The 115,000-nt window shown below is 46.2% G+C and overlaps 1 protein-coding gene across 1 annotated transcript; it reads right to left on the bottom strand.

Moving 5' to 3' along the window:
* Positions 1–46,438: 46,438 nt before the first annotated feature.
* Positions 46,439–103,588, bottom strand: LOC123771142 (gamma-aminobutyric acid receptor alpha-like). The gene is made up of 10 exons (XM_069324249.1): positions 103,494–103,588; positions 101,019–101,086; positions 98,316–98,536; positions 96,463–96,545; positions 84,120–84,254; positions 63,861–64,013; positions 61,762–61,895; positions 53,091–53,225; positions 48,125–48,331; positions 46,439–47,749 (listed from the first exon to the last, which is right to left on the bottom strand). Exons 2-10 carry the CDS (start codon positions 101,043–101,045, stop codon positions 47,495–47,497), a joined length of 1,350 nt encoding a protein of 449 aa, XP_069180350.1. The 5' UTR covers positions 101,046–101,086; positions 103,494–103,588; the 3' UTR covers positions 46,439–47,494.
* Positions 103,589–115,000: the final 11,412 nt, after the last annotated feature.

The following is a 115,000-nucleotide window of genomic DNA, read 5'->3' as shown; positions in this document are numbered from 1 at the left end:
ACCGCGAGACACAGCTACGGGAGAACACGGAACTCCGCGAGACACAGCTACGGGAGAACACGAAACACCGCGAGACACAGCTACGGGAGAACACGGAACTCCGCGAGACACAGCTACGGGAGAACACGGAACACCGCGAGACACAGCTACGGGAGAACACGGAACTCCGCGAGACACCGTAGAGCTACGGGAGAACACGGAACACCGCGAGACACAGCTACGGGAGAACACGGAACACCGCGAGACACAGCTACGGGAGAACACGGAACACCGCGAGACACAGCTACGGGAGAAAACGGAACACCGCGAGACACAGCTACGGGAGAACACGAAACTCCGCGAGACACAGCTACGGGAGAACACGGAACTCCGCGAGACGCAGCTACGGGAGAACACGGAACTCCGCGAGACACAGCTACGAGAGAACACGGAACTCCGCGAGACACAGCTACGGGAGAACACGGAACACCGCGAGACACAGCTACGGGAGAACACGGAACACCGCAGAGCCACGTAGCGCGCACTAAACACCGTGAGAGCAGCCAGCAGCAGCAGCAGCCGTGAGAGTGAGAGAGGGCCAGCAGCTCTGCCTACATCCCGATGGGAACTGCCGACTGATGTAACAACATCAGTGAAAGATAGAGATAGAGGCAGCCTGCAGGTCGTCCGCTGTCATAATGCTACTGTCCTCTATCTCTACTGTGCTCTATCTCTCACTTATCACCGATAACCAACCCATTCACACACCCCTACCTTGTTTTCACGCCGCTCTCAATTAGCGAGGACAAAACTGGGATTCTAGACCTAATGCCACATTGTAATTATTGGAAATAGTTACAATATGTGCTCGATATTGTTGGTTTTATATAGTTCCCTATGGACAGAAGGGGCTCTGTATAGCTCCCCATGGGTGGCAGGGGCTCTGTACAGTTCCCTATGGACAGAAGGGGCTCTGTATAGCTCCCCATGGGTGGCAGGGGCTCTGTACAGTTCCCTGTGGACGGAAGGGGGTTCTATATAACTCTCCATGGGCCGCAGGAGCTCTATATTGCTTCCCGTGGACAGCAGGGACTCTATATCGCTGCCCAAAGGCGCTGCCCATCACCAAATAAGCGCACTGTATCACATAAATCCATTGCGACACCCAATATGAGCACTATCATAATAAAATCCACAAAGAGTGCTGCGTCACATAATAACCCCCCCTGCATCACATAATAACCCCCTGCATCACATAATAACCCCCTGCATCACATAATAACCCCCTGCATCACATAATAACCCCCTGCATCACATAATAACCCCCTGCGTCACATAATAACCCCCTGCGTCACATAATAACCCCCTGCGTCACATAATAACCCCCTGCATCACATAATAACCCCCTGCATCACATAATAACCCCCCTGCATCACATAATAACCCCCTGCATCACATAATAACCCCCTTGCATCACATAATAACTCCATGCATCAAATAATAACCCCCCTGCATCACATAATAACCCCCTGCGTCACATAATAACCCCCTGCATCACATAATAACCCCCTGCATCACATAATAACCCCCTTGCATCACATAATAACCCCCCTTGCATCACATAATAACCCCCTGCATCACATAATAACTCCATGCATCACATAATAACCCCCTTGCATCACATAATAACCCCCTGCATCACATAATAACCCCCCCTGCATCACATAATAACCCCCTGCATCACATAATAACCCCCCTGCATCACATAATAACCCCCCCTGCATCACATAATACCCCCCTGCATCACATAATACCCCCCCCCTGCATCACATAATAACCCCCCCTGCATCACATAACCCCCTGCATCACATAATAACCCCCTGCATCACATAATAACTCCCCCTGCATCACATAATAACCCCCCCTGCATCACATAATAACCCCCTGCATCACATAATAACCCCCCCTGCATCACATAATAACCCCCTGCATCACATAATAACCCCCCCTGCATCACATAATAACCCCCTGCATCACATAATAACCCCCCTGCATCACATAATAACCCCCTGCATCACATAATAACCCCCTGCATCACATAATAACCCCCTGCATCACATAATAACCCCCTGCATCACATAATAACCACCTGCATCACATAATAACCCCATGCATCACACAATAACCCCCCCTGCATCACATAATAACCCACTTGCATCACATAATAACCCCCTGCATCACATAATAACCCCCTCTGCATCACATAATAACCTCCCTGCATCACATAATAACCCCCTGCATCACATAATAACCCCCTGCATCACATAACAACCCCCCTGCATCACATAATAACCCCCCTGCATCACATAATAACCCCCTGCATCACATAATAACCCCCCCTGCATCACATAATAACCCCCCCCTGCATCACATAATAACCCCCTGCATCACACAATAACCCCCTGCATCACATAATAACCCCCTGCATCACATAATAACCCCCCCTGCATCACATAATAACCCCCTGCATCACACAATAACCCCCTGCATCACATAATAACCCCTGCATCACATAATAACCCCCTGCATCACATAATAACCCCCTGCATCACACAATAACCCCCTGCATCACATAACCCCCCCTGCATCACATAATAACCCCCTGCATCACACAATAACCCCTGCATCACATACTAACCCCCTGCATCACATAATAACCCCCTGCATCACACAATAACCCCCTGCATCACATAATAACCCCCCCTGCATCACATAATAACCCCCTGCATCACACAATAACCCCCCCTGCATCACATAATAACCCCCTGCATCACATAATAACCCCCTGCATCACACAATAACCCCCTGCATCACATAATAACCCCCTGCATCACATAATAACCCCCTGCATCACACAATAACCCCCTGCATCACATAATAACCTCCTGCATCACATAATAACCCCCTGCATCACATAATAACCCCCTGCATCACATAATAACCCCCCTGCATCACACAATAACCCCCTGCATCACATAATAACCCCCCCTGTATCACATAATAACCCCCTGCATCACATAATAACCCCTGCATCACACAATAACCCCCTGCATCACATAATAACCCCCTGCGTCACATAATAACCCCCTGCATCACACAATAACCCCCTGCATCACATAATAACCCCCCTGCATCACATAATAACCCCCCTGCATCACATAATAACCCCCTGCATCACATAATAACCCCCTGCATCACATAATAACCCCCTGCATCACATAATAACCCCCTGCATCACATAATAACCCCCCTGCATCACATAATAACCCCCTGCATCACATAATAACCCCCCTGCATCACACAATAACCCCCCTGCATCACAATAATAACCCCCCCTGCATCACATAATAACCCCCTGCATCACATAATAACCCCCCTGCATCACACAATAACCCCCCTGCATCACATAATAACCCCCCCTGCATCACATAATAACCCCCTGCATCACATAATAACCCCCCTGCATCACATAATAACCCCCCTGGCCATCACATAATAACCCCCCTGCATCACATAATAACCCCCTGCAATCACATAATAACCCCCCTGCATCACATAATAACCCCCTGCATCACATAATAACCCCTGCATCACATAATAACCCCCCCTGCATCACATAATAACCCCCCTGCATCACATAATAACCCCCCCTGCATCACACAATAACCCCCTGCATCACATAATAACCCCCCCTGCATCACATAATAACCCCCTGCATCACATAATAACCCCCCCTGCATCACACAATAACCCCCTGCATCACATAATAACCCCCCTGCATCACATAATAACCCCCTGCATCACATAATAACCCCCCTGCATCACATAATAACCCCCCTGCATCACATAATAACCCCCCCTGCATCACATAATAACCCCCTGCATCACATAATAACCCCCTGCATCACATAATAACCCCCTGCATCACATAATAACCCCCTGCATCACATAATAACCCCCTGCATCACATAATAACCCCCCTGCATCACATAATAACCCCCTGCATCACATAATAACCCCCTGCATCACATAATAACCCCCTGCATCACATAATAACCCCCTGCATCACATAATAACCCCCTGCATTACATAATAACCCCCCCTGCATCACATAATAACCCCCCCTGCATCACATAATAACCCCCCTGCATCACATAATAACCCCCTGCATCACATAATAACCCCCCTGCAATCACATAATAACCCCCTGCATCACATAATAACCCCCCTGCATCACATAATAACCCCCTGCATCACATAATAACCCCCCCTGCATCACATAATAACCCCCCTGCATCACATAATAACCCCCTGCATCACATAATAACCCCCTGCATCACATAATAACCCCCTGCATCACATAATAACCCCCTGCATCACATAATAACCCCCCTGCATCACATAATAACCCCCCTGCATCACATAATAACCCCCCTGCATCACATAATAACCCCCTGCATCACATAATAACCCCCTGCATCACATAATAACCCCCTGCATCACATAATAACCCCCCTGCATCACATAATAACCCCCTGCATCACATAATAACCCCCCTGCATCACATAATAACCCCCTGCATCACATAATAACCCCCCTGCATCACATAATAACCCCCCTGCATCACATAATAACCCCCCTGCATCACATAATAACCCCCTGCATCACATAATAACCCCCTGCATCACATAATAACCCCCCTGCATCACATAATAACCCCCCCTGCATCACATAATAACCCCCTGCATCACATAATAACCCCCCTGCATCACATAATAACCCCCTGCATCACATAATAACCCCCCTGCATCACATAATAACCCCCTGCATCACATAATAACCCCCCCTGCATCACATAATAACCCCCTGCATCACATAATAACCCCCCTGCATCACATAATAACCCCCCTGCATCACATAATAACCCCCCTGCATCACATAATAACCCCCCTGCATCACATAATAACCCCCCTGCATCACATAATAACCCCCCTGCATCACATAATAACCCCCCTGCATCACATAATAACCCCCCCTGCATCACATAATAACCCCCCTGCATCACACAATAACCCCCTGCATCACATAATAACCCCCTGCATCACATAATAACCCCCCTGCATCACATAATAACCCCCCCTGCATCACATAATAACCCCCTGCATCACATAATAACCCCCCCTGCATCACATAATAACCCCCCTGCATCACATAATAACCCCCTGCATCACATAATAACCCCCTGCATCACATAATAACCCCCCTGCATCACATAATAACCCCCTGCATCACATAATAACCCCCCTGCATTACATAATAATCCCCCTGCATCACATAATAACCCCCTGCATCACATAATAACCCCCCTGCATCACATAATAACCCCCCTGCATCACACAATAACCCCCTGCATCACATAATAACCCCCTGCATCACATAATAACCCCCTGCGTCACATAATAACCCCCTGCATCACACAATAACCCCCCTGCATCACATAATAACCCCCTGCATCACATAATAACCCCCTGCATCACATAATAACCCCCTGCATCACACAATAACCCCCTGCATCACATAATAACCCCCTGCATCACATAATAACCCCCTGCATCACATAATAACCCCCTGCATCACATAATAACCCCCCTGCATCACATAATAACCCCCCTGCATCACACAATAACCCCCTGCATCACATAATAACCCCCCCTGCATCACATAATAACCCCCTGCATCACATAATAACCCCCCCTGCATCACACAATAACCCCCTGCATCACATAATAACCCCCCCTGCATCACATAATAACCCCCTGCATCACATAATAACCCCCCCCTGCATCACATAATAACCCCCCTGCATCACATAATAACCCCCCCCTGCATCACATAATAACCCCCCTGCATCACATAATAACCCCCCTGCATCACATAATAACCCCCTGCATCACATAATAACCCCCCTGCATCACATAATAACCCCCTGCATCACATAATAACCCCCCTGCATCACACAATAACCCCCTGCATCACATAATAACCCCCCCCTGCATCACATAATAACCCCCTGCATCACATAATAACCCCCCCTGCATCACACAATAACCCCCTGCATCACATAATAACCCCCCCTGCATCACATAATAACCCCCTGCATCACATAATAACCCCCCTGCATCACATAATAACCCCCCCTGCATCACATAATAACCCCCCCTGCATCACATAATAACCCCCCTGCATCACATAATAACCCCCTGCATCACATAATAACCCCCTGCATCACATAATAACCCCCCTGCATCACATAATAACCCCCCTGCATCACATAATAACCCCCCCTGCATCACATAATAACCCCCCTGCATCACATAATAACCCCCTGCCATCACATAATAACCCCCTGCATCACATAATAACCCCCTGCATCACATAATAACCCCCTGCATTACATAATAACCCCCCCTGCATCACATAATAACCCCCCCCTGCATCACATAATAACCCCCCCTGCATCACCATAATAACCCCCTGCATCACACAATAACCCCCTGCATCACATAATAACCCCCTGCATCACATAATAACCCCCCCTGCATCACATAATACCCCCTGCATCACATAATACCCCCCCCTGCATCACATAATAACCCCCCCTGCATCACATAATAACCCCCTGCATCACATAATAACCCCCCTGCATCACATAATAACCCCCCCTGCATCACATAATAACCCCCTGCATCACATAATAACCCCCCTGCATCACATAATAACCCCCTGCATCACATAATAACCCCCTGCATCACACAATAACCCCCTGCATCACATAATAACCCCCTGCATCACATAATAACCCCCCCTGCATCACATAATAACCCCCCTGCATCACATAATAACCCCCTGCATCACACAATAACCCCCCTGCATCACATAATAACCCCCTGCATCACATAATAACCCCCCCTGCATCACATAATAACCCACTGCATCACATAATAACCCCCCTGCATCACATAATAACCCCCTGCATCACATAATAACCCCCTGCATTACATAATAACCCCCCTGCATCACATAATAACCCCCCCTGCATCACATAATAACCCCCTGAATCACACAATAACCTCCCCTGCATCACATAATAACCCCCTGCATCACATAATAACTCCCCCTGCATCACATAATAACCCCCCTGCATCACATAATAACCCCCTGCATCACATAATAACCCCCCCCTGCATCACATAATAACCCCCTGCATCACATAATAACCCCCTGCATCACATAATAACCCCCCCTGCATCACATAATAACCCCCTGCATCACATAATAACCCCCCTGCATCACATAATAACCCCCCTGCATCACATAATAACCCCCTGCATCACATAATAACCCCCTGCATCACATAATAACCCCCCCTGCATCACATAACCCCCTGCATCACACAATAACCCCCTGCATCACATAATAACCCCCTGCATCACATAATAACCCCCTGCATCACATAATAACCCCCTGCATCACGTAATAACCCCCTGCATCACATAATAACCCCCCCTGCATCACATAATAACCCCCCTGCATCACATAATAACCCCCTGCATCACATAATAACCCCCTGCATCACATAATAACCCCCTGCATCACATAATAACCCCCTGCATCACATAATAACCCCCTGCATTACATAATAATCCCCCTGCATCACATAATAACCCCCCCTGCATCACATAATAACCCCCCTGCATCACATAATAACCCCCTGCATCACACAATAACCCCCTGCATCACATAATAACCCCCTGCATCACATAATAACCCCCCCTGCATCACATAATAACCCCCTGCATCACACAATAACCCCCTGCATCACACAATAACCCCCTGCATCACATAATAACCCCCTGCATCACACAATAACCCCCTGCATCACATAATAACCCCCTGCATCACATAATAACCCCCCCTGCATCACATAATAACCCCCCCTGCATCACATAATAACCCCCCTGCATCACATAATAACCCCCCCTGCATCACATAATAACCCCCTGCATCACATAATAACCCCCTGCATCACATAATAACCCCCCTGCATCACATAATAACCCCCTGCATCACACAATAACCCCCTGCATCACATAATAACCCCCTGCATCACATAATAACCCCCCCTGCATCACATAATAACCCCCCTGCATCACATAATAACCCCCTGCATCACACAATAACCCCCTGCATCACATAATAACCCCCTGCATCACATAATAACCCCCCCTGCATCACATAATAACCCCCTGCATCACATAATAACCCCCCCTGCATCACATAATAACCCCCTGCATCACATAATAACCCCCTGCATCACATAATAACCCCCTGCATCACATAATAACCCCCCCTGCATCACATAATAACCCCCTGCATCACACAATAACCTCCCCTGCATCACATAATAACCCCCTGCATCACATAATAACCCCCCCTGCATCACATAATAACCCCCCTGCATCACATAATAACCCCCTGCATCACATAATAACCCCCCCTGCATCACATAATAACCCCCTGCATCACATAATAACCCCCTGCATCACATAATAACCCCCCCTGCATCACATAATAACCCCCTGCATCACATAATAACCCCCCCTGCATCACATAATAACCCCCCTGCATCACATAATAACCCCCTGCATCACATAATAACCCCCTGCATCACATAATAACCCCCCCTGCATCACATAATAACCCCCTGCATCACACAATAACCCCCTGCATCACATAATAACCCCCTGCATCACATAATAACCCCCTGCATCACATAATAACCCCCTGCATCACATAATAACCCCCTGCATCACATAATAACCCCCTGCATCACATAATAACCCCCTGCATCACATAATAACCCCCCTGCATCACATAATAACCCCCTGCATCACATAATAACCCCCTGCATCACATAATAACCCCCCTGCATCACATAATAACCCCCTGCATCACATAATATCCCCCCTGCATCACATAATAACCCCCTGCATCACATAATAACCCCCCTGCATCACATAATAACCCCCTGCATCACATAATAACCCCCTGCATCACATAATAACCCCCCTGCATCACATAATAACCCCCCTGCATCACATAATAACCCCCTGCATCACATAATAACCCCCTGCATCACATAATAACCCCCTGCATCACATAATAACCCCATGCATCACATAATAACCCCCTGCATCACATAATAACCCCCCCTGCATCACATAATAACCCCCCCTGCATCACATAATAACCCCCCTGCATCACATAATTACCCCCTGCATCACATAATAACCCCCCCTGCATCACATAACAACCCCCCCTGCATCACATAATAACCCCTTGCATCACATAATAACCCCCTGCATCACACAATAACCCCCTGCATCACACAATAACCTCCCAAGTTTTCTCATTAGCTATCAATAAATATCTTGGCCTTGATGAAGCCATTCATTGTGACTCGAGTGAAAGTCATTCATTGTGACTCGAGTGAAAGTCATTCATTGTGACTCGAGTGAAAGTCATTCATTGTGACTCGAGTGAAAGTCATTCATTGTGACTCGAGTGAAAGTCATTCATTGTGACTCGAGTGAAAGTCATTCATTGTGACTCGAGTGAAAGTCATTCATTGTGACTCGAGTGAAAGTCATTCATTGTGACTCGAGTGAAAGTCATTCATTGTGACTCGAGTGAAAGTCATTCATTGTGACTCGAGTGAAAGTCATTCATTGTGACTCGAGTGAAAGTCATTCATTGTGACTCGAGTGAAAGTCATTCATTGTGACTCGAGTGAAAGTCATTCATTGTGACTCGAGTGAAAGTCATTCATTGTGACTCGAGTGAAAGTCATTCATTGTGACTCGAGTCAAAGCCATTCATTGTGACTCGAGTGAAAGTCATTCATTGTGACTCGAGTCAAAGCCATTCATTGTGACTCGAGTGAAAGTGAGAATTTGAGAGGAAGGGGAAGGGGGGGGGGTTGAGGAAGAGTGGGAGGCAAGGAAGATGAAAATGAACAAGGAAAGGAGGAAGGCTAAAGATAATTCCCGCAAGGAAGCAGGATGGTGGCACAGTGGTAACTCCCAATGAAATGTGTGAAGTAAAACATGTGTATGGGGCAAGTAACAAAGTCAGTAGACTAACAGATGTTGTCACAGCTCGTATAAGACTTGGCTACAAGTATCTCTGGCAGTTCGGCTTGTATAGGGATCTAGATAAAGTAAAGTGTAAAGTGTGTGGACAAAGACAGGGACACACACTCGAACACTATATCTTGTATTGTAGTAAAATTGAGCCATTTAGAGATAAATCTAAGCTCACTCTGTATGATATGGCAACCTATCTTATTACCATGGATAAATTACCTGCAATCCTTGCACTGTACCCACATTTCGCTTCCAGTAGATGAACGACATATGAGATTCAGAAACAAGTAGTGTATTGTGAGGACTAATAATAAACTGCAGTAATCTGCAGTCTCCGTGGTGTAGTGGTAAGACATAATAATATGTAGTGGACACAGCATAATATGGGGCAAAGCCCCATATTATGCTGTGTCCACTCCCCTATCTACACTACCCCACGACTATCTTCATCACTGTACGTTCCCCCATCATCATCATCATCAATACACACACTATCATCATTACTGTAAACATCTTCACTATCTGGCTGCCGCTGGGTATAGCCCCATCTACACCCACTGCTGTCACCATCAATACCTAGTGGTAAGGAGAACTAAGGAGAAGGAGAAATAAGGTGATGAAGGGGAGGGAGGGAGGGGAAGTTGATGGAGAGGCAATGTGGTGGAGAGCTCCTTCACCACCACTCATCACCTTCACCACCATCTTCCCAACCCTTCACCACTATCCCCTCTCCTTTCGCCACCTTCTATAATTTCATCACAACACCACCACCTGCCAATGCTCTTCACCAATAACAACAACTATTTCGTATATCTTAAAGATATATCTTTAGAAATCAGTCTTTTGTAGTCAAATTAACATGTTAGTTAACATTTATCTTCATTACATTTAATAATTCGCCAAACGTCGTCGTCCCTTCACCTTCTAGTGTGTGGTCTGGTCAACATAGTCTTAGTTCCCCTTCCATAACAGAGTTTTGAAGCATAAAGGACACGATTAAGTTAAGTCAGGTTGCCAAGTTAAAGATGACTGAACAAAAATGTTTTGTTCACCTCAATTGATGATATGTCAATCAACTCAGTGTGGAAGGGAATCCGGCGTGTTAGTCACGCTTCTCACGTGCGTCTGAGAAATACTTTCTCCCTCCCAGAAATGACATCTCATGCTGACAATTTATAGATAAATCACATGTAATAATTGTGGTAATTCAGCTACTAATAATGACGAGACCAGGCCAGACGAGACGAGAGAGAGAGAGAGAGAGAGAGAGAGAGAGAGAGAGAGAGAGAGAGAGAGAGAGAGAGAGAGAGAGAGAGAGAGAGAGAGAGAGAGAGAGAGAGAGAGAGCATAAAAATACATAAAACAGCATTACCAGAAACAGCATCATGTTATTTCTGACGAAATTGGAGGCCAGACGCTAGGGGCTAGCCTCACCCAAATTGGATGTTGACTACTGGTGTCAGCTCCCGAATGAACACAGCCTCACGCGTACGAAGCCTCCTACGATCGTCGAGGCGTGTGATACGCTTGAAGCTGTGTTCATTCGGGAGCTGACACCAGTAATCAATATTCAGACGAATTCGACTTTGAGAATACAAATGTTCAATGGTCCTCCATTTCCCCAGAGGGAAGACGTAAGACCTGGCGGACGACAGCTAGAAGCCGGAGTCAGGCAACACTCACCTCTCCCCTATCCTTCGCCGCTCCCTACGATTAAGGTGGATAGGTGAATCATTGAACCCCAGGCACGCCAGTAAGCTAAGCTCAATTGAAAATAAAAGTTTACAGGAATTTGTCTTGCCTCCTAACCTTGACTAGCAGTGTGAGTGAGAGGATCATTCCTGCTTTTAACTTCACCCTTTATGGCTCTCTCGCCCCGCCAGCGAGCCTCTATCGGGTCACCCGAGTTCCTTACCTGTGTCAGGAAGCAATTAATATCATTAATGAAGGTCGTTAGGCAGCTTAATTGGCTGTACAGGTGGACAATCAGCCGGGTGAAGTTAGTGACATACACACGCTAGTCTAGACTTGCCTGAGGGGAGGGGGGAGGGGGAATCCCGCACGCACGCACGCACGCTCACACACACACATACACACACACACACACATACACACACACACACACACACACACACACACACACACACACACACACACACACACACACACACACACACACACACACACACACACATCCAGCCTGGAGTCCATACCTAGTTAAACACAAGACAAAGTTTGAGAAGATTCAGAGGTATGCCAGCAGACTAGTCCCAGAACTGAGAGGCATGAGCTACGAGGAAAGGCTACGAGAGCTAAACCTCACGTCCCTGGAAGACAGAAGAGTAAGGGGAGACATGATCACCACCTACAAAATTCTCAGGGGAACTGACAGGGTGGACAAAGACAAACTATTTAATATCGATAGAACACGAACAAGGGGAAACAGGTGGAAACTTAGTACCCAAATGAGCCACAAAGACGTTAGAATGAACTTTTTCAGTAGTTAACGAATAGAATGCACTGGGCAGTGATGTGGTGGAGGCTGACTCCATACAACTTCAAATGTAGATTTGATAGAGCCCAATAGGCTCCATAATCTATTCAACAGTTGAGAGGTGGGACCAAAGAGCCAAAGCATAATTAGGTGAGTACATACACACGATTAGACAAGAGGCTATAGACAGATATAAGGCAACATAACCGAGGTTACGGATAGACATGAACTTATAGACAGTCAGACACGAGGCTACAGTCAGACATGAGGCTACAGACAGACACGAGGCTACAGGCAGACATGAGGCTACAGGCAGACATGAGGCTACAGGCAGACATGAGGCTACAGTCAGACATGAGGGTACAGTCACACATGAGGCTACAGATTCTGACATTAGGCTACAGACAGTCAGATATAAGACTACAGTTAGACATTGGGTTACGGAGAGTCAGAAATGAGGCTACAGGTAGTCAGACACCAGGCTACTCAGTCAGACATACTAGAGGTTACGGTCAAACATAATTTCATATCCTATGGTTACATTTCGTCTGATAATGCAAGACATTATAAATAATATCATTAATAATGACACCAATTAATAATACAAAATAATAACAACAATTGTTCCAATTATTACTCATAATAACTGCTTGCTATAAGCTTGACCCGCCAAGTTATTTGCTAGTTACTCTGCAACCCGTTCTCGCAAATTCGTAAAGTCAATATTGACTTATTAACTACGTGCGTAGGTGATATACTAAACATAATAGATACCCTTAAACAGATTCATAGAAAACACCGACCTTACCTAACCTTGTTAGTATCTTAAGATAAACATCTTATTGCTTCGTAATTACAATTATTACTTAACCTATACCTATTATAGGTTAAGTAATAATTGTAATTACGAAGCAATAAGATGCTTATCTTAAGATACTAACAAGGTTAGGTAAGGTCGGTGTTTTCTATGAATCTTTTTAAGGGTATCTACTATGTTAAGTATGTCACCTATGCACATATTTAATAAGTCAATATTGACTTATTAAATTTGCGAGAACGGGTTGTACTCTCACCCTAGTTTTTCTTTTTAAACCCCTTGTTAAATTTATTTTGAAGTTTGTAATCAATAACTGTACTTTTCTGTATTTAACTGCAACAATGCGAGAATTCTATGGTTATATTTAATACTTATTACCCATACTCAGTATTTACAAGATTTTTGACATATTAAAGTGTATGTTTGGGTTATTAGTCTGTTGCTGAAATGATTGCAATATTTTGTATGTATTTCGAGAAGAAAGAACGTCGAAATCGTTGTCTGTGCCTAAGGAAGCCTATAATTTGTTGTCGCACATATTGAAACTCATTCGGTAATTAAGTCTTAAGGGAGGTACTTGTAAAGAAGTTAAATGGGAGATTAGCTTTAGGTGACCTGAGTAGAATGCAAATCTAAGAGACATTTCTGTTTGGAAGTCTGAATGTATATCACTGCGTCAAATACGTTAGTTCGCTCCTCACTAGATGTGCTCACCTGACTTAAATGTTGTCTAGCAACTTTAGATACGACCGAGGACAAGAATCCCAAAATTTAAGGGCTCACCATAGCCCGTGCTACATGGACATTTCGTTTTAAGTAACTAAATCTGAAACAACAACAACTTAACAATCCCAAATTAGTATAGAGTGCTCCATTATAGATCTAATTTGGTAGTTGTTGAGTTACACATTCAATGGCAATTCAATGAACAAATCCACAAGGGCAGTGACGAGGAATCGAACCTCCGTCCGGGAGCATCCCAGACACTGCCTTAATCGACTGAGCTACGACAGGGTTAAAAGGGTTGAAACCGAAGTTCTACTGAACTTACTGGATCCCGTAGCCTCTCCGAGGCACAAAAGGCAGTGTCTGGGATGCTCCCAGACGGAGGTTTGAATCCTCGTCACTGCCCTTGTGGATTTGTTCATTTGATGCATCATGTTAGTGTGATCTCTGTGTGTGATGATAATTCAAGTAACGCGCGCTACCCACCACTGATATACTAGGCTATTGCATTTGGCAGCACACATTGTACTATGAAGTACAGACAATCAACAGCATTAACTCAAAATGTGATCATATGTTTCACTGTTTTCATATCTACTTTTACGACATAAGAGTTCATTTGGTGCTTCCGTGATATACTTCCAAAGGCTTCCTGTGTTTTTTGGGGGGTTTAGGGAGCAAAAGAAGTGGGCCATCGACGTTCCTCGGACAAAACGGATTTAGATATAATTTATACGAGTTCCATGATCTTGGCGTCTCCTGCCAGTACTCGTAGAGGATGGGGCAGTTTTATTATTATTATTATTATTATTTTCTACCACAGACGTGGCCACACATTTACAATGCTAACCAGCATATATACATTTTCTTCTGTCCTCCATGGACGGGCAGTGGACGCTCCAGGCGTCACCTCCCTTATGTCCACCTTATTATGCGTGAAAACTGGCTTAAACAAAGCCAGGCTACATCCTATCCTCTTGTGGACCACACAACATATTGCCTTAAGGGGGGAAAATTTCCCTTTGCGTTCATTTGTATTCGTGTACGCGTTTGCTATTTCTGCCTGCAGGGTCGAACTCTTAGCTCTTGGACCCCGCCTTTCCAACCGACGGTTATCTAATGTACTGACCGTAGACCTATTTTTTTCTCTATCATATGCTGTATATCTTCATATTTTTAACATACACATCGCCAGGATGCAAGCCGTAGTAGCTGTCTAACTCCCAGGTACCTATTTACCGCTGGGTGAACTTGGTATCAGGTGAAACAATTCCAATTGTTTGTGTCTCGGCCGGGTTCTAAGGTCTATGACTCCCGAGCGCTATCCGCTCACCCGCCAGGACCTGTGTGTGTGTGTGTGTGTGTGTGTGTGTGTGTGTGTGTGTGTGTGTGTGTGTGTGTCTGTGTGTGTGTGTGTGTGTGTGTGTGTGTGTGTGTGTGTGTGTGTGTGTGTGTGTGTGTGTGTGTGTGTGTGTGTGTGTGTGTGTGTTCCGCAAACAAAGATGAGGAAACGATGACACGTACTCACGTACACGCGCGCACATTAAAAAAAAACACACACACATACACCACGGGTACACACACACACACACACACACCACGGATACACATACCCCGCATCCCACACATACACATGCGCTACCTATGAAATTCTCAGAGGAATTGACAGGGTAGATAAGGATAAACTGTTTAATACTGGTGGTACGCGAACAAGGGGACACAGGTGGAAACTGAGTACCCACATGAGCCACAGAGACGTTAGAAAGAACTTTTTCAGTGTCAGAGTAGTTAACAGGTAGAATGCATTAGGCAGTGATGTGGTGGAGGCTGACTCCATACACAGTTTCAAGTGTAGATATGATAGAGCCCAGTAGGCTCAGGAACCTGTACACCTGTTGATTGACAGTTGAGAGGCGGGACCAAAGAATCAGAGCTCATCCCCCGCAAGCACAACTAGGTAAGTACACACACACTCACACCACGTGTACACATAAACCCACACACACACACACACACACACACACACCACATGTACACATAAACCCACACACACACACTCACACCACGTGTACACATAAACCCCCACCACACACACCACGTGTACACATAAACCAACACACACACACACCACGTGTACACATAAACCCACACACACACACACACCACATGTACACATAAACACACACACACCACGTGTACCCACACACACACACCACGTGTACACATAAACCCACACACACACCACGTGTACACATAAACCCACACACACACACTCACACCACGTGTACACATAAACCCACATACACACCACGTGTACACATAAACCCACACACACACACTCACACCACGTGTACACATAAACCCCCCCCCACACACACCACGTGTACACATAAACCCACACACACACACACACACCACGTGTACACATAAACCCACACACACACACACACACCACATGTACACATAAACACATACACACCACGTGTACCCACACACACACACCACGTGTACACATAAACCCACACACACACCACGTGTACACATAAACCCACACACACCACATGTACACATAAACACACACACACCACGTGTACCCACATACACACACCACGTGTACACATAAACCCACACACACACACACACCACATGTACACATAAACACACACACACCACGTGTACCCACACACACACACCACGTGTACACATAAACCCACACACACACCACGTGTACATATAAACCCACACACACCACATGTACACATAAACACACACACACCACGTGTACCCACATACACACACCACGTGTACACATAAACCCACACACACACCACATGTACACATAAACACACACACACACCACGTGTACCCACATACACACACCACGTGTACACATAAACCCACACACACACCACGTGTACACATAAACCCACACACACCACATGTACACATAAACACACACACACCACGTGTACCCACATACACACACCACGTGTACACATAAACCCACACACACACCACATGTACACATAAACACACACACACCACGTGTACCCACACACACACACCACGTGTACACATAAACCCACACACACACCACATGTACACATAAACACACACACACCACGTGTACCCACACACACACACCACGTGTACACATAAACCCACACACACACCACGTGTACACATAAACCCACACACACACCACGTGTACACATATACCCACACACACACACCACATGTACACATAAACCCACACACACACACACACACACACACACACACACACACACACACACACACACACACCACGTGTACACATAAACCCACACAAAAGTCAACAGAGACAGTGAAGGTACACACACAAGAGCAGGAAGTGGAGCCCAACACAGGTCTCAGGCGTCCCCCTTCACCACTGTCACTCCATCTTGGCCAATCCACACTTCACCACGTCTCATCCAACACCTTGTGATACTACACTAAGATGACACCAGAGTATATACAAAGTATGGCTTCAATACAACAATTTCTTGTCGTAGACGTCTTGTCAACAACAGACTAGAAAAAGGCTCAGGAGAGCTACATTATCGTGATAAAATTGAGGATTTGATATCTGAGCAACGGGGATCGAACGCCGATCTGCAAGAAGCAAGGCCGTTGCTGTACCGACCAGAGCACTTGGATGAACAGTCTAGCGACAAATGAAAATAATATGAGATACCAGCTGATTTTTTTTGCTTTACTAAAAGACGTCAACAACAATAATAAATGAAAGCCTCTCTGAAGACAGGGAATCAGTCTATCCTAAACTTTCCCAACGTCAAGAAACTGTCCTACTAATTCGCCCTCTCTTAACCTACCAGAGGACCTAAAACAGAAAACGGGACAGTATGTCAATTTCACCAGCCGCTACCATTGTCTAGTAGAACAATATTTGGCCTTTTTTTTAACAATTTACAAATTTTTGGTAAAGTATGCGTCAAAATGCTTGGCTCTATTAGGAGGCCGAGTTATACTGACTCACTAAGTCCTGTTCACGCTCTCTTTAGCGGTCTGACTCTGCATGGAGTTATTACTGTGCTATGAGTTATGCACACAATAATTACTAACTTATCATCACTCATCATTAGCTTAGATAAATACAGATATGTCAGCCAGTCGTCCTCCTACGGTTTCCCAACGTCAAGAAAAAGGTAACTTTAAAAGACTCCTTATCCTAACCAACCAGAGGACCCAAAACAGAAAACGGGAGAGTACACTTTCGCCAGCTTTTTAAATTTTTCTAGTACGACAATTTTTGGCCTTATGTAACGCATACGAGCGAAAAGCGACGTTCTTTGTAGGAGGTCAGGTTGAATATGCACATTTCAAACTTGCCAATACAAAGCCCAAGTATAAAAATACTGCCAATATTGTTTAACTCTTCGTCACAACAAAACTCCTCCAGACTCGCGACAAAATATAATCTATAATATGAATAACAATTACAAAAGTAACTCTAGGATCCCTAATTCACTTGATCAACACTCATTCACAAAATGAGAGTAGTAATTCTGGCTGGCTAATTACTCAAACTGTCCAAAACATTCAGGCACGTCTGGTCACCCCCAAATGCTACAATTTCAATTACATCCCCGAGTCAAGAACCTGTCAATACTCTTCCCTGAAGATCGGTCAAGGACAGGTTCCTCTCGTTATCAAGTTCAAGTATGTTTATTGAGATAAGCAATAAATACATCTCAAAGGGATAGAGTAGCTTAGGCTATTTCTACCCCCCTAAGGGGCATCATGAAATATCAGGGTTGCCACCGTGCCTCTCTCCTCTTCTCTTCACAGCATTTATTTGTGGTTTTAAATCTCTCTCTCTTGTCTTGCCAACAAGACTATCTGACCACTTCCCCTAGAAACACAAACCGAAACTGTCTCTATTTTCCGCTTGTTACAACTTGTAATAAAGTTGTTACATCTTGGCTTAACGTGTTTATGACGTATTAGAACATTGTTACAACTTGCTATATTGGTTGTTATAACTGGTTAGGAGGTGTTAAAACTTGTTCGAACGTTGTACCAACGTCGTAGTTTCGGTGTGTGTTTGGCGGGTCTGGCCTGCGCACTTGTCAACTGTCGCAATGCGGCTCCTGGCACGGGAGTCACTCGAACGCCACCAGCACTTAGACTCAAGCTAGAGGCACTCTACTGCAATTTCTTGAAATCGACGAAGGTCACAGAAAGTCACAATTCCACAAATTTTGGAGAATTATCTTCTGGGAAGCCTTGGCCCTCTTGTGAACAGCTTCTTGAACAACGCAATATTGAATTCCCCGGCAAATAGCCTATTATTAACATACCAGCGATTTATATAATTTTCATACAGCTCCAGATGAGGCGTGGCTGTTCCATTCTGTGGGTTAGGCATCAATTAAGTTCCCGAGAGTCAATAATGCTTCAACATTGAAGCAATCCAATGATCTAACATCTCAATTTTTTTGCATTTCAAAAATGAATTTAGATACATTCTATCCTGTGGTGTCCTAAGCTGAACTGCGTAATCAAAATGAGGCTTAACAAATTCCAGATAAAGCTAAGGAGTAAGTAGCAATAGATGTTTTATTATTAACACTTATTGTTATGAATAATACCATCATATGAACCATGTTTGGAACATTTTGCCTATACATTAACCTAGTCGTAAATTTCCACGATCAATGCTAAACATTCCTCTCTTCCACCAATCACATATCGCCATAATGTTACTTGGCTTAAACACGGCACGTGATAGGCTGATAGGAGACCAAACATTAGTGTTACATTAGGCTACAAGGAGCAATGTTGAGGTTACAATGCTACTTATGTCTAAGGGGGCTACAATAAGCACTATTAGGCTACGGTGACATTCAAAGCTATTCAAATATAAGGCACTAGGTCTAACTAACTTTAATGGAGAGGGGCTATTAGACCTATTCTGAAAATTCTGTGCCAAAACTGTAATGAATAGACCCAATAAGACACAAATGTATTATCACAGGTGTGTTATACACAGGTGTGTAACACACCTGTTATACAATTGTGTATAACGCATGTGTTGTATAACACCTGTATAATACAAGCAACAAATCTCTCGTGAACGCATAGATAGGTTACGTTATCTCATATACAAATTTATGGCTCCCGGTAAGGTAGGCCTAAATATAACCCAAAAGACGTTCATTATACATTTAAAGATTCAGTAGGCCTATACGGTTGCGGCTAAGTGTCTGCAAGCGTAGTTTTAAGTTTATAAACTTAACGTTTATAAACTCCTTATTGATCTGGGCCAATAGCATAATTGACCCGGTTTCGTCAGTTATGTTACCTAAGGATGCAAAGCTAATCATGCTATTGCTGTCGGGGGTCTACAAGCCATACGAGTATAAAAAGACATTTCAGTGAAAGAATTGCGAGCAAGTGGATTGACCTGAAAGGGGAGGGGGGGGGGGGGGTGGAGGCATTAAATATGATACGAAGCAAGAGGGTCGGAAGCCAATGCATTAGGCTTCAGACATCTGAAAGGCGGGACCAAGGAGCTGATGCTCGCTTTGCTGGCACTTATAGGAGAGTTCTCTCTCTCTCTCTCTCTCTCTCTCTCTCTCTCTCTCTCTCTCTCTCTCTCTCTCTCTCTCTCTCTCTCTCTCTCACACCAACCTGTGCACCTACAAAGAACGTCGCTTTTCGCTGGAATGCGTTACCTAAGGCCAAAAATTGTCGTACTAGAAAATGGGAAGCGGCTTGCGAAAGTGACGTACTGTTCCGTTTTCTGTTTTGGGTCCTCTGGTAGGTTAGGATAAGGGTACTTTATGCAGGCGATGAGTCACAATAACGTGGCTAAAGTATGCTGACCAGACCACACAATAGAAGGTGAAGGGACGACGACGTTTCGGTCCCGTCCTGGACCATTCTCAAGTCGATTCAAGTCGAAACGCCGTCGTCCCTTCACCTTCTACTGTCTGGTCTGGTCATCAATAAGGGTATTTTAAATTGACCGCTTTCTTGACGTTGGGAAACCGTAGGAGCACAGACTGCTCACACACACATCAACCTAGCCTATAAGTTGCATAGGCCTATAGCCGATTCCAGTAAACCAAACATAGATATTTTCAGTTTTCCCTTAATACCAAACAGCCCACGCTTGGCCAACTATTCACACAAAATAATAAGAAAGTACAAGCATGAACTAAATTGCTGTCATTACCTCATAAAGACAAGACTACCTGTTAACAAGTACTAATAGTAACCACTCCCTCAAGTTACGCCCAAATGAAGAAACTAGGCCTATATCATTAGACTTCCTAGAACACAAACTAGCCAGTGGTTTGGCCTGGCCACAGTTACTGGCCCAGCTGGCGTTAGTGATGGGAGCCGGACAGTGGGAGAGAGCTTCCGGCATTATGCCTGTGGCGGTGGGGTGGGAGGGTGTTGGGGGAATGGGTGGAACGTGGGGTGGGTGGGAGAGGGATTGTGTATGTACTCACCTAGTTGGGCTTGCGGGGGTTGAACTCTGGTTATATATGTCTTTCTCTCTCTCTCTCTCTCTCTCTCTCTCTCTCTCTCTCTCTCTCTCTCTCTCTCTCTCTCTCTCTCTCTCTCTCTCTCTCAAGAGAGAGAGAGAGAGAGAGAGAGAGAGAGAGAGAGAGAGAGAGAGAGAGAGAGAGAGAGAGAGAGAGAGAGAGAGAGAGAGAGAGAGAGAGAGAGGAGAGAGAGAGAGAGAGAGAGAATATCAAGATCCATAAGCATAAGCAAATTAATGATTAATGAAAGTAAGATGATTAACTGGGTATTCCCTCATTCTTGGAAATGTACTACACATACACTTATTCTTTACATAATTTTACACCTATCACAAAACTTACCAATTATAAACCTATCAAATTTATATAATCCAGGACTTTTTAGATAATATTATCTAATCCACTATTTTTTTATAAATGAAGATTCAATGATCAGTTCTTTCAGTAACTGATTTACACTCCACAATTGTGTATGAATTAGTCCAGTCAATTGAATGATTACAATCTCTGCAGTGAACAGCCCAACCACTTGGGATCGACGGTAGAGCGTCGGTCTCTCTTGATGCAGGTCAGCGTTCAATCCCCGACCGTCCACAAGTGGTTGGGCACCATTCCTTCCTCCCTCCGTCCCATCCCAAGTCCTTATCCTGACTCCTTCCCAGTGCTATACAGTCGTAATAGCTTGGTAGCATTCCCTTGATAGTTCCTTCCTTCCTTCTGAAGTGAACGAACAGTGCACTGGACTCTTGACCTGTCCTTACACTACATTTGTGCTCTGTTATTCTCAAGTCAAGATGTTTACCTGTTTGACCAACACGATACTTATTTCAATCTTTACAGTGGAATTTTACACACACATTCTGTATTCCTTAATAATTTGCTGGAACACCAAAATGTTCGGAATTTTTGTTTAATTTTCCTAGTGATTTTGTGATTATATATATATATATATATATATATATATATATATATATATATATATATATATATATATATATATATATATATATATATATATATATTGTACCTAATTTGTCCTGAATTTATATATTCAAAAAAATCTAATGAAACGATCAGGCTATTCATTTCATTAGTATGAGTTAATTGTTTTATTTGAGTTAAAACTAAAGTAGATATATGACCGAACCTAACCTACCCTACCTAACCTAACCTATAACTAAGTCAATAATTTATATTCTTAATATGATATAATAATAATTGAAATAAACCAATAGAAAACTATTTTTAAAAAATAAAGAAAATCACTCGGTCTGTTAGGCAAATCGGGCTTGCATAGTAGGCCGAGAAGTGCGTTCTGGCTATTAAGTACGATATATATATATATATATATATATATATATATATATATATATATATATATATATATATATATATATATATATATATATATATATATATATAATGATTGAGTGTTTTTTTTTTCAAATTGTTCAATCATCCATCGATCAGAAAAGTAGCTTTTAAAACTACATACACTGGCCTACCCAGGTCCCGCGAGCACCCAATTCCCCACCGAGTAGGACGCAGGTTGGGCAGCGTGACAAAAAACTATTAATTAAAATAATGAAGATCACGATCTAATCATCTCCCTGTTAGCCTCAAAAAAAAATTGTCTATCCCCCACCCACTACAAGTACTGGCAGCCGTCCACTTACTCCCACTACCCGCACTTCACTGAGCATCACACCCTCCAAGCTTAAAGCACCTACTTATAAACCCACTACAAGCACTTCACACCAACTAAGACCCTCCAACTCTTCCCACAGGGGATCCTGGGTAGCGGTGCATGGTGGCCGCATGAGAGATACATAGTTATGGGAGTCACATTCTCCATGGTGGCCGCATGAGAGATACATAGTTATGGGAGTCACATTCTCCATGGTGGCCGCATGAGAGATACATAGTTATGGGAGTCACATTCTCCATGGTGGCCGCATGAGTGATACATAGTTATGGGAGTCACATTCTCCATCTGGCTCACCACCGTTAGTTACTCCTGCTACTGCTTAATGGTACAACTGCTGATGCTATACCTAATGACAGTGCTGGAACTGCTGTTGATGTTTCTGTTAATAGCTGTTGATGGTGTGGTGGTGACGGTAGGTTGTGGTGGAAATAGTATGGTGATTTATTAATGGTGTAACACACCGCCATCAAATGATTTCCAATATCAATGTAATCACTAGGCCTCCCATTACAAGTATCACCATCAACAGGCCTACCATCACCAATATTACCAATCATTAGGCCTGTAGTACCATTATCACCATTACTACACCTCTCTTTACCATCATCACCATCACTCGGTCTACATTACCACTACTAGCATCACTAGGCCTCCCATTACAAGTATCACCATCAACAGGCCTACCATCACCAATATTACCAATCATTAGGCCTGTAGTACCATTATCACCATTACTACACCTCTCTTTACCATCATCACCATCACTCGGTCTACATTACCACTACTAGCATCACTAGGCCTCCCATTACAAGTATCACCATCAACAGGCCTACCATCACCAACTGTCCTACAACCACTGTTATTATCACTATAGACCTCTCACCATCACCCCTTACACCATCTCTTCATCTCAGTAAACTTTCACTACATATCTAACACCAATGATCTCTCCCAGAGGTCACTTATCTCAAAACAATTAATCTCTCTAACTTCAATTAAAACATACACCTCCAAACAAGGGGTTCATCTCTTCCTGTTTTAAACAATGGAGTTAATAATGCTTTATATGCCTCAAAACTCTTTTTTTTATATCCTATCAGGTACAAAAATTGTCCCAATGTACCACTGATCTGTTCATAATGGGATATTTAGGCCTATGTACATGTAACCTTTACATGGACAAGTCAGTGAACTTCAACTCTTGAGTACCTGGAAAGTTGATCTCTAATCAAATTGAATTTCAATCTGCAATCGACAACAAAACCTATTTTCTATCACCAGGAAATCCTAGCGCTCACCTGCCCTGTTGGAACCGGTGCTTAACAGTCCTGGTGGAACCAGAGCTCAACAGTCCTGGTGGAACCAGTGCTCAACAGCCTTGGTGGAACCAGTGCTCACCTGCCCTGTTGGAACCGGTGCTCAACAGTCCTGGTGGAACCGGTGCTCAACAGTCCTGGTGGAACCAGTGCTCAACAGTCTTGGTGGAACCAGTGCTCAACAGTCTTGGTGGAACCGGTGCTCAACAGTCCTGGTGGAACCAGTGCTCAACAGTCCTGGTGGAACCGGTGCTCAACAGTCCTGGTGGAACCAGTGCTCAACAGTCTTGGTGGAACCAGTGCTCAACAGTCTTGGTGGAACCGGTGCTCAACAGTCCTGGTGGAACCAGTGCTCCACAGCCTTGGTGGAACCAGTGCTCAACAGTCTTGGTGGAACCAGAGCTCAACAGTCCTGGTGGAACCAGTGCTCAACAGTCCTGGTGGAACCAGTGCTCAACAGTCCTGGTGGAACCAGTGCTCAACAGTCCTGGTGGAACCAGTGCTTAACAGCCTTGGTGGAACCGGTGCTCAACAGTCCTGGTGGAACCAGTGCTCAACAGCCTTAGTGGAACCAGTGCTCAACAGTCCTGGTGGAACCAGTGCTCAACAGCCTTGGTGGAACCAGTGCTCAACAGTCCTGGTGGAACCAGTGCTCAACAGCCTTGGTGGAACCAGTGCTCAACAGTCCTGGTGGAACCAGTGCTCAACAGTCCTGGTGGAACCAGTGCTCAACAGCCTTGGTGGAACCAGTGCTCAACAGTCCTGGTGGAACCAGTGCTCAACAGTCCTGGTGGAACCAGTGCTCAACAGTCCTGGTGGAACCAGAGCTCAACAGTCCTGGTGGAACCAGTGCTCAACAGCCTTGGTGGAACCGGTGCTCAACAGCCTTAGTGGAACCAGTGCTCAACAGTCCTGGTAGAACCAGTGCTTAATAGCTCTAGTGGAACCAGCGCTCAGCAGCCTTGTCGAAGCCAACACCACACATCTGCATTGAAATTTCTCTGAAGAAAGACGGGTCGTGGTTCAAAACTTCACCACCAATTCCCAATGAGAAAACAAAATCCATAAGGTAAGTGATAACTTTCAATAATAACGTCTATCAAAAGCTAACATGTCCAGCCTCTACTATCATACGAAGGGTGGCTGTAGTGTAAAGTCAAGAGCCTTTTTCACCTTTGTAAAAAGAGATAAAACCAAAAAACTGATATGTATAAATGGGAAAATTTCGCTAATTTGTAAAAAATCTTTATTGGGCTATTTTCGCCTTTGGTGAGACATATTTACAACATACAAATAATCTCAATCTATTCTCTAAGATGAGGGAGAGTTTCTTACCTTATGAGAAGAAGGCAGAAATAAAATCAACTAAGGCTTTCGTGCCATTCCTCAAGACGACCATCACTCTACTACGAGGCTTCTCTTGCACTGAATTCACAAATACATTATATCCACTCGCCCTGGACCTCCCTTTACTGACGTTGCTAACACACGGCGGGGGCACAAGTCGAACACTTTAGCATTTAGAAACACCGATATATATCGATATTGACTCACAAATCAAAAGCACATGCATAAGCGAATCCCGGAGAGGTGATAACATCCTCACGCGGCACACGTCAGAGAGCAACTGAAGAGAGCTGTTTTAGTACGCCTTCGACTGCCGCCTCGTGTTCGTTTCCCTTCACCAGCGTAAAGTAAACACAAGACACAACGTCGCCTTTTCACGCGTGCATCGATTCTTTTACTAGTATCAGAGACGTTACTTAAAATACACCTATTTTGGAATAATGCTAGTCGATTACTGGCTTTGAAAAACCCAAGGAAAGCTAGAGAGTAAATGGGAAGTTCGGAGCGTTGAAATCTCCGCGCGCGAGCTGGAACACGTCGACTTCCTCTCTCACTCTCTCTGTTCACGGGTCGTTTCACACATGACTTTGAAAACGTGACTTTAGGCAATTGTTGATTACATTTCCCAAAATACGCGAGCCATTTATTTGGTTTAATCAATTAAATGCAAGAGAAACCGCATCACAGCTATATGTTTCATTTTAGATTAATATCGAAGTTAATATTAGGCTAAAAGTCTGTAAAAGTTATGTAGTCAGAGCTTAGGCTACCTTGTCGGAAGTGGGGAAGATTGGCTTGGGGCGGGGGAGACAGGGAAGGAATTTTTATTGTGCTTTCCAGTCTGCCTGTATCTGGAGTGGAATTGTGAGCGCAATGCCAAGTTAGTGGGGCTCTTAGACTCTTGCCTGCGAGGTGTGCAAGTCTCTCTTCTTCCCCACCGCCACACACCACCTCGTTCTTGGGCTCTCTTAAGTGCGCTCGCTGTTTCTCTTGAGCGCGTTGGCTGTCTCTTTTGAGCGCTGGCTGTATCTCTTGAGCGCTCGTTGTATCTCTTGAGCGCGCTCACTGTCTCTAGAGGGCGCTTAATCTCCCTCACCTTTCTCCTCTCAAACACCTCGCTTACTAGCCTGTAAATTATTCTTTCCGAAATGCGAACCACTGCATTCGACTCACTCACGGGTACCTATTTACTGCTAGGTGATGAGGTGCATCAGGTGTAGAGACACGTGTCCAAGCAATGGGTCGTGAGGCGAATGCTGTGACCACAGCGGACGACACAGATACTTCCTCGAGCGCGCAAATTGAGATACAATTATTTCCTTTTTTCTGCGTGACAATTATCAGAGTCGCTGATTATTCATATCATCTGTTCTTGCTCGAGTGTTCAGCTGTTGCTGTCTTGCAGTTGGTTGTGTTCACTAGTAAGGGTCCAGGTAGTAGTCAGGTTCTCGACTCACAATCTGCAATTCCGGGTTCGAATTCCGGGAGAGACAGAAATGGCTGGGCGCATTTCCCTTACCTAATGTACCTGTCCACCTAGCAGGTACCAAGGAGTTAAGTCAGTGTGTTGTGAGGTTGTATCCTCTTAGGAGGGTCAGTAATTCGACCTTGGGTGGAGCCTAAGTTACTTGTATATATATATATATATATATATATATATATATATATATATATATATATATATATATATATATATATATATATATATATATACATACACTGGCTGCCTGTCCCCCAACACATTGAATGATTATTATTTGCATCATTCTACAGCGTTTACGTAAATCAATAAATAAAGTAGGGAGAAAATTAGATAAACAGTTGCAATAAGTCATTATCATCGTCAATGTTGCTGATAACTTTTAAAGTAAAAACGTTTTATAACTTTTTGAGGTGAAAATATACAAAATATTAAAGAGTTCATTCACGAGGCTAACGGTCCGGGGCCCATAACATATGTAAAGTATCCATAGATGAGTATTCACTCATACAACTTCTATATATACCAGACAAAAGAGATTGAAATGTATTAATTACAGCTGTATGTAACACCTGCACACACCCGGCTCCTAATGTTAAACACCTGCACACACCCGGCTCCTAATGTTAAACACCTGCACACACCCGGCTCCTAATGTTAAACACCTGCACACACCCGGCTCCTAATGTTAAACACCTGCACACACTAGCCTCTGGGAAGGTGGAGAAAGCTGAAAGAAAGCCAACAAAATGGGGGTTATGATGGAAGTTTCTAACTCTGACACTGAAATTGTATGTTTATCTATTAGACATCATAGAGGCTCTCTCCCATGGTGCGTCCACGTCTGTAGTGGAGGCGACGTACACCTTCCGAACACCTGCAGAGCTTCTGTGTCCCGCCAAACACACACCGAAACTACGACGTTGGTACAACGTTCGAACAAGTTTTAAACACCTCCTAACCAGTTATAACAACCAATATAGCAAGTTGTAACAACGTTCTAATACGTCATAAACTCGTTAAGCCAAGATGTAACAACTTTATTACAAGATGTAACAACTTTATTACAAGTTGTAACAAGCGGAAAATAGAGACAGTTTCGGTTTGTTTCCAGGGATATGTCTTCCTCTGATAATTACACAGAACTCTTGCCATAAACACAATATTAAACAACTCTGTTCTCTCTCTGTTTTTGGACCTTTCCAAAGCTTTTGACAAAAATGAACACACCAAACTATTTAGAAAATGGCTTAGTAGAAAAGTATGTCTTGTCATCGCTAGATATTGATATTTACTATCAGGGATGCAAATTCGCTGTGAAATGGAGTAATGTCCTCTCTGAAAATTTCTCAATAAATAATGGGGGTTCCCACAATGTGCTGTTTTTAAGTCTGTTTGCCATCTTGACCCATTGTTAAAAGTTAAGAGCCAGGGGCTAGATTCACGAAGCAGTTACGCAAGTACTTACTAACGTGAACATCTTTCCTCAATCTTTGACGGCTTTGGTTACATTTATTAAACAGTTTACAAGCATGAAAACTTGCCAATCAACTGTTGTTACTGTTATAAACAGTCTCCTGGTGCTTCGCAGCTCATCAACTGTTTAATAATTGTAAACAAAGCAGCCAAAGATTGAGAAAAGATGTATAGGTTCGTAAGTGCTTGCGTAACTGCTTCGTGAATCTGGCCCCAGTTCAGCTGGCCGTTGTACAACAAGTACTAAGGCTAAGATTTTCTGCTATGCTGATGACCTTTACTTCGACCGGAGGTTATGGGATTTTTTTTTTTTTTAGAAATATGTGAAAGAAAGTGCAGAATGCAACCTGCAAAATGCTCAAAACGTTCAGTCCTGCAAAACGTCTTGTAGTTGCTTTAATCTTGCAAGACTCGTTTATTCGAGATCCCAATCTAAAATTAATAGGTAGATTCCAATTAATTATTCTGAAAAGCATCTGGGGCATATTTTATCCTCAAAGGGCCCAATCGTAAATGTTTCTGATGTAACTAGAGACGTGAAGGGCAGAACAAATGTCATCATTAGTGAATTTGGTCATCTGGATACCTGGTCGAAATTGCAATTATTTAACAGTCAATGGTTTCAGTCTGGTTTCCACTGAGGAACCCAGGGTCGTAACATACTCCTTGGAAAGGAGACAGGAGAGGTATCAAGTAATATACGTGGAAGATACTTGGGGGCCGGGTCCCAGATTTGCACAGTGGAATAACAACATGGCAGGATGTGCAGAATACCCCCGTTAAAAAGCAGAGGTCCAACAGATACTCTGAGAGAGAACTATCAACAGTGCTCTCACATCCATGCACAGCTTGCATGGATGTGAACTATGAAACCTACACAATGACGACGTTGGTAATCTTAACTGTGATTGGAGGAGATGTCCCCTGATGTCTCTTGGATGTCCATCCTCACACTCACCGCAGTATCCTGCCTGGCCTCGTGTCCTCACCCACACTTGACGAAATAATCCACAAACGAATAATTATATTTTGCCTGAAAGGAATCATTCATCCAGTAAACTCAATCAATTTTTGTTTTTTTCAGGCCTTCAAGTTCAAGTATGTTTATTGAGACAAGAAAAAAATACATCCCAAAGGGATAGAGTAGCTTAGGCTATTTCTACCCCCCCCCCCCTATTTCAGGCCTTCACTTGTCACTGGCCACTCACTCCTACTTTCCCAGCAAAATGAACTTAATTGTTAGAAAAAAGAACTGAAGATTGTGTTATAATTGTATTGGGGAAGCGGGTCTACACGGCAGGATAAGAACTGGTCATGAGGGAAACCCACAAATGGATATTTGGAATGATACCTAACTAATGTAACAGAAAGATGGATTACTGTCAGGCATTTGTAATCCAACTGAAGTCAGATTGATGTTATCTGAGCTGTGTGTGTTTAAAGTGATTTTGAGCCAAGATAACCCCCAGAATCTGTTGAGGTAGAATGCTGAGGTGTGCAAATGTGTACAACGTCATGCTATGATTAGTTTATATTAGATCTAATGTTAATTGTCACATCATCATCCTAGTTATTCGACGTGTATATTGTGTCTTTGCATTTACTCTAATTCTTAGCTAACTTTCAATCACTTTATTTCTAACATGTAATTTTAGATTTAGATTGCTGGACACCTGTTCAGGTGGTCATGGTCAACATTCTAATGATCTTTACAAGTTGTAATCAATTGTGTTTGTGATGCTGATAATGACAATGATAATGTTTAAGTGCATAATGATAATGTTATTATGCACTTTATGTTGCATTATACTGATAATGACAATGTCTACATGCAGTGCTGTTAATGTGACCCATATGCAATCAGTGTACTGTATGCAGGCGATGAGTCACAATAACGTGGCTAAAGTAAGTTGACCAGACTTACTTTAGACTTACTTACAGACTTACTTCACCTTCTAGTGTACCGTACTTTTTATTTACACTTTCCCACTTATAAATGTACTGCCGTGTATAAATATAGTGTTTGATTTGATTGAAATCAACAGGTCAGTCACTGCCAGTTCACTCAACAACATAACATGTGCACTCACAAACCCACACAACATACACCACAATCACCACATCAACCCCCCATCATAGTCACCCCCTCAACCACCTTCCATACCAACCCCCACAACATCCTATTCACAACCCAAATCACAACATCATTTCTGAACAGGTCATGGCCACCATCCAAGAAGCCAAACACCAGTCACAAGGAAACGAACACACACACGCACGCACGCACCTTAGACCCGATATAAACCCCTACAATCCTTTCTCACAACGCACTTTCAGTCATTTATTCATAGGACCATGCAAGCACAGCTTCTGCTAACTCCCACAGTCTCCCCTGAGCCAACACCACTTCAGGTGACACAGAAAACGTATTTGAAAATAAAATTGATGACCCCCAACCACAGCAAACTCATCAAGGCTCTACTTGACATCTCCCCTCATCAATGCCAACAATATGTGGGCACCCGATGGCACCAGTAACCCCCCAAGCCACTCATCAAGAACAACCACACACTCAGAGAAATAAAAAGACTTTATAGACCCCTCTACATCAGGTCTATGTCACTGAATGATCAGTATCTTTTATTAATTACTCTCCAAACATTAATACACCAGCTACACTAAAGTGTCCTCTAAAACAGAGATCACACTAACGTGATGCATCAAATGAACAAATCAGTGTCAAATCAGTGATTAAGGCAGTGTCTGGGATGCTCCCGGACGCAGGTTCGAATCCTCGTCACGGCCCTTGTGGATTTGTACACCAAAGTGTCCCCTAAAATAACAGCAAGGGATCCTTATGAGAGATAACTGCATGATGATGGATTTGTGATCATGAGTGTTCAAGAAAAATTTGCAATTGAATTAGATTGCACGTCACACACCACTCAGAAACAAGCAGAACATTCATAAAATCAAACAATTTAAGCTCAGAGCACATTATTTGTTTGTTTTTTTATTTATATATACGCAACCCGGTATGTATATACGGGGGAGCCGGTCGGCCGAACAGACAGCACGCTGGACTTGTGATCCTGTGGTCCTGGGTTCGATCCCGGGCGGCAGCGAGAAACAATGGGCAGAGTTTCTTTCACTCTATGCCCCTGTTACCTAGCAGTAAAATAGGTACCTGGGTCTTAGTCAGCTGTCACGGGCTTCTTCCTGGGGTTGGAGGCCTGGTCGAGGACCGGGCCGCGGGGACACTAAAGTCCCGAAATCATCTCAAGATAACCTCAAGATAAGATAACCCATTCTCCTGTTTAGATAGAATCTATTGTGACGATTGTTAATAGTCAGAATACGTACGTTCTTAGCTTTTAGATAGTTGTAAACTGACTAGTTAGGAATTCTTCTAAAATAAATGAAGCGACACACTTAAATATTCCTAGGCCTAGTATAGCACACATATGTACTATATAAGGCCTCAGATATCGTGTATTAGGCCTAGGGGGAGGCTAGGTTAGGTTAGTTAATTTGTCAAAGCAACACAAGTAAAAAATAGTTTTATGATCTGTTTTATGAACTCAATATTTCAGATTTAATTTAAATTTCGTCGTTGTATGTCGGTATATGTACTATGGTGCTCATCGTTACTATAAATACTACCACAACAGGAGGATAGACTGATATACAAGAGTTGTTACATTCTTGTAAAGCCACAAGCACGCGTAGCGTTTAGGACAGCACATGAACCATCGATACCTGCTAGTTCATATTTAGTGAGATCGAGTGACCTCATGTCCTGCTTTTAAATACATAAATCCCGAACCCACATTAAATCCGCTCGTCATGGCCTCACCATACATCAATCCTTCCCTCCGAGGAGGCGCGTGAAGCCTAGACTAACACAGAGAACATTCAAAGACGAGCTTTTACAAGCACCTCACCTTGACACATGCTACATTAAGCTACACACATACAAGGGCACTCCGCGATAACAGCTTGATGGTTAAATGCAAACTCAGAATATTGAGAAAAATTTTTTTTACCACTTACGGGCTATTCATGCCCGTGCCACCTCTTGGGTGGCTTAATCTTCATCAATCAATCAATCAAGGGCACTGATGGGCACTCGCCAGGGAGCCCCTGGGGCAGCTGGCATCCTCAACTTCTCATCAGACTCATTATTCTGACTCTCAGAGTCAGACACTAGAGTCTGACATCAGATTCTCTCAGACCTGACTCATTAATTACTGCTCTCACTCACCTCGACAACGATTCATTCGCCTCTGGATACTTTCCCTTTCTTTTTAAATCAGCCGCAGCTATCCTGTAGTTGCATTGAGTTGTTACATTCTTGTAGAGCCACTAGTAAGATGCTTATCTTAACATACTAAGTAGGTTAGGTAAGGTCGGTGTTTTCTATGAAGCTTTTCAAGGGAAACTATTATGTTAAGTATGTCACCTATGCACATATTTAATAAGTCAATATTGACTTATTAAATTTGCGAGAACGGGTTGCACTAGTACGCGTAGCGTTTCGGGCAGGTCCCTGGAATACGATCCCCGCCGCGAAGAATCGTTGTTACAACCAAGTACACATTTTACTGTTGAGTAAATTTTAGGATATTTTAGCCAAATATCCCCAGTTTACTAACTGTAGGTAGTAACTGAGTGATTGTAACCTATCCACCGCTGCCCACTGGATGGGGGGCGGTGTGCAGGACGAACATATCAATTGTGACACTAACTCTCCACATATGTCAGTTGCTTAATTTAGAACCTGTACTTGAGGTCGATCTCGAACCCATTGTTGATGTGACGACTTATATTGAATTTTGTAACTAGCTCATCAAGATTGTAACTTGCTTAGCTAAATGAATTGTGGGGTTCAGTCCCTGAGCCCATTATGTGCCTCTGTAACCCTTTCCACTACCACCCACAACATGGGTATGGGGTGCATAATAAATGAACTAAACTAAAAAAAACTACTGTTGCGTTAAACAGAGGCTACAGTTAAGGATTTGCGCCCAGTAAATCCTCCCCGGCCAGGATACGAACCCATGACATAGCGCTCGCGGAACGCCAGGCGAGTGTCTTACCACCAAACACACACCGAAAGTACGACGTTGGTACAACGTTCGAACAAGTTTTAACACTTCCTAACCAGTTATAACAACCAATATACCAAGTTGTAGCAACGTTCTAATGCGTCATAAACACGTTAAGCCAAGATGTAACAACTTTTAATATAGTTGTAACAAGCGGAAAATAGAGACAGTTTCGGTTTGTGTTTCCAGGGTTACCACTGTACCACGGAGACTATCATACCTAGATTAGGAATATCACATACTGACCACAAACACTAAAGACCAATTAGCCTACTTGAGTCATTAAGGAAATATTTTCAAGCAATTAATCCACAACGTAGATGACAATGAATGACTTAAAACTGTTAGTATTTAGGTCTCAGTGATCCACACAAGACGCTGGCATCACCATACATAACACCCACACACAACACCCACACACAACACCCACACACAACACCCACACACAACACCCACACACAACACCCACACACAACACCCACACACAACACCCACACACAACAGCACTCACACAACACCCACACACAACACCCACACCAATGTTACACACCCACACACAACACCCACACACAACACCCACACACAACAGCACTCACACAACACCCACACACAACACCCACACCAATGATACACACCCACACACAACACCCACACACAACACCCACACACAACACCCACACACAACACCCACACACAACACCCACACACAACAGCACTCACACAACACCCACACACAACACCCACACCAATGATACACACCCACACACAACACCCACACACAACACCCACACACAACACCCACACACAACACCCACACACAACACCCACACACAACAGCACTCACACAACACCCACACACAACACCCACACCAATGATACACACCCACACACAACACCCACACACAACACCCACACACAACACCCACACACAACACCCACACACAACACCACACACAACACCCACACACAACACCCACACACAACACCCACACACAACACCCACACACAACACCCACACACAACACCCACACCAATGATACACACCCACACACAACACCCACACACAACACCCACACACACAACACCCACACACAACACCACACACAACACCCACACACAACACCCACACACAACACCCACACACAACACCCACACACAACACCCCCACACAACACCCACACACAACACCCACACACAACACCCACACACAACACCCACACACAACACCACACACAACACCCACACACAACACCCACACACAACACCCACACACAACACCCACACACAACACCCACACCAATGATACACACCCACACACAACACCCACACACAACACCCACACACAACACCCACACACAACACCCACACACAACACCCACACACAACACCCACACACAACACCACACACAACACCCACACACAACACCACACACAACACCCACACACAACACCCACACACAACACCCACACACAACACCACACACAACACCCACACACAACACCCACACACAACACCCACACCAATGATACACACCCACACACAACACCCACACACAACACCCACACCAATGATACACACCCACACACAACACCCACACACAACACCCACACACAACACCCACACACAACACCCACACACACAACACCCACACACAACACCCACACACAACACCCACACCAATGATACACACCCACACACAACACCCACACCAATGATACACACCCACACACAACACCCACACACAACACCCACACACAACACCCACACACAACACCCACACACAACACCACACACAACACCCACACACAACACCCACACACAACACCCACACACAACACCCACACACAACACCCACACACAACACCCACACACAACACCACACACAACACCCACACACAACACACACACACAACACCCACACACAACACCCACACACAACACCCACACACACAACACCCACACAACACCCACACACAACACCCACACACAACACCCACACACAACACCCACACACAACACCACACACAACACCCACACACAACACCCACACACAACACCCACACACAACACCCACACACAACACCCACACACAACACCCACACACAACACCCACACACACAACACCCACACACAACACCCACACACAACACCCACACACACAACACCCACACACACAACACCACACACAACACCCACACACAACACCCACACACACAACACCCACACACAACACCCACACACCACACCCACACACAACACCCACACACACAACACCCACACACAACACCCACACACAACACCCACACACAACACCCACACACAACACCCACACACAACACCCACACACCACACAATACACAATGTAATAACTTTAAACTTCCATCCAAAATAAGAAAATCTTCTCTGTAACTGTTTAGACAATAAAACAATGCAAATTAAATTCCTTCAAACACTCTCAGCACTTCCGACCTCAATGTTGGAGTGCCTCAAGGCTCTGTTTTAGCTCCACCTTTATACATAAACGACACTCCTGGGGGCCAGATTCACAAAAGCACTTACGTAAGCACTTACGAACCTGTACATTTTCTCTCAATCTTTGACGGCTTTGTTTACAATTATTAAACAGTTAATGAGCTCCGAAGCACCAGGAGGCTGTTTATAACAATAACAACAGTTGACTGGCAAGTTTTCATGCTTGTAAACTGTTTAATAAATGTAACCATAACCGTCAACAATTGAGGAAAGACGTACACGTTCGTAAGTGCTTGCGTAACTGCTTCGTGAATCTGGTCTCAGGTTCGTAAGTGATTGCGTAAGTGCTTTCGTGAATCTGGCCCCTGATCCAGCACACCACAATTCACTTACAATGTGCTAAGCTGACGATGTCACTCAGCTCAGGGCATTGACACGCATTACATGTAGTGTTTTGTGTACATGTAAACAGCTGTGATGTACACAGAGTACATCAAGTGGTGGTACTGTCTCCCCCACTACAGTCTACTCTCCTCTCTAAAGGGAGGGAGTCAAATATTACTCCCTAATATTTGATTAGGGAGTCCCCCTAATATTTGATTAGGGAGTCCCCCTAATCAAATATTAGGGGGACTCCCGGTTTGCCTCCTGCCTTCTCATTCGGGGGGCAGTGGCGGTCACTAGCAGTGTAATTTATTGATATATTTTAGTTTTGTTTTATTAGTTTTATAAAACTGTAATATCAATATAGCTATAGGTGAAGTACTAATTGTAATTAAGAAGCAATAAAATTATTATCTTCAAAAACTAAGACGGTTAGGTGAGGTCGTGGTTTTCTATTCAGTTTTTCAGGTAAACTCAAATATTCACAATATATTTGACAGTACGATTTAATACTAAGTGAAAATAAGTACAATTCCTAACTGCTGTGAATAGTACATAATTGCACATATTTGTCTTCTTACATTTACCACCCCATTTTTGGAGGACGGGCTGAGCAGTGCCTACTGGAGGAGGCACTGCTAGTCTGACTCGCCTCATGCTCAGCCAGCCTGTCTCACTACATGGCCAGCCAGCCTGCCTCACCACATGGCCAGCCAGCCAGCCTGCCTCACCACATGGCCAGTCAGCCTGCCTCACCACATGGCCAGTCAGCCTGCCTCACCACATGGCCAGCCAGCCAGCCTGCCTCACCACATGGCCAGTCAGCCAGCCTGCCTCACCACATGGCCAGTCAGCCTGTCTCACCACATGGCCAGTCAGCCTGTCTCACCACATGGCCAGTCAGCCTGCCTCACCACATGGCCAGCCAGCCTGCCTCACCACATGGCCAGCCAGCCTGCCTCACCACATGGCCAGCCAGCCTGCCTCACCACATGGCCAGCCAGCCAGCCTGCCTCACCACATGGCCAGCGAGCCTGCCTCACCACATGGCCAGCCAGCCTGCCTCACCTCATGGCCAGCCAGCCTGTCTCACTACATGGCCAGCCAGCCAGCCTGCCTCACCACATGGCCAGCCAGCCTCATCACATGGCCAGTCAGCCTGCCTCACCACATGGCCAGTCAGCCTGCCTCACCACATGGCCAGCCAGTCAGCCTGCCTCACCACATGGCCAGTCAGCCTGTCTCACCACATGGCCAGTCAGCCAGCCTCACCACATGGCCAATCAGCCAGCCTGCCTCACCACATGGCCAGTCAGCCAGCCTGTCTCACCACATGGCCAGTCAGCCAGCCTCACCACATGGCCAGTCAGCCAGCCTGCCTCACCACATGGCCAGTCAGCCAGCCTGCCTCACCACATGGCCAGCCAGCCTGCCTCACCACATGGCCAGTCAGCCTGCCTCACCACATGGCCAGTCAGCCTGCCTCACCACATGGCCAGCCAGCCTGCCTCACCACATGGCCAGCCAGCCTGCCTCACCACATGGCCAGTCAGCCAGCCTGCCTCACCACATGGCCAGTCAGCCTGTCTCACCACATGGCCAGTCAGCCTGTCTCACCACATGGCCAGTCAGCCTGCCTCACCACATGGCCAGCCAGCCTGCCTCACCACATGGCCAGCCAGCCTGCCTCACCACATGGCCAGTCAGCCAGCCTGCCTCACCACATGGCCAGTCAGCCTGTCTCACCACATGGCCAGTCAGCCTGTCTCACCACATGGCCAGTCAGCCTGTCTCACCACATGGCCAGTCAGCCTGTCTCACCACATGGCCAGTCAGCCTGTCTCACCACATGGCCAGTCAGCCTGCCTCACCACATGGCCAGTCAGCCTGTCTCACCACATGGCCAGTCAGCCTGTCTCACCACATGGCCAGTCAGCCTGTCTCACCACATGGCCAGTCAGCCTGTCTCACCACATGGCCAGTCAGCCTGTCTCACCACATGGCCAGTCAGCCTGTCTCACCACATGGCCAGTCAGCCTGCCTCACCACATGAGGCACCACATTTAGATAAAGCACCTAAATTATTGGGATCGTCTCAAAGCTCTCCAAATGTACTCACTAGAAAGGAGAAGAGAGAGATACCAATTAATATATACCTGGAAAATATTGAAGGTCCAGGTCCCAAATCTACACAGTAAAATAACAACATACTGGAGTGAACGATATGGAAGAAAATGCAGAATAGAACCAGTGAAGAGCAGAGGTGCCACAGGCACAATCAGAGAACACTGTATAAACATCAGAGGTCCACGGTTGTTCAATATACTCCCAGGGGACATAAGAAATATTGCCGGGACATCTTCAAGAGGAAACTAGATATGTTCTTCAAGGAGTGCTGGACCAACCGGGCTGTGGTGGGTATATGGGCCTGCGGGCCGCTCCAAGCAACAGCCTGGTGGACCAAACTCTCACAAGTCAAGCCTGGCATCGGGCCGGGCTTGGGGAGTAGAAGAACTCCCAGAAACCCCATCAACCAGGTATCACCCAGGTATCATGGCCAGCCAGCCTCACCACATATCCAGCCAGCCTCACCACATGGCCAGCCAGCCTCACCACATGGCCAGCCAGCCTCACCACATGGCCAGCCAGCCTGCCTCACCACATGGCCAGCCAGCCAGCCTGCCTCACCACATGGCCAGCCAGCCAGCCTGCCTCACCACATAGCCAGCTTATAATCCATACTCTATATATTATAAAAATTTTACCTAATAAATGCACTGTTGACTAAACTGTATTTACTGTACATCTGTACTACAAATGAGCCTAGCTAACCTTCGGGTACAAAAGTGTAAACACAACCTCTGTAAGTACACTATATAGTCAAATCATCTCCGTTACAGTCTGGATACTGTAGTGACGGATACAGCTACAGTTACCTGTGTGATCCTGTATGGTCTGTGCTGGTCTCCCACTTCTGTTCCTAGCACTTACTGACGCCGGCTTCAACCGGTTTAGGAGTCTGTAGTGGAAGTGGAGTTTACTAGTAACTGGGTTTTCTGCAGCCGCTTTGGCCACCTCACCAGTCCAGTCATTTCCCAGTAGATTTAGTTCCCAGTACACAAGTACCCAGCATATTTAGTACCCAGCACATTTAGTACCCAGTACACAAGTACCCAGCACATTTAGTACCCAGTACACAAGTACCCAGTACACAAGTACCCAGTACACAAGTACCCAGCACATTTAGTACCCAGTACACAAGTACCCAGTACACAAGTACCCAGTACACAAGTACCCAGCACATTTAGTACCCAGTACACAAGTACCCAGTACACAAGTACCCAGCACATTTAGTACCCAGTACACAAGTACCCAGTACACAAGTACCCAGCACATTTAGTACCCAGTACACAAGTACCCAGTACACAAGTACCCAGCACATTTAGTACCCAGTACACAAGTACCCAGTACACAACTAAATTCAGGTCCATTACAAAGTTGATTCCTATAGCCTAATGCCCAGATTTTGCTAACGGAACTACCATATATATTTCAGTAAACTTCGTTAGTAGTTTCTGAGGCGAAATTGACTTCTAACTCAGTACCAATATACTGATTTTGGCCGAAACGCTTTGTGTAATAGTGGCTTCATTAGTATATGTAACTCCTCACAATTGTACATTATGTTCTTTGTACACACACATTCTTATGAATACAAATTATTATTATTATTATTTCGTTCACCTGGATTCTAGGTGACTCTAAGCGCGTCTAGGCAGTGAGGATGACAAATTATTATTATTATTATATATTTTGTGAAATATAACCTATAATTAGATCCTTTAAATAATTCACACCTTGACATAGAAATGTTTCTTACGCGACGACAAACAATATTCCTTAATTCCCCGTGACAATGACAATAAAACTCTGCCACCAGAAGTATTGTTTATTTGTCCTCCACACCCAGACCTTCTCTGGACACTATACACATTGCAAAAATAAATGCCCAGCCCCAGTGATGGTGTACTGAACGAGCAGGCTGTGTCGCCAGTCTCTCAAGAGGTAGAAACTGAGCCAGTGACATGTACAGGCGATGAGTCACAATAACGTGGATGGAGTATGTTGACCAGACCACACACTAGAAATTGAAGGGACGACGACGTTTCGGTCCGTCCTGGACCATTCTCAAGCCGATTGCGAAACGTCGTCGTCCCTTCAATTTCTAGTGTGTGGTCTGGTCAACAGTGACATGTGTCTACTTATCTATCTACATGTAAGAATCGTCAGGGTTATAATAATGCAACCCGTTCTCGCACTTGCTTATAGTCAATATTGGCTTATTTAATAAGTGCATATGTGACATACTAATTGATTGTGAATATTTTAGTTTACCTTGAAAAGCTTCATAGACAACACCGACCTCACCTAACCTTCTTAGTATGTTAAGATAAGCATCTTATTGCTTCTTATTTACAATTATTACTTAACCTATCAACGGTATAGGTTAAGTAATAATTGTAATTAGCTGGTTGCCTCATCTGAGCGTCAATAAGCCAACATATGTTTGAGACATTCTTATTACCTGTTAAATATACGTAAGTAGCAATATAATTATGAGAGATATACAGTTGTGTGGTGTATATGTTGTAATACACAAGTCTGAGACACCTTCACAAGTCCGTCAACACATGGAAACTGAATGATAAATATCATAGAGTTGAGCTACTGGAAGCTAAGGGCATCCATCTCAAGATATCTTCACGTTGGTCCACATTCAGCACCAATTTGGTTGCTATGTTTACACTTAACTTAAGTGAATTACTTGGTTACTTTGAAATATTCACGAGTGTAGGATAAAACCTAACATGTGAATCTCTGAAAAGTTAAAGCAGAAACTTGATTCAAGTTAAATCAATTGAAAATTTGACAACTTTTAATCCTCACTATACTTGGTGTGAGTCAACTCCATACATGTATAACTATGTGCAATTATCATGTGAGTACCTGTCTCACCACATGGCCAGCCAGCCTGCCTCACCACATGGCCAGCCAGCCTGCCTCACCACATGGCCAGTCAGCCTGCCTCACCACATGGCCAGTCAGTCTGCCTCACCACATGGCCAGCCAGCCTGCCTCACCACATGGCCAGCCAGCCTGCCTCACCACATGGCCAGCCAGCCTGCCTCACCACATGGCCAGCCAGCCTGCCTCACCACATGACCAGCCAGCCTGCCTCACCACATGGCCAGTCAGCCTGCCTCACCACATGGCCAGTCAGCCTGCCTCACCACATGGCCAGTCAGCCTGCCTCACCACATAGCCAGTCAGCCTGCCTCACCACATGACCAGCCAGCCTGCCTCACCACATGGCCAGCCAGCCTGCCTCATCACATGGCCAGTCAGTCTGCCTCACCACATGGCCAGCCAGCCTGCCTCACCACATGGCCAGTCAGTCTGCCTCACCACATGGCCAGCCAGCCTGCCTCACCACATGGCCAGCCAGCCTGCCTCACCACATGGCCAGCCAGCCTGCCTCACCACATGGCCAGTCAGTCTGCCTCACCACATGGCCAGCCAGCCTGCTTCACCACATGGTCAGTCAGTCTGCCTCACCACATGGCCAGCCAGCCTGCCTCACCACATGGCCAGCCAGCCTGCCTCACCACATGGCCAGTCAGTCTGCCTCACCACATGGCCAGCCAGCCTGCCTCACCACATGGCCAGCCAGCCTGCCTCACCACATGGCCAGTCAGTCTGCCTCACCACATGGCCAGCCAGCCTGCCTCACCACATGGCCAGTCAGTCTGCCTCACCACATGGCCAGCCAGCCTGCCTCACCACATGGCCAGCCAGCCTGCCTCACCACATGGCCAGTCAGTCTGCCTCACCACATGGCCAGCCAGCCTGCCTCACCACATGGCCAGTCAGCCTGCCTCACCACATGGCCAGCCAGTCTGCCTCACCACATGGCCAGCCAGCCTGCCTCACCACATGGCCAGCCAACCTGCCTCACCACATGGCCAGCCAGCCTGCCTCACCACATGGCCAGCCAGCCTGCCTCACCACATGACCAGCCAGCCTGCCTCACCACATGACCAGCCAGCCTGCCTCACCACATGACCAGTCAGCTTGCCTCACCACATGGCCAGCCAGCCAGCCTGCCTCACCACATGGCCAGCCAGCCTCATCACATGGCCAGCCAGCCAGCCTGCCTCACCACATGGCCAGCCAGCCTGCCTGCCTCACCACATGGCCAGCCAGCCTGCCTCACCACATGGCCAGCCAGCCAGCCTGCCTCACCACATGGCCAGCCAGCCTGCCTCACCACATGGCCAGCCAGCCTGCCTCACCACATGCCAGCCAGCCAACCTGCCTCACCACATGGCCAGCCAGCCTGCCTCACCACATGGCCAGCCAGCCAGCCTGCCTCACCACATGGCCAGCCAGCCTGCCTCACCACATGGCCAGCCAGCCTGCCTGCATCACCACATGGCCAGCCTGCCTGCCTCACCACATGGCCAGCCAGCCTGCCTCACCACATGGCCAGCCAGCCTGCCTCACCACATGGCCAGCCAGCCTGCCTCACCACATGGCCAGCCAGCCAGCCTGCCTCACCACATGGCCAGCCAGCCTGCCTGCCTCACCACATGGCCAGCCAGCCTGCCTCACCTCATGGCCAACCAACCTGCCTGCCTCACCACATGGCCAGCCAGCCTGCTTCACCACATGGCCAGTCAGTCTGCTTCACCACATGGCCAGTCAGCCTGCCTCACCACATGGCCAGCCAGCCTGCCTGCCTCACCACATGGCCAGTCAGCCTGCCTCACCACATGGCCAGCCAGCCAGCCTGCCTCACCACATGGCCAGTCAGTCTGCCTCACCACATGGCCAGTCAGTCTGCCTCACCACATGGCCAGCCAGCCTGCCTCACCACATGGCCAGCCAGCTTGCCTCACCACATGGCCAGCCAGTCAACCTGCCTCACCACATGGCCAGCCAGCCTGCTTCATCACTCCGGAGTCCTTACCGCTGAAATTATTACAACCCTTCACCTGTGAGTCTATGATGATGATGATATGGGAACAAGCGGTGCTTTAGGCGAAAATCTAAAGGACGACTAGTGATTTAAGAGACTGTTGTGGCCGCAAGGAAACAGGGAGTACACCGTTATTTAAAGCACAGTACCCAGATATATAGTGCCTCCTGGATTCACATACATATATAAAGGTTCGGCTCAACTACAGAGACCGAGTCACAACAGCCAGGCTGGACCACGTGACCCAAACATAACCTGACATGAAAACAACGATTCGCTCCGTCCTGGTACCTTGGCAAGTCATGAGAGAGGAGGATTCGATACCTGGGGCCAGATTCACGAAAGCACTTACGCAAGCACTTACGAACGTGTCCATCTTTCCTCAATCTTTGATGGCTTTGGTTACATTTATTAAACAGTTTACAAGCATGAAAAGTTGCCAATCAACTGTTGTTATTGTTATAAACAGCCTCCTGGTGCTTCGGAGCTCATTAACTGTTTAATAATTGTAAACAAAGCTGCCAAAGATTGAGAAAAGATGGACAGGTTCGTAAGTGATTTCGTGAATCTGGGCCCAGGAGGAGTCGCTACGAGGCAGGAGTGAAGGTGAGGGGAAAGGAGACGAGGGGAAAGTGGAGAAGTAAAGCATGAACACCGAGGTAGCAAATGGATAAGAAGGAACAGTGTAATAATGACTAATGACAGCTAAACAAAGTCATCAGAAAAGGGAGGAAATAAGCAAAAGAGAAAATGGTGAAATAAGCAGGCGACGAGTCACAATTACGTGGCTAAAGTATGATGACCAGACCACACACTAGAAGGTGAAGGGACGACGACGTTTCGGTCCGTCCTGGACCATTCTCAAGTCGATTGTCGACTTGAGAATGGTGAAATAAGACAACCAACCAAAACAGACAAAGAGATGTGTGTGTGTGGGTTGGGATGTCTATTTGGCTCAAGGTTTAAGAGAACACAAAAAGGCACAAAACATGGAGCCAAGAGTAAGAAGAAAGTCTAATATTTCCAAACTGATTAACAAATAGAAAAAATTGCCTAATTTTCCTGGATTACAGTGTGATGTTGTGGGATAACCAGGTACATACTTGCTCCCTTCTCGAAAGACAGACTGAGTGGATAGGATATCGGAGGTCTATAGATACTAGATGGGGAACCCGGCGGTGCCCGGGTCGTCTTCACCACAAACGACACTCAAATTCAACCACACACACCCACACCTTCCCAGTCTTCCACAATCAATGTAACTATCAACACACACTATCCTCATCACTGGGAACATCTTCACACTCTCACCATCTTCGTCCTCAGCTCCCACCTTCCCTGCCTCCCCCAGCACACACACACACACACACACACACACACACACACACACACACACACACACACACACACACACATACACACACACACACACTTGGACGGTCGGGGGACTGAACACCGACCTGCATGAACAGAAGTGCAAGTGATCAGGACAAAATATACAGATAAGTTCGTACAGGAAGTGCCAGACCAACCAGGGTGTAGTGGGCCTGCGGGCCGCGCCAAGCAACAGCCTGTTGGACCAAGTTATCACAAGTCGAGCCTGGCTTCAGGGGAGTAGATAAACTCACAGAACTCTCTCCAGGTATAAAATCTTGTTACTTTACTCTCAGTACGTTTTATAAAACTCCTTAGGAACAACGGATGGAGGGATCTGTGACTAAGCTGCTGGCTTCCTGTCCCCGATGAGGCCACTACAGATGTTGGTTCTACAGTGTAATTAATTTAATATATATATATATATATATATATATATATATATATATATATATATATATGTCGTACCTAATAGCCAGAACGCACTTCTCAGCCTACTATTCAAGGCCCGTTTTGCCTAATAAGCCAAGTTTTCATGAATTAATGTTTTTTCGTCTACCTAACCTACCTAACCTAACCTAACCTAGCTTTTTTTGGCTACCTAACCTAACCTTACCTATAAATATAGGTTAGGTTAGGTTAGGTAGGGTTGGTTAGGTTCGGTCATATATCTACGTTAATTTTAACTCCAATAAAAAAAAATTGACCTCATACATAGAGAAAAGGGTTGCTTTATCATTTCATAAGAAAAAAATTATAGTAAATATATTAATTCAGGAAAACTTGGCTTATTAGGCAAATCGGGCCTTGAATAGTAGGCTGAGAAGTGAGTTCTGGCTACTAGGTACGACATATATATATATATATATATATATATATATATATATATATATATATATATATATATATATATATATATATATGTACACATACAATATTACCACATGCACGGTATATACAAAAATATTACCATATAGACCATATCAATATTATATATCTTTAGACCTGTTTTGCAAGAGTTGACACAGGACGACTAATTCTGCTGCGTTCCTCCACAGCCATTCACGATGCCAGTGGCAACAGTTACTCTAAGCTGGACGGGCGGAGGCCTACAGTATCACACTACACAAAACGTATTGTTTATAGTGACCTCATCTCAGTTATGCCATTCGGAGCCTATAGTTAAATCTGAACCATATTTCAAGATAAAAACATTCGAATATAAGATAATACAGAAAGATTATTGGTCCATACGAGGCAGCTTCTTTCGGTAACACTTAGTATAGAGAAGCATGCATGGTAAGCCACCATGGTGTATTCTCCTGCTGTAAGTGCTGTAGTAAGTGTAAAACTTACCTTGGGCTCTCTAGTGTATTTCTTACCATGGGAAACTATAGTAACACCTTCCCACAGTAAGAATGACTTGCACTTATGGTGCACTTGCACTTATGGTGCACTTGCACTTATGGTGCACTTGCACTTATGGTGCACTTGCACTTATGGTGCACTTGCACTTATGGTGCACTTGCACTTATGGTGCACTTGCACTTATGGTGCACTTGCACTTATGGTGCACTTGCACTTATGGTGCACTTGCACTTATGGTGCACTTGCACTTATGGTGCACTTGCACTTATGGTGCACTTGCACTTATGGTGCACTTGCACTTATGGTGCCTCGCATTGAAACAGACACAGAAGTCAGTGGCATCAGGACAGATTATAAAGAAGAAAATATATTGTTTTACGCTAAAAGGCAAGCGGATTATAGCAAAAAATTGTATTGTTTACATAAGGAAAACTTACAGAATGTGTGGCTCACACCAGGAAGTGACTTACATTAGAGAAAGTAATATTTACCCCTGGGCAAAGTGCGTCACATCAGCTTTTCAAGAATTTGCTTCAGTATTGGGACACATCATCAGAAAATACCAGATTATACAAAAAAAAATAGGAGTACAGAGGAGTTTAGAGGTAGTCAGGCGGCCAGGGGTTGTGGGAGAGGAAGGTGTACCAATAGAGGAAGTTGATGCAGAGGAACGAGAGGGGGAAAAGGATGCGGGAGATCTCGTCGATGTTGGAGACGGAGTTCATCTGGAGGAGTTTGTTGCTGGGGTTGGTCCTCTTGCCGCTCCTCGAGTCTTGGGTCCAGCGACGGGCTTCGGCGTCGTCTGCCTCCGCTTGCGCCTTCCTCTGGTGTCGCTGCACTGCTCGACGCACCTCCTGCAAGAAGGTGGGGGCCCCGGGAGAGGCAAAACAGTGAGAAGAATCTTACTCGCAGGTTTCAGGCAGACTGCCAGCCACAACCCTCTCATGGATAAAAGATACGTTCTTGCTCAGCGATATAAATATGTACCAATCAGTTACTTCCTACATAAATCATGCTGAATAACACACATTAAGTTGACTGATTACTTGACACTTAGTATAAGTTGTGATGAATACTGCGCAAGTTTTTTGACATTCTTACACGACTAAATGACAAAAAATCTTGTTTCTAGTTAATCTGTTTCATATCTCTCTCTGTCTATCTCTATCTCTCTCTCATCCTCTATCTTTTTGTCTCTATCTATCTCTCTTCTACTCCTCTTCTCTCACCTTAAGCTGGTCTATGGTCTCTATGGTTGTGCTGTGGGTCCTTGCCTTCTCCCTGCCGCAGAGACCCGCCAGTCTGCTGAAGAAGGAGAACCTGGCGTCCCTGAAGGGAGGAGTCTTGGGCCTGGAGGAGGTGCCGACACCGTTGGGGCCCGTGCCAGGGCAAGCCCCCACCTCCCTCTCCGTCACGGACAGGCACACTGCTACAGGCTGCACGGTAGGGAAGATGATGTACTGTCTTGCAAAACGTTGAGGTGTGCGTGCCTAGTTATTCCCACTCCCTCCAATGTCTCTCCCTCACCATCCCTCCTCTCCACACACACACACACACACACACACACACACACACACACACACACACACACACACACACACACACACACACACACACACACACACACACAATGTTTGCAGATGACGCAAAATTAATGAGAAGAGTTGTGACAGACGAGGATTGTAGGATCCTCCAAGAGGACTTAAACAGGCTGCAGAGATGGTCAGGGAAATGGCTACTGGAGTTTAACACCAGTAAATGTAAAGTTATGGAAATGGGATCAGGTGACAGGAGACCAAAGGGACAGTACACAATGAAGGGGAACAGCCTACCTGTAACGATTCGAGAAAGAGACCTGGGAGTGGATGTGACACCTAATCTAACTCCTGAGGCACATATAAATAGGATAACGACAGCAGCGTACTCTACACTGGCGAAAATTAGAACTTCATTCAGAAACCTAAATGAGGAAGCTTTTAGGGCGCTTTACACTGCCTACGTGAGACCCGTCTTAGAGTATGCTGCGCCATCATGGAGCCCCCACCTGAAGAAACACATAAAGAAACTGGAGAAGGTTCAGAGGTTTGCGACGAGGCTTGTCCCAGAGCTACGAGGGATGGGATATGAAGAGCGGCTGAAGGAACTGAACCTTACGACACTAGAGAAAAGAAGGGAGAGAGGAGATATGATAGGGACATATAAAATACTCAGGGGAATTGACAAAGTGGAAATAGATGAAATGTTCACACGTAATAATAACAGAACGAGGGGACATGGGTGGAAACTGGAAACTCAGATGAGTCACAGAGATGTTAGGAAGTTTTCTTTTAGCGTGAGAGTAGTAGAAAAATGGAATGCACTTGGGGAACAGGTTGTGGAAGCAAATACTATTCATACTTTTAAAACTAGGTATGATAGGGAAATGGGACAGGAGTCATTGCTGTAAACAACCGATAGCTAGAAAGGCGGGATCCAAGAGTCAATGCTCGATCCTGCAAGCACATATAGGTGAGTACATATAGGTGAGTACACACACACACACACACACACAACTAGGTGAGTACATACCCACTATGCCCACCATACATACCCACTATGCCCACCATACTTAGCCACTATGCCCACCATACATACCCACTATACCCACCATACATACCCACTACACCTACAATACATACCCACTACACCCCACCATACATACCCACTACACCTACCATACATACCCACTACACCCCACCATACATACCCACTACACCCCACCATACATACCCACTACACCCCACCATACATACCCACTACACCCCACCATACATACCCACTACACCCCACCATACATACCCACTACACCTACCATACATACCCACTACACCCCACCATACATACCCACTACACCCCACCATACATACCCACTACACCCCACCATACATACCCACTACACCCCACCATACATACCCACTACACCCACCATACATACCCACTACACCCACCATACATACCCACTACACCCCACCATACATACCCACTACACCCCACCATACATACCCACTACACCCCACCATACATACCCACTACACCCACCATACATACCCACTACACCCCACCATACATACCCACTACACCCACCATACATACCCAATACACCCACCATACTTACTCGCGCTCCTAGCAGTATCACCCAACTCTTCACGTGGTGAAGAGTATATCATCAGTTGATATCATTCTCTCCCCTATCAGTTGACTTGGGGAGTATCGCCATTCCTAGAGCAGTACACCTGGGTGTGGTGCGGGTTAGGGAAGAGAGGTGGTGGTATCAGGGGGGATGGAGGTAGTTGTCCTGGTGGTATCAGGGGGGGGGATGGAGGTAGTTATCCTGGTGGTATCAGGGGGGATGGAGGTAGTTATCCTGGTGGTATCAGGGGGGGGGATGGAGGTAGTTATCCTGGTGGTATCAGGGGGGATGGAGGTAGTTGTCGTGGTGGTATCAGGGGGGATGGAGGTAGCTGTCCTGGTGGTATCAGGGGGGAAGGAGGTAGTTGTCGTGGTGGTATTAGGGGGGATGAAGGTAGTTGTCGTGGTGGTATCAGGGGGAAGGAGGTAGTTGTCGTGGTGGTATCAGGGGGGATGAAGGTAGTTGTCGTGGTGGTATCAGGGGGGATGAAGGTAGTTGTCGTGGTGGTATCAGGGGGAAGGAGGTAGTTGTCGTGGTGGTATCAGGGGGGATGAAGGTAGTTGTCGTGGTGGTATCAGGGGGGATGGAGGTAGTTGTCCTGGTGGTATCAGGGGGGAAGGAGGTAGTTGTCATGGTGGTATCAAGGGGAAGGAGGTAGTTGTCGTGGTGGTATCAGGAGGGTATCATGATTGGAGGGTATCGATTCATTTCTCTCAATGTTTGCGGACGATGCTAAAATTATGAGAAGGATTAAAACAGAAGAGGACTGTTTGAGGCTTCAAGAAGACCTAGACAAGCTGAAGGAATGGTCGAACAAATGGTTGTTAGAGTTTAACCCAACCAAATGTAATGTAATGAAGATAGGTGTAGGCAGCAGGAGGCCAGATACAAGGTATCATCTGGGAGAGGAAATTCTTCAGGAGTCAGAGAAGGAAAAAGACTTGGGGGTTGATATCACGCCAGACCTGTCTCCTGCAGCACATATCAAGCGGATAACATCAGCGGCATATGCCAGGCTGGCCAACATACGAACGGCATTCAGAAACTTGTGTAAAGAATCATTCAGAACTTTGTATACCACATATGTCAGGCCAATCCTGGAGTATGCAGCCCCAGCATGGAGTCCATATCTAGTCAAGGATAAGACTAAACTGGAAAAGGTTCAAAGGTTTGCCACCAGACTAGTACCCGAGCTGAGAGGTATGAGCTACGAGGAGAGACTACGGGAATTAAACCTCACTTCGCTGGAAGACAGAAGAGTTAGGGGGGACATGATCACCACATTCAAGATTCTGAAGGGGATTGATAGGGTAGATAAAGACAGTCTATTTAACACAAGGGGAACACGCACAAGGGGACACAGGTGGAAACTGAGTGCCCAAATGAGCCACAGAGATATTAGAAAGAACTTTTTTAGTGTCAGAGTGGTTGACAAATGGAATGCATTAGGGGGTGATGTGGTGGAGGCTGACTCCATACACAGTTTCAAGTGTAGATATGACAGAGCCCGATAGGCTCAGGAATCTGTACACCTGTTGATTGACGGTTGAGAGGCGGGACCAAAGAGCCAGAGCTCATCCCCCGCAAACACAACTAGGTGAGTACAACTAGGTGAGTACACACACACACACTCTCTCTCTCTCTCTCTCTCTCTCTCTCTCTCTCTCTCTCTCTCTCTCTCTCTCTCTCTCTCTCTCTCTTTCGCTCTTTCTCTCTCTCTCTTTGCCATCTCACTATCTTCTCCTTTCCCTCAAACCCCCATATCTCACCTTCTCTCTCATCTGTTTAACTAAAACAAGGGTTCAATATAAATTGCATCGATGTTACTAAACTAATACTGCAAGCTAAGAACTGCAATCCTGCATCAACTCATGAGAAACCTCAGCATAGAAACTGATCTATTTTATGAAATTAATGTTAGTTTTCCATTAGATATAAGCTATTAAATATTTAGTTACAATTTGATTCACCCTCTAATTAGAGAGTAATTGAGGAATTGAGAGTAAAATAGGTACCTGGTTGTTAGTCAGCTGTCACGGGCTGCTTCCTGGGGGTGGAGGCCTGGTCGAGGACCGGGCCGCGGGGACACTAAAAGCCCCGAAATCATCTCAAGATAACCTCAAGATAACCGTGATTGGAGGGTAAAGCTGGAGGCAACTGTGTTCCAGAGCCTTCGTCTGCTCACTTGACTTGAATTGTTGAGTATTTTTGCTTTTATTATTTCCTACCACAGACGTGGCCACACATTTACAATGCTAACCAGCATATATACATTTTCTTCTGTCCTCCATGGACCGGGTTAGAGATCTGTTCAACATATAGTTCAGTGATTTATTGAACAATCAACTTATTGTAGTACTTATATAATGCAAATCTAACCTTCCTACATAAATACACAGACTTACATCTGTCCTACTTAAAGTGTTCGGAGAATCTTTTACAGTGTCATTAATGTGCATTTACAAAGGTGAAATGTAATGTGAACGCTCGCATCAGGGTGAAAGAAACTCTGCCCATTTGTTTTTGCCATTGCCAGGGATCGATCCCCAGTCCCTAGGATTATGAGTGCCGAGCGCTGTTCACTCAGCCACAGGCCCCTGTGGATGTGTGTATGTGTGTGTGTGTGTACTCACCTAGTTGGGCTTACAGGGGTTGAGCTCTGGCTCTTTGGTCCTGCCTCTCAACTGTCAATCTACTGATGTACAGGTTCCGGAGCCTACTGGGCTCTATCATATCTACACTTGAAACTGTGTATGGAGTCAGCCTCCACCATATCACCACATAATGCATTACATTTGTTAACTACTCTGACTCTGAACAAAAACATTCTAATGTCTGTGGCTCATTTGGGTACTAAGTTTCCACCTGTGTCCCCTTGTTCGTGTTCCACCCGTGCTGAAGAGTTTGTCTTTGTCCACCCTGTCAATTCCCCTGAGAATTTTGTAGGTGGTCATCATGTCTCCCCTTACTCCTCTGTCTTCCAGGGATATGTGAGGTTCGTGTGTGTGGATCCTGTCATACCTCACCTCTGCCTGCTCATCCTCCAAGCCATCGTCATCATCCTGGTAGAGGTCGTCGTCCGAGGAGTCGGCCTCAGAGCTGGCCTGAGACAGGTAGACCTCGCCGGACCCGACCTTGGTGAAGACATGGACGAAGGCGAACTGTGGACACAACAAGAAAGGTTACAGGAAGAAAATATACCCGACGCAAGGCTCAATAATATAAAAATCTATTTATATGATATTTTAATTTATGACCAGACCACACACTAGAAGGTGAAGGGACGACGACGTTTCGGTCCGTCCTGGATCATTCTCAAGTCGATCACAATCGACTTGAGAATCCAGGACTTGAGAATTTCGGTCCAGGACGGACCGAAACGTCGTCGTCCCTTCACCTTCTAGTGTGTTGTCTGGTCATCATACTTTAGCCACGCTATTGTGACTCATCGCCTGCATGTTTTAATTTATTTATCTTTTCTTGTGACACTAGAAATGTTTCTGAGAGTATTAATTTATCCTCCTCTAGCTCTTAGATTTTGGACGCTTAAACGCCATCCTAAAATTTCACATCTGTATGTAAGTGTAATACAACCCTGAAGTGACAACCTTCGTCAACGTACCTTTGACAAGCCATCGGTTTTCTGACCTCATCGAGGCCACTAGAGTGTTAGTGGCCATCAGGTAAATTATGATAGCCGTAACTCTTTCTACATCAGTCCTGCCTAAAAATCACAACCGTTCTCTCTCATTCAACTGATGCTCAACGTAAAAGAAAATGTTTACAATGAAGCAGAGACAACAATAATTTGACAGATGATTTTGAAAGCGTATTTTCTGTTGAAAATAATAATTTGTCTTGCAATTATGACTAAACGATAGGAAAAACCGCCTTTGATTTCATTACTGTTGGTGATTAGGATGCAAAACAGCAACAGATAACACAAGTACAAGTGAAGCCAACACGTTGCACTACATAACACCTGAATTTACCTGAGAGGCCACCAAGCCTAGTGGCCTCGACGAGGACAGGAAGCCGGCGGCTTATCAAAAGTCCCGCCAATATGCCCTGATGATCTTTTCCATTTGAATTTAAAAACCCAACACAGTTTTGGCATTTACGGCTTCGGCGGGTAGGCTGTTCCACGAGTTAATAACCCTGTGGGTGAGGGAGGGAAGTATCAGGGGGAAAGCGCCAAGCCATTTCGACTATATAGCACTGAGAAGGGGTCAGGATAAGGCTTTGGGATGGGACGAGGGAAAAGGAATAGTACCCAACTACTTGGACGGTCGGGGATTGAACGCCGACCTCCATGAAGCGAGACCGTCGCTCTACCGTCCAGCCTAAATGTTACTTTTTCACTCAGTCGGTGAAAAAGCATCTCCTGTTCTCAGTTCTGCATTGTGGCTTGTTGAGCTTGAAACCGTTGCTCCTTGTTTGTGTTACATCTGATCTTCTGAAGAAGTTGTCCGGATCAACATCCTCAAACTTGTTCAGTATTTTAAAGGTTTCAATGAGGTCCGCCCTGTCATGCCTGGTTTGCAGTGTTGCAGTAACAATATTCACTACTGTTGCTAAACTAGAGCACAAAGTTACAAGTCACATTGGTGTGTCAGATATTAGAAAGCGACGTAAACATAGACTATTGGTCTCACACGTGGCAAATGAGTATTAGTGTTGGAGAGCGCGCTGCTGTACTGGGGGAGGGAGGGAATTATCAGGGGGAAAGCGCCAAGCCGTTACGACTATAGGGCACTGGGAAGGGGCCAAGATATAAGGATTTGGGATAGGACGGTGGGGAAGGAATAGTGCCCAACCACTTGGACGGTCAACTGAACACGCCAGCAACACATGAACACACCAGCACACCGAGTCACAAAATGTCCGCCACCAGCCGCCCAACTTCCTCGCACCAGGCCATTGGGTTTTGTTTGTTGCTGTTAACGTCAGTGTGTCGTTTTTGTGTGAAAGGTTCCTTAAGACCTAAAATCAAAACAATTATATATTGATGATCAGTTGTCGAATTTTGCGTGTTGCTTTCTGCTGGTAACAGGTGTTGTTTTGTCCACAGGTGTGAGAGGCACAGGTGTTAGAGGCACAGGTGTGAGAGGCACAGGTGTGAGAGGCACAGGTGTGAGAGGCACAGGTGTGAGAGGTACAGGTGTGAGAGGCACAGGTGTGAGAGGCACAGGTGTGAGAGGTCATGCACACTGAAGACATGCCGAAGACACTCGATTGGAGGGAGGACTGTCACGTGTGGCTTCACTGCTCTCTTGGATGGTAGGGGGGAGGTCAGGACCGGGTGGAGTGCATCACCTGTCATTTCACTACTTGCAGCTAGAATTTCCAGCCTGCTAGATTTCGAGAGCTCCAGGCAAAGGACATGAACACACTCTCGGAGCTTTGTAGACCAAGAGAGCGAAATATGATCAGGAAGGTCCACTGTCCCAACTTGGATCCAAACCACCAAAGCAGCCACATCTTCACGCTTCTGACGTGAAGATATACTAATGTATCAGGACGATTTTTTCGCATTCAGCTCCGAAAAACACAGTGCAGCTTTGAACCGTTCGTATGGTGGAAATAATTCTGAGAACAGAGGCAGCTAAGAACATGAAGGGAAGTCCCTCTGTCCAACGATGTCATCGCAGGGAGAGTTGCAGATCTGCAACCAACAACTTGCACCAAGTTTGTCAGGAAATTAAGGACAGTCCCACATGCAGGCGATGAGTCACAATAACGTGACTAAATTATGTTGACCAGACCACACACTAGAAGGTGAAGGGGGGACGACGACGTTTCGGTCCGTCCTGGACCATTCTCAAGTTGATTGTGAAACGTCGTCGTCCCTTCACCTTCTAATGTGTGGTCTGGTCAACAATCCCACATCCATGGGCCTGCAGTTGGACGGATCAACTAATGTTTCCGACATAAATCAACTGATTGCATATATCCGTTACATCAAGGCTTTGCAAATAACAGCCAAGGGAGCAGCTATATTACAGGTCTTAGACGAGTTTTTGAGAAACATTAGATCAAGCGAGAGAAGGCAGCCATGTGTCTGTACGGCTGGCGCCCGAGCCATGATAGGGTAGACTACCAGAGAAGGTAGACGCCTTCAAGAAGATCTCCCTCTGGAAGCGTCGAGTCCAAGCAGGGAATGAGGGAAAACATTCCAATCTTGGATGAGTTGCTGGGGGATAATAATATTAGTCTCATGCTTGGAGAAAATATTGTTAAACACCTCACGCACCTTGAGATTACCCTGACAGTCTTCCAAAGATCAGACATATCCAGACAACCCATTATTCAGTATTCAACAGTATTCATCAGCCCTTCCTGGCAGACATGAGTCATAATGACAACTTGAATGAGGAGCTCATTGATCTGCAGGTGAACCTGGGCTGTCAAACAATATTCCGTGCACTTCAGGTGCCTCACGTTCGGCGTAAGCAATTGATAACGTATCCTGGAATTGTGAAAACAACGCTGGAGGCTCATTATTCCCTCTCCAATGACCAATTTGTATAAGAATGAATTCTCCCACAATGCCGCACATCAAAACAATAGCCTACAACTGTTTTTAAGATGGACTGGTTCCTGATGGAGTCTCTCGCTAACACAAAGTATCGATTCCAGAAACTTGGCACGCAATAGCAATACAAAAAATCACATTGATGAGTACACACACACACACATTATATATATATATATATATATATATATATATATATATATATATATATATATATATATATATATATATATATATATATATATATATATGTTCGCCATTCAGGCGAACAAACCTGAATGGTCCCCAGGACTATATGCAACTGAAAACTCACACTCCAGAAGTGACTCGAACCCATACTGCCAGGAGCACTCTGTTGGCGTACAGGACACCTTAGCCGCTCGACCAACACGACCGGACAAAAGAGGATGGTAGCCGAGGCTATTTCCATCCCCCTGCCGGCACAACAGTTGCCTAACTTCCAGGTATGAATTTACTGATAGGTTGACAAAGGAGAAATTCAACGTTGCCTAAACACTTGTGTCCTGTGCAGGAACTGAACTGGTACTGCTCAGTATGCTTTAGGTGCGGCCATATTGTCTGCAGTCTTGTGTTAATTACTTCCTACAGGTGGGTGCTGGAACACCATCCAGGTGGGTGCTGGAACACCATCCAGGTGGGTGCTGGAACACCATCCAGGTGGGTGCTGGAACACCATCCAGGTGGGTGCTGGAACACCATCCAGGTGGGTGCTGGAACACCATCCAGGTGGGTGCTGGAACACCATCCAGGTGGGTGCTGGAACACCATCCAGGTGGGTGCTGGAACACCATCCAGGTGGGTGCTGGAACACCATCCAGGTGGGTGCTGGAACACCATCCAGGTGGGTGCTGGAACACCATCCAGGTGGGTGCTGGAACACCATCCAGGTGGGTGCTGGAACACCATCCAGGTGGGTGCTGGAACACCATCCAGGTGGGTGCTGGAACACCATCCAGGTGGGTGCTGGAACACCATCCAGGTGGGTGCTGGAACACCATCCAGGTGGGTGCTGGAACACCATCCAGGTGGGTGCTGGAACACCATCCAGGTGGGTGCTGGAACACCATCCAGGTGGGTGCTGGAACACCATCCAGGTGGGTGCTGGAACACCATCCAGGTGGGTGCTGGAACACCATCCAGGTGGGTGCTGGAACACCATCCAGGTGGGTGCTGGAACACCATCCAGGTGGGTGCTGGAACACCATCCAGGTGGGTGCTGGAACACCATCCAGGTGGGTGCTGGAACACCATCCAGGTGGGTGCTGGAACACCATCCAGGTGGGTGCTGGAACACCATCCAGGTGGGTGCTGGAACACCATCCAGGTGGGTGCTGGAACACCATCCAGGTGGGTGCTGGAACACCATCCAGGTGGGTGCTGGAACACCATCCAGGTGGGTGCTGGAACACCATCCAGGTGGGTGCTGGAACACCATCCAGGTGGGTGCTGGAACACCATCCAGGTGGGTGCTGGAACACCATCCAGGTGGGTGCTGGAACACCATCCAGGTGGGTGCTGGAACACCATCCAGGTGGGTGCTGGAACACCATCCAGGTGGGTGCTGGAACACCATGCAGGTGGATGCTAGAACACCATCCAGGTGGGTGCTAGAACACCATCCAGGTGGGTGCTGGAACACCATCCAGGTGGGTGCTGCAACACCATCCAGGTGGGTGCTGGAACACCATCCAGGTGGGTGCTGGAACACCATCCAGGTGGGTGCTGGAACACCATCCAGGTGGGTGCTGGAACACCATCCAGGTGGGTGCTGGAACACCATCCAGGTGGGTGCTGGAACACCATCCAGGTGGGTGCTGGAACACCATCCAGGTGGGTGCTGGAACACCATCCAGGTGGGTGCTGGAACACCATCCAGGTGGGTGCTGGAACACCATCCAGGTGGGTGCTGGAACACCATCCAGGTGGGTGCTGGAACACCATCCAGGTGGGTGCTGGAACACCATCCAGGTGGGTGCTGGAACACCATCCAGGTGGGTGCTGGAACACCATCCAGGTGGGTGCTGGAACACCATCCAGGTGGGTGCTGGAACACCATCCAGGTGGGTGCTGGAACACCATCCAGGTGGGTGCTGGAACACCATCCAGGTGGGTGCTGGAACACCATCCAGGTGGGTGCTGGAACACCATCCAGGTGGGTGCTGGAACACCATCCAGGTGGGTGCTGGAACACCATCCAGGTGGGTGCTGGAACACCATCCAGGTGGGTGCTGGAACACCATCCAGGTGGGTGCTGGAACACCATCCAGGTGGGTGCTGGAACACCATCCAGGTGGGTGCTGGAACACCATCCAGGTGGGTGCTGGAACACCATCCAGGTGGGTGCTGGAACACCATCCAGGTGGGTGCTGGAACACCATCCAGGTGGGTGCTGGAACACCATCCAGGTGGGTGCTGGAACACCATCTAGATGGATGCTGGAACACCATCCAGGTGGGTGCTGGAACACCTTCCAGGCGTGTTCTATAAAATCCTATTCCAGACCTGGGAGATCCATCCAAAATTTGCCTGAGCAGTCTAATGATGTCATCCCTTGGATGACTAACCGTCCTGTGAGATGTAATTTGTTTTAGTGTCACACAGCTGGCTCTTGACACACACTGTGTAACCCTTCATATAGTTTAGGGCAGCTGTATAAATCTCCAGGTACCTTAGTATAACACAGCTGGCTATTGACCCACACTATGTAACCCTTCATATAGTCTAGGGCAGCTGTATAAATCTCCAGGTACCTTAGTATAACACAGCTGGCTCTTGACACACACTATGTAACCCTTCATATAGTCTAGGGCAGCTGTATAAATGTCCAGGTACCTTAGTATCACACAGCTGGCTCTTGACACACACTGTGCAACCCTTCATATAGTCTAGGGCAGCTGTATAAATGTCCAGGTACCTTAGTATCACACAGCTGGCTCTTGACACACACTGTGTAACCTTTGATATAGTCTCAGTTATCTGCATAAATACAGATACACCTAAATTACGTCAATAAAATTATGGTTTAGGAGATGTTGGGAGCTCCTGAGAGCTTCAAGCCACAGGACCGTTCTCATTTTGTTCAATACATGACACGTTTTATTGCAGAATATTGCAGATAGTTCTCGTCATATTTAAGGAAGAATATTAATACACTCAGAAATCACAATAACGTGATGCATCAAATGAACAAATCCACAAGGGGATGCTCCCGGACGCAGGTTCGAATCCTCGTCACGGCCCTTGTGGATTTGTTCATGAATATTAATATATTAAACCGAAACGCTCAAACACCAATGTTAAGTACTCTGACAACCCAATCTACATTTTTGAAAATAAATAAATAAATAAATAAATAAATAAATCATATGACCATATATACACTGAGAGGTGTACCCACACTTCTTCATGTAAACACTGCCAGTTTACTTTAGGCCTAGACTATATTCAGGACAAAAGTAAACTTTCTGGTTGGCCTTAATAACCCTCCTGAGGTTAAGTCTTAAGCCCAACAAGTAAAATTCAAATTAAACCTACTTAAGAGTTCTGGAATCTATTCAGTCTTGAGAGGGTAATAAGAAATAATTGATTGTACATAAACAAAATTATTAAATGCCACGACAATGTTGACTTTGAGTTATACTTTAATATTAACTGAACTTAGTTATATACATAAAGTCAAGGATAATAATATGCAGTAATGGCAACAAAATAATAGACAAATACTGTGTCTTCATCGGTGCAAAAAACCGTCTCTTTAATCAAGAGTTGGGATTAATCCACTGTTAGTGGATTATTAACTACATTTCTGACAGAAATTAATTACTCTCAGTGATCTGTCAATAAGATCACTGACAGATCTTACCAATAAAAGCAAGTCAAATTAATACCATATATATATATATATATATATATATATATATATATATATATATATATATATATATATATATATATATATGACGTACCTAGTAGCCAGAACGCACTTCTCAGCCTACTATGCAAGGCCCGATTTGCTTAATAAGCCAAGTTTTCATGAATTAATTGTTTTTCGACTACCTAACCTAACCTAACCTAACTTTTTCGGCTACCTAACCTAACCTAACCTATAAAGATAGGTTAGGTTAGGTTAGGTAGGGTTGGTTAGGTTCGGTCATATATCTACGTTAATTTTAACTCCAATAAAAAAAAATTGACCTCATACATAATGAAATGGGTAGCTTTATCATTTCATAAGAAAAAAATAGAGAAAATATATTTATTCAGGAAAACCTGGCTTATTAGGCAAATCGGGCCTTGCATAGTAGGCTGACAAGTGCGTTCTGGCTACTAGGTACGACATATATACATACATATTTACAAATAGATTATGACGAATAATGCTATCCAAATCTGCATTTTATATTGTACTACTATATAAACTTTCCTCAAACCAACAGCTAAGTTTGGATGCCCAGTAATATACTCACCTAGTTGTGCTTGCGGGGGTTGAGCTCTGGCTCTTTGTTCCCGCCTCTCAACCGTCAATCAACAGGTGTACAGGTTCCTGAGCCTATTGGGCTCTATCATGTCTACACTTGAAACTGTGTATGGAGTCAGCCTCCACCACATCACTTCCTAATGCATTCCATTTGTCAACCACTCTGACACTAAAAAAAGTTCTTTCTAATATCTCTGTGGCTCATTTGGGCAATATGTGTGATGTTGTGTGTTGCTGAGAAAGTCTTGGTTGTAAGGTTGATATAAAGCCATGGCTTGGTTACTGACTTTAATACTTATAACGATACATGATTAGCAGCGTCCAAGCTTGGCGGGCGTCCTGTATGCTGTATATCTGTTGTTTACATACCGCTGGCGCATGAAACGCAGCCCATACAAACGGATGGTGCCGTTGGCTATGAACACGACAAAATGGTATAGTTATTTGTCTCTAAATGCTCTTTGAGAAACAAGAATAGTCTTACGTCTGGCAGGGAAGATACAACAAAGCCACATCGGGTTGCGATTTCCTACTCTAACGTAGCTTAATTAGTTAAATTTTGACCTCTGGTTTCCACTGAAGAACCCAGGGTCGTAACAGTCTTCCCTCGGAGTTACAAGAACATTTCCCCCACTGGCTCAAGTCTTAAGTATTCCCAACTCACCTCAATGATGGTAGCGAAGATGAACCCGTAGGAGAGCCAGACGAAGAGGTCGAGGGCCGTGGAGTAGGGCACCTTGGGCAGGTCTGTCCTCGCCTCCAGTCCCAGGAACGTCATAGTCAGCACCGTCGTGATACCTGAAGCAGGAGCCACCGTCAGGAGGCAAGATGGTGTGGAGTAGGGGTGTGGATGATTGTGTTCAGGGGTGTGGATGATTGTGTTCAGGGGTGTGGATGATTGTGTTCAGGGGTGTGAATGATTGCGTTCAGGGGTGTGGATGATTGTGTTCAGGGGTGTGGATGATTGTGTTCAGGGGTGTGGATGATTGTGTTCAGGGGTGTGGATGATTGCGTTCAGGGGTGTGGATGATTGTGTTCAGGGGTGTGGATGATTGTGTTCAGGGGTGTGGATGATTGCGTTCAGGGGTGTGGATGATTGTGTTCAAAGAGGAACATTTACTAACATAGATACCTTACAAGAAATGTATTTTGAACTAACACATGAATTATGCATGAAATCAACTATCAGTTTCAATAAATACACATAATGCACTTTAAAATGCTGTCATTGTACTGTATTAGGGAAATACAGGAAATACAGTACAATGACAGCATTGTACTGCATTTTAAACTTCAAAAAAATAAAATATACTGTTATATCAATTCATAATTTTGTCCTCATCAGCATGAAGAGAGAAATATGAGCTGGCCTACAGCCAGTAGTTTGTGAGGTCACACACTTGACCTGACTCTGACCTGTCACCCTCCTAATTGTGCCACAGTTAGGCTGGAGTGATCAGGTCATCAAGTTGGCTTTGTTCTTCTTTCATAATATTGTTCTGAATCACATCAATAACAGCTACCTTGATCACTTCCTGTCTAGTAATGAAATTATGCAAATTGGTTTCCTTGACTATTTTCCCTAGTCATGGTTAAGGAATTATTTGAACATTTTCCTTGCCAAAGTTAAGGAATTGTCTGGTAATTTTCCTAGACAGTGTTAAAGAATTATTTGAATGTTTTCCTAGACAGTGTTAAAGAATTATTTGAACATTTTCCCAGCCAAAGTTAAGGAATTGTCTGGTAATTTTCCCTAGTCATGGTTAAGGAATTATTTGAACATTTTCCCAGCCAAAGTTAAGGAATTGTCTGGTAATTTTCCCTAGTCATGGTTAAGGAATTATTTGAACATTTTCCTTGCCATTGCTAAGGAAAAGACTAATTCCCCCGTTCTCCGTCCTGATGAGAGAGCGTAAACAAGCGTGGGTTTAAATATATTGGCTTAACTTTGTTTCAAAGATAAAATACAACACTTCCTGAATTCTGAATTGATATGATTTAAGTGCAGCGTTAAGAGGAAGACTAAGGTACTTATTTTCACTTATTTTACTACTTATAAGGTACTTATTTTCAAAGGACCTTCTTTAAGTACTCACCAAAAGACATATTTTTCTACACAGACACGTACATACACACAGACACTTACATAGACAATTATCTACATAGACACTTACCTACATATAGACACTATATAGCAAACACACTTACCTAGAGACAAGTAGTTAAGTTCTTCACGTATAAGGACTCATCGTCGACTCGTCAAGAAACATGGGATTGGACACGCGCCTAGAGAGATGCCACTGGATATATATCATTGAGTAGACATGATTGGGCACTGATCTAGAAATACGTGGATGGACACCTTGTCTAGAGACTTACAGTTTGGGCCTTTAAATAGACAATTGCGGTTAGACATTTGCCTAGAAAGATACACTTGTACACTTGACTAAAATTATGCAGCTGGGCACTTACCTCGAGATGCACTTGGACACTGACCAGGAGATGCACGTGGACACTTACCTCGAGATGCACTTGGACATTGACCAGGAGATGCACTTGGACACTTACCTCGAGATACACTTGGACATTGACCAGGAGATGCACTTGGACACTTACCTCGAAGTGCACTTGGACATTGACCAGGAGATGCACTTGGACACTTACCTCGAGGTGCACTTGGACACTGACCAGGAGATGCACGTGGACAATGGCCTAGAGAAGCTGTTGGACACCTCGCTAAAAAGGATGAGGTTGGACACTGACCTAGAGAGATGCGATCGGAGGTGGCTTCACGGTTGAGCCAGAAGGACACCCAGGAGAGCACCACCAGCAGCACACACGGACCGTACACTGTGATCATGAAGTTACCCATGTGTCGCTGGAGGTGGAAGCTGGCCAGCAAGGTCGAGAACTCCCCTGTAAGGTGGGAGAGGGTGCACCAACATTCAAGCAGCAGCAGCAGCAGCAGCAGCAGCAGCAGCAGCAGCAGCAAGAGCAGCAGCAGCAGCAGCAGCAGCAGCAGCAGCAGCAGCAGCAAGAGCAGCAGCAGCAGCAGCAGCAGCAGCAAGAGCAGCAGCAGCAGCAAGAGCAGCAGCAGCAGCAGCAAGAGCAGCAGCAGCAAGAGCAGCAGCAGCAGCAGCAGCAGCAGCAGCAGCAAGAGCAGCAGCAGCAGCAGCAAGAGCAGCAGCAGCAAGAGCAGCAGCAGCAGCAGCAGCAGCAGCAAGAGCAGCAGCAGCAAGAGCAGCAGCAGCAGCAACAGCCGCAGCAGCCGCAGCAGCAGCACCAGCAGCCGCAGCAGCAGCCGCAGCACCAGCACCACCACCACCATCACCACCACCACCACCACCACCACCACCACCACCACCACCAGAAGTGACGACCAAAATGTGACGTTCGTTATATTGACAAATTAACACCATCAACTCAAGATCAGAGATGCAGTAGCCAATTCAACGATCGTGGGAATCATGACCACAGAATTGTCAGTAGAAACATCAACGGTAGCTCCAGCAGACACACGGACCCCCAGTTCGACAAGGAGCAGAGGCAGCAGCAGCAGGAGCAGACCAACCAGGCGGAGCAGATCCGTTGAGGGATGCAAGGAATACCAAGAGAGGATGAGAACATCATCACACATCACACACCAACAACATCATATTTATAATGACTTACATGACTATAATTCCCAGCACATAACACAGTGTGTGTACACCCAACGCCACACACCTCATACAGGGTGTACTTCTACACCCTTCAGCATTATCACAATTGAATAATAATAATAATAATAATAATAATAATAATAATGTAGAAATAAATCTCATTAACGTTATATATCAGTGAGAAAAGCAACTGGAGTCATGCGTAGTTCAGTAATTTAAGGCTGACGGTTTGGCTGTACCTATGATACAGGTTCGAATCCTCTGCATGGCTCTTAAATGATTTTCTCAATAATGTTATTGATAATGATGTTTATGAAAATAATTAGCCTTTATGTACCTCACTCTACGCTTACACTAGGCTACTCACTAATCTAACCCTATCTACCTTAGGGTAGATAGGTAGGTGCATAGGTTCAACCTCCCCAAATTATCTCAAGCCCATTATTACCCCGCAAAAAACCAGCTATCAGAACTATAGCAAATTCTGTCTTCAAACAACACACACACACCAGTTCCTAAAGATACCAAACATTCACACATTCTCGTGTGTCATTTACACTTACAAAGTCTTATTCTTCTAATACTAATCCTAGATGGATGTAATAGAACCCATGATCATCACACCAGGAAATAAATATACATTTGATATTCCCAGAGTCTAAACAAACGGATCATAAGAACATAAGAATAAAGGTAGCTGCAGGTGGTCTATTGACCCATACGAGGCAGCTCCTATCTATAACCACCCAATCCCACTCATAAACATGTGTAACCCACGCTTGAAACAATCGAGAGACCCCACCTCCACCACGTTATGCGGTAATTGGTTCCACAAATCAACAACCCTGTTACCGAATCAGTATTTACTCAACTCTTTCCTAAATTTAAACTTATCCAATTTATACCCATTGTTTCGTTTGATCCAATATATGGAACTCCCAGCAAAGTAAATACCTGCATAACCTACATTTTATTCAACAGTAGAACAACTAAGTACATATTTCCCTCACTACAATGTCCCCCCTGCACCACTAACTCACACCCACTATGTTACCATCAACAAATACAAGATGTTTCAGAAAAATGTATATAATTTTGAAATAAAATAACTTGACCAATTCTCTTTGACTTGATCTCAAATTTTAAGAACATGCGTAGAAACAACTCACAATTCTATGTATAATGTTTCTTTTTTTTCAGGTATAGAAATACCATTCACTAGAAACGGAAAGGAGTTTTGTGTGTTGTAGTATGTTCAAACACAGTCGACTAAACCCTGCAGCGTGCACTTGCGAGACAATTCGCCAAAAATCCACCAACTGGAGTGCAGAGTTGGACATGTTACAATAAGATCAAAGAGGAAGGCTGTCTGAGCAGGACAAAAGGATCTGGACGGGCGGAAGAGATGGTCAATCAGGTTAGGGAAACATTTCTGCGAAGCCGCAGGAAGTCCAAGACGGTGGACTTGAACTCCCCGCCTTCACCAACCTCTCCCCGTTTACACTGACCCCCCACCCCCTCAACCCCTTCCCGTCCAACCTTCCTTCCCTCAAATCCTCCCCAATCATCGCTCCCTCTTACCCTATCTCTAACCCCAATCCCTCTTCCCACTTTCACTCTCACGCTCAGCCCCATCCCCCTCCAACCACTCCTCTCTCCTGTTGTCAGCCAAGCACCCTCCACTAATCCCTCAAACTCCCCACCAAGCCCCCAACCCGCTACCAACCCCCTACCTCACTTCTCACCTCCCCTCCACTACTCTGTCCCCTCCTACCTCCCTTCCCAGTGATGACTCCCAGGAAATAGCTTGTATAGGTATCAAGCCTGCGCCTGGTAGACGGAACATTTGTAATGAAATATGTTGGAATTGTGCATACAAGGATGTATGCACAAGTGCACGGGTTAATGAAGACTCAGGACAGGTCAGTGTTCATGATGGCAAACCGACTTGATGTGAAGGTTGATGGTTTGAGTTTGATAGCATTTGTGGACACTGGAAGTCAGGCCAACATTAATTAAAAATTCTGCCTTCAGCAAATTGAGACATTCACGCATTATGGGAAACACTTAACAGCAGTTAATGGGCAGCACAATGACATCTTGACTCAAGGCACCATTAATTTTGAAATTGGTAATGCGGAGTCACACCCTCACACATGCACTGTTGTTGAGAATCTTGTATTCCCGGGGGATAATTTGTTTGGTATGGATTTCTTGAGTAGATTTTCTTACTCCTTGTCTGCACAAAAGGGGTCGAAACATTGCTGATTGCGATTGGGCAAGGTGTTCGATCCTCCACCGGGGATCGAACCCGGAACCTCAGGACTACGACTCCAAAGCACTGTCCACTCTGCTGTCAGGCCCAGGAATTTTATGTAGATTCCCCAAATTGTTTGCAACTGAGGATTATCAGATTGGTCTCCTTGATAGGATCGAGCACACTATTCCGACAGGTGTCCATGCACCAGAGTACACTCGGCAGTGGAGGCTCCCGGAACTGGCTATGAAAGTTATGAGAGATGAGTGTCAGAAAATGATACAACAGGAAGTAATTGAATCTAGTACTTCCCCGTGGCTGTCTGCAGTTGTGTTGGTTCACAAGCCGGATGGTTATCTTGAGATGATTTCGGGGCTTTAGTGTCCCCGCGGCCCGGTCCTCGACCAGGCCTCCACCCCCAGGAAGCAGCCCGTGACAGCTGACTAACACCCAGGTACCTATTTTACTGCTAGGTAACAGGGGCATAGGGTGAAAGAAACTCTGCCCATTGTTTCTCGCCGGCACCTGGGATCGAACCCAGGACCACAGGATCACAAGTCCCGCGTGCTGTCCGCTCGGCCGACCGGCTCCGACCTGTAACTACTAAAATGGTAGTTACAGGTCTGGTGCGGATTACAGGAAAGTTAACGAGATTACAAAGGGTGATGTGTATCTTCACCCCGAATTCAGGAGATCATAGATTAGTTCGGGGCAGCAAAGTATTTCTCCACTCTTGATGCAAAGTCGGTGTATTGGGCTATACCAGTGGCTGATAAGGACAGATGGAAGACAGTATTATCTGATGGCGTGCATACTTATCAATTAGGGTGTATGGATTTCCGCTTAAAGACAGCCCATACGTCATTTCAGAGGGGCTATTAATTACATCCTCAGTCCAGTCTTGGGAAGGTACTCATTAGCGTACCTGGATGACATAGTGGTCTCTCCAGGACGTTTGACGAGCACTTATGGGACTTGACTGAGACGTTTACTTAATTAGATTGAGCAGGTTTCAAGTTGAATGTTCAGAAATGTTGTCTGGCATCTCAGAAATTCAAATTTCTGGAGTTCCAGGTGAGCACAGATGGCATCCGTCCTGGCCCAGATTCTAGCTGTGCCAATGCTGAAATACCAAGGACGGCACCATAATGACTGCAAAGGATGTGCGCAGGTTTCTCGGGGCAGCCGGGTACTTCCGCCTCCACATTGAGGGTTCTGATCAGCCCCCTTGACTGATCTTACAAAGAAAAATATTTCATCTCTTTGGAAACCAGAACATATACTAAAATGAAGTCAACTCATTACTACCCCAGTATTAGCCGTACCTGACTTTGATAAAGAGTGGGAAGTACACACTGATGCCAGAGACATCGCCATTGGAAGCTGTTTATCGCGCTGAATCGCAGCGCAATTCTAAGAATCATCCCCACTTGGTAGCATACTTCAGTTGGAAGGTTAAGGGCCCTGAAGTGCGATATTCCGCTAAGGATAGGGAAGCACTTGCAGTTGTGGAGAGAGATACCTGGAACCGTATCTATTCCAACGTCATTTTGCCCTTCATACAGACCACAGAGGTCTCACACATATATTTAAGAAGAGAACTAAGAGCTCGCGTATGTCACGTTGGTCCCATGGACTCCCGGCACACTCATTCCAGATCCTTTACAAGTCTGGGCCATCACATGTAGTGCCAGAGACTTTGAGCAGGAACATCATTTCTATTAATGTAAAGGTTAACATCGAAACTATTCTAAGTGAGAAAATGAAAGAATTCAAGATGAATGAACTTAGATGGAAAGAAATTATTAAACATTTGGAAATGTTCCCTTCTCAAGAAGGAAAATACCCTTCAAAGAAACATAATTTAACAATAAATGATTTTGAACGGAAAGAAGGTGTACTATTTTATGTAAATGCTCAAAAAGATGGTGAAGAACTTCGGTTGGTTATTCCAGACATATTAAGATAGCCAGCGTTGAAACTTGTGAATGCGTCTAAGATTGTTGGTCATCCAGGTATTTACAAAATATATATAAAAGCAAAGTCATTAGTTTTTTCCAGCAATGTTATCCGAGGTAGTTAAATATGTAAAATCATATCAGAATTGCAAAAAAAAAAGGAAGGGCACCCTTAAGGTACAGGCCCCACTGCAGGAATTCCCAGAGATTTCTGAATCGTTAGATCGAAGATGAGCTCATTTGATTGATCTCTATAACAGTCACGCAGGCAATCGATACGTTTTGGTATTAGTGAACCATCTGTGAGTGGACTGCTAGCTGTCGTGGAGGGTGGACGTGTTCCCTGCACTCTCCGGCAGTTGGTGGTTGTTTGCCAGTTTGGCCGATTGGGGGCGTGTGTGTCTGCCTGCCTGTGCTGACGTGGAGTTCACGATGGGGGTCCCTCTCCCCCCTGTACTGCGGGCTCAGTCTGTGGGCCTCGAATTTTCCGGCCGGGCTGGGTACCCAGAGATAGCGCTGGTGTGAGTTGCTTCATTTCCCTGTGATAAACATTTATGGAGTCGAGCTGGTGACGGCACGTCGAGCGATTGTGAAGTTCACGGAGGAATTGGCGTATCGAGACTTTCTCCGTCGATACGAGGGGCGGACATTAACCCTGCCGGATGGTGTGGGCACTGTGACCCTCTCTGATCGGAGTGGTGCCCTCACTTACGTCAGTGTGCATGGGGCTCCATTGGAGTTTCCAGAGTCTGCTACGGCAGTACTTCGGCCGGTTTGGCGCAGTGGTTAGTGTGCGGGTGAATGTGGTGTCTTCCAGTCCACTTAAGGGTGTGAGGACTAACATTCGCACCCTGGGTATGAGGCTCCGGGAAGATATTCCGTCCTCTCTGCGTCTTATGGGTTGCAACGTTCGGGTGTTTTACACCCGCCAGCCTCGGACGTGTTATCGTTGTGGCCTCTTGGGCCATCAGGCTGCTGACTGTTCTGCGCCTGCCATTGCACCCGTGAACCTCTTCAGTGAGGAGGATTTTCTGCTGCTTCCTGTGAAGGAGGATTCGGTGGATGTGGACGTCTCTTCAGCTGCTTATGTGCCCCCTGTGTCGCCTGGTGCGCCCCCTGTTGTTGTCGCCTCTCCTCCGAAGGTTGTGTCGTCGCCTGGTGATCGTCCTGCTCCGACTAGTGTCCCTGAGGTTCTTCCGGCAGCCTTCTGCTCGAATCCCCCATCTTCCAGTTCGTCCTCTGCTGCGTCTGACCCTGTCCCTGCACCCTCGCCGTCTGTTCTGGCTGTGCTGGGTGCTGGGGTGGATCCGGCGATTCCTCCTGTGCCTGGCCTGGTGCCCCATGTGGTTGAGGATGCTGCCGTTCTGCGACGTGCATCGGTTCGCCCGGCTTGTGTTGCGCGTATCTCTGAGTCAGCCTCCGGGTCTGATGATGTGCGGCCAGAGCCTAAGCGTTCCCGGCGTTCTTCTTCAGCATGGGCAGACGTTGGCGACTTCGACGCTTGTGGATCTGCCAGCAACGGAGGGGTGGCTCCGGTTGCGTTGCATACTACGGTGGTGGCGGAGGTGCATTTGCCTGAGGATGCCAGTGCCGGTGTTTCGGCCTCCAGTTCAGATATGGTGTCTGCGGTTCCTGCTTCGGGTGCGTCGCCTGCGTCGGATGGCTCCGGTTCTTCATGGGGGGTGGTTTCCCCTGCTGAGGTTTGTGGTGAGCGGGGTGGCCTGGTGGTGGTGTTGAAAAAGGCTGCTCGCTCTGGGGGTTCTGTAACTTCTTCCTCGTTCCCCGTTTCATCGGCTGCGGTCTCGACGCCTCTTCCGTCTCCGGCCATCTCTTCAGTGTCTCCTGCAGTCTCGGTGGAGGTGTTACCATCTCGTCGGTTGCTCCTGTGCGTACGGCGACGCGGCCGTCTCGGCAGCCCTCGTATGCTTCATCGGTGTCGTCTGCTACCTCGAAGGACGGGGTTTGCACTCCCCAGCCTCGTTATGCGACTTGCGTAAGCAGGGTATCCTATCAACAGGGTAAGCACCCTGTCGGTGAGCTTAAGGAGTGGCCGTTTCCGCCTGATCTGGAGATCCCCGAGTTTATGAAGGGCCCACGGCGGCAGGGGGATCGTCCCCCTACCGACAGGGAATATTTGATTTGGGAGGCCTACAAGCGAAAGTATCCTTGGGCTGCGGAGACATATGGTCCTGTCTCTGAGAAATGTATTCCTCACTCATGATTCCTTTGTGTGTTGTGGGTTGTTTCCTTTTGCGTGCATGGTTGTGGGGTGGGGGTCGGGTGTGTGTGTGTGTGGGGCGGGTTTGTTTACCGGTTCCTGCGTGCTCCGGTTTGTGGTTGTGGGTTTATTTGTGTGGCTTGTGTGTGTGTGTGTCCGGTTCCTGTGCGGTCCGGGGTTTGGTTTGTGGATGTCGTGTTCTTATGTTATGCTTTGTGGTTCTATGTTTTTATGATGGTGTTTGTGCTCTTGTTTGTGTAGTGATGAGTGTCCTTCAGGCAGTTGGCGGGACCAGGTCTGGGTTTATGCTTTTTGTCATGTTTTGCCATTGTGCTTTTCTTTTTGTTTGTTGTATACTCGTATTCCTTTCTTGTTATTATTATTATTATTATTATTATTATTTTCGTTTTGTGTTGGTGCCTCTCCGTGTGTGTTCGCGGTGCTGGGAGCCTTCTTCTGTATATTTAATGTTCTGGTGTGTTATTTCTGTATTGTATTCCGCTGTGTTTAACTTAATTGTTGTGTTTTGTTTGTAATTATTGTTGTTTTGTGGTCGGCCCTTCCGGCCGGCGTTTTTGTGTTTAGTACATTTGTTCCTTTCTGTTTTTGCACGTTTGTGCTTTGTCATTTTGTTCTGTTCTATGTTGTATTTGTTTACTTTTATTGTACTTATAAGCATGCTTGCATGTAAAAAAAAAAAAAAAAAAAAAAAAAAGTGAACCATCTGTCTAGGTACACTACGGTGATTACTAAACCATAGAAGGATGTTCGTACTGTTGCAGACGCGTTCTTACGTACGTTGTAACTGTATTTGGGCCTCCTAACCTATTAGATCCTGACCGAGGTTAGGAATTTGTTGGGAATGTGCCCTTGTTTGTGTTCACACATGAAATATAGTATGTCTTTCTCTACCCAAGTTAACCCTGAACATTCTCCTGAGTATTCTGTATATGGCAATCATACCTCCCAGGTTTTCTTTCTTCAAGATATGTATGTGAAGGAAGGGAGGAGGTAGAAGGACAAGAAACATCACCAAAGGTAATTGGAGAAAGGGTCGCATGGTGGGGGGGAAACAGGAGATACATGCCAAGCTAAGTTCGTGAGAGCATCAATATTGTTTTTCTTCGATCAGCGGTGACTGAGGAACGGGGGTGGCGAGGGGAAGGGACAAACGCAGCTCGGACCAAACACATCGATCACTAAACACGGTCTGCAAAGCGGAAACATTATAGCAGCGAGAACGGTGGCTACAGTCTGACCTACCTGAAGCTACGTCAGGTAGAAGTCATCATCCACCTTGTGCCTGCGAGAGACCAAACTTCTAAACTGCTAGAGAACCTAAATTTACATCAAGTGAATCTTTTTGAACACGTATCTGTAACCCGCCAAACACACACCGAAACTACGACGTTGGTACAACGTTCGAGCAAGTTTTAACACCTCCTAACCAGTTATAACAACCAATATAGCAAGTTGTAACAACGTTCTAATACGTCATAAACACGTTAAGCCAAGATGTAACAACTTTATTACAAGTTGTAACAAGCGGAAAATAGAGACAGTTTCGGTTTGTGTTTCCAGGGTAAGCTTTAACGCCAGGCAAAGTCTTCAAGGGAGGAAGTCTCAAGCATCAAGGGAAGGGGGAAGGAGAAGCAGGGTATAACATCTCTAGTCAGCATCCAGTCTTACCGAGAGCGATGCGGTCAGAGGTCGCCTCGCGGTTGATCCAGAAGGCTACCCACGAGAGCACGTTGACCAAGACGCAAGGGGCGTACACCTGGATGACAAAGTAACCCATACGGCGCCGCAGATGAAAGGCCGCCAGCAGTGTGGAGAACACTCCTATGGGAGGCGTCACCGAGGCACCACGCAAGATTTGCTTGTTAATTTCCAGGGGCCAGATTCACGAAAGCACTTACGAACCTGTACCTCTTTTCTTAATCTTTGGCGACTTTGTTTACAATTATTAAACAGCTAATGAGCTCCGAAGCACCAGGAGGATGTTTATAACAATAACAACAGTTGAATGGGAAGTTTTCATGTTTGTAAACTGTTTAATAAATGTAACCAAAGCCGTCAAAGATTAAGGAAAGATGTACACGTTCGTAAGTACTTGCGTAATTGCTTTCGTGAATCTGGCCCCAGGTTCCTTTCATTACTTGGGTAAGGGGGGGGGGGGATTATTTGCATCATGGTATGGATCTGAATGGTACTGGGGGGACATAAAGCCGGTTAACACCGTTTGTGGCAATTTAGGCAAACGACTGACATTACCAGGGTGCAACCCACAACAGTGGACCAAATCCAATGTATCTATTTCCGCGAGGGGGAACAGATGCATCAGGGTTTAAGGAAACGTGTCCAAAACGTGTCGCTTTGCCTAGGGACCATACCCGGGACCATTCGGTCGTGAGAGGATTTCACCGCCAATAGCATTCCTTGGAGAAGGTGACAGGTGAGCCTATGCCCGCCTGTTGTGATAGGAATAGGCCTATTGCCTACTTTTGGCTCCCTTGGTAGTTACAAACTACCCCTGGTAGTCCACCTTCTACCTGGGTAGTTCAACTACCCAGCTTCTCTGCCTTTGTATATATATGCGAACAATTTACCTGAATTTACCTGTAGGACCAATATCTCTCTACTGGACTCAACGAGGACAAGAAGCCGGCGACTTGTCAAAAGGTCCCCTCCATTGTTCCCGATCATTTATTCTAACTGGATTTTCAACTGAATTGCTCTAGTATTGTGTTGATGACAGGTGTGGAGGCAGGTGTGGGTGAAGCACAGTACAGTCCAGGTACCATATATCTTATCATACCTGGCTCCACACCTGCTCAATGGGGCGTGACTTGCAAATATTCTGTGTAAAAGAATAAAATGTTCTACACAAAGAATGTTCTGCACAAACAATAAAATGTTCTACGCAAAGAATTAAAATGTTCTACGCAAATAACAAAAATGTTCTGCACAAAGTAAGCTATGTCCCCCCCCCCCCCACACACACTCAGACCTTGACGAAGCACTCAGGAGAGTGAGAAAGACTTGCTGTAAAACACAAGTGTGTGTGTGTTTGAGTGTGTTTTTATCCCCTATTATTATTATTGTCTGCGAGAAGACACATTAACATTACTTAAAAATATTTATTAGTGCTATGAAAATACTACGGTGATCACTGATAACTGATAACGCTTATCAATACATATATACATACATACATACATACACGCCCATACAACACCCTGAATCATTATCACCACCTCATCATTTACATACAATGATGAATATCCCTCCCCCCCTCTCCCTCTCACACCCTTATACTCATACTCACTTAAGGATTAAGAACGCTTATAACTGCCGCTGATATTCAGATCTTTCCCCTCTTTCTTCCATCTTACACTTAAAGAGACATTTAACTCTCACTCAAGTGGTATTCAAGAAACGTTTGCCACTATTATCTTTCTCTTAAGAAAATCTTTACTGTAAACTCTTTTATTCAAGAAACGTTTGTTGTCTCAGCTACTCAAATGACGTAACGTTTGATAACGTCCGGATATATCAATGCATTTGTATCATTGACTCAGGAAACGTTTTTCTCTCACGTGTATCATGGACTCTAATGTTTGCTCTATTTAGCACCTGAGAAGTGCTGGTTTCAGGAAGGTACAGTACCGTCTGGCCTCTTGTCACTTCAGTAAGGTACAGTACTGTCTGGCCTCTTGTCACTTCAGGAAGGTACAGTACTGTCCGGCCTCTTGTCACTTCAGTAAGGTACAGTACTGTCCGGCCTCTTGTCACTTCAGGAAGGTACAGTGCTGTCTGGCCTCTTGTCACTTCAGTAAGGTACAGTACTGTCTGGCCTCTTGTCACTTCAGGAAGGTACAGTACCGTCTGGCCTCTTGTCACTTCAGGAAGGTACAGTACCGTCTGGCCTCTTGTCACTTCAGGAAGGTACAGTACTGTCTGGCCTCTTGTCACTTCAGGAAGGTACAGTACTGTCTGGCCTCTTGTCACTTCAGGAAGGTACAGTACTGTCTGGCCTCTTGTCACTTCAGGAAGGTACAGTACCGTCTGGCCTCTTGTCACTTCAGGAAGGTACAGTACCGTCTGGCCTCTTGTCACTTCAGAAAGGTACAGTACTGTCTGGCCTCTTGTCACTTCAGGAAGGTACAGTACCGTCTGGCCTCTTGTCACTTCAGGAAGGTACAGTACCGTCTGGCCTCTTGTCACTTCAGGAAGGTACAGTACTGTCTGGCCTCTTGTCACTTCAGGAAGGTACAGTACTGTCTGGCCTCTTGTCACTTCAGGAAGGTACAGTACTGTCTGGCCTCTTGTCACTTCAGGAAGGTACAGTACTGTCTGGCCTCTTGTCACTTCAGGAAGGTACAGTACTGTCTGGCCTCTTGTCACTTCAGGAAGGTACAGTACTGTCTGGCCTCTTGTCACTTCAGGAAGGTACAGTACTGTCTGGCCTCCTGTCACTTCAGGAAGGTACAGTACTGTCCGGCCTCTTGTCACTTCAGGAAGGTACAGTACTGTCTGGCCTCCCGTCACTTCAGTAAGGTACAGTACTGTCTGGCCTCCCGTCACTTCAGTAAGGTACAGTACTGTCTGGCCTCTTGTCACTTCAGGAAGGTACAGTACCGTCTGGCCTCCTGTCACTTCAGTAAGGTACAGTACTGTCTGGCCTCCTGTCACTTCAGTAAGGTACAGTACTGTCTGGCCTCCCGTCACTTCAGGAAGGTACAGTACTGTCTGGCCTCTTGTCACTTCAGGAAGGTACAGTACCGTCTGGCCTCCCGTCACTTCAGGAAGGTACAGTACTGTCTGGCCTCCTGTCACTTCAGTAAGGTATAGTACTGTCTGGCCTCCCGTCACTTCAGGAAGGTACAGTACTGTCTGGCCTCTTGTCACTTCAGTAAGGTACAGTACTGTCTGGCCTCTTGTCACTTCAGTAAGGTACAGTACTGTCTGGCCCTCCTGTCACTTCAGTAAGGTACAGTACTGTCTGGCCTCCCGTCACTTCAGTAAGGTACAGTACTGTCTGGCCTCCCGTCACTTCAGTAAGGTACAGTACTGTCTGGCCTCTTGTCACTTCAGGAAGGTACAGTACCGTCTGGCCTCCTGTCACTTCAGTAAGGTACAGTACTGTCTGGCCTCCTGTCACTTCAGTAAGGTACAGTACTGTCTGGCCTCCCGTCACTTCAGGAAGGTACAGTACTGTCTGGCCTCTTGTCACTTCAGGAAGGTACAGTACCGTCTGGCCTCTTGTCACTTCAGGAAGGTACAGTACTGTCTGGCCTCCTGTCACTTCAGTAAGGTACAGTACTGTCTGGCCTCCCGTCACTTCAGGAAGGTACAGTACTGTCTGGCCTCTTGTCACTTCAGTAAGGTACAGTACTGTCTGGCCTCTTGTCACTTCAGTAAGGTACAGTACTGTCTGGCCTCCCGTCACTTCAGTAAGGTACAGTACTGTCTGACCTCTTGTCACTTCAGGAAGGTACAGTACCGTCTGGCCTCCTGTCACTTCAGTAAGGTACAGTACTCTCTGGCCTCTTGTCACTTCAGGAAGGTACAGTACCGTCTGGCCTCCCGTCACTTCAGGAAGGTACAGTACTGTCTGGCCTCTTGTCACTTCAGGAAGGTACAGTACCGTCTGGCCTCTTGTCACTTCAGGAAGGTACAGTACTGTCTGGCCTCCTGTCACTTCAGTAAGGTACAGTACTGTCTGGCCTCCCGTCACTTCAGGAAGGTACAGTACTGTCTGGCCTCTTGTCACTTCAGTAAGGTACAGTACTGTCTGGCCTCTTGTCACTTCAGTAAGGTACAGTACTGTCTGGCCTCCCGTCACTTCAGTAAGGTACAGTACTGTCTGACCTCTTGTCACTTCAGGAAGGTACAGTACCGTCTGGCCTCCTGTCACTTCAGTAAGGTACAGTACTCTCTGGCCTCTTGTCACTTCAGGAAGGTACAGTACCGTCTGGCCTCTTGTCACTTCAGGAAGGTACAGTACCGTCTGGCCTCTTGTCACTTCAGTAAGGTACAGTACTGTCTGGCCCTCCTGTCACTTCAGGAAGGTACAGTACTGTCTGGCCCTCCTGTCACTTCAGTAAGGTACAGTACCGTCTGGCCTCTTGTCACTTCAGTAAGGTACCGTACTGTCTGGCCTCCCGTCACTTCAGTAAGGTACAGTACTGTCTGGCCTCCCGTCACTTCAGTAAGGTACAGTACTCTCTGGCCTCTTGTCACTTCAGGAAGGTACAGTACCGTCTGGCCTCTTGTCACTTCAGGAAGGTACAGTACTGTCTGGCCTCTTGTCACTTCAGGAAGGTACAGTACCGTCTGGCCTCCCGTCACTTCAGTAAGGTACAGTACTCTCTGACCTCTTGTCACTTCAGGAAGGTACAGTACCGTCTGGCCTCTTGTCACTTCAGGAAGGTACAGTACCGTCTGGCCTCTTGTCACTTCAGGAAGGTACAGTACCGTCTGGCCTCTTGTCACTTCAGGAAGGTACAGTACTGTCTGGCCTCCCGTCACTTCAGGAAGGTACAGTACTGTCTGGCCTCTTGTCACTTCAGGAAGGTACAGTACCGTCTGGCCTCTTGTCACTTCAGGAAGGTACAGTACTGTCTGGCCTCCCGTCACTTCAGTAAGGTACAGTACTCTCTGGCCTCTTGTCACTTCAGGAAGGTACAGTACCGTCTGGCCTCTTGTCACTTCAGGAAGGTACAGTACTGTCTGGCCTCTTGTCACTTCAGTAAGGTACAGTACTGTCTGGCCTCTTGTCACTTCAGGAAGGTACAGTACCGTCTGGCCTCTTGTCACTTCAGTAAGGTACAGTACTGTCTGGCCTCTTGTCACTTCAGGAAGGTACAGTACTGTCTGGCCTCTTGTCACTTCAGGAAGGTACAGTACTGTCTGGCCTCTTGTCACTTCAGTAAGGTACAGTACCGTCTGGCCTCTTGTCACTTCAGTAAGGTACAGTACTGTCTGGCCTCTTGTCACTTCAGGAAGGTACAGTACCGTCTGGCCTCTTGTCACTTCAGGAAGGTACAGTACCGTCTGGCCTCTTGTCACTTCAGTAAGGTACAGTACTGTCTGGCCCTCCTGTCACTTCAGGAAGGTACAGTACTGTCTGGCCTCTTGTCACTTCAGGAAGGTACAGTACCGTCTGGCCTCTTGTCACTTCAGGAAGGTACAGTACTGTCTGGCCTCTTGTCACTTCAGGAAGGTACAGTACCGTCTGGCCTCTTGTCACTTCAGTAAGGTACAGTACTCTCTGGCCTCTTGTCACTTCAGGAAGGTACAGTACCGTCTGGCCTCTTGTCACTTCAGGAAGGTACAGTACCGTCTGGCCTCTTGTCACTTCAGTAAGGTACAGTACTGTCTGGCCTCCTGTCACTTCAGGAAGGTACAGTACTGTCTGGCCCTCCTGTCACTTCAGTAAGGTACAGTACCGTCTGGCCTCTTGTCACTTCTGTAAGGTACCGTACTGTCTGGCCTCCCGTCACTTCAGTAAGGTACAGTACTGTCTGGCCTCCCGTCACTTCAGTAAGGTACAGTACTCTCTGGCCTCTTGTCACTTCAGGAAGGTACAGTACCGTCTGGCCTCTTGTCACTTCAGGAAGGTACAGTACTGTCTGGCCTCTTGTCACTTCAGGAAGGTACAGTACCGTCTGGCCTCCCGTCACTTCAGTAAGGTACAGTACTCTCTGACCTCTTGTCACTTCAGGAAGGTACAGTACCGTCTGGCCTCTTGTCACTTCAGGAAGGTACAGTACCGTCTGGCCTCTTGTCACTTCAGGAAGGTACAGTACCGTCTGGCCTCTTGTCACTTCTGGAAGGTACAGTACCGTCTGGCCTCCCGTCACTTCAGGAAGGTACAGTACTGTCTGGCCTCTTGTCACTTCAGGAAGGTACAGTACCGTCTGGCCTCTTGTCACTTCAGGAAGGTACAGTACTGTCTGGCCTCCCGTCACTTCAGTAAGGTACAGTACTCTCTGGCCTCTTGTCACTTCAGGAAGGTACAGTACCGTCTGGCCTCTTGTCACTTCAGGAAGGTACAGTACTGTCTGGCCTCTTGTCACTTCAGTAAGGTACAGTACTGTCTGGCCTCTTGTCACTTCAGGAAGGTACAGTACCGTCTGGCCTCTTGTCACTTCAGTAAGGTACAGTACTGTCTGGCCTCTTGTCACTTCAGGAAGGTACAGTACTGTCTGGCCTCTTGTCACTTCAGGAAGGTACAGTATTGTCTGGCCTCTTGTCACTTCAGTAAGGTACAGTACCGTCTGGCCTCTTGTCACTTCAGTAAGGTACAGTACTGTCTGGCCTCTTGTCACTTCAGGAAGGTACAGTACTGTCTGGCCTCTTGTCACTTCAGGAAGGTACAGTACTGTCTGGCCTCTTGTCACTTCAGTAAGGTACAGTACCGTCTGGCCTCTTGTCACTTCAGTAAGGTACAGTACCGTCTGGCCTCTTGTCACTTCAGGAAGGTACAGTACTGTCTGGCCCTCCTGTCACTTCAGGAAGGTACAGTACTGTCTGGCCTCTTGTCACTTCAGGAAGGTACAGTACCGTCTGGCCTCTTGTCACTTCAGGAAGGTACAGTACCGTCTGGCCTCTTGTCACTTCAGGAAGGTACAGTACCGTCTGGCCTCTTGTCACTTCAGGAAGGTACAGTACTGTCTGGCCTCTTGTCACTTCAGGAAGGTACAGTACCGTCTGGCCTCTTGTCACTTCAGGAAGGTACAGTACTGTCTGGCCTCTTGTCACTTCAGGAAGGTACAGTACCGTCTGGCCTCTTGTCACTTCAGGAAGGTACAGTACTGTCTGGCCTCTTGTCACTTCAGGAAGGTACAGTACTGTCTGGCCCTCCTGTCACTTCAGGAAGGTACAGTACCGTCTGGCCTCTTGTCACTTCAGGAAGGTACAGTACCGTCTGGCCCTCCTGTCACTTCAGGAAGGTACAGTACTGTCTGGCCTCTTGTCACTTCAGGAAGGTACAGTACTGTCTGGCCTCTTGTCACTTCAGGAAGGTACAGTACTGTCTGGCCTCTTGTCACTTCAGTAAGGTACAGTACTGTCTGGCCTCTTGTCACTTCAGGAAGGTACAGTACTGTCTGGCCTCTTGTCACTTCAGGAAGGTACAGTACCGTCTGGCCTCTTGTCACTTCAGGAAGGTACAGTACTGTCTGCCCTCTTGTCACTTCAGGTAGGTACAGTACCGTCTGGCCTCTTGTCACTTCAGTAAGGTACAGTACCGTCTAACACTAGGGTAACAGTTACCCTAATGTAAGGTAACAGCTCACAGCACTACGGTAACAGTTACCCTAATGTAGGGTAACAAACTCAAGTCCATCCCCATAGCAACCAATTTCACTCATTTTTCCATATTTTAGTAACATTTACCATAAAAGTTCAACGACACACGATGCACTTATGGGATGAATCATTCTGGAACCTTGTATTGGGCACCAGGCCGCTGACCGAAACATTCCGACACGTTAACAACTCAACCATCTGGTAATTGCCAGGTTAACAACCCAACAATGTTCCATAAGAGTCACTACTCTGCTTCACATCACTATATCAAGTCCACTTCTGCCTCGCAAACCTCAAATTAAATTAACTCGTGATGGGTTGAAAAGTAATAATGAAAAAATAAAAATAATAAACTTATTCTTACAATAATAATAATAATAATAATAATAATAATAATAATAATAATAATAATAATAATAATAATAATTATTATTATTATATAACCATTATAGTAATATTGATAATAATAATATTAATAAAAAATAATAAAATAATTGTGACATTCATTATTAAAAAAACGTTATCGACGTTGAATCAGCATAACCTGGCTTAAATCCCTCACCCTGGCTTAAATCCCTCTCTCTGGCTTAAATCCCTCCCCTGGCTTAAATCCCTCCCCTGGCTTAAATCCCTCCCCATGGCTTAAATCCCTCCCCCTGGCTTAAATCCCTCCCCTGGCTTAAATCCCTCTCTCTGGCTTAAATCCCTCCCCTGGCTTAAATCCCTCCCATGGCTTAAATCCCTCCTCTGGCTTAAATACCTCCCCTGGCTTAAATCCCTCCCCTAGCTTAAATCCCTTCCCTGGCTTAAATCCCTCCCCTGGCTTAAATCCCTCCTCTGGCTTAAATCCCTCCCCTGGCTTAAATCTCTCTCCTGGCTTAAATCCCTCCCTGACTTAAATATCTCCCTTGACTTAAATACCTCCCACGGCTTAAATCCCTCCCTTGGCTTAAATCCCTCCCCCTGGCTTAAATCCCTCCCCTGGCTTAAATCCCTCCCCATGGCTTAAATCCCTCCCCCTGGCTTAAATCTCTCCCCTGGCTTAAAATCCCTCCCCATGGCTTAAATCCCTCCCTTGGCTTGAATCCCTCCCCCTGGCTTAAATCCCTCCCCATGGCTTAAATCCCTCCCCTGGCTTAAATCCCTCCCCTGGCTTAAATCCATCTCCCTGGTTTAAATCCCTCCCCGGGCTTAAATCCCTCCCATGGCTTAAATCCCTCCTCTGGCTTAAATACCTCCCCTGACTTAAATCCCTTCCCCGGCTTAAATCCCTCCCCCTGGCTTAAATCCCTCCCCTAGCTTAAATCCCTCCCCTGGCTTAAATCCCTCCCCTGGCTTAAATCCCTCCCCTGGCTTAAATCTCTCTCCTGGCTTAAATCCCTCCCTGACTTAAATCTCTCCCTTGACTTAAATACCTCCCATGGCTTAAATTCCCTCCCATGACTAAAATCCTTGATTTAAATCCCTCCCCTGGTTTAAATCCCCTCCCATGACTAAAATCCCTGACTTAAATCCCCTCCCATGACTAAAATCCCTAACATAAATCCCTCCCCTGGCTTAAATCTCCTCCCATGACTTAAATCTCTCCCCTGACTTAAATCCCCTCCCATGACTAAAATTCCTCCCCTGGCTTAAATCCCCTTCCATGACTTAAATCCCTCCCCTGGCTTAAATCCTTCAATAACTTAAATCCCTCCCCTGACTTAAATCCCTCCCTTGGCTTAAATTCCTCCCTGGATTAAATCCCTCCTCTGGCTTAAATCCCTCAGTAACTTAAATCCCTTCTCTGACTTAAATCCCTCCTTTGGCTTAAATTCCTCCCTGGATTAAATCCCTCTCCTGGCTTAAATCTCTCCCCGGGCTTAAATCCGTCAACCTGACTTAAATCCCTCCCCCTGACTTAAATCCCTTCTCTGAATTAAATCCCTCCTATGACTTAAATCCCTTCCCTAACTTAAATCCCTCCCATGACTTAAATCCCTCTCCGATTTATATCCCTCGACTGACTTAAATCTCTCCCCTGACTTAATCCTTTCTCTGGCTTAAATCCCGACCTAAGTATAAATCCCCCACCTGGCTTATATCCCTCCCCCTTGAGGTTATCTTGAGATGATTTCAGGGCTTAGCGTCCCCGCGACCCGGTCCTTAACCACGCTTCCTTTTTGTTACACCCCCCCCTCCCCCAGGAAGCAGCCCGTAGCAGCTGTCTAACTCCCAGGTACCTATTTACTGCTAGGTAACAGGGGCATCAGGGTGACAGAAACATTTTGCCCATTTGTTTTCGCCTCCACCGGGGATCGAACCCGGAACCTCAGGACTACAAATCCGAAGCGCAGTCCACTCAGCTGTCAGGCGCCCCTCACTTAAATCCCTCCCCCCCCCCCCCTTACTTAAATCCCTCCCCTGACTTAAAGGGAACTGTTGTATACACTTCCGTGTTAGGGGCACCGAGCTTAAATATAATGTAGATAAATTGTAAAATAGAATATCTGCATTTTTATTTATTTGACCAACAAAATTATATTTTGAAAACATATATATTTATGTGGTAGTTATTAACAATACTTCGGGAATTATTATGGAAACTTTGAGCACTGCCTAACCGCTCTCACGTGAAAAATATGTCATGTTAGTGATGCTACCTTACAGCCCCCTACCTGTCACACCTGTCACACCTGTCACGCCTGTCACACCTGTCACGCCTGTCACACCTGTCACGCCTGTCACACCTGTCACACCTGTCACGCCTGTCACGCCTGTCACGCCTGTCACACCTGTCACACCTGTCACACCTGTCACGCCTGTCACACCTGTCACACCTGTCACACCTGTCACACCTATCTCATTGACACATGTCTGTCATACATTGTCTTATGTACATGTCATTCTTGTTCCTCACCTTGTACCGCTTCCAAACCCTTCAACTTACATATCTGCCACACATTTGACCTTAAACAATATATATATATATATATATATATATATATATATATATATATATATATATATATATATATATATATATATATATACCTGTACTCCAACAGTATACACACACACACCTGTTCCACACACTCTCTACCTTAACCATACACCTTTCACACATATCACACCTTATACACACATGTTTATCATACACATCACCTTACAATACCTCCTGACATTCACGTAATGTTACACACACACACACACACACACATAGGGGCCTCGTAGCCTGGTGGATAGCGCGCAGGACTCGTAATTCTGTGGCGCGGGTTCGATTCCCGCACGAGGCAGAAACAAATGGGCAAAGTTTCTTTCACCCTGAATGCTCCTGTTACCTAGCAGTAAATAGGTACCTGGGAGTTAGTCAGCTGTCACGGGCTGCTTCCTGGGGTGTGTGTGTGTGTTGTGTGGGGGAAAAAAAAAAAAAAGTAGTTAGTAAACAGTTGATTGACAGTTGAGAGGCGGGCCGAAAGAGCAAAGCTCAACCCCCGCAAAAACACAACTAGTAAACACAATTAGTAAACACACACACACACACACACACACACACACACACACACACACACCCCCACACACACACACACACACACACACACACACACACACACACACACACACACACACCTGCCGTCCTGGTGGTGTTCTCGAAGCCAGAGGGCGTGGCTATGAGGTCAAACTGGGAGAGCATGAGGTCAGGCGCGATGACCACCTGGCGGGCCCTGTTCCAGCGGTAGATGACGTCACTGGTCGTGTAGGCAACTGTGGGCATGATGAACAGTGTTAATGATGAACACAACCAGCGAGAGGTAGATGGGTCGTGGGAGTGGTAGATGGGTCGTGGGAGTGGTAGATGGGTCGTGGGAGGGAGTAGTAGATGGGTCGTGGGAGTGGTAGATGGGTCGTGGGAGTGATAGAGGGGTCGTGGGAGGGAGTGGTAGACGGGTCGTGGGAGGGAGTGGTAGATGGGTCGTGGGAGGGAGTGGTAGATGGGTCGTGGTAGATGGGTCGTGGGAGTGGTAGATGGGTCGTGGGAGGGAGTGGTAGATGGGTCGTGGGAGGGAGTGGTAGATGGGTCGTGGGAGGGAGTGGTAGATGGGTCGTGGGAGGGAGTGGTAGATGGGTCGTGGGAGGGAGTGGTAGATGGGTAGTGGGAGGTAGTGGTAGATGGGTCGTGGGAGTGGTAGATGGGTCGTGGGAGGGAGTGGTAGATGGGTCGTGGGAGGGAGTGGTAGATGGGTAGTGGGAGGTAGTGGTAGATGGGTCGTGGGAGGGAGTGGTAGATGGGTCGTGGGAGGGAGTGGTAGATGGGTCGTGGGAGGGAGTGGTAGATGGGTCGTGGGAGGGAGTGGTAGATGGGTCGTGGGAGGGAGTGGTAGATGGGTCGTGGGAGGGAGTGGTAGATGGGTCGTGGGAGGGAGTGGTAGATGGGTCGTGGGAGGGAGTGGTAGATGGGTAGTGGGAGGGAGTGGTAGATGGGTCGTGGGAGGGAGTGGTAGATGGGTCGTGGGAGGGAGTGGTAGATGGGTCGTGGGAGGGAGTGGTAGATGGGTCGTGGGAGGGAGTGGTAGATGGGTCGTGGGAGGGAGTGGTAGATGGGTAGTGGGAGGGAGTGGTAGATGGGTAGTGGGAGGGAGTGGTAGATGTATTCGTTTGCCTTGTTCGGGTAGAAGGTAGACACAGTAGTCGCTTCTGTTTATATTTATTGACTGAGATAGCAAGGTATATATCTGCCTAGCCGAGGTCCTTCTACTCTGAGCCTGTGAGGATAACTGCGGCTGCTGGGAGCATGCTTGATGCTCCTCTGTCTGGCATGACGTCAGAGGCCTACTTGCCTGTGATTGGTTACATTTCAACTGACAGAATTTTGAGTATAACACCGCTCGGACACGCTACCAAGTCGACGTCCCTTGTCGACAAGCTCTGGCTAGCTATATAGTTACAATGATACTGAAAGGACCTCGGTGGCATACAATAATGGCTTACATGTGAAATTTGCATAATAAAACATTGAAAGAAGATCAGGTGTGCGTAATACAAACAACTCGGCATATATGCACCAAAAAAAATTCATCATAATAGGTGAAAATCATGGTAACAATGCTTTGAATAAACCAGAGTATTAAGAACATGTGTATGTCTACTGATCAGATATGAACAATACAACTCAAGGTATTGCCTAAACAAAATTATTAACATGTGTCAATGGCATGTGCTTGAAAACCATACAAAATTAAACAATTATTACATTAATGGAACAAAGTTCTGACCTAACAACCACAATTGAATTTCAAGATAGATAATGATTTTTTTTTTTTTTTTTTTTTTCTCTTTTTTTTTCTGAAATAATACAATATATTTACAAGACCAATGTACAATATATATAATGTGCAATATATTTACAAGCATATACAAGACCTGGATCAAGAAGACTAACATCTGCGTGATAGCAGTCAGGAGTCACTGGCCTCAATGTGGTTGCTAGAACATTAATAACTCTTATGACAAGCACTGTAAAAATACAAATGGTAGTAGACTTAACAATGGCATCTAATTCATAACAAAATAAAGTTGAGAAAAACTATACATTATATATAATGGTAATAATAAGACACATGTGGTAGAAATACTGCAAATGAGTTTTTTTTTTTTTTTTTCAAAACAAACAGAATAACTGCAGAGTGCATTCAATTATAAATTCTGCGGATATCTACACCTAGCTCATCCAGAGCACTATACAACTCTGGCTCTGACTGAAGGTCCGGAACAGATGAAACTTCATGCGACAAACTATCATCTTGAGAGATATCCTCGTTAACATCTAGCCAATGGACATGTGGTGAGTGCACTGTTGAAACGAGAGGTCTAGATCTAAGATTATAATTGCTAGTATGGGGTTGCTGAACATCAAGTGGTCTGTCAACCACAGAAGGTGGTGTCCGAGTAGGAGTATCTGTCTGGGTAAGTTCATTGTCATCTTCCTCATCAGTCTCGTCAACAGTCATTTTAGCTAACTTCATGTGGTCTAAATGTTCATTTATATACTCTCCTGTTAACAAGTTCTTAAGTCTGTATTTGTTACCTTTAATAAGCTCGATTACCTTATATGGACCCAAAAATTTCTTAGTTAACTTGTACATAGGACCAGACCTGTGTTGGTTAAGTATCATTACTACAGATCCAATAGTTATTTTACTGGGTTTAGCTTGTGCATTCCTTGCTAGAGTGAACTTGGCTGTTGCTTTGGACAGTTGTTCTCGTATTTTCTTGAATACTAGTTGCATTTGTCTACGCTTCACCTGAACAAAATCATCTACGTTATATAAGGGAGTAGGAGGTACGTTAATCAATTCATTAGGGAGGATCTTATCTGTACCATAAAGAATAGCGTGAGGTGTGTCACCAGTAGAAACATTAATTGAAGAATTTATAGCACACTGAATTAAGGGTATAAAATCATCCCAATTGTTGTTATCAAAATTCAACGTGACTCTCAAGGCATCTAACACTTTCCTGTTAGTACGTTCAGCTAGTCCATTACTTGCCGGATGATAAGGCATGATGCTACATTTTTTGATGTTATATAAATCACACAAGCTAGTTAGAATACTATTACTGAATTCTGGACCATTATCTGAAAGGATTACTTTAGGCATACTATATCTACAAATTATTTGGTCATGGAATGCGCTGGCTATGGTTTCTGCTGTTTTGTTCGGGATAGGAACTAGTTCGCAAAACCGTGAAAAATTATCGACCATTACAAGCAAATGTTTGTTCCCTTTCTCTGTTTCCGCAAAATTTGTCAATAAATCCATCGATATTCGTTCCCAAGGAGCTTTAGTTGCTGGGTACACCTGAATTGGATTAGGTCCTGAAACATGTCCCTTGTGCTGTAAACAAGTTAAACATCTGTCAACATAATGAGCAATCTCCTTAGCCATTTTTGGCCAAAAATATTTCAATCGACCTTGTTGGAGTGTACGATCCTTTCCTGGATGTGCACTTGCAGGAGCATCATGGATAATTTTTAACACAGTTGGTACCAAGACAGCTGGAACAACTAACTGACAACATTTCCTCGAGGCTGTCCCTAGCTTTACTACTCTACACAGTAAATTGTCCAACATAACTAGTTCTTTCAATGGTACAGGCGGTTTATGAATCGGGCGAGTGTCTTGCTTAGTCAAAAATTTAATGACGGGTGCCCATATGGGGTCTTGTCTCTGTTCTGTTTCTACTACTGTAGCATCTAATGCTGGGTAATTTAACTGAATCGCAGCTACGTGTCGAGAAAACGCATCGGCTACAACATTTTGCTTTCCTGGAATATATCCAAATGTGGGATTGAATTCTTGAATTGTGAGCAAATATCTAGCAAACTTTCCAACTGGATTCTTATTTTTGAACAAGGGAATTAATGGTTGGTGATCTGTAAGAACATGAACTGGGTAATTATAAATTGTATCCTTGAAATGTTTAAGTGCCCAAACAACTGCCAAGGCTTCTCGTTCTGTTGCACTATAATTTTTCTCTTCTTTAGATAAAGTACGGCTAGCATAAGCTATTGCGTGATCTCTGTGACCTTCTGTTTGAAGTAATGCAGCATCTAGACCTATGTCACTAGCATCTGTAACCAACGTAAAAGGTTTAGAAAAATCTGGGTACCTAAGGACAGGTGACGAAATCAAGGCTGCTTTGAGTTTTTTGAATGATTGATCCTGGGCCTCTCCCCAAACAAAGGGTTCATCTTTTCTTTGCAACTTGTAAAGCGGAGCGGCTATAATAGAGAATCCAGCAATAAATGAACGATAAAATCCTACAAGACCTGTGAACTGTCTTACGGCTTCTGCGGTACGAGGTGTTGGAAAATCACGGGCAGCAATAATTTTTGATTCATTCAATGTAATACCTGAAGGTGTAACTGTATGACCTAGGAAATTAATCTTTTGCTTTAAAAATGAACATTTTGCAAGCTTTATTTTTAAATTAGCTTCAGCGAGCTTTGCAAGTACCTTTTCAAGGTTCTGGAAATGAGTCTGAACATCTTGCGACATGATTATGAGATCATCAAGGTAAACTAGAAGCGTACTTCCTATCAATCTACGAAATAGATTTGTCATGAGCCGTGAAAAGGTTATTGGACTACTACGCAACCCAAACGGCATTCTTTTGAAATGAAAATGACCATTGGGAGTACTAAAGGCTGTCAATTGTTTACTTTCCTCATCAAGGGGGATTTGCCAGAATCCCTGCAACAAATCTAACGTTGAGAATACTTTGTTTCGACCAATACTTTGCAACAAATCATTTAGAACTGGAAGTGGGAAACGATCAGGTATTGTTACTCTGTTAAGCTTGCGATAATCGATTACAGGTCTCCAAGTCCCATCTCGCTTTGGTACAAGAATCAATGGAGCGTTCCATGGCGAATTACTCGATTCAATTACATCACTCTGTAACATTTCTTCTACAAGTCTATCTGCTTCTGCTCTCTGAGAATGGGGAAGACGGTAAGCTGGTACATAAATAGGCGTAGTTCCTTGTTCAAGGGGAATTTTATGTGTAATGAGAGGAGTGAGACCTAATTTTTCTCCTGGTAGAGCAACAACAGCTCTATTCTTGTTCAAAATTTTCAAAAGCTGAGCCACAGAGTCAGGAAAATCAGTAGGACTGAGGTGTTGCGCTTGCACCTCTGGCTGAGATCCCTGTTCTCCTGGTGTGAGTGTACAAACAGTATGATCCATGGAGACATCATCCACAACTCGCACCGGTAACGAGTAATGGGCAAAATCTACAACATGGGTACCAGACTGGAGATGGATATCGGCATTACTTGTGTTTGTGATAAAAAGTGTGACAGTACCATCCTGCACTGTGTGCCAGGAGGGTTCAACAAATGTACCATTCACTTTACATGTTTCACTTTCCGCAATCACATCCGACAACTCAGGCACTCCCTGAACCTTAACTCTTATTCTGGTGAGAGAATGAGGGTGTAGCACAGTGTCAGTAGCCATGGAACCACTGACTTCAGAGATGGAAGCTGCCAGGCGAGCGAGACAACGAGAATCCGTTAGGGCGTCCCCTTCCAGAAAGTCCCGATACTCATTCTCCTTAACAACTGCACAACTACTATGCTTCAATCGAGTGCCTGTTTTCTCGGGTATGCTACCACGACAATGATCTGACAAACGTACGCTTGCAAGGCGGGTGTCAACAAAATTAACATAATCTGATTGAAGGTTGAACTCGTGGCCCTGTCGATACATGCTACACAAGGGTATGACATGGTCTTTGATACTTATGTTCCAACGATGGGGAAACAATGCAATATTTTCATCAATCATGGTGTACAGACCTAAGAGAATGTCTCCAGGAAAATGAATAATGTCAACAACTAAACATGTTATAGACAATGTGACATCATTGAACTTGAGTGGGAGGTCAATTTCACCCTGAACTTTTACTTTATTTCCTGAAATACCACTTAGAAAAGGTATGTGTGACTGTTTTAAAATAGTAGGGTGCTTACTCTCAATGTCTCTAAGAGCCGAGGGCTTGACAATATTAATTTTTGCACCTGAGTCAAGAAAAACTTTTAAAACTCTACCATGTACAATGGCTGATACAAGGGGACCATCACTTGAGACTGGACAAGTTACTATTTTTGACTTATGTTGTCTGGGATATCTGTGTCTTGTTTGTGTCAAATTTACTGTGGATCCGTCAACATCTACAACTGGTCTAGAGTCAGTGTCCTCCTCTGTCAAGTGTCCAAATCTATTTTGGGTAGCTACTGAATACACAGGGAGGGCACTAGGATTGGCTAGCTTGAATTGGTTAGCAGATGGCCTTGGGGGTTTCCCGACGACATGGAGTGAACATTCTGAGCTCCAGCATTCTGTGACTGAGCATTATAATTTGAAGTTGCATTATAGCTGGGCTGGGAGTTGTAATTACGAGAGTTCTGATAATGTCTTGGACGCTGTGAGCCTCGCCAAGACTGACCATGGGAGTTACGAGGTGGAGATGTCCTTTGCCTAGCTCTACAATCCGCAGTGTGGTGACCAACTTGTTTATGGTACGTGCAATATGGAAGCCTAGAATGATTAGATTGATGAGGGGGCCGAGAGAATTGTCTAGGAGGTGATGATCTAGGGGCGGACCAACAGTCCCTTGCAAGGTGGTTACTCTTACCACAATGCCAACATGAGGGAGTGGATGGTTGTGGACTATGGCGTTTCGGCATTTTATGAGGCGGCGAATTTGACTGGGGGCTACGAGCATGGGTACGCTTCTGCGACCAAGAGTTTTGAGAATTTGTGGGAGGATGCTGAGAGCTTGTGACTACATTTACAGCATCAGAGGGTGGCAACAGTTGAGCACTTCGGGGAGCTAGTTTATCTGCGGCATTGTTAATAGCCTCAAATACTTCACCAATTTCATGTTTAACACCAAAATTTTGTTGCTCAACGATTGGTTTTGTATGCTCGGGGGCAAAATGCATTAAAGTACCAAATGCTATCATTTTGGCCATAGCCTCAGGGGACAGATTATTGTCTTTATCTAACCAAGTCGAATTATTCATAGCAGAAACTAAGGCATACAGATACTGATCGAGACGGCTAGTAAACGCATTAAACGATTCACCAGGCTGCATGGTGGCATTGGCAATTTTCTTGACTAACCTATATGGGTCAAGGTCTCCTTTATTAACAAAGCGACGGCGAAAGAAATCCTTAAATTCAGGCCAAGACTGGAGGCTAACAATGGCTTTCTCATCAACAACAAAACGTGCATCACCTTTGGTTGTGTCCACAGCTGACCGTGCAATTGCTAAGTATTCGGCATCAGTAGGCTTAGAAAAAACGTGCAACAGTTTTCGCTTCAACCTTACTAAACCATGATTCTAATAAACGCGATTCCCCAGCAAAAAGAGGAATAGCCATTTCCTGAGCTGATCTCTGGCCATTGGGACAAGCAACTGTTCCCATTGATTCTGAAGGGGTTTCAACAGTGGTAGGCATTGTCACAGCCGTGGAAGTAATATTTGAACGCAGATTATAATTAAGTGCACCTGGCATCAGAAATAGTATACACAAAAATAAACACAAAAAAATATCAACTTGGCTAAAGTAAAAATGGCAGAAATAAAATTATTAAATTGGGCTAGGCAAGAAAATAATTAAGAACAAGCAATTGTAAACTAAATTTAGCAATCTTTCATTAAAAAAATGACTGGAATTAGATGTATGTAAATTAATTAAACCAGACTAAGCACAGCAATTGAGAATATAAAAACTGGAAGTGCAATTGCAAAATTTCATTAAAAAGATTCAACACAACAAGTGGCAATGCAAGAAATATGGATGTAGCACATAAACTGGACACAGGAATGTATATAACTGCTAGAAACAATTATTTCTTACTTCTCTCACCTTTGAATTCAGTAATGACACTAGTAACAATTAATGAATAATGGAATCATATGCAGGGAATATTGAAATGTCTCAGAGAAACTGTGGGCCTCTGGAGTACTAAACCGGCTCCAATATTTAACAAGTCACTGAAAGATTAATTCATAAGATATTTTGGATATATTTACGTTAAACCTCATTAAATCATAGCACACGATATCTTAGCTCATATTTACTTAACTCAGGGCTGCAGGATTTGCAATATAACAGTGGCCAAAACGAAAAACGGTGACCAGACGTGTGAAGAGGACCATGTGAGGGCTTGTTTACAAACTGGTGCGATGGGAGCGCTCCTGGCGGCGATGGCGCGAAACTCAGGGACCCCACACTGTTGATGCTGGAAGTGTGAAGATAAATTCTGACGACGACGATATTACGACGATGTCGGTGGAGAAACACGATTGGGAGGCAGGAGTTCACACAAAATGATGTAGCAGGGGCTGGTGGCGAGGTGTGAGCTGGAGAGGGAGGCGAGGTGTGTGAGCCTGGGGAGGCGACACTAGTCAAACAATTGCAGTCCACCAAATATTCTCAAGGAACAATACAGCACATACGATGATCAGGTGATGCTTGCGACGATGACTGACCACGATTTCAGTAGCTTGAACACTCACAAAGCTTAGATACTGTCAGCTTGGGTGGCGGTGGTGGTGGTGGGTGCACTAGGTGGTTCCCACGTGGTGGCGCGAGATTCAAAAATGGCTGGCGCGGAAGCTTCCTTCCTCCTCACTGATGAATGAGCGTTCTCACAGGAAAATATTGACCCTTACTTCTGAAACGTTGGCCTGGAGTAGTGGTTGATGGCAGGACCCCGGTCTGGCACAATATTTGATGCGTGGGTGGCAGGATGGCGGCTTTTGGCGGTGGCGGTGGCGGCGGTTATGGCTGGAACACGAGGCGATGCTGGGTACTTGAACTTTTGTTTCCAGAAAAAAATTTCTGGGTCCCACTGCTGCTACCAGTATTCGTTTGCCTTGTTTGGGTAGAAGGTAGACACAGTAGTCGCTTCTGTATATATTTATTGACTGAGATTGCAAGGTATATATCTGCCTAGCCGAGGTCCTTCTACTCTGAGCCTGTGAGGATAACTGCGGCTGCTGGGAGCATGCTTGATGCTCCTCTGTCTGGCATGACGTCAGAGGCCTACTTGCCTGTGATTGGTTACATTTCAACTGACAGAATTTTGAGTATAACAGATGGGTAGTGGGAGGGAGTGGTAGATGGGTAGTGGGAGGGAGTGGTAGATGGGTAGTGGGAGGGAGTGGTAGATGGGTAGTGGGAGGGAGTGGTAGATGGGTCGTGGGAGGGAGTGGTAGATGGGTAGTGGGAGGGAGTGGTAGATGGGTAGTGGGAGGGAGTGGTAGATGGGTAGTGGGAGGGAGTGGTAGATGGGTCGTGGGAGGGAGTGGTAGATGGGTAGTGGGAGGTGGGTTTACGTGGGTCGTAAAAATTCACTCCACTCCCGACTAACAAGTCATATTTCTCTTGGTACATAGCCTAGAAGATGCCTAGTTTTGTTTAAGAATAATTAAAGGGAAGGGAGATGCCGAAGATTTGAATTATTTAAGTTTTAAGATCGTGGGGGAGGAGGAACGAACGAGTGAGCTCTGTAGCCAACATGACGGATGACTCAGGTGGGACGCGAGGAAATCCCGCCAAAATATTCCAGAGGCGAAGATACCGCGTCTCCTGGTTATAGGGAATGTGATTGGTCGGATACGGGGGGAGGTGTGTCCATTCTGTCCAATCAGAGAGCGCCCATGGCGTGACGCAGTGTGACGTCAGCGTCCTAAGCTCTTGGCGGGAAGCCGCCAGCTGTCACTAGCCACCTAGGGGACAACGCGATAGGATATGTCGCACGTCGGTCCCACAAGGGTGTAGTTTAAACCACCAGAAGGGCCATTAAGTTGAGCAGTACTCAGGAGGCTGCGTAAAGGAATCACTGGTCAACCTGTAGAGGAAGAGTTGGAGAGCTGGACCGTGACTGGAGGTCACAATTAGCTCTGTGGCGTCAGTGTACACCTGCATGTCTCGAAGGGCGGTGCTGGGGGATCGAGGGTGGGCCCACAGGCCGCTCCAGGTGGAGGATACTGGTGGAAAGCCCTGGGTGGAAGTTCTGGTCAACGTGTCTCCTACGGAGAAGTAACTTGCGAGCCCCGCCACTTCTACAAGGGAGAAAGGGTCCAGTAATCAACGTGTGGAGATAGACGAAGGTCGCCAGTAGACCTTCGGCTGGGAGGTCTACTCCCACACGAAGGTCTGGGAGACATTCGCAGAATTCCAGTGGGATCTTCAGAGGTCAGTCGTCGGCCGTTCACCAACCAGGAGGGAGAAGAGATCAACCGTGATTTGACTAAAGAAGACTGAAGCTCCTCTTCAGTCTTCCTTAGTAAAATCACGGTAGATGATTTTCCTCCTTGCTCTGCAGGACCCACACACACGTCCTAGTGGGAGCATCTACCAACCGCATCTGGTAGGGAGCATCTACCAGATTGAGGGCAACCTTCAATAATTAGGTAGATTCAGTTCCCTCCCCATTCCCCTTGTTTGACAGCAAGTGAATCTAAATTCTTTTTATAACGAGGACTTATATTCTTGCGGCGAGAGCGAGCCAAGTTAAGACATTCAAGTATATGTACGAATTAGGGAAACATATATATAATGCTTGCCTGGGACTGGGTTTGTACAATGAACACTATTAAGAATACTTCCAGCTGAAGCTGCCTGCCACTGTATCAACAGAAATGATCTGGCCTCGACTGAAGGAATGTAGATGTTTATCTCTCAGAATGTTCGGTAATACGTTTATTGCTTGTGATGTGTGTCTATGTATGTATTAACACGATGTACTGAACGGGGTGAGAATAGCTTGAGCTACCTCATCCCTTTGTGTGTATTTTACCTCAATAAACTTATTTCAATTTCAGTTTCAATTCAATTTCGACTGAAGTGCTCTACTTGCTCAGAGTGGCGACCAACGCTACTGACTTTTCTGGCGGGAAGATCGCCAGCAGGGAGCCCGGGTCAGAGCCAGTGTATGTTTCCATTGTAGACCCGGCCGGTTTACCTCGCTCACCTCGGGGTATACTCGGTTTACCTCGCTCACCTCGGGGTATACTCGGTTTACCTCGCTCACCTCGGGGTATACTCGGTTTACCTCGCTCACCTCGGGGTATACTCGGTTTACCTCGCTCACCTCGGGGTATCCAAAGGCTGAGTGAGGGACTCTTCCTCTTGTGTGACTAAGGTGCTCCTTTTAAGTGGATAATGGCACTGTAACAGGGTATAAGACCCGGAGGCTGCCCCAGTGGTTAGTGGGAGAGAGGGAGGGGGTATGTGGGTAGTGGGAGGGACGGGTAGATGGGTATAGTGGGAGGGACGGGTAGTGGGAAAGGCAATAACGTGATGTGAGTGGAACAGGTGTAAAATAAGAGGACGTAATTATAAGAAGCAGGAGGCTATAACTAGTGTTATAACACTTGTGTTAGGTGCTATTATGCAAGAGGAATATTACACAAGAGCCGTTAGGGAAGGGATCTTACACAAGAGCCGTTAGGGAAGGGATCTTACACAAGAGCCATTAGGGAAGGGATCTTACACAAGAGGTATTAGACAAATGCTATTTTGCAAGTCTTATTACACAAGTGATAAAACGCAGGTGTTTTAACGCAGGTGTTTTAACGCAGGTGTTTTAACGCAGGTGTTTTAACGCAGGTGTTTTAACGCAGGTGTTTTAACGCAAGTGTTACAACGCGAATAAAGAGGGGAGGAAGGAGGATTATACCGAAAAACACAGTAACAGACAATATGGTAACTTTATCAACAAATACATAAAATACAAAATACAGCAGATGATACACAAAGATCCTGGTAGAATAGCAGTAAGGTGATATAATCATTACATACCAACATACATATACATAAATGAATTGAGAGAGAGAGAGAGAGAGAGAGAGAGAGAGAGAGAGAGAGAGAGAGAGAGAGAGAGAGAGAGAGAGACAGACAGACAGACAGACTTATGGTCAAGAAGGAAGATATAGATTGATTGCTAAGGACATAGAGATGGGTGAACCAGGCAGGTCTAGTTACACTGATGGACAAGACAAATGGAGATTAATTGATGGTCAAGCAGAATTAGAGATAGACTGATTGTGAAGGAGCTAGAATGAGAGAGATGATAGACTGAGGCTCAATCGAAAAAAAAACATCACGACCACCCCATCTTTCACCCCCCCCCCCCTCATCACTCACAACCTTTAACCCTGTCCACGGAGAACAGAAGAAAACGTACACATGCTGGTTAGCATTGTAAATGTCTGGCCACGTCTGTGGTAGAAAATAATAATAATAAAAAAAACAGTAACTAGCACAAGACCCCCCATAAGACACCAGGGGGGACCCTATACTCACACGACCCCCCATAAGACACCAGGGGGGACCCTATACTCACACGACCCCCCATAAGACACCAGGGGGGACCCTATACTCACACGACCCAAGCCTTAGAGGACACCGCTGCGTGTCCATGGGAAAGTCATGAAGATTCATGGGACAGTTGGCATTGATGGTGAGCCTGAGGAGAGAGAGACAGCATGTTACTGATGGAGGAACACCACCGAGCATCCCCTACTGGCACCACTCCCTACAATCATCCCAAGTCCTACCTGGCTAAGAATGATATCATTCCCATCTTCCCAATATAGTTCCCAAACACACTTGCTTACTTACAGTTCTGGTGCTGAATGTAGAACAAGAAGAACATCATATAACTTGGAAATAAGCTCATTTTATCACGACATTAAAGTTCAAATATGTGAGGTGTGAGGAAGTCATCTGTGTGTCCTCTAGATGCATTCTGCAACTGGTTATCTTGAGGTTATCTTGAGATGATTTCGGGGCATTTTTAGTGTCCCCGCGGCCCGGTCCTCGACCAGGCCTCCACCCCCAGGAAGCAGCCCGTGACAGCTGACTAACACCCAGGTACCTATTTTACTGCTAGGTAACAGGGGCATAGGGTGAAAGAAACTCTGCCCATTTGTTTCTGCCTCGTGCGGGAATCGAACCCGCGCCACAGAATTACGAGTCCTGCGCGCTATCCACCAGGCTACGAGGCCCCCCGAGGAGGTGTGAGGAAGTCATCTGTGTGTCCTCTAGATGCATTCTGCAACAGGTGTTTAAATACCAGGTACCTATTGAGTGATAAATGAACTGATGCATTAGGTGAAAGGAAACGTGCCCACTCACTTATGTCAGATATGGACTGTTGCCGGTTTAAGTGCACTATAATTCTTTTTACCGCATCTCTTTTATCATTCTGTGTACGAGACTTTGCTTTGAGACCTCTGACCAGGGGCCAGATTCACGAAGCAGTTACGCAAGCACTTACGAACGTGTACATCTTTCCTCAATCTTTGGCGGCTTTGTTTCCAATTATTAAACAGGTAATGAGCACCGAAGCACCAGGAGGCTGTTTATAACAATAACAACAGTTGATTGGCAAGTTTTCATGATTGTAAACTGTTTAATAAAGGTAAACAAAGCCGTCAAAGATAGAGGAAAGATGTACACGTTCGTAAGTACTTGCGTAACTGCTTCGTGAATCTGGCCCCAGGTTCGTAAGTGCTTGCGTAACTGCTTCGTGAATCTGGCCCCAGGTTCGTATTTCTTTTATAGCATCAGAGTTCCACAGTATCACAGGTGTATCACAGTGTCACAGCTGTATCACAGTGTCACAGCTGTATCACAGTGTCACAGGTGTATCACAGTGTCACAGGTGTATCACAGTGTCACAGCTGTATCACAGTGTCACAGCTGTATCACAGTGTCACAGCTGTATCACAGTATCACAGGTGTATCACAGTGTCACAGGTGTATCACAGTGTCACAGCTGTATCACAGTGTCACAGGTGTATCACAGTGTCACAGCTGTATCACAGTATCACAGCTGTATCACAGTGTCACAGTTGTATCACGTGTATGTACGGTGTCTGCCTGCATCTCTTCACTGCCTAGTTTATTTCAATTGTTAACTTATCTGACGCTGAGAAAATTCTTTGTCTCTGAGGCTCATTTACGTACTTATTCTGTATCCCCTTATTCGTGTGTGTGTGTGTGTGTGTGTGTGTCTGTGTGTGCGTGTGTGCGTGTGTGTCTGCGTGTGTGTGCGTGTTAGATAGAAATATATGTATTAACCATGATCACTGGTAAATAGACCGGGAGTCTGTACAACAGACAATGGGACAGTAAGAAAGGCGGGGTCCAAGAGCACAACTCGATGTTCAATAGAGTTGTACCCTTGGCACCGAGGTCCCACAGGTCGAAAGCGTCGAGAACACTCACTCACCTTGACGAGTAGAGAATCCTGCCATTCTGGTAAAGACGGATGAACTTGTTGGGGGTGGTGATGAGGTGGACGTAGCTCCTCATCCCGTTGTAGATGAAGGTGTCGGGCTTCCACAGCTTGTCGAGGACGGACACGGAGAGCGTGAAGGCCTCCTCCAGGTCTGAGAACGCCAGGCGCTCGTCCACCCAAGACTGGCGGAAGTAACAGTCCATGGAGTAGGTCTGTTGAGGAGATGGGACCACCTTGCTTAACAATCCGGCATATAGTAGTTAAATTCAGATAATTATCGGGTGGCGCAAAAGATTTGACTACATTAATTCTGCCTAAATATGGCCATATTTAGCAAATCTCTCAATATTTATCCACGTCTCCCTTTCTCCCCATTTCTTTCCTTCCTCCCTTCGTGTATGTAGAGAAGAAAGATAAGAGGTAAATACCCCCTTTCACCACACCAGATTACCTGCTGCCAGCCTCCTCTGGAGGTCTGTCTATTCACCGGAGGTCTACAAGACCCGTCGAAAATTCTCCAATATTATCACTGGGTATCCTTTCTTAAAGATACTGCATCCCATCCTTCTATTTAGATAGTATCTATTGTGACGATCGTCAATAGTCAGAATTCGTACGTTCTTAGCTTTCAGATAGTATTTTTTTTTTTTTTTTTTGCAGGGATATTCCTGGGCGGGCCCTAAGCCTCTGGCTGGCCCACTGGGCGGGCCCTAAGCCTCTGGCTGGCCCACTGGGCGGGCCCTAAGCCTCTGGCTGGCAAACTGGGCGGGCCCTAAGCCTCTGGCTGGCCCACTGCGCGGGCCCTAAGCCTCTGGCTGGCCCACTGGGCGGGCCCTAAGCCTCTGGCTGGCCCACTGGGCGGGCCCTAAGCCTCTGGCTGGCCCACTGGGCGGGCCCTAAGCCTCTGGCTGGCCCACTGGGCGGGCACTAAGCCTCTGGCTGGCCCACTGGGCGGGCCCTAAGCCTCTGGCTGGCCCACTGGGCGAGCCCTAAGCCTCTGGCTGGCCCACTGGGCGGGCCCTAAGCCTCTGGCTGGCCCACTAAGTGTTGCTTGTTTCTGTTTTACTTGGGCGGAGTATGAGTATTTATGACTCTTATGGTCGCTTCAGTAAGATTCAGATAGTAGTTTAAAACTAGTAAGGAATTATTTAAAAATAAATGAAGCTAAAACCCAAATATTCCTAGGCCTAGTATTGCATACATATGTACTATATTAGGCCTTAGATAGCGTGAATTAGGCCTAGGGAGGATAGGATAGGTTGGTTTAATTTGTCAAAGCAACACGTCAAAAATAATTTTCCGGTTTGTCCAACTCAATAGGTCAGATTTCAAGGGGGTATAAGGAGTCTTGTGTGTGTGTGTGTGTGGGTGTGTGTGTGTGTGTGTGTGTGTGTGTGTGTGTGTGTGTGTGTGTGTGTGTGTGTGTGTGTGTGTGTGTGGGTGTGTGTGTGTGTGTGTGTGTGTGTGTGTGTGTGTGTGTGTGTGTGTGTGTGTGTGTGTGTGTGTGTGTGTGTGTGTGTGTGTGTGTGTGTGTGTGTGTGTGTGTGTGTGTGTGTGTGTGTGTGTGTGAAGATAATGCAGTCTATACCCTTGAAGGATCATCACCCAGGTCGCCTCTGCACCTTGTGACACCTTTGACATGTTGCCACCCAAAATCCCTGTCTATTCCCTCAACTGGTTCAGAATTTAATCCTGCTTCACTTCCTTGGGGATTTTCCATTTTCCCATTCAATCTCTGTGTGGTTGAAAGGAAGGGAACTATCAGGGGGAAAGCGCCAAGGCATTACGACTATATAGCATTAGAAGGGGTCAGGATAAGGACTTGGGATGGGATGGACGGGGGGAAAGGAATGGTGCTCAACCACTTGTGGACGGTCGGGGATTGAACGCCGGCCTGTACGAAGCGAGACCGTTGCTCTATACCGTTCAGCCCAAGTGGTTAGACCTGTATGGTTGAAGTCGCTCAGAACTATAATATCTCGAGTTTCATTGTAATAGCTTAGATCTGTCACACATTGACTTATGCAATAAGGCTGTTGCTCCCAGAGTCCCTGTTATTTGTTGGGAGAGCTCTGTATATACCGCTCCAAGCAACAGCCTGTTGGACCAAGCTCTCACAAATCAAGCCAGGCCCCGGGCAGGGCTTGGGGGAGTAGAAGAACTCTCAGAACCCCATCCACCAGGTATCAACCAGGCAGGTAAATGCTGCCATTACTCTCTGGCTTATGTCACCTTCAATCTCTATAATGTATTCAATGAACTCTTCGTTATTGGGTACTGCACATTCATCAAGGTTCATCAACGGCTCTTATCAAAATTGAAATTATTTCTACACCTCCTGTGCATCGCCCCATTCTTTGGGAATATTGCACCTCTTATGACTTTGGACATCTTTATTTCTACCAATACCTGTACCAGTATATATGGAGTTTCCCTATCTTTCTACTACTTTGTATGTATGTATGTATGTATGTATGTATGTATGTATGTATGTATGTATGTATGTATGTATGTATGTATGTATGTATGTATGTATGTGTGTACTCACCTAGATGTGCTTGCGGGGGTTGAGCTCTGGCTCTTTGGTCCCGCCTCTCAACTGTCAATCAACTGGTGTGCAGATTCCTGAGCCTACTAGACACTCTATATGTATGTATGAGTGTATGTATGAATTCTGGTGGCCAAGAAACTCACCATGTCCATCTCTGAGATCTGGCTCATGCTGCGGACCTCTATGTCGATCTCCACAGTGGTGGGCTCGCCTGAAGGAGACACAGTCAGTGGGGTGAGACACAGATTGTCAGTGGGTGAGACACAGATTGTCAGTGGGTGAGACACAGATTGTCAGTGGGTGAGACACAGATTGTCAGTGGGTGAGACACAGATTGTCAGTGGGTGAGACACAGATTGTCAGTGGGTGAGACACAGATTGTCAGTGGGTGAGACACAGATTGTCAGTGGGTGAGACACAGATTGTCAGTGGGTGAGACACAGATTGTCAGTGGGTGAGACACAGATTGTCAGTGGGTGAGACACAGATTGTCAGTGGGTGAGACACAGATTGTCAGTGGGTGAGACACAGATTGTCAGTGGGTGAGACACAGATTGTCAGTGGGGTGAGACACAGATTGTCAGTGGGTGAGACACAGATTGTCAGTGGGTGAGACACAGATTGTCAGTGGGTGAGACACAGACTGTCAGTGGGTGAGACACAGATTGTCAGTGGGGTGAGACACAGATTGTCAGTGGGTGAGACACAGATTGTCAGTGGGTGAGACACAGATTGTCAGTGGGTGAGACACAGATTGTCAGTGGGTGAGACACAGATTGTCAGTGGGGTGAGACACAGATTGTCAGAGGGTGAGACACAGACTGTCAGTGGGTGAGACACAGATTGTCAGTGGGTGAGACACAGATTGTCAGTGGGGTGAGACACAGATTGTCAGAGGGTGAGACACAGACTGTCAGTGGGTGAGACACAGACTGTCAGTGGGGTGAGACACAGATTGTCAGAGGGTGAGACACAGACTGTCAGTGGGTGAGACACAGACTGTCAGTGGGTGAGACACAGACAGTCAGTGGGTGAGACACAGACAGTCAGTGGGTGAGACACAGACAGTCAGTGGGTGAGACACAGACTGTTAATAAGAGAGACACAGACGAGTACAATTGATACAGTTGTAGTCATTGATACATTGATACAGTCACTGAGACAGACTGACAGGCAGGCAGGGAGACTGGGCACTTACAAACCCACCAGTAGAACAACATTCACACAACGGACAAGCTTTATGGATATAAGTGTAATATATATTAGCAATAATTCTCTCTCTCTCTCTCTCACTATCTCTCTCTCTCTCTCTCTCTCTCTCTCTCTCTCTCTCTCTCTCTCTCTCTCTCTCTCTCTCTCTCTCTCTCTCTCTCTCTCTCTCTCTCTCTCTCTCTCTCTCTCTCTCAGGGTGCCAGAGGCGTGTTGGTCGTGCCAGTCTCCAGCAGATACACACGTAAACAAACACAAACATGAACAAACTTATACACTCAACATACACAACTACACAGGGACTATATTTGAACATGTATGAACAAATGAACTATTACGCACAACTCACACTAAAGGAAAATACATGTATTAGACTCAAAAGATAAATGCAAACACAAATTTTACTGACATGTTCCAACTACGACAGTCGTACGGGAGGGCAGTTGGGTAATTACAGCCCCATTGGCTCCCAACTGTGTTATCCATGACACTATACGCCTTACAAGGCTCCCAAGACGCGATACAAGGCCAGGTACAAGAGGTAAGGAAAGAGTTTAAGAATACACAAATACACCATTGCTGTATTTTGTATCTGGCGCGTGTTCCTACGGGAGGTGTTGCATGCATACATGACTTTCCCCTGCGTGAACAAATCCACAAGGGCCGTGACGAGGATTCGAACCTGCGTCCGGGAGCATCCCAGACACTGCCTTAATCGACTGAGCTACGACAGGGTTAAAAAGAGTTGACGAGTAGAATTGATACAGTTGTATCAACTCTTTTTACCCTGTCGTAGCTCAGTCGATTAAGGCAGTGTCTGGGATGCTCCCGGACGCAGGTTCGAATCCTCGTCACGGCCCTTGTGGATTTGTTCATTTGATTCATCACGTTAGTATTTCACCTGCGTCACTGTTGTTCCAGCCGTCACTGTTACTCCCATCATTATCACTATCGCCCCGTCACTATCATTATCGTCCCCATCACCAGGATCACAATCATCACCACCGCCAATGGTGACCCCCATATTACCCATTAAGAACTGGCAGGAAGAATACATCACTACACCACTTAGTAAGTGAAGTATAGAAGGTCAAAGCTCATAGAGAAGGTCAAGGCTGGATCAACAACCCTCCCTCCTCCCCCCCCCACCCTAAGATCCTATCCCTGAAGTAACTATGATTAGTCCAACTACTTGGACTGGACGGTAGAGCGACGGTCTCGCTTCATGCAGATCGGGCGTTCAATCCCCGACCGTCCACAAGTGGTTGGGGCACCATTCCTTTCACCCGTCCCATCTCAACTCTATATCCTGACCCCTTCCCAGGTCGCCTCAATATAGACACCCCAACCGGGGCCAGAACCCCCCACCACGACCATTGCCTCCAAAAACAGTTCCTGAAGGACCTTACCTCCAAACGAGGGCCGGAGCTTCTGGTCGTAACCCTCCAGCAGGTTGTCGAGGAGCTTGGAGATGTTCTTGGAGGGGGTGATCTGTCGTACACCCCCAGACCTGTGGGGGGGGGAGGGAGAGGGAGAGAGAGAGAGAGAGAGAGAGAGAGAGAGAGAGAGAGAGAGAGAGAGAGAGAGAGAGAGAGAGAGAGAGAGAGAGAGAGAGAGAGAGAGAGAGAGAGAGAGAGAGACAGAGAGAGAGAGAGAGAGAGAGAGAGACAGAGAGAGACAGAGAGAGAGAGAGAGACAGAGAGAGACAGAGAGAGATAGAGAGAGAGAGAGAGAGAGAGAGAGAGAGAGAGAGAGAGAGAGAGAGAGAGAGAGAGAGAGAGAGAGAGAGAGAGAGAGAGAGAGAGAGAGAGAGAGAGAGAGAGACAGACAGAAAGAGAGAGACAGAGAGAGAGAGAGAGAGAGAGAGAGAGAGAGAGAGAGAGAGAGAGAGAGAGAGAGAGAGAGAGACAGACAGACAGAGAGAGACAGACAGAGAGAGACAGACAGAGAGAGAGAGAGAGCGAAAGAGAGAATAGAGATGATAAGCGGAAAGAGAGTAAAAGAGATAGGGAAGCAGAGACGGGTGTGGGTGAGTGAGGGAGAGAAGGAGGATAAGAAAGAGGGAGGAATGAAGATAAACAAATATAAATATTCAAGAATCAATACACCAACACACTACGAAACCCAGAGATCGACTTTCATATTAAGACAATATTAAGAAAAAGAGAAAGATCTTGTCGTGTCCCTATCTTCCGCTTGTTACAACTTGTAACAAAATTGTTACATCTTAGTGTAACATTTTTATGACCTATTAGAACCTTGTTACAACTTGTTAGGGGGGTCAAAACTTTTCCGAACGTTGCAAAAACGTCGCAATATCGTTGTCGTGGGGAAACTTAAGGTACACCAACTGCGAGGAATATTAAGACCCGACCATCAATGTCCTTGGCAACCTTCAAGGACAGTGTAAACTCCTAGTTGACGTACACTAACGAGTGTACATCTCTCTCAGTGTACCTTCAGTTGTATTCTTAGACATGACATATATTCAAAACATTACATTGACTAATAATTCTTTGTTTCAATATGAATGAAAGATGGTGGTTCTTACCTGAAGGTGGCAGCACCTACCTGAAGGTGGCAGCACCTGCCTGAAGGTGGCAGCACCTGCCTGAAGGTGGCAGCACCTATCTGAAGGTGGCAGCACCTGCCTGAAGGTGGCAACACCTGCCTGAAGGTGGCAACACCTGCCTGAAGGTGGCAACACCTACCTGAAGGTGGCAGCACCTGCCTGAAGGTGGCAACACCTGCCTGAAGGTGGCAGCACCTGCCTGAAGGTGGCAACACCTGCCTGAAGGTGGCAGCACCTATCTGAAGGTGGCAGCACCTGCCTGAAGGTGGCAGCACCTGCCTGAAGGGGGCAGCACCTACCTGAAGGTGGCAGCACCTATCTGAAGGTGGCAGCACCTATCTGAAGGTGGCAGCACCTGCCTGAAGGTGGCAACACCTGCCTGAAGGTGGCAGCACCTATCTGAAGGTGGCAGCACCTGCCTGAAGGTGGCAACACCTGCCTGAAGGTGGCAACACCTATCTGAAGGTGGCAGCACCTGCCTGAAGGTGGCAGCACCTGCCTGAAGGGGGCAGCACCTACCTGAAGGTGGCAGCACCTATCTGAAGGTGGCAGCACCTATCTGAAGGTGGCAGCACCTGCCTGAAGGTGGCAACACCTGCCTGAAGGTGGCAGCACCTATCTGAAGGTGGCAGCACCTGCCTGAAGGTGGCAACACCTGCCTGAAGGTGGCAACACCTGCCTGAAGGTGGCAACACCTGCCTGAAGGTGGCAGCACCTGCCTGAAGGTGGCAACACCTGCCTGAAGGTGGCAGCACCTGCCTGAAGGTGGCAACACCTGCCTGAAGGTGGCAACACCTGCCTGAAGGTGGCAACACCTACCTGAAGGTGGCAGCACCTGCCTGAAGGTGGCAACACCTGCCTGAAGGTGGCAGCACCTGCCTGAAGGTGGCAACACCTGCCTGAAGGTGGCAGCACCTGCCTGAAGGTGGCAACACCTGCCTGAAGGTGGCAACACCTACCTGAAGGTGGCAGCACCTGCCTGAAGGTGGCAGCACCTATCTGAAGGTGGCAGCACCTACCTGAATGTGGCAACACCTGCCTGAAGGTGGCAGCACCTACCTGAAGGGGGCAGCACCAACCTGAAGGTGGCAGCACCTAAATGAAGGGGGCAGCACCTGCCTGAAGGGGGCAGCACCTGCCTGAAGGTGGCAGCACCTAAATGAAGGGGGCAGCACCTGTCTGAAGGTGGCAGCACCTGCCTGAAGGTGGCAGCACCTTCCTGAAGGGGGCAGCACCTATCTGAAGGGGGCAGCACCTACCTGAAGGTGGCAACACCTATCTGAAGGTGGCAGCACCTGCCTGAAGGTGGCAACACCTGCCTGAAGGTGGCAACACCTGCCTGAAGGTGGCAGCACCTGCCTGAAGGTGGCAGCACCTGCCTGAAGGTGGCAACACCTGCCTGAAGGTGGCAGCACCTACCTGAAGGGGGCAGCACCTACCTGAAGGTGGCAGCACCTACCTGAGGGGGGCAGCACCTGCCTGAAGGTGGCAGCACCTGCCTGAATGTGGCAGCACCTGCCTGAAGGGGGCAGCACCTACCTGAAGGTGGCAACACCTGCCTGAAGGTGGCAACACCTATCTGAAGGTGGCAGCACCTGCCTGAAGGTGGCAGCACCTGCCTGAAGGTGGCAACACCTGCCTGAAGGTGGCAGCACCTACCTGAAGGGGGCAGCACCTACCTGAAGGTGGCAGCACCTACCTGAGGGGGGCAGCACCTGCCTGAAGGTGGCAGCACCTGCCTGAATGTGGCAGCACCTGCCTGAAGGGGGCAGCACCTACCTGAAGGTGGCAACACCTGCCTGAAGGTGGGAGCACCTGCCTGAAGGAGGCAGCACCTGCCTGAAGGGGGCAGCACCTACCTGAAGGGGGCAGCAACTACTTGAAGGTGGCAACACCTGCCTAAAGGGGGCAGCACCTGCCTGAAGGTGGCAGCATCTGCCTGAAGGTGGCAACACCTGCCTGAAGGTGGCAGCACCTGCCTGAAGGGGGCAGCACCTACCTGAAGGGGGCAGCACCTATCTGAAGGTGGCAGCACCTGCCTGAAGGGGGCAGCACCTACCTGAAGGGGGCAGCACCTATCTGAAGGTGGCAGCACCTACCTGAAGGTGGCAACACCTGCCTGAAGGTGGGAGCACCTGCCTGAAGGAGGCAGCACCTGCCTGAAGGGGGCAGCACCTACCTGAAGGGGGCAGCACCTACTTGAAGGTGGCAACACCTGCCTAAAGGGGGCAGCACCTGCCTGAAGGTGGCAGCATCTGCCTGAAGGTGGCAACACCTGCCTGAAGGTGGCAGCACCTGCCTGAAGGTGGCAGCACCTACCTGAAGGTGGCAACACCTGCCTGAAGGTGGCAACACCTGCCTGAAGGTGGCAGCACCTGCCTGAAGGTGGCAGCACCTGCCTGAAGGTGGCAGCACTTACCTAAAGGAGAAGTTGGGCAGGTTTCGGTGTATTCTTGGGTAGCTCCTGGATGGTAACCTCGCACCCTTGCCAGCCGTTACCCTGTAGACGAGGTCAACAAAAGGTCAAATAAGGTCAACTAGTGGCCAGGTAAAGCGAAGGAAGCCTAAAAATTGGTTTCTCATAAGACTGCTTTTGACTTCTCTTAATCAATACAATTCTTCATTCAAATATTTAATAAAAGTCAAATGAATGAAGTGATCACAATGTTCAAAATGGAGCACGTGACTACTAACATTGGCACCATTTACACAACACTTCAACACTCAGGCAATGTTGATCAGGGTTGCATTAACTAATATATTTGTGAGGGTATGGGTTTTTCACCAGCTAAATCTTCTACTAAAGTGTGGACTGCACGAGCGCTGCCGTGCACCCATGCACGTAAATGGCCGTGCACCCATGCACGTAAATGGCCGTGCACCCATGCACGTAAATGGCCGTGCACCCATGCACGTAAATGGCCGTGCACCCATGCACGTAAATGGCCGTGCACCCATGCACGTAAATGGCCGTGCACTCGGTCTAGATTTGGTAACCCGTCCACGAGACATCATGTGCTTAGGCTCGTTGGAGAGCCTAGGGACATCAGCATTCCAAATATGTTGCAATGGCCGTTGCAACGCATTTGTGGAAACCGTAAGAGCTAGTAGCAGTTTTTACTGTAAGTTTGGGTGAGTTAAAAGCGAGGAGGAACCCGTGAGGAACCAGTTACCAGGAGAAATTCCCGCGGAAACCAAGCCGTCCGCCGTGACGTCACCCCAGCGCGTCACCTTGGGAAAGCCGTGATTGGTTTAGGGCCTTGGGACGAGGTGCGCGACTCTCTGATTGGCTAGTTTGAGGAGGGACCAGTATCTTCACTGGGTCCAAGACGCCATCCTGCATCTAGCTACTGCCTGTGCTGTACGTAATCTTTGCTTAGTTGGCCAGCTAAGTAACGGGCACGACAGCAGTAGCATCTAGTACACTTTATATCCACGCGATATCGACGAGTGTCCGTAAGGAACGAGCAGAATCCGGGAACTTATCGTATTTGCGTGTACTGCAAGAAAGTATATATGACTGGGAAAGTAGCAGTGTGTAAGCCACACGTGCAGGAGTAACAGAATGTGTTGTGAATCCCCATCTCCAGTCATCATCAGACTTCTTCTGATCTGCTTGTGTCACTTAGCAGTTGAGAGACCTGGGAAGACTTACCAGTGTTCAAGGCAGTTTTTCCACTAGAAATTCGTGGGAATTTCGATCCCAGTGTGGGACATTGCCGTTCGCTGTGTTTGGCCGCCATTTCCTACAAGCACGTTGCTTCGCCCTGAGGGAGGGACGAAGCCAGCAAGTAAGGGCGGGTACAAAGTGTGCCTAGCCACGCCCGTATTGTCTCTATAGCACCTGTTAGGTGAACGGGAAGTGCAGTGAGCGTGAGATTCGCCTATTTAACGTCTTGTCAGTCAAGGAGGGCTTTTAGGCCGGCCACACACGTGCAGTTTTAACTGACAGTTATGACTGTTCAGTTGTAACTGTCACAGTTCAAACTGACGTCAGTTAAAAATGAAATGCACACACACACACAGTTCAATCCCTCAGTTTTACCATGGATTCCGAGGAGTACGATCTTGCCGCTCTTGGTGTACTCTTTGTAATGCTACAAGCAAATAGAAAAAAGAAAACTAAGAAGCGTAAGCAGTGGTGCAAAAAGTGGTTACTAAGGCGAAATCAATGTTCTCATATTAAATTGTTAAAGGAATTAAGTGAAGAACCAATTGATTTTCTCAATTATTTGCGCATGACTGAAACTGTGTACCAAAAGCTGATTTCGCTGGTTTCTCCTTTCATTAAAAAGAAAGATACCCACACACGCTCAGTTCAGTTACTCCTTTCAGTTAAAAATATGGAACATTGCATTTGTCGCAGTTTAACTGTACAGTTCTGTTGAACTGACGAAATGAGCATCTGAGATACCCACACACGTGCAGTTTTAACTGACAGTTTTAACTGAACAGTTATAACTGTCAGTTAAAACTGCACGTGTGTGGCCGGCCTTACGGGCTATTCATGCCTGTGCCACCTCTTGGGTGGCTTAATCTTTATCAATCAATCAAGGAGGGCTTGAAGTGAGTGTATGTGAGTTGACGTGTGTGTGTGTTTGGTTACACGGAAATCACATTCAGCTGTGAAGTAAAGTAGGACATGGAGGGTTGTTGTTGTTAAAGATTTAGCTATTCAGGAGTGTCCATGTAGCACGGGCTATGGTGAGCCCGTAAACACGTACATGGAGGGCCGTCCAAGAGTTATTATACTCCATACTGGTGTGGTGTTTTGTGTTGATTACATTTCTAGGTGAAAGTTTATGCCATTTCCCCCATGTCCACACGTGAAGTTTATTTCAGGAGATTCAGTTCCGGTCATCATGTTACGATAGCGTAAGAATGTTGTAACACCGGCAGATTTCCTGACTTCCTGGCATAGGATTTTGTGGAGTGTTACCAGTATGTGTTTATTACAAGTGTATTGTGTGTTCTTAGGCTGTGACAAGTGTAAGTTATATAAATATATATATATATATATATATATATATATATATATATATATATATATATATATATATATATATATATATATATATATATATATATATATATATATATATATATATATATATATATATATATATATATATATATATATATATATATATATATATATATATTAGTATATTTTGGTAGCAGTCTTTCCTATAGACATATATTATTAAATGTGACATAAAAAGTAAGATTAATTATTCTAACACGAATTTTCTCAATATTTCTTATAATTCTTTTCACTGTTGATGGTAACTGAAAAATCAATTCTCCAAAATTCATTTTTATTTCTAGTCTGACGCGACACTTGAACGCGTTTCGTAATAACTTATTACATTTTCAAAGACTTTAGTTTTCACACACACAACTATAACTAAACAGAGTTTAAACAGCTTCGATTTTATACCTGCATTTGGGTGAGGTGATATGTTACAACAGTTTTGGATGAGGTGAAAACAAACTTTCAACACAAGACAGAACACGAAACAATGGGTATAATATTTTGTAAGTTAAAGGGAAGAATGGAAGTAACTGCAAAGGGCCTATTGGCCTATATTTCTTGATGCTTCTATATTGGTGTGGAGTCTTGAAGTGGGTAGAATATAGTTGTGCATTAATTGGCTGTTGATTGCTGGTGTCGACTTCTTAATGTGTAGTGCCTCGCAGATATCTAGCCGCCTGCTATCGCTGTATCTATCGATAATTTCCGTGCTTTTTGTTAAGACTTCTCTGGTGATGGTCTGGTTGTGGGAAGAGATTATATGTTCCTTAATGGAGCCCTGTTGCTTATGCAACAGGGCTCAACAGGGCTGACTCCATACACAGTTTCAAATGTAGATATGACAGAGCCCAGTAGGCTCAGGAATCTGTACACCAGTTGATTGACAGTTGAGAGGCGGGACCAAAGAGCCAAAGCTCAATTCCCGCAAGCACAAATAGGTGAGTACAGGTAGGATCCTGCGGTTCTTGGGCCTGATGTCTAACTATCGTAAACGTTTCATAGGAAGGATTCAAGTAACGTCAGTGATATTTTTCTAGTTGTAGTAGTTAGTACTTGTTGAATAAACCGAGTTGTTAAGTTGAACGCTGTCTTTTGTTACATCCCGCACTATTAATGATTTACATATATTCTGCCACGCTACCTGAAGTTATTGCTATTAATCTGAGACTGCTTCTTGAGCCCCAGCATGACGGACGTCGATGACCCAGTACCATTTGAAATTTCCAATTTTCTGATGGGAACATCAGATCATTTGGGAATGCATCGGACGAGGGAGTGAGGAATGGTGGGGAGGACGAGAGGACGGCTCAGTGATATGGGATCTCAAACTTTTGAGGTCTCGGCGTTTGCTCGCGCCTCGTAATTTTTCTATGGTCTCTAGAGTGGGAAATGAGCTGCTTACTACACTTAGCGTGTTAGCTAAGCAGTCCCTTCCGCCGGAGCCCCATCTAGACTTCAATTTAAAGTTAACGGATGTACTAGAATTCATTTAATTATGAAAAATCTTACAATATTGACCTATAATTAATCTTTCATTCACATTTTCTGCATGTCCTTAATTGGCTTGGACATCTAATGGTTGCAGACAACACCACCGACACCAGCGAACAGAAGAGGCAAAGAGGATATGATCACCACATACAAGATACTGAGGGGGAATAGACAAGGTTGACAAGGACAATCTAACCTAAAATTAAGAGGAAATAAGGTGAAAACAGGAAATGAAAATGAGATGAAGACAGGTAAGGAAATATTCGTACTCTGCACAGGTGGTCAAGAAGATGAACACTCTGAAAGAAGAGGTTAAGGAAACCACCTCCTTAAACAATTCAAAAAGCAAGACTCGGCAAAGAATTTGAACCTGAGAAGTTAAATTAGAACGCAACAAGGTTAGTAAATGAGGGCATAGAATGTGCCAACACCTGCCTGAAGATAGCAGCACCTGCCTGAAGATAGCAGCACCTGCCTGAAGATAGCAGCACCTGCCTGAAGATAGCAGCACCTGCCTGAAGATAGCAGCACCTGCCTGAAGATAGCAGCACCTGCCTGAAGATAGCAGCACCTGCCTGAAGATAGCAGCACCTGCCTGAAGATAGCAGCACCTGCCTGAAGATAGCAGCACCTGCCTGAAGATAGCAGCACCTGCCTGAAGATAGCAGCACCTGCCTGAAGATAGCAGCACCTGCCTGAAGATAGCAGCACCTGCCTGAAGATAGCAGCACCTGCCTGAAGATAGCAGCACCTGCCTGAAGATAGCAGCACCTGCCTGAAGATAGCAGCACCTGCCTGAAGATAGCAGCACCTGCCTGAAGATAGCAGCACCTGCCTGAAGATAGCAGCACCTGCCTGAAGATAGCAGCACCTGCCTGAAGATAGCAGCACCTGCCTGAAGATAGCAGCACCTGCCTGAAGATAGCAGCACCTGCCTGAAGATAGCAGCACCTGCCTGAAGATAGCAGCACCTGCCTGAAGATAGCAGCACCTGCCTGAAGATAGCAGCACCTGCCTGAAGATAGCAGCACCTGCCTGAAGATAGGAGCACCTGCCTGAAGATAGCAGCACCTGCCTGAAGATAGCAGCACCTGCCTGAAGATAGCAGCACCTGCCTGAAGGAGATTTCTCTACCTTATACTCCCCCCGTAATCACTGATAGGTAAGTGCTCCTTAAGTTACTTTAAGCTCAGCTCAGCTAGAGCTTCTGATTTATGTGGCACTAGATGGGAGTGGGGGGGGTACCCAGGGGTCTCTTTGTCTCTCTTTGGCTCTGTCTCTCTCTCTTCTTCCCTATCTCCCCATTCTCCCTCCCTCCCTTATCCCTCCCTTCTCCTTCCATCACATTCTCCCTCTCTCCCATTTTCCCTACATCCCATCCTTCCGTTCTCTTTCCCTCCCTTCCATTCTATCTGTCTACCGTTCACTCTTCCTCCTTCCCATCCATTATCTCTCTCTCTCTCTCGATCCTTCCCTCCCTTCCACTCTCCTTTCCTCCCTCCCGTTCTCACTCACAACATTCAACATATGCGCCCAGCAAACACACAACATAACCACAACATTGTTTTGACTATTGTCAGAAACAAAGTTGTACGAACGTTGTCGTTACTTTGCTTATGTGACAAGCAGCTTTAGTTTAGTTCATTTATTATGCGCCCCATACCCATGTTGTGGGCGGTAGTGGAAAGGGTTACAGAGGCACATAATGGGCTCAGGGACTGAATCCTACAATTCATTTAGCTAAGTTACAGTCTTGATGAGCTGCTTACACACCATTCAATGCACATCAACAATGGGTTCGAGATCGACCTCAAGTACAGGTTCTAAATTAAGCAACTGACATATGTGGAGAGTTAGTGTCACAATTGATATGTTTGTCCTGCACACCGCCCCCCATCCAGTGGGCAGCGGTGGATAGGTTACAATCACTCAGTTACTACCTACAGTTAGTAAACTGGGGATATTTGGCTAAAATTTCTGGCAGCAGATCATTTCGAATGAAATATTTACACATCTCTTGAACATTTGTTATAGAATTGTCTCTGAATTACTTTTCGCACTCCATCCCATAGTGACGGAAGGTGTGGCCTCCAACCACGTACAAACAGACAGACATTTGTTAAAGATCTAGATTACAACCCTTGCTCTGGATCACTGAGCCTTGGGAGGAAGTAGATTAATTTGGGCTAAGATGAGAGGAATAGAGCCACAACCTCCCCCGGTGACCATTCAGGAGGCTTCGGGATGATTACTTCAGAGAGTTTGGTTGCTTTGGTGCCTGTTAGGACCCCAGCGACCCCAGCGTGACCCCAGCGACCCCGGCATGACCCCAGCGACCCCGGCGTGACCCCAGTGCTGGGGGTCACGCTGCAAGTGGGGTGTTTCTCCGCATCGTTAACATTCTTTTTCCTACCAGAAATAAATAATGTATTGTTACGGACCCGAGCCCAGCGTCCGAGCACGGAGCAGTGACGACCGCGCCATCTGTGGGTCAGCTCCCGAAACCCCCTCCAAATGGACGACGCCATCTAGTGAGGACGTGATATACTGGCCACAAGGGGTAGTTTCCCGTCCTGATCAGCTCATAACACAGCCGTTGCTGACCTCTGGTGAGGTGACGCTTGGACAGCAACGCCATCTATGGAGTGGATAGGTGGGCGTTTGGGTCTAAGCCGGTAAGTGAGGTGCCCCAGAGTGTAACTAGTACTGATGACGTGTCTGATTACAGAGTCGACCTGGGACTGCTGTAATGGAAGTTGGATCAGTCTACCCAAGGCAGCCGTAGAATCTCCAAGTGTTAGCTGCAGAAGTTGTGAGTCACCCCCCGGATGAACACTGTTGTGTTAGCCTGCCTGTGACGTGGCAGTTGAGGATTTGTCGGGAGCCGGTCGGCCGAGCGGACAGCACGCTGGGCTTGTGATCCTGTGGTCCTGGGTTCGATCCCAGGCGCCGGCGAGAAACAATGGGCAGAGTTTCTTTCACCCTATGCCCCTGTTACCTAGCAGTAAAATAGGTACCTGGGTGTTAGTCAGCTGTCACGGGCTGCTTCCTGGGGGTGGAGGCCTGGTCGAGGACCGGGCCGCGGGGACACTAAATCCCCGAAATCATCTCAAGATAACCTCAAGATACCCGGGACTGACTGGAGGAGAAGACTAACCACTGGGGTGTTGTGCCGCCGGCCACAGCCCATTTTCCACGCCTAAAGCGACGTTAATTAATATCTCATCTGCCTAATTTCATCTAGCGCGATTAGCTGCAGAAACCGGTTTCTGATTTTTTGTTAATTAACTCTGGTACGAGTTATTTAAGAAGAGAGAGATATATTGTGTACAACACGTGATGACCTAGTAAGGAAGCACCCAGACTAGCCAGTTATATCGCTCATCATCGCGAGCATCCGTGACCCTATCGTTACGAGAACGGGATTTCCATATCGTACATTGATTCCCCCTTTGATTGCTTTTTATTTCTCAGAGAGAAGTAAGTTTAATTTCGGCGAAATTGGGACTTAGGAGAAATTTCCCACTAACCGCGCGTCATCCTACCAGTGAGCACCCTGCCACCCTGTGTTTGTTCCCGCTCACCCTGCCACCCTGTGTGTGTGTTCTCACTCACCCTGCCACCCTGTGTGTGTGTTCCCACTCACCCTGCCACCCTGTGTGTGTGTTCCCACTCACCCTGCCACCCTGCGTGTGTTCCCACTCACCCTGCCACCCTATGTGTGTTCCCACTCACCCTGCCACCCTATGTGTGTGTTCCCACTCACCCTGCCACCCTGTGTGTGTTCCCACTCACCCTGCCACCCTATGTGTGTGTTC

This window comes from Procambarus clarkii, chromosome 14, assembly GCF_040958095.1.
Source record: "Procambarus clarkii isolate CNS0578487 chromosome 14, FALCON_Pclarkii_2.0, whole genome shotgun sequence".
Taxonomy (NCBI): domain Eukaryota; kingdom Metazoa; phylum Arthropoda; class Malacostraca; order Decapoda; family Cambaridae; genus Procambarus; species Procambarus clarkii.
Note: the sequence above shows the minus strand (reverse complement) of the source record. Positions and strands in the feature narration are given on the sequence as shown.

What these genes read in the sequence shown, in the direction of transcription:
- LOC123771142 (XM_069324249.1), bottom strand. Translation starts at nt 101,045, where the DNA reads ATGAGCCAGATCTCAGAGATGGACATG. An exon ending in TCCTCTAAGGCTTGGGTCGT is followed by an intron (nt 84,255 to 96,462) that starts GTGAGTATAGGG and finishes TCATGCCCACAG; the next exon opens with TTGCCTACACGACCAGTGAC. An exon ending in TCTTCGCTACCATCATTGAG is followed by an intron (nt 53,226 to 61,761) that starts GTGAGTTGGGAA and finishes TTGTGTCCACAG; the next exon opens with TTCGCCTTCGTCCATGTCTT.